The sequence below is a fragment of the Perissodus microlepis genome, chromosome 17, assembly GCF_051167445.1.
Source record: "Perissodus microlepis isolate ML-2025 ecotype Zambia chromosome 17, ASM5116744v1, whole genome shotgun sequence".
NCBI lineage: Eukaryota > Metazoa > Chordata > Actinopteri > Cichliformes > Cichlidae > Perissodus > Perissodus microlepis.
Window position 1 is genome coordinate 31403131 of NC_140477.1, and position 144179 is coordinate 31547309.

The 144179-nt window shown below is 40.0% G+C and overlaps 4 protein-coding genes across 7 annotated transcripts; 1 reads left to right on the plus strand and 3 right to left on the minus strand.

The window, feature by feature from the left end:
* Positions 1-625: 625 nt before the first annotated feature.
* ccn1 (cellular communication network factor 1) lies at positions 626-3267 on the minus strand. Its single transcript, XM_084910974.1, has 5 exons — positions 2951-3267; positions 2511-2748; positions 1824-2168; positions 1507-1712; positions 626-1384 (listed from the first exon to the last, which is right to left on the minus strand). Exons 1-5 carry the CDS (start codon positions 2996-2998, stop codon positions 1082-1084), a joined length of 1140 nt encoding a protein of 379 aa, XP_084767100.1. The 5' UTR covers positions 2999-3267; the 3' UTR covers positions 626-1081.
* A 1026-nt stretch (positions 3268-4293) lies between these two features.
* Positions 4294-92495, plus strand: ddah1 (dimethylarginine dimethylaminohydrolase 1). Of its 3 annotated transcripts, none has more exons than XM_084910976.1 (7): positions 4294-4609; positions 14108-14434; positions 69215-69314; positions 72398-72471; positions 77603-77722; positions 84863-85006; positions 90138-92495. In XM_084910976.1, exons 2-7 carry the CDS (start codon positions 14141-14143, stop codon positions 90252-90254), a joined length of 849 nt encoding a protein of 282 aa, XP_084767102.1. In that variant the 5' UTR covers positions 4294-4609; positions 14108-14140; the 3' UTR covers positions 90255-92495. The 3 variants fall into 3 exon arrangements, with proteins under 3 accessions (XP_084767102.1, XP_084767104.1, XP_084767103.1); XM_084910977.1 differs by lacking the exon at positions 4294-4609 and adding an exon at positions 13856-13971; XM_084910978.1 differs by lacking the exons at positions 4294-4609; positions 84863-85006 and having other exon boundaries at positions 13517-14434.
* A 1985-nt stretch (positions 92496-94480) lies between these two features.
* mpl (MPL proto-oncogene, thrombopoietin receptor) lies at positions 94481-101582 on the minus strand. The gene is made up of 12 exons (XM_084910973.1): positions 101396-101582; positions 101021-101138; positions 100480-100649; positions 99867-100018; positions 98847-98982; positions 98644-98755; positions 98243-98412; positions 97649-97791; positions 97130-97310; positions 96813-96894; positions 96570-96657; positions 94481-95874 (listed from the first exon to the last, which is right to left on the minus strand). Exons 1-12 carry the CDS (start codon positions 101487-101489, stop codon positions 95416-95418), a joined length of 1905 nt encoding a protein of 634 aa, XP_084767099.1. The 5' UTR covers positions 101490-101582; the 3' UTR covers positions 94481-95415.
* Positions 101583-110414: 8832 nt separating this feature from the next.
* tie1 (tyrosine kinase with immunoglobulin-like and EGF-like domains 1) lies at positions 110415-132795 on the minus strand. Of its 2 annotated transcripts, XM_084910400.1 has the most exons (24): positions 132496-132795; positions 131314-131610; positions 131046-131153; positions 130794-130949; positions 130050-130181; positions 128035-128175; positions 127774-127902; positions 127169-127314; positions 125093-125237; positions 124847-125011; positions 124159-124299; positions 121051-121353; positions 120330-120620; positions 119813-120012; positions 119584-119730; positions 119434-119497; positions 119141-119251; positions 116646-116836; positions 116288-116401; positions 115499-115569; positions 114423-114463; positions 111832-111928; positions 111631-111730; positions 110415-111446 (listed from the first exon to the last, which is right to left on the minus strand). In XM_084910400.1, the coding sequence occupies exons 1-24, from the start codon at positions 132557-132559 to the stop codon at positions 111375-111377; spliced, it is 3426 nt and encodes a 1141-aa protein (XP_084766526.1). In that variant the 5' UTR covers positions 132560-132795; the 3' UTR covers positions 110415-111374. The 2 variants fall into 2 exon arrangements, with proteins under 2 accessions (XP_084766526.1, XP_084766527.1); XM_084910401.1 differs by lacking the exon at positions 121051-121353.
* Between the last annotated feature and the right edge of the window lie 11384 nt (positions 132796-144179).

Below are 144179 nucleotides of genomic sequence, written 5' to 3' on the forward strand. Positions count from 1 at the left end.
TTAATCTTTTTTTTTTCCTCTTCTCAGAATCGGTCAAGTGTGTGGCTTAGCCAGATCAAATGAAAGCAAACTAGCTCGCTGCAGAATGGCATTCCAAAAGCACAGAAAGTCAGGAGAGCGAGCCTCCAAGGTTGTGTTATATAAGAGCAGAACGAGCCGCTCGGTGTCTGTCTGAGAATCTGTTGGCTCTATTGAATGATATAACAGAGGGCTTAAATATCCCCGGTGTGCCGTTTGTTTGTCCCGTTTCGCAGTGCAGTCTGAACAGACTTGACTCTGGGCTCGTCGTGTTTCATATAAATAAATCAGTTTTATTGTAGCATATAAAATTAAATCATTTTACAATTTATTCCAGTATGACACATAATATCCAAATAAAGTAGCTACATTATTTTTTTTGATAAATAATATTAATAACAATAATAATAAAAAAAAACATTCATTCATCCTTTGACATGTTTCGCTTTGTCTTTTTTTCTTTCTTTTTTCTCATGAAGGGAGGTCAATAGCTGCCACAAAACATGAACAATAATGCCCACGTCAGGAAGGAATGAAACCGCGCACCTGTTAAACAAGTCGAGAGGTTACATTTCATCGTCTGGTGTCTTTTTTTTTTCTTTCTCTAAAAAAAAAAAAAAAAACAAAGATACAACATGATAATGCTAATTGAAGTTGCGCATGTGCATATCTACATATACACACACAAGTCTACAGTCTGGGTCATGTCTGGTGTACGGGATCAAAATATACACAGTGAATCGATATCAGCGACTAAGATTAATGTACAAATATTAATTACATCTTGCTCCTTAACGAAGCTACTTCAAATGCTCCAATTAATACGAAGCAGTTCATATTAGGCATGCTGAGTCACAGCAAACAGTGCACTTCATTAAGTCCTCATGATGTAAGCCAACAATTCCTTGGGAATCTCGTTACAACAAGAAGCTGGTAGTTGATTGGTGGTCTATTTACACCCCTGCTTTCATCTAGACTGCCATTGGCTGCCAATGATGCTGCTGCTTCTGCTGCTGCTGCTGATCTCTTTCTCTCGCTGAGGGGTTTGGCTGCTCCTCACCAATCAGTCTCTGAACTTGTGGATGTCGTTGGAGAGGCGGTAGAAGGGATAGGAGGCTTCGTTGGCATGGGGACAGTTGTAGGTGCACTTGCAGGACTCGATCATCATGATGTTCTTGTAGAAGGTCTCGCCGTCCTCACAGCGGAACTTGACGCGGATGGTTCTGGTGTCGTGGGGGCTGCAGCAGCGGCTGTCCATGCAGGTTCCGCAGTACCTAGGTCTGTACTTCTTCAGGCTGGAGCAGCCGGCGTAGGTGAACTTCACCGGCTGGCTCGATCTCTTAGTTCTGCTGCACTTCTTTCCCTTCTGCAAGAAGAATGGGCACAAGAGCGACAATTGTCAGTTGTGCACCGAGACCCAGCTGTAGCATACCTTCAGCATCATGTGTGCTTCCATTGGATTGGTTCAGCTAGCTGGCTCAAGCTTACCTTCAGACTGGAGTAAGGTGACTGGGTGCATGGCCGCACTTCACAGATTCTCGACTCTCTGACCAGCTTGCATTCACTGTTGTTGTTGGTGACTCGGGTGGAGATGCCAGTTCCACAGCTCTTGGAGCACTGGGACCAGGGTGTGGTTTGAACGATGCACTTCTGGCTCTCGAACATGTGGTGGACTTCCGGCTGTGGTCTGTATGCTATGATTAAAAAGAAGCAATGAAAACATTAGTGAATTTGAATGCAGTTTATTTTACCATCTCACTTGAACCCAGAAGAAAAACCTTCAGAATTAAAGACTGCTTTCTTACCTGGTAGGGACTTCAGCCCTCCCTTGACAATTGAAATGAGCTCATTCCTGTTGGTGAGATCATCTTCCAAATCCTTCATCACTGAGTCTTTGCCAAAGATCTTCTCTAGGATGTCTGTCTCCTTGCTGTCATCACACACCCACTCTTCACAGCACTGGCCTGCTACCTTGACCAGCCTGGGGTTGGCACAGCCCAAGTTGGGAAGAGAGAGCTCCTGCGGGCACAGCGGTACGCATCCCACTGCCCCATCAATGCATGTGCACTGGTGTTTGCAGTTGGGCTGGAAGCTCTCTCCATTCTGGTAGATCCTGCTGTTGTACTCACATGGTCTGCCCTCTGACTTGGCTGCAGCAAGCAGGGAGAAAAAGGAAAAAAACAGAGGGAGAGGAATGTTATTCTTTCCTGCTTTGCTCAAAGAAGTCTGCTGAAGACATCACATGGCTGCCAGATAAGGATCAGTTAAACTGTGAAATTCTTCAGGCTGCCTGTGAGGAGTCTTTTTCCCTCCACAGTGGGCTGCCTGTGCTTTGAGGTTCAGACTAGTTTCCTCCTAGCTGCATTCCATAGTGTTGAAATCACATAGGTTCCCATATTCTTGAATAATAATCCCTCTTATTAAAAAAAAAAAAGTCTTCAGGCTAAGTCATGAGGCATGCACATCTGGAGCAGGATGATCTTTATACATACCTCGGCAGATGCCACGAGTAGTAGCAGCAGCAAAACTGGCCCCAAAGTTACACTCCAGTCCTTTAGTGTGGTCACAGGGCTCGGTCAGACTACAGTCCTCGTTCAGCTGCCTGGCGCAAACTTTGCAGCAGCCGCAGCCATCCAGGACAACACTCACGCCGGGTGCGCACTGGGGCATCTCCCGAGGGCAATCACACACGGAGGGGCAGGAGGTGGAGGAATAGGAGGAGGAGAGGACCTGTATAACCAAAAAAGAAAAGAAAAACACAAAACATCTTTTATAAACGTTTAAAATCAAGCGACATAGAATGGCTTATAACAAGATAAACTTAGTCTCAAAAGAGCAGCTTCTCCTCTCTCTAACTAAATGTAGGAAATTAAAACTGCAAAACGTTTCTCTTTATATTTCAGTGAAGAGTGAGAGAGAGAGCGAGACTCACCAGGTTAAAGCTTCCGAGGAAGGCAACGACAACAGTAAGCACCAGCATCTTGGATAAATTTCTTGTGCGCGTTCAAAAGGAATCCTGCTCTCGGTGTAAGGAAAAGTCTGTCTTCGGAGGAGTCCTTAAGTATTCCCTCTCTTAGCCGTTTGTCTCTCTTAATGTCTTTGCTGGTAGTCTCTATCGTCAGAGGCTCCTTTAGAGTAGAAGAAGCTCTCAGTGAAGCGCTTGCAGTCTGCTGAGGTCCGGCCACCTCCGTACTTTTATACTATAGTGAGAAGCTGACGTCGTCGCTGGCCTGCCTGCTGAACTGTTCCCAAACTATGCCAGGAATGTTTCTCGGCGCATTTTCCATCCAAGACCTAAGCTCCACCCTGTCTAAACCTTTCTCTGTTTTTTTCTCTCTCTCTCTTTCCCAAATGGATTTTTCCCCCCTGGATCCCATCTGAACACACTTTTCCGTCTCACATTTTTCCCTTCTTGTTTATCCCCCCTTTCATTTTCTTCCTCTGCTCGCCCCTCACGTCTATCACATCAGCTTCATTTGAGGGTTTTTTTCTGAAGTGGTGAACTTGAGATGCTTTATTGTCACGTGTGTGTGTGTGTGTGTGTGTGTGTGTGTGTGTGTGTGTGTGTGTGTGTGTGTCAGCCGTTGAATTTTAGAGTCACTTGTCTTCATATAAGAATGCCATGCCGCAGAATATCCCCAAAATAGCATCCCAAGACTTAAAGATCAGATCAGAAGTTTGAACAAAACTTTATTATGGATTAATTTAAGTGTCAGTTATGCAGTTGAACATGTTCGACTGTTGCTGATTACTGTGTCAGGCATGCTTTTGCCTACACAGTAATTAGGCGCAGATCAGCTGATTAAATACACTTTTACAAGACGATGAACACGTTTAAAATAACCGTACGAGCTTTTCTCTTAAAGGTGTAGGCAGAAATACGTTGAACAGTCTATTTCTGGCTCTCCGGTGCCTTTATTCAGGGGAGCTAAGCATTACCAGATGCGCACCAGAGCTCAGACGTAACAATATTGCCATATTTGGTATGGCAGTAGCTTGCATTATTAACATATTTCTCTCCCCCTTGGCCAGCATTCCTGACAGCATAAAGGCTTGTTAAATATGTTCTTCATGCAGGGAAATTCCTTTGCCTTTCATCCTTTGAAGCAGTTTTGCCCCCCTTACACACTCACACAATGTGTCCATCACGTTTCGTGGGGGGAAGAAAGAAAGTGGGTCCCGCTGTAGGTGAAGTGATCCAATTTTCCGCAAGAGATGCGGTGATGTTAGTGGTGTTTGGTGGGGGGAGACAAACACTTGGGTCTTTGTCTTAGTTTTTAACAACACGAGTCTCAATAAGTCTCTTCCACCTGAGTTTTGAAATGATTCCGAGTTATAATAGCTTTGACCAGATGGCAGCGAAATGCGTAAAGACGAGATATAAACCGTTGTTATTGTCACGACGGGATGGCAGATTCCAAACAGGATTTCTTTTTTCTTTTCTTTTTTGCATGAGGGCAAAGAGTTTGTTTGTGTTTGTAAGGATCGGACATTTCACTTCTCCCCTCTTCCCTGTAGCCTTATGTGTAGACTTTACATAACGGTACAGTGAGACAGCAGCACTGAGCAAGACGGCTGAAGAGCCTCTCCGGTGAGTTTGGACTTCCTTTGTTTTTTTGTTCCGTTTTGATTTTCAGTTTACTCTTTTGAGCCTAACATTGGTGGCTAGCCTCAGAATAAAATCCCCTTTATATGATAATAGAACATAGCAGATACATTTCTTCTAAAATAAATAAATAAAATAAACCAGCCACAAAAATAAATAACCCTTGGTAATGCGTCTTCTTCTTTGTTTTCTCGCAAGAGACACTTTTTAAAAGATCTTTTAATAGCCTATAGGTTTCCCCACGTGGACTGATTGTCGTGGTTGTTATTTTTTTGGCCATATTTTTATAATTCCAATTCAAGACACTAGATGGTGATGTGTAAGGAATAACTGGTGAATGACCATTTGTTTTATTATTATAATTTAAAGACTGACCAGAATCCAAACGTCAAACCATCTTTAAATAGAGGAGGACATATTCATGTGATAACAGTCCTTGTCCGTGAAGCCTCTTACTCACGTCTGTGTGAGTATTCAGACTGGAGATGGACGTGTGGGTGCAGCCTTTTTGGATAGGGGGTGTGTCTTTGTGAGCACATGTGTAGTGTTCCTGTGTGCATTGCAACGCTGTATTATGAAAATGGGTCTCTATTTTTGTGGCAGTTATACAATTTTTTAAAGGGAGATTTCTATGGTGGCCCTGACAGAACGCACTGAAAATTTAGAAAACAGCTACAAAAGCACGGAAAAACACAACGGAAGTTAAATAAAGTACAATACAAATAGAAAAAAACAACACAGAATTTGAATGAAACACAACGGAAGTTGAATAAAGTACAATAGAAATAGAAAAACAACACAGTAGAATTTGAATGAAACACAACGGAAGTTGAATAAAGTACAATACAAATAGAAAAAAAACACAGTAGAATTTGAATGAAACACAACGGAAGTTGAATAAAGTACAATACAAATAGAAAAAAACAACACAGTAGAATTTGAATGAAACACAACGGAAGTTGAATAAAGTACAATACAAATAGAAAAAAAACACAGAATTTGAATGAAACACAACGGAAGTTAAATAAAGTACAATACAAATAGAAAAAAACAACACAGAATTTGAATGAAACACAACGGAAGTTGAATAAAGTACAATAGAAATAGAAAAAAACAACACAGTAGAATTTGAATGAAACACAACGGAGGTTGAATAAAGTACAATAGAAATAGAAAAAACAGTAGAATTTGAATGAAACACAACGGAAGTTAAATAAAGTACAATACAAATAGAAAAAAACAACACAGAATTTGAATGAAACACAACGGAAGTTGAATAAAGTACAATACAAATAGAAAAAAAACACAGAATTTGAATGAAACACAACGGAAGTTAAATAAAGTACAATACAAATAGAAAAAAACAACACAGAATTTGAATGAAACACAACGGAAGTTGAATAAAGTACAATAGAAATAGAAAAAAACAACACAGTAGAATTTGAATGAAACACAACGGAGGTTGAATAAAGTACAATAGAAATAGAAAAAACAGTAGAATTTGAATGAAACACAACGGAAGTTAAATAAAGTACAATACAAATAGAAAAAAACAACACAGAATTTGAATGAAACACAACGGAAGTTGAATAAAGTACAATACAAATAGAAAAAAACAACACAGTAGAATTTGAATGAAACACAACGGAAGTTGAATAAAGTACAATACAAATAGAAAAAAAACACAGTAGAATTTGAATGAAACACAACGGAAGTTAAATAAAGTACAATACAAATAGAAAAAAACAACACAGAATTTGAATGAAACACAACGGAAGTTGAATAAAGTACAATACAAATAGAAAACAACAACACAGTAGAATTTGAATGAAACACAACGGAAGTTGAATAAAGTACAATACAAATAGAAAAAAAACACAGTAGAATTTGAATGAAACACAACGGAAGTTAAATAAAGTACAATACAAATAGAAAAAAACAACACAGCAGAATTTGAATGAAACACAACGGAAGTTGAATAAAGTACAATAGAAATAGAAAAAAACAACACAGTAGAATTTGAATGAAACACAACGGAGGTTGAATAAACAAATGGTAATACAAAGAAATGCTGCAAAAAGCGCACAAAACGCAACAGAATTCAAATAAAACACAATAGAAATAGAAAAAAACACAAGTGAAGTTTAGGAAAACAATAGAAATACAATGAAAAATGCTGCAAAAGCTCAGAAAAAACTCAAAAAACAATCTAAGTGATTTTGGGGAGATAATTTGATGGACCAGCTGCAGAAGTGACAAGCAAACAGTAGGTAGCTAACATCAAACATGCACAATATTATATTGTGTGAGTTGTGTGATTAAAACACGTTACAAATCCAATAAGTCTTGAAGCGTTTTAAGGGGCAAACCTTTGCATGTTTTCCTTTCTTGTTATTCCCAAAGCTGTTTGGTCACGTTGTCTCCACTAAAACATTTCACTTGTACTTTTTTGTGAATTTGTTTATTTTTCTCCTTCTGTTGTGTTTTAGTCAACTCCTGTTGTATTTTTTCTGTTTTCATTGTATTTTGTATGCTTTTGTGGTCGTTTTCTTTTTAAATTTCCTGATGTTTTCTTAAGTTGCAGTGCATTTGACCTCTCAGGACAACCGTAGATATCCCACACTGAGACCCTCTAACACACGTCCAGCATGGTTAGGCCGGATAAAGACACAGTTTATAGTGTGTTAAGCAGGCTTGTTGAGGAAAGTTGATTTTTTTTTTTGAAGCTTAATCGTGCATTTAATTCCACAAATGTATGTAAAAATAAACACTGAAGTGGGAGAACACTCATTTAATGGTCATTTATATTATTGCTTTGTTTGATTGTCCACTGCTCAGTTGTCCTTCAGTGTTGTAATGGTTTTATGCCTACCTCTGTGTGTGTATGACAGCATGTTTGCATCCGTCCCAGTGTTACAATGATGGGAAGTAGTGTTTTCATTTTACGTCAGTGGAGAATAACACGCAGCAATATTCATTCCATTATTCCCCATTCATTTTAGGAAACATTCCAAAAGCTGGATGTGCGTCTTTTGTTGTGATTGCCCTGGCCAAATAGTTTCCACTAAAGCCATCGGAGAGCCCCCCACGCAAACAGCACACATCACGGTCCTTTGACCTTCGTGACGATGAGGGACTCGCTCTCCTTCTTGACAGAATCGATGATTGGATTGTTGTCACTGCTCTGCATCTGAGCGACTTCAAAGCCTCTGGCTGGGAAGTCTAAGCAGTTTCAACGTTGACCAATGCTTGAGAGATTCCAAGGCTCACTGTGATGGAAGCCCATTGTCAGAACCCATCAGGACTGCATGACCTTCAGGAAGTCTAGACGGGTGGCAGCCCTCAGCTTCCTTATTTATGTTTAAGACACGGATGGACCAGGATCTACATGTTTAAACAACAGATTCCATTGTAGTATAGCCAAGATAGATGTCATAACTAGCATGCAGTTTGTACTAGCAACACTTCCTTCTTCTGTCAGCTCACGGAGAAGCAGGAAATTTGATGAGTTACAGCTTGTTCGCATATGAATGGCTGCTTAGATCAAGCAAGCAATTAAAACGCAGAGTCCAGTTCTGAAGAAATATAAATCTGACAAGTTCACAAGAAGACAAACACATGAGATCACACTTTCACACGAATTTCTGATGTAACTTTGTGATACCAGACTTCCTGATTCATTAAGAAGGAAATCAGCTTAGTGAAGGTTGACCTCAAGTGCTTAACTGTTATATCATTGTTATATTGGCACAGACAGTGTTCACTACGGTGTTGTTCAAGGATATTTTTCGAAAGATAATTTCATTTTGGGTCTGATGATAATTTGGATTGTGCTTTCCTTTTTTGTTGTTTGCTTACTAGTGCTCTGAAATATGTTCTGATTCTGTAATCTGCTGTAGTTTCACATTGCACAAAGATGTAGTAAACCGAGGGTGCTAATTATCACGTAGTTGCCCATAACAGGTCATTTCCTTTGCACATCCAAATGCATTTCTGTGTTTGGTAAAAGATGGGAGGAATCTTTCGTCTTTCGCATTCTTGTTTTTTTAGTCATCAGCGACGCATCAGTTTTGCGTGAAAACACACATTTTTCCCCAGTGGCTATTTTTGAATACTTACAGTAACTCCAGCTTTGCTTTCCTCCCGTTGTTGTATACTCGTACTTTGCTTCCTGTTGAAATGTTATTTACTGCGTGAACCAGCAAAGCCAGAGAACATGCTAATCTTGAAATATAGTCGGACCATTTCCACAGCAGTCCTAAGAACCTTCTGGCTCTGTCAGCAAATGACAAAAGAGGAACCTCCTGTTTGTCCAAAAAATGTACTTTGGAGCTCTGATAACATGGAAACATGTCTTCCATTTCATCTTAAATTAATTATAGCTAAGACAAGTTCAAGGTAAAAAATTATCTTTGATACTTGGCTCCATTAACATTTCTCTGAGGTTTAGTGCATTCCAGGAGTTGTTGCGCGATGAGGAGATTAAATGTACCGGTGTGTCTGATTTTGCTCAACCTGCCTGCTCTGATTGTAATGAACATGACGGATAATGTTAACAGATTCCGTGCAAACAGACAAAGTGTCCGGGTCTTTTCCTACACCGGTGTAGAAGTTATCGCTAAATTTATTGGGAACAATGTTTGGCTGTGAACTAATACACATTTGGTGTAATAGCAATTACTTATACCTGAAGGATTATCTATCTATCTCAAGGCCAATTCCCTGAATACGCTGATTGCGCTCAACTGTGGGTGTAAGTGCCTGTATATGGTCGATTAACTATAGGAAATGATGATGATAAATGTTACTGCATCCTCTTCTTTCAGTGAAACTTGGCTTGTTGATGCTGTTTAAAAGGTTTCATTCACAGGAAACTCGTATAGCTGCTATGTAGAATAGAATATCCATTGCTGTTCTTCTAGAATGATCAATTTTAATGTATGAAATTTATCCTATTACTTTATTTTTCAGCGTAATTAGGCACAGAGAGTGAAACATCCTTCGATCACCTGTGTAATCATGCATGTCTGTGTCACTTCAGACATCTACAATCTTATGATGAGTTCAATCATAACTGCTTCCGCAGCCCGCTGTGCCGCTTCAGATCCGTGTCTGCTTTCACCATTTTGATTATATAGCTGCACATTGTACCAGCCAGGTGTGCCTGAAGTATGAGGGCTTTCCTTCGTCTAAAGTAAGCCAAATTCCTCAGCTTGGAGAGAGAAAAAAGAGGCTTTCTTTTGTGCCACGTCCATCTGCGATCAGGAATGATGGGGAAGGGGAAAAAAAGAAGTCTGAGTGGGGGCAGGTGTTAAAGCTGGGCAAGGGTGGTGGTGGTTGGTGATCCTGGCTGGGGTGGGGAAAAAAAGAAGAAGGAATGCGGGGCTTCTGGAATGTACTGGAATGTTTAGAGCAGTCGAGGATAATTGAGTGAATCTGGAACAAGAAAAGACAAACCCAGGTCCCGCAGTGGAAGAATGTGCTTCTGGGACGTCTGAAGAAACATTCCATCCATTCAGACAGCTTCACCAGGCCCAGAACCTTCCTTAGATGGCACCGTAGGGAATACAACCCCACCAGCCCACCTCCACCCATGCACCATTCCTTCTATACATACATATTTAACAGTGAGCTTCCTTTCAAATCCTTCTTTCCCTACATATCATACAACAAACTTCTCTTTTTATATATTTATAGTCTTTCCCTTTGAGTTATGTGTGCAGTATTTGTTTCAAGTCTGCCAAGATGAAAGCAGATACACGTCTCAAGAATGAAGGTGTGCACGTTTCCTTCATTTCGAAATGTATTTTGACCCAAATTGGAATGGTGTGGGAATCAAATAGATATCTGCTACTCATCTGTCTTTATGTTCCCAGTTTTATCAAGATCCACAGCTATCCTTTTGTAGTGAAGGTCTTTTGTGAAATGTATTTCTCAGGGATACAGTTATTTTTTCATTACCAAACTTAGTGTTGCGGTCAAGGAGATTCCTTACTTTGTTGGCAGCTCTTCTTCTGGCATTACACTGTGGAGCTGTTTCACCTAAAATGTGAAGATGCGGGAATGCTTATTATCAATCTGTCAATGCAATCTCATCAGTGTTGTAAAGACGCTTGTTTTTCTTCATTTGAGGCATGATGATCAACTATTTATTGCTTTTTTATTGATGACAAGTAAAGTCAAGTAAAGTTTTTTGCTTTTAATATTTCTTCCTACATTTAAATTCCAAATTAAATTCTAAATGCTCTTTTTCAGTGCAACTAACCTTCACTTTATGCTTGTTCCTTTGATAAGCACCGCCAAGAGGAGTCATAAAGTAGTTACTGCAGGTTTAATATAAATATCGATTTACCACAATGAGGATCATAATCAGAGGAAATAACACCACATACAGTGGTGAACAATGACAGCATTTCCATAATTCAGTAGTTCCTAGAACCAATTTTTACGGTATTAACTTGGAGTAATCATTTTCTGCGTCTCACGTCACTGTTACACTGTTTCTTCTATGCATTGAGGTTTATGTTTATGGACAACTCTCTCAAGGTCCTGCCAGTCAGGTTGATGTTTGAACTAGAGATGGCACGATACCACTTTTTTATGTCCGATACCGATACCGATATCATAAATTTGGATATCTGCCGATACCGATATGAATCCGATATAGTGTGTTTTTTAATCAATAAAACTGTTTTTTTAATATCTTGCTGCTTTTTGTATAAGTTCATACTCAAGTTAAAAAACAACAACAACACTAAAGCTATTCTGTTATACCTGTATGTAAAAAAACAAACAAAAAAAAAACAAAAAAAAAAACACTGCACCCAAAATATTTCATAGATCAGCAACACTGATCAATCTAATAAAGTTAAACCTACTCCATCCTCCCTATTCTGGTATTTTAAAGAGTACTTAGCAGAAATATTAAGCAACCTAACTAATAGGGTTGCAAACTCCCAGCAAAAGAAAATAGGGAACCAGCCTCTTCCTCATGATGCTTAATCAATGTAATCAACTTTAATTTGATGCAGGGTGAAAAAAAATTCACAGAAATAAATTATTTTTCAAGAATAATTAAATAGATTCAACATCTTTCTTCAACAGAATTGCAGAATTCACAGATGGTACTTTCCCAAAGGAAAAAGTACTACAGCTTACTAGGGTATATTAGACTTAACAGTTACTATATACAATAATGGACTTCTATACATTTTACATCAGATTAAAACTTTGGGTGTAAGATTCAGATAATTATTAAATAATTAAAAGCTAGATATTTAAAATGAGAATAAGAAAGAAAAGTATGTCTTTGTGCCCCCTTTTCCCTGTTAATGCCCTATCGGCCCCCCTGGCTAAACTTTGCTAGATCCGCCCCTGCACAGTTACCAGCCGTCAGCTGCATAGAAAAGGATCCTGGTGTAGAAAGTAATATTAAATAAATTCTAACAACAGCTTATCAAGCTTAATAGTGCTGCTGTTTTTCAGCCGCTGGTTTCCTCTTTCTGGTGCAAAGTGGGCCAAAAACAAAGAAGAGAGACGGACTCGCGACAGAAAAGCCGATCAGCTGATCATTGATCAGTTTCACGATTGAAGTAGCAGCAGGAGAGAGAGAGAGAAGAGGCAGTTGCTCTATATATCGGTTGTTAAGCTTAACGCGGGAATGCTTTACAAACATTCAGAGATGAACTTACACACTTGCTTTACTTCTCTCTGACATAACTTCCTCAGAGATGAAATGTTTGCTAGCAGGCTACAAATACACACAGGCGCTCTATCACGTGACCACACTGCTCCGACGTGCTACGGTTATGAGCCGAGTTACGCGGTGTCGCAAGTTTTGTGAGGTGCTTTTTTTGATATTTAATGGATCGGATTACATTTCTTATTTCTCTCCGATATCCGATCCAGTAATTTAGGTCAGTATCAGACCGATACCGATACGTAATATCGGATCGGTCCATCTCTAGTTTGAACACTGTAAAACCTCTATTCTTTTGTTTTTCATTCTGTTTTAGATTTGCTGCTGTTCTTGGGATCATTATCCTTTGAATGACCCAATTTCAGGCAAACTTTAGCTGTCACGTAGATGGCCTCACATTTGACTCTAGAATACTTTGTTATACAGAGGAGCTCATAGCCACCTTGGTGATTGCAAGGTGTCCAGGTCCAAATGAGCCATTCCTGTACTATAATGAACTTTAACATTTCACATGCTGACTGAGTCTGAGACGTGACTGTTGGATTTAGTTTAGTTTTTTGTTTTCAGTTTCTCTGACCGTTGCGCTGTCTGACCTTGAAGTGAATTTTCCAGGATACCCACTTCCGAGAAAATTGCGGCATTGGCTTGAATGCTCCAAGCTAGCAAGCAGCCAGAACGTCTGCTTTTGTAGAGGCAGTCACCTCTGCTGATGGTCAACAAATCAAGTGCGAATCAAGTTTGATTACCCTCATAATTACCCTGGAAGTATGGGACATAGTTTTTCACAGGACTGCATCCTGTGAAATGTCCCCCCACATAACTGTAATGTGTTATTAACAGGAACACCAACAAGCTAAAATGGTCTAAGTCAGGGGTGGGCAACTCCAGGCCTCGAGGGCCGGTGTCCCTGCAGGTTTTAGATGTCCTTGAACCAACACAGCTGATTTAAATGGCTAAATTAGCTCCTCAACATGTCCTGAAGTTCTCCAGAGGCCTGGTAACGAACTAATCATGTGATTCAGGTGTGTTGACCCAAGGTGAGATCTAAAACCTGCAGGACACCAGCCCTCGGGGCCTGGAATTGCCCACCCCTGGTCTAAGTATTCCATTTATTAATTTTATTATTTATTTATATTTTTATATTTCTATGGATGATGCACTGATCGCAGACCACTTAATTTCGTTGTACCTGCGACAATGACAGTAAAGACATTCTGATTCTAATTGACCAACAGTCCACAGCATTATTTACAACCACATACGAAGGGAAATGTATGTCCTTCTATAACTGAAAAGCTACATCCGGGTAGTGTTTTGCATTTTCCTTGGCAAAAAAAATCTAACAAACCCTTTTTGTTTTGTTTTCTGATTTGTCCCTACAGAGATATGGAAACTGTATTTGTTTTTCCTTGTTAATGATTTGAATAGACTGTTAACTCGGGTTTTACTATCAGGTTTTGCTCTGTTGATCCAGTGGATAATTGATTGAGCCATAGGCTCATGGGGTCCTGTCACTCGCTGGGCTGAGCGCCTGGCTGAGGGCTGACAGACTCAGGCTACACGTGATGGTCGGTGCGCGTCACCGAAGCGCTGTCGCTCGCCTGGAGACTGGAGCAGGGCTGACTGACACTGTGTGCAGCAGGCTACTGTAAATAAAGAATAAAAGCCCAACTAACTAACAGGGAACAAATAAGCAAGCTAGGAATTATCGAGTCAGCTGACTCTAGTATTTTTCTCTGTCATTCATTCGCCGAGTTGTCTCTCAGGGTGTTTTTTTTCTCCAGATTTGAACGTGCCAAGTAAAGGGAACGCAAAACATGGCTGGTTTGATGGCAGGTTTCGGTCATTACACCCACGCCGTCGTCCGGGGAATCCCTGAGTCCCTGGCCAAAGAAGCGCTCCGGAGCAGCCAGATGGAGGTGGACCTGGCCAAGGCGGTGAAGGAGCAAGAGGCATACGTCGAGGTCCTGAGGACGAGGCTCGGGCTGGAGGTGGTCGAGCTCCCCGCGGACGAGTCGCTCCCGGACTGCGTGTTCGTGGAGGACGCGGCCGTGGTGTGCGGTGACACGGCGCTCATCACCAGACCCGGGGCTGAGAGCAGGAGAGGAGAGGTAGGGCAGTGTCAGCATGATTCAGTACGACGAAAATAAAGTTTGATGTGAAAGTGGAAAGGAAGGCGTCCTCCCGCCTCCTTTGTCCGCTGTGCTCACTTGGCATGCAATTAAGCTGCAGGAATAAGGAGCTGGATGCACTGGCATCAAGATATACAAGTGGGTGATGAGGGTCACAGCACGTAGGTGGGTTATAAACATATATTTTTACCAGTTAATAACATCAACGGAAACGTAAGCATGAGTCAGTTTCTAATGAACTTAAATAAAATCGGATGTGTAGTATTTAATTCATCCTTAAACAAGCTTGGATTCAGATTTTGAATTTTACAGCCTGGAAAAGAGCTGCACTATTCAAAGCTATACGTGAAACCAGCTGTATGTATACTAGCCAACACATATTAACCCAGTGCACTGTGCACCAGCCTTTAAACAGGAATTATGCTCATTACTTATATGAGGCAACGCTCATATTAAAGACAATGCTGCTTTTGTTTTTAACATAGCACACTACAAAAACTATAAAAAAAGTGACAGTTTAAAAAGAACTGAGATGCTGAATGTTCATGCACTTTTAGTATGTATTGCCAACTTTAACATCATATTGTTTCTATGGTGTGGAGAGCATTAATGTCAGAGCATCCTAGAAGCCAAGTAGCTCAGATTCTGGCTGATTAGGAGTCTGATGAGACGTCAAGAGGAAGAGCAAGGGGGAGGTGAAGTTTAGGACTCCACAGAAATGAATCAATCAATCCATTTTTTCTGAAACAAGACAACAGTATGAGTGCACTTGGTTGCCTAGTGAGGCTGGCTGAAATGTAGGGTGTGTGTGTGTGTGTGTGTGTGTGTGTGTGTGTGAATGACAATGAGGGAAATGGTAGGATGGTTTCTGTGAAAGCCCCTGTCATTTCACATCAGAGTTACTTTGCTTGGCTCACTGGTGCTAATGGTCCCCGGCCTCACTGGCGGCGGGGATATTGATTGAAAAGCTCGGCGCTGCTACCTTCAACCACCACATTTCATTTATGTTGAGCGCACTGGCCATTATATTTGCGTGAACATGTTCCAAAGCCATCAGCGCACTTCCACTGTGATCCTTTATAACCTTTAAATGTGATTTTTTTTTTTTTTTTTTTTTTTTTTTTTTTCTAGATTTCATACACAAAATTGCAGCGTTTTGGTGTTCAGCCTGTGTTCAGCTCATGGGAAAGTTTCATTAATTTAAAAAAAAGCAAAAAATTTTGGAAACTTCTGAGATATAAGAACATAAATGTTTGCAAAACAGCCATAGATGGATTCTAATGAGTAAATGACTCCTGTCTTGGGTGGAATTATAAATGACTTGGCTGAACTGGATACTTATATTCGTAATGAGATATAATTTTCAGCGCAAATGACACATCATTATGATTGTGCGAGTTAAAGCCCCGTGGGCCGTAGGATACGCTGTGAAAAATCAACAAATGGCTTTCCACACTAAAGGGAGCAGAAAAGCTTTTGTTCAACAGTTAATGTTATGTGGCAGCTTGGCAGTGAGTGATAAGGGAATGTTTCTGCTTGTTTATGTGTGCGTGCAGAGATGAGAGGCTTTTCTATGTAATGTCATTTTGGGACTTTATATATACATGGAGCTGAACAACCGTTCCCAGTGTAATGCTCTGTTTTTAACACAGCTATAGGGTTTTAAAAAATGGACAAAATGCTCTGCTTCTTGTATCTCCTGCACACGTATCACCAAAACATGTGTCATCAGCTTTTTTTCCTGCCTTTCATTCAAACACAGTCCGGTTTTATTTCTCTTATCAAAGTCAATGCTTACAGAGCTCGACTACAACATATTCATGTCTCTCCTTTCCAATTATTGCTGATAATTTGCTTAGACGAGACAAGGGTTTATTGATTTTTACTTATTGAAGATGTATGAAGGAAGGCTCAGTGCAGGTTTCAGGAAAAGCCTCGTCGCCGCTCGCGATTAAGAAAGTAAGCGAGTTTCTATCATTGATTCTTTTGAAATAATCAATCAATCAATCAAAACTTTATTCGCCACATGCAGGTTGCCCTGCAGTGAAATGGGACCCCCCCCCCCCCGACCTTACACACACAACACAGACATTACATGGGAATACAAGTCGGGGATCGGTAGCGTTACAGAAAAACACTGAAATGTACACTACAATGGGAAAGTACAAGAGGAAAAAAAGAGACCTCTACTCATGCTGTGCTTCCATGGTAGGACAGCATGAGAACAGGAAACAAAAAAAAAAAAAAAAAATCAAAGAAACATGGAATTTGCTTTATCATTAACCAGGATAGCCGTGTTAATGATAAAACATGTCGAGGATTGTCGAGGGAAAGCAAAACTTTGTTCCGAATGTAAAGTGTGTTGATCAAGCGCTTTAGAGAGCTCGTGTGAAATGACACGAGGAAATTAATGTGGGAATTCAAAGGTGTCACTTGCTGTGTTGTTATTATTTTAGTCTTGGTTATTGGTTTCTGGTCCATTAGATCTGCATCAAGTTTCATTTGCTCATGTTATTGCAATCCTCTTGTCACTACATGGCAGATTAACAAGTTGGTTTGTGCTTTCTGACCTTTTTTCCTCTCTGTTTTTAAAAGAGGATACTTTTTTTCTGCATTTGATCAAATGCATTGTAGATTTTAAAATTGTTCAGCTCTGTAATTTCTCAAAGATTGCTAGAATCTTTTCCATTAGGCTTTTGCTTAAAAGCTTTGCTATGAGGAGAAATGTTTGTCTAAATTGATTGCATTATTGGGTACTACAGCCTGGAGCTCTGTATAAACCACTCCAACAAAGAGCCGAAGCTATTTTTCCCCTGAATGCCGAGCATTAGTATGAATGCTTAACTGACAGAATTCACTGAAAGAGGAGCTGTGGATTGTCATATGACCTTTAATTTCTTGCTTATTATGAACCCATGTATGCGTCATAATGAAAATGGCTCTGTTTTTTTGGCTTTAGTTACTCCGTGAGGAGCTGGGATGCCAAACAGTTTGCGTATAATGTCGAACATTTTCGAAAAACAGAGATGGAAAATATTTACTTAAGGTCCCCAAGAACACACGTCTGAAATACAGTTTTCAGCTTTGAATGTGTTTTGTTCCCAGAAAAGTAGTAATTATAAGATTTTGCTTTGACAGCTTGCGAGCTTCCCTTTTCAGATTGCAAACAGCCACCTTGTGCTGTGTTATTACGAGGCAAATGGGTTAGCTTTTTGAGGCCAGTGACAAACATGAGCAGAGCTTTGTATTAAGGATGACTTTCTCTTTGTGACAGATGTTTTTATCAGTTATTTTTTTGTATTTTTTTTGTCTGTTTCTGCTATTCATTGAGTCTTTTTTAACCATCATTCTTGTCGCTTCACCAGAGCTGTTGCATGTAAAGTCCCATGCCACCACGGCCCACTTGGCTCATGACTGGTGTTGACCGCTTGCGAGCTGAGGACTCACACAAAGTACTGACAGCACAGCAACAACAGGAAGTCTCACTGAGCTGTGCTCTGCATGCAAAGAATGAATAACAATAAATAAGGAAAAGGAAAATACCCCCGTGACCCGCTGACCACATTTCAGCCTATAATTTAATGACAAGTGAATCCAGCAGAAATGAGCGTACTGCAGATGTGCTGTGGATGAGCCTGCATGATTGTGTTGTTGCTCCTCTCTTCAGAAGCTCTGACGCAGGTTTTGAACTGCTGGCTTTCTCGTGCCAATCAAAACTCGCATGTTTTCGCTTGCGTAAATACTTTATTGATCCTGCTTTCAGCAGCAGCTCAGATTCATCTTTACATGGAGGACAGTTTTGCAAAGGATTTTTAAAGGGATTTTAAAGTACAAGCTTATTCAACTGAACTGAAGTTAACTTTTGGATAAAAAGGTCACAAGTTAGAAATATGTCTAGTTTGTCCCCCAAGTACAAGGTGTGATCAGTTCCATATTTGGGCTGGCTCACATTCCCCTATTTTTTTTTTTTTTTTTTTTTTTTTAAAAGAAACACAGACAACAAACAACAGAACTCATTTACAGCATAACAAAGTGTAAATAATCATGTGGGTTTAAACATTTTTGATTTTTATTTGGTTGATTGATGGCTGCTGGAGCAAAGTGTGGCTTTTTCTGCATTTTGGGACTAAAGGCCGGCATCCAGAAAGCAGAAACTGACTGCGTGAAGGGTGTGAGTCAAACCAGCCAGCCACTCAATGTGTGATAGAGTGAGTTTGTGTTTCTTATAGATAAGTAACGGTGATAATAAAATTAGGTCAAAGAGAAGTCAAAAGTGCAATAAAATCAGGTCAATGTGGAAATAAGAAAAGTTCTTTAACAGTTCAATAAAGAAATACCTGATGCAAAATGTTCCTCTTTGGGGGTTCTGTCTTGTGTATGCACATATGTGATTTCACTGAGGATACCAAAGAAAGTGTATATGTGTACCAACCTTTGTGCTGTGACTCAGACCGAACAGCAGCTGAAGAGTCAGTAGCTAGAAGCTGGAAGGAGAGGGACATGACGGCCTTTGTTTTTCTCTTAAACTTCCCATTCATGTTACAGACGTGCCCCCAGGGGGCAAACTGTCGATGAGGAGTTCTGCTGTAACGTCCTGAGTTGTCCAAGTGAGACGTTCCCGCTGGAATTGAGTAGCACACAGTGGACTGCTCTTTTAACTCTCTGGGGGAGATCCAGGACGCATCACGGACACAAAAGTACAAACATTAAAAATGAGACCCGAGGCTAAAAAAAGAAAAAGAAAAAAAGGCTCCCCAGATCAATATAATATAATATAAAAATGTTTCTATGATTTTTATGCTCGTTCTCATTATTGCCAGTTTTTTCTTTTACATTTATCCCAAACATGTTGGTCAGGGTATAAAAAAAAATGTCTTCATTTGACCCTTGCTGTAAGAAAACCACACTACCAAACAGAATCTTATCATTTAGTCTCCACTCTCACTGTGGCCACAGCCTCGCATTGGCCACTGAAACAGGCAGGTGTTGGACATGGCAGAACAAAATTAGTTTTCCTCCAGAGAATAACTGGGTTCATTCTCTGTGACAGAGTGCAGAGCAGAGTAATCACAGTCAACTTGCTGCTCTTCACATTCAGTCCAGGCACTTAAGTAGCCCGTTAGTGCACATTAGAAAAAATGGTTCCTTTGCCCTTGGTGATCTGCTGTCTGGCCGCAAAGATGCCAAAGTTGAACATGTGACATGGATTGTGTGTAAAAATGTTGTTTCAAGTCAAGATATGTTTTTTTTCCCCTATTGTTATTATTGTTTTGTTTTTTGTTTTTTTGTTTTTTTTTTTAGATTTAAATATTGCTTTTTGTCTGTTTTCAAGCTGGAGATGAAAGTGCAATTTCACGGCAGAACAGTTCTAAAATTACACTGTAACCTCTAATCTGCTCGAACCATAACCTCCGTTTCATCACTTCGCCTGCTGCCGAGCGAGCAGGTTGTTCAGACTTTCATAATTACGGCACAAGCACGGAAATGTGGCATTTCTGCCTGTGAGAACCCAAAGGTAGATAAAATTTGGGTTGTAACTTTTGCTCGAGAATTAGCCAGCCGTAACAGTGTTGCTTCAGCAGACTCGTGGTTTTCAAGTGTCTCACTCTGGGATTGCTTCCTCTCGTAGGGTGGATGGAGATGCTCTTCAATCCTTGGGAGTGACGCCTTGGTGGATAGAAGGTGTTTTCACAGTAGTGATTTCTGCTGAACTTTTAAACGGCGCCGTATAATTGTCGCCCCAGTAACTACAGACGGCTGACTTTTTTTTTCTGTATTCTTACCTGGAACATCAGGTTGTGCTGGCAGCCTCTGAGTCTGACAGCAAAGTCGAGTTTAATTGCCTAGAAAGAAAATCCCCTCTCTGATCCTCGACCCTCACTTTTTATGTTTTTGCTCAGGCAAAAAAAAAGACCTTAACTTGCAGCAGCTAAGCAGACAGGCGTGCGGGATTTAGTTTTATCAAGTAGAATTTAAATCTTCAGTGAGGTGATTACTGAACTCCTCCTCTGGCACTGATGTTTTAAGTGTAGCCCCTAAATATTTAGAGTGTGCTACTTGAGACCTACTGTAAGCGACTGCAAGTTGCCTGGAAAATAGCAATCATTTAAAAAGTGCTAAAAATCTGTCATAACTGAGTGTAAAAGACTTGGATGTCTCCAGGTGTGGAGACAGGATGGAAAATCCTGCTCCACAGACACAATATTTAGGTCATGTTTTTATAGACGTAATATTTAGGTTCAGTCCACGTAGTTTATGTTACCGCGTGGGCCCCCTTTTCCGGTCATGCTTCGTGTAGCTACCCCCCCAACCGAACACCAGACAGCACATGAGCCTTGTTTTGACTAGACGGCCTTTTGCAGATGCCGATTCCTCGCTGCCCTCCCCTGCTCTTATACGACTTCCCTAACAGAACCGAACTGGCTTCCTTTGCGGAGACTTAACATCCGAGTGCGAACGGCGGAGAAGGGCGAGACATCTGAAATCCGCCAGCAGCGTGTGGGACGGGGTCTACGCGCATTCCCCAACTGTCTGTAACATTCCTACCGCATTTAACTTGCCCTTCCTCTCGCTGTTTGCCTGTCTGATTTCCTCGTCTGGATCTTTCATTCGTAACATCTTGGTGCCGCTGCTTTCTCCCATCCTCATTCATTCTTGAGACCGTCAAAGCATTAGCTGTACAGTCTCGCTCACATAATTGCCTACATTTATATTAATGGACTAACTGTTGTGTTAAATCACCCACTTAGTAATGTAGCTTGTTCACCACTCAAAAACTATAAGTCTCCTTTTGACTGACTTGTATAGGATGTGTGGAAAGTGCTATAAATGTTTCCCTTGCTGACTTGAAATGAAAATACACACATTTTACTAGATAAAATAAGTTAATTTGTAAAGGTGGAGTAAATCAAATCAAACCACACTGAACGTTAAGTGATCCACCTCTTTAGTTTTCTGCATGGGTCAGCCAGCACGTGCCGGGGCTTTGCCTCTCATGTGGGTTGTGCAAAGACGGAAGTGGGTGAACAACTTAGACAACCCTCCCCAATAATCTTGGACCACGCCCACTTTTGGCCCCAGGTTCACCCACCGCAACCCCTCCAACTCAGCATCAGCGCGGCAGCCTGGGAGACAGATGTGGGAGACTCGTGAACAGGAACTCCTCTCAGCCTCGCAGGATGACCCGGTCACACTCGGCCGTCACCGTGGGTGTGCGAATGTCTGGTTTGGTATGTGAGACCAAGCAGTGGAAGACATAGGAAGTAGGAAGACGGCCTTGCTGAGGTCAGAAAGGGTGCAGAATAAGTAAAGAAAAAAGTTGTCCTTTTTTTCACTTGAAGTTTTGGTAATGTGAGAAAGGCCCATTTAGTTTAGAAAAAGTATGTGCTGTGTAGTTTTCTCCTTACTTTTTAACATTTTTCTACTTTTGTCTATTTCTGATTTCAGACTACAAATTCAGAGTAAAGTAATACTAAGTGGAGATTGATACATATTTTCAGTGGGCAAAGAATTTTTCATTCTAATTTAATAATTTAAATTTCCTTTAAATGGTAAATGGCCTGCATTTGTATAGCGCTTTTCTAGTCCATAGGACCCCAAAGCGCTTTACACTACATTCAGTCATTCATTTAAAAATGTCCTTGCCCTTGCAGTCTTAGCAATGTTTCTCTTGTGACTTGAAATATTTGCTTTAAGCTTTGAGCTGGAGCATTGCTGTTTTTACCACATCTAAAGGGAAGTTTCACTGACCTTTGATTCCAGGAGTGCCAATGAAAGTAAATATGTAAGCTCACAATCCCTCTTAGCACCTGTACTTCAAGACTTTACCATTTATAAATGGAGCAATGCTGGCTTTTGGGAATTTGTACTCTGAGGCATGTATTAATATTGAAAAAGTGTTAAAGTGATGTGAATTCACTGGCCATGTATTAGTTACACATTGCTAATATTGGGTTAGATGCCATTTTTGCTTTCTGAACTGTCTTAATTCATCAGTGCATCGATTACAAAGGTGCTGGAAACATTGAGATGATGTGACTCTCCTGTTCTACCACATCCCAAAGGTGCTCTGTCCAAGTCAGATATGGAGACTGTGGAGGCCATTTAGGTACACAGAACAATTTGGCATGTTCAAGAAAATGTCATGTCGAATTCTGACCCTGCTGTCCGAATGTCACCGAAGTCGAGACTCATGAGACCAGGCTATGTTTTTCCAGTCATCTATTGTCTCATTTTAGTGAGCCTGTGCAAGTTCTGTGTTCTCAGCTGATAGGGGTGACACCCAGTGTGATGTCCTGCTGCTGCAGCACACCTCCTTTAAGGTTTGACATGCTGTCCATTCAGAGATGCTCTGTGTACTTTGGTTGTAGTGGGTGGTTATTTGAGGTTCTCTTGTCTTCTTATCAGCTTGAAGCCGTCTGGCTATTTTCCTCTGATCTCTGGCATCAATGAGGCATTTTTAACCTGAGATCTGCTGTTCGCCAGATATTTTGTCCTTTTTATGGACCTTTCTTTGAGATGGTTGTGCAGGAAAATCCCAGCAGGTCAACAGTTTTTTGAAATACTTAGATGAGCCTGTCTGACACAACAACCATTCCACATTCAAAGTTACATAAATCCCCCTTCTTCCCCATTCTGACACTTAGTTTGAACTTCAGCGGGTCGTCTTGACCATGTCTAATTTTTTGAAACACAACAAGCATCTCTAATACTGAAAACTCCAGTAAGCATTTATCTTGGTATCCCGTAATAAACTAAAAGCTGCTGATGACAAAATGTTTGCCTCTGCCACATTTTGCTACAGTTAGTAAATCAAGCTGAAGTCAGAAGGCTAACTGAAATATATTAATGCTCATTTTATTATCTTTCTCTCTGCTTTCTCTCTCTCAACTTTTGACTTTTCACTCTCACACGTATCTTTTATTCTCAATCTTAAAAACAAAATACTCTGAGAGACACAAAGGGAATATCTCAAGCCTTCCAGGCTACAGCCATCGCTCTTGTCTGTCAGGCTATTTGCAGTTGTGTTTAAATGCCGAGTTTCCTCCGCTGTCACTAAACAACAACTTCATGCACTGGAGCTGACATTCAAAATGCAAAAGGTTAAAGGTCATCTTCACTGAAACACCACGATATTCTGCAAGAACATTTTTCTGGTCATTAACCTGTAAAACTAATAAAAAAGCATATGATGCTAAACTTTGTTGTTCTGCTATTAAAATCCTTCAAAGTCTTTTGCTTGGTGACGATGAGATGCTAGTTATAGTTTTGATATATTTATTTGAATTATTTTAGGACAACCGGAGATTTACTGACCCTAGTTTGCTTCCTTTCTTTTTTTTTTTTTTTTATGTGAAGACAAAAGTGATAAATTGAGGATGAATAGCCAGCAATAGTGGTGAAACAATTGTTTACTGCTCTCTATGTTAGCATGCTAATAAGCGTTAACACAGAGTGCTGCCCATCAGGCTGAATGGAGTCCACAGACTGCGTTTAACCAGATGAGAATGTTACAGACTGTCGGCCTGGAGTGGAAACACTTTGGAAAAACTTTGGAAAGCTCCCCCTTTCCCGCCTTCCTCTTTGGACACTATTTAAGTTTCTAAATTCAGATTTTCTCCTTCTTTGTTGCCTTAAAGGTGCAGGCTTCTCTCTTATATCTTCATATCGACTCTTTCCACTTTACCTCCAGGTAAACCTCTTTCCTTATGTAGAAAAATGGGGGTGTGGCTGTATGCACATAGTACGCAGATTGAGCCTATTGATTTAGAATAACTAACATGTGCATGTTGGTAAGAAGAAAATCTGCTGGTGCCCACATGCCTTAAACCTGATATGGCATGCAAACAGACTTTTGGGGCGTTTTTGACATACTTATTAATAAATGAGGGTCAATATGAGGATTGTGTTTCTATACTGAATTTTGTCACCACCACAAGTGTTCAGACAAATCTGTTCCATGTGTTTGAAGAAAAATTGGTGGATATTCACTGCTATAAAGATTTACTCCTTCAGGACCATGAAAGTTTGCAGTTTCGAGGCAATCCAACCCAAAGTGGTGGATAAGTCAACAGAGCGACGGAATAAAATAGTCCACAAAGCTAAGCAGCTAGCATGCTTAGAACGTATGGCTTATAGCTTCTCGGCTAAAGAACTTTCTGCTGTTGTCTCTTTATAATTGATCATTTGCTGAAGCTTTAACTGCTTTTATTTTTTCTGGATTTTAACATTCAGACAGATGACTGTGTTGATGAAAAGCGCGTTCAAAGCACCCCTAAAAGCTAAAAATGTGTCTCCACAGTGGGTTTACAGGTGTGACTCTGTCAAAATACTGCTCATATCCTGCATGTAATTATCACCAGGTGCTGACGTGATGCTGTTTTTTCCTCAGTTGGCAGTTTAAACCGACAGAACATTAAAGGAAGTCTGCATCAGACTACTAACTTAAATAGATTTTTTTTTTTTCCAATGAGCTCATACGAGCTGAAATAATGTAATTCTGCACACAATCAGTAAGTGTTGTAAAAGCAAGGTTCATTATAGTGTTGATAGGACATGGTCGAAACTGTTTTGCTTTTGGCGCTTGGTTTCTGTGCGAAACAGTGCCTCGCTCCTGGCAACCTGGAGCCACATCAATAGTGAAGTAAGTGATGAAACATTGAACGCAACCAATTATTTCATAATGGTAAAAACAAAAGTAAATGAGGCACAAGTTGAAGCTTAACTTCAAGGATTTTGTAACTAGTTTAATTTTTCCAAGTGCTACTGTAACTTTAGGCCTTCTGTGTCAATTTCACTGGAAGTACACACGGCACAAATGATTAACCCTTTTGTTTCACGTGCTTGTGGTCACATCAGAAGATTAAGAGTAACCAAGCCCTTGATGGCATCTTAAACTAGGTAAGCCTTTCACACTGTTGTTTTTTCTACTCTTTCTGAGCACTCAAAGCTTTATACAACTAATACATTCACCCAATCACACCCATTCATACAAGCACTTTTTTCTGAGCATTAAGTGCTAAGTATCTACCATTCATACACATTCACACTCCGATGAACACATCAGAGAGCAACATGGGGTTAGTATCTTGCCCAAAGATATTTGGCATGCAGACTGGAGCAGCCTGGGATCGAACAATATAACTACTCTTTGTGCGGACCAAAAACAAAAAAGTGGCGCTCGCACAGAGCTGCATATGCTGCTTATGAATGTGTGTGTTTAATTCCACCCATAGAAAAGCACCTCCACCTGCAGACACGTGTATTTAAGGCCATATTCCCCATCTTATCTTTTTTCTCTGATGTGAACGGCAGTCGTGTAGATTTTGTGCTTCATTGCTGGATTGAGTCCTGGGTTTAGTTCTGTTTTCTACTTCATTTTAGTTGAATATGCAAAGCCTCCAGAGCACTGCCCAGGCAAAAAAACAATGTTTTTACATCTGCTCAGCTCTCAGATCACAGAGCCAATATTGTTTCAAAATTATCTTTCCGACGGGAACATGAAGCCATTTGTTTCTGCAGCACGTTCCAGTTTCCCCTTCATTCCTGTCATCATATCTCTCTTGTTGTCTCTTGTCTGCAAAATGTCCTTTTTCTTTTTTTTTTTTTCTTTTTTCCACAACAAACATGTATTACTGCTGGAGATTTGTATGGAAGATCCACGACTGAACAGGAATACATCTTTGCACTTGTTGAAATGTTCGCTAATCATAAACTGATGATAATCATCACTCTGTCAATGATGAATGCTTCACGTGTCTTCGCTTAATTTTTAGTTCATCCATCACAGCCTGGAACAAATACTTCTGTCTCTGTATGAACTTCTCCTGCTCTCTGCCTCTTTGGAAAGGCCCACCCATTGGTCTTTGATGAAAGTGATATATCTCAGGCGCCCTTTTTCCTCCACAGCCGCCCTCTCTGAGTTGGCACTTTTTTGGTCTCCATTATTTAGTCTGACTAATGCGGTTTGCAGAGTACTTTTTAATTGTGCCGCCGTACAAGGCACACTAGAAATTGAATTGAACAGCGAGTGAATCTTGGCCGATGTAATGAGATAATCTCAGCATTTGAACAATATGTGGCCCTGTTGCTGTGCCTTATTGTCATGTTTCTGAGTAGAATGATACCATCACCACTCCTATTCCCAAAGGAGGAATTGCATGACACTCCTCAATTGTGTGAGCAATTTAAAGTAAGTGGATGCCAAGCTAATGATGCAGTTAATTAGAGGATTCAAGAAGATGACATTCATTATGCACTGGATGCTTTCTGAACAGAAATGTTGTCAGCCACTGAGTTCACGTGATTCCATTCCAACCATGAGACAATATCAAAATTCTGCTTAGAGCCACAGAGATTTAGGGTGTCAGAATTAATTGGTAATAATTTATGTATTTCACAAACGATTTGCTTAATGTAGATCTGCATTTACCATTGGACTTCAGTTAGCTGAATCTGCTTTGGCCTTTCACTATGAGTGTTTGATCCTTTTTTGGTTGACATTACTGTACCGTCCAAAAAGTCTTGCGTTACCCCTTATTCCTTTGTATTTTGCTTCCAAGCTGCTATATCGGTGTAATTTTTAAAGTGGTCTTAAAAATATGGGCTTTTTTTTTTTTTCTTTGGACTTTGTTTTTTCCCTCATTTTCAGTCCAGTCTTGTATCTGAACAGTTTCAAGGGATCCTTTTAAATTGTTAAGTCACTGACCTATGAATCATTTAAACATAAACACCAATTTCATGGGATCATGTCAAAGGTAAGACAGTATTACAGGAATAAAATAACATTATAGCACCAGCATTGTGATTCCCAAAGAGCTATTAGCTGTAAAGTAAAGTAGGCATGGTGTGTAGTTTGTCCTTAAAAAATCTGAGGAATCTGGACAAGTGGAGAACAAAAGAAGAAGTGGCAGGCATAAAGAAAAAACCTTGTGCATCTTCAGCAGATGAACAGCATCTGAAAGTCATGTTGTTAAGAAATGGATAAAAATCCAGCAAAGAGATGCATCTGGCCCTTCATTCAGTAAATCTATTATTCAAGAAAGCCATTTGTAATGAAAAGAAACAGGGTAAAGCCAGAGGAATGCCAAATTACACAAGAACGTAACTGAAAATTAACAGGTCTTGTGGAGTATTGAATCCAAATTGGGAAATTTTGGTTCAATTCATCACCAATATGTGCGGAGGAGGTCAGGAGAGAAATACATCAGCAAGGGTCTTTAGCCATCTGATTAACAACTTAATTTTACAACATGAAAATGATCTCAAGCTCAATGCCAATGCTGCAACATTATACACCTTTCCTGTTTCTCTAGCAAAATATATAGAAATGAAGTGTGGTTCAAGGATTCTGCACAGAACTGCATAATATCAGGATGTCACATAGATATGCTGGAAAAATAAGACTGGTAGCACGCATCTTTTTCTTTTTGAATTGAGCTCTTCGCAATAACTGTGGCTAGGTGCTGCTAGTCCCGTTTCTTACATACACAGGCCAGAAAGCTAGCACAGCAAAGAATCTAAATTACAGAAATGTTTCTTAAAATAAAGGCCTCTGCTGATAATTAGAGTATAGGTTCACCTCAAATTTCAGCTTCTTTCTTTAGTTAATCATATGCACAGTGCATTCCAGGTCATGTACTAGCTGTATAAAGGCTAGAGTGACTGAAGCAGATATTTTGACAGTAAATGCTGTTTCCTGCTTGGTGGTCTGCATGAATTCTTATTATTTGTCTTTATTCAAGTAAACATGATTATACCGTGTGCATTTATTCTCAGACAGAGGAGGTGATACGCTGGTGTCTGCCGAACACGGGTGAGTCAGGAGAGGGTAGGAAGGTAGAGGACATGATGGGTGAGATCGGCTGTTGACTCTCACACTGCGTGTTTGAGTTTTATCTATTCTTTGTGCTGCTATTCTACATGCTGCATTTATCTGTTTTCTATCCTATAGATACTGATACATTAGTGGATGTTTATATTACATTACATTAAATTGTCAAAAATTCTAATAAAGTCCTCAAATGTGTAAGTCATCCATCCTGTTTCAAACACTTAAGAGTTTAATTTTACTCTTGCACGTAATTGAGAACAGATATCTCTAATACGGTCATACACACATAGCTCACGTCTGTGGATGTGGGCACTGAAGCGCCATCCAATTCTTATTCAAACCTTTTGTTTACAAGGGGCATCCAATCAGAAAAGTGATGAATTAAAAGTAGAAAAAGGGCTTTTTTTTCTGATAATGGATAAACTGAAGGGTCATATCAGGTCCCAGTGTAAGGTAAACAAGGATGCAAAGTTCCTTTTCAAACCATGTAGTTTTCATTAACAAACTTTTCTACAGAAAAAATGTCTTAAGGAATAGAAATGTCCCACTTTAGAAAATGCAATTCATCCCTAGGTTTGAAAGAAGTACTCTGTAAAGCTCAATTTCTGGAGCACAAGTTTGATCGTAGTCCTGTGGCTCGGGGCTAAAAGCATGTCTGTACTCACCTTCATGTTCATTGGTTTACTAAACAGTCGCAGTCACTGTTTCTGCCAACACCTCTGATGTCATATTGCATTTATGTAATTGAAAAGAGGAGTGCACAGACTTGAAGAAGATTTCTCAGCCAAAATAATCATTAACAGTTCTTAACTATGTATTTTCATAGATGCTTGATTTAACGTCTGGTAATGTCTGGCTGCAGTTTCTTTCTCTTTTTTTTTTTTTTTTTTTTGGACATGTTCACATACTGCACCTTTGTGTGTGAGAAATCTGTGTAATCTGCGCAAATTAGGTTAAACAAGTAGTAGCAAGAGTGCTCCTATAGCACACCTATGAGTTGAGTAGGTAACCCATATACTACAAGGCTACACAGAGGCCTACATGTGAACACCCCCTCCCAGTCTAAAAATAAACGAATGAATACTAGTAGCAAATCTGTCTCAGTTAGCCTAGAGTTTACACCCAGTTGTAAACTGTCTGTATTTCGATTCATGAGGGTGCCTGTTGACCTTGACAAAGATACTGCGCCTACCTCCTCTAAAAGTGTTCTTGACTTGGCTAAATGGTTTTAGGAGTTGTTCTGTTTTTTAACCATGGAAATAATTCTGTCATCATTCACTTCAGCTGTCTTCTATGATCTATCCGACCTTTTGGTGTTGCTGAGCTGGCCGGTGCGTTCCAGATTGTTAATTTGGCCACTCCTAAAGTTTTTTCTATATTTACTTTGTTTGTCTCTTGCGCTAACATCTCTTTGGGCCTTATATTGTCAATTACAGTGAAAAGCTATAAAATACAAACACCTTCAGATCGGAGAGCACGTATAAAAGTAAAGCCTTTGGTAAAGGCTTTGAATTAAAGCTGAAATCCTGCACTTTAATCGCTTAATGAATGTTTGAAATCCACCCTGATAGTGTAGAAAGACAGAAATACTTCAATTGCATCTTTTTCCAAACAATTATGGACCTAACTGTCTGTATATGCGTGTATTCACATGTGTGGTTGTAGCTCAGGTGGCAGAGCAGGTCAGCCACTAACCAGAGATTGGTGGTTCGATCCCAAGCTGCTCCAGTCTGCATGCCAAATATCCTTGGGCAAGATACTAACCCCATGTTGCTCTCCGATGCGTTCATCGGAGTGTGAATGTGTATGAATGGTAGATACTTAGCACTTAATGCTCAGAAAAAAGTGCTTGTATGAATGGGTGTGATTGGGTGAATGTATTAGTTGTATAAAGCTTTGAGTGCTCAGAAAGAGTAGAAAAGCGCTATATAAGAACCAGTCCATTTACCACATGTGTATGATGGTGAGAATTTGTGTGTGCGTGATTGGTGTGGAGAGTGACGAGATGTGTGTTGCCTCTTCTGTCTGCCCTCAGCTGTCACAGTGTGGTGTGATGTCCGCTTTCAGTCAGTTCTCACGCCAAGGATCATACTGAAAACACACTCTTCTTCTATGTTACCCTTCACACACACAGCACTCGCAGCGGCAGCCAAACTGTGTCACTGCTGAAATGATTTGTCGAATAATCCAGACAGTTAGCAAATAATTGACTCATTAAATTATTTTTCTGCCAAACATTTTCTAATTGTCGGCTTCTCAAATCGGGGGAATCTTTCTTGTAGAATTGAAAATCTTTGAATACGATGGATTCTTGTTTATTTTTTATTTCATATTTCAAAAACTGAAGGACATTTTTATTTCTTGCTACAATTATTAAACCTTACACTGTCAGATAAAGTGCTCTTTACATTTAGACCCCTTTCTGTTGTCAGGCTGGGCGGATGTTAATGACACAGCCTTGATTGCGTAGTCACACTGATTGTATCGCCTACTACAACAGCCACAGTTATGTGCAAGACAATACAACATGAAGTATTGTATGTTGTGAGTTTAACTGGTGTTCCTCCTAAAGTCTCTTATGTTAATTCTAGAAAGTAAACTCTTATCAGTCTGGTCTCAAGCACTAAAGTATGTGAGGTATTGTGTCACTGCATAAAACACCCAATTAACATCAAGAATAATTTAAGTAGGGGTTGGAGCCAGCATCAATATATTTCACACGGGTCCTTAAGCAAGATGTAAAAATGTTTAAAAGCAGTCAGTAAACAACAAGTGTTGCCATGACCACTTCATCTCATAACTTTATTGCTGGAGTCCGCCAAAGAGAAAAAACATATTATTAGATGCTGAAAAGATAAACGTGACTGGAAGGAGATTTTATGTGCACAGTAAAGTTTAGCAGTAACCCCCTGGTATATTGAATAATTAGCTTTTTGTGAATGGGTCTGCACGTCATTGTTCTTTACGTAAAATCCGCATTAGCTGTCTCTCTGTTCACATAGGTCTGCCCACCTACTGTTATTTCTCAATAATCCCTGCAGATAGAAAAGAAATGCACTAAACGCTACATAGCTGGTTAGCTTCCTATGGGGCAGTTTGTGTGTGTGTGTGTGTGTGTGTGTACGCATGCTTGTGTGTGCAAGAGGAGGTGTTCAAGTTCAGAGCCGTGAAAATTGTTACATTTGGGCCACGGCATGGCCAGTGTTAGTTACATAAGACCCCCCCTTTCCATTGTGTAACTGTGTTTATTTGGTTTTCCAGCAAATGCTTTGGTAAAGAGGTGAATCTCGTAGAGAGGCTCAGGAGGATACACAGGCCTCTGAGGTGGAGCAGATGAAGTATTTTGTTGGCACTGCACTTGGAAAAAAGACATCAACAGTGTTGGGAAATGCTCTGGGGACTGCATGGGGAGGTGCTGCATTTTTTTTTCTTTTACATTCATGTAGAGAATGCTATGCTAGTGCTCCTATTGTGTATATTGTTTTCACTTTCCCTGTGGAAAGAATTTTCAAATTTCACTCCTGTGTCAATCTGTGGCCAAATACCTCACCTTTATCTGATCCTATATTGCCTCTGTTGGGTTCTTTTGAAGCTGCTGTATGTTTATACAGACTCCCTGTGCAGCTTGTGAATACCTACACCCTTGCACAATACTTGGATTATATGATGATAGACACAGTAAAAATGACAGAAGGCTGTGGTTCACCGCAGCTGATGCTCCTTAATTCATGCGTGCATTTTGGTGTGCATATAATTTGTATCTTAATGTTGTTACCAAGTATTAAATACAGCTGCCCTCAGCAAGCAGCAGGCATGTTTTGACTTTGAAGTCACCTAGCAACAAAATGCAGCTACAGGAAGTAAAAGTTGATTGACTCCAGGGTTTCAAAAACATCCTTTTTTTGTTGTTTTTAAATCTCTGCTGTGGCCCACGTCCACCCTTGGCAGCCCAGAGAGGTCGGTGTTTAGCGCGAAGGGGAAATCGGCTCTGACAGAATGACAAGGTTCTCCGCTTCTTAGCGCTTACCATAAACTCATCTAATTGCTCTGAGGCTCTAAACCCACAATAAGAAGTCATCCGCTGGGGCCCACAGCAGTGGGAGGCTCCAGGAGACTTCCGGAAAACTGGGAAGAAAAAGCCTCACGCATGTCTCTCTCTCTCTCACACACACACACACACACACACACACACACACACACACACACACACACACACACACACACACACACACACAATGAGCTTGTAATAAGTTTATCATTGACAAACAGAAACTTTTCCTCATGCAGCTCCTTGTACAGACCCACGTTTGCTATTGGCTAATTCTCTGCATGTCTTCTCCTTTGCAGACTTTTGATGGGATAGACTTAAACATATGTATTTGCTTGTGTGTTTATGTGTGTGTGCCATCTTATCTGTGTCATTAGACCAGACACTGTGGGGGAGAAGTCACACCAGTCTGGCCGGTCTCTCTGCCTTACTGGAAACAGTCCTGGCAGGTGATCACAGGTCAGGGGCTGCAGGGTCAGGAGGCAGACTGGGGAACTGGAATCCTGTTGGCCAGCAGAGGATGTTCATAGCAGCTGGTTATCCGACTGGATCAGCACATTAACCCTCCAGGAAGCATGATTGCCAGTATCAGCTTTAAAGGTCAGCAGCAATAATTGAGTGCCTGTGTGCTAGTGCGGCAGGGTGTCTTTTCTAAATTTGTAGTGATTTCCACAAGATAAAACCAAAAAACAACCACCAGTTCATAACCCAAAGGTGTCAAAGTCTTATGTTCAAATTCTCAAGAAGCAAAAATGAAAACTTTGTACAAAAACTGTTTTGCATTTGGTTTCTTGACTACTGTAAATTTTTATATTACATGAAGGTCTTGATACCTTTAACCAGCTGTTAACTGGTAACTGGTCATGGCCACTTTAAATAGATAATTCAAGTCACTGAATTGGACCCTCATTCTGTGGTGTTGGTCACTTTTATTGAAATAAGTTGACAAATAATTTAGTTTTCTGTGTTTTTTCTGTGCTGCAACAACAGATTGCCCAAACCTAATTCATTCCAATCCAGTCCAACTATTCTTAAAGCACTTTAAAAACACATATTAAACAAAAATAAATATGTCACGGCTGTGGCAGAGGTCGTGTGGTATGTGGGAGAAAAGGACCCAAAATGCAGGTACTTTCTTGATGCGAGTGAGGGTTTTATTTACAATGGGTGAAGCACAAACAAAAGCGAGGGTGGTAAGGACAGCACTAAGAAACAAACCTGAACTGGGAAAAACTAATAAACCTGGAACACGCAACATACAGGGAGAAACACCGACCATACACGAAGAAACACTGGATGAGGGCAGAGAGACGCGGAGAAACACCAACTAACGCAGACGAACCGACAACGAGCACAGGAAAACACACACTATAAATACAGACGGAGGGGAATGAGGAATGGCAAAACAGGAGCGAGGCACAGCTGATCCTAATTGACATGACGAGACAAGAGACCCAGACCTTCAAAGTAAAACAGGAAATATACGCAGACAACGAACAGAGGAAACACATGGGACGGGATGACTCGACACTAAAGAGAGGGAGCACAAAACCAAAATCTAATTAGGAAAACCTTAACAGAATACATAACCAGAACACAAGATAAGAGTCATTAATACAAAAGCCCTGAGTCAACAGACACAGGACCATGACAAAATAGCAATAAAACATGGAAGAATACAAATAAAAACATTAAATTTACAATAAATAAAAAGTCCAACAAAAAAGATTAAAAAGTGACTTAAAACTGACTAGAAGCTAACTCTGGTATTAATCTTGAAAGGACTGGAGAAAAGGTGCTTTTAATGGAAGAAAAAGTGCAGCCTGGGGCAACTTATTCCAGGCCACAACAGTAAAAGCTCACCCTCCTTTTTTTCTCAACTTCCCCCCCACATCAGTAGCACTAGTTTCCCATGTTTAAATGGTACTTCTATGTAGTCTATGGAGGCTTTTTTGCCAACCAAAGTCGCTTGCTAGCTGATAACGTCACACTCCACTCTGATCCAAATGTGGTCACTCTGTCTCCAGAAACAAACGACGGGAAAAAAGTGACCGACATAAGGTCAAACTCAAATAGGCCAGGAGTCGACATTAAAGTGGTTAATCATGTCTTTCCATTTTGCTTGAACAGTCTCTGCTCACATTTGAAAGCACCTGAATCAGAAACACGTAATTTACTTTTGACCATATCCTAAAAAAATCACTTCAAAACGGTGAATTATTCAAACAACTAATAAAGTGTTGATTAAATGATTTCCTACTGATGAACTGAAAAGTCAGTGTTTACAGTCACGTTCCATTATTTTGCTCCAGTGATGTGCTGCTGTCTTTGTTGTTAAAAATATATATCACAGGCACGTCACACTCAGTCACTGTCTTAGTTAAAAAGCCTCGCAGGAGGATTTGTGATTGACTTGAAAGGTGGTGATTACTCAAAAAGCCTGAAGGCAAATAAGCTCGAGAAGAACTAATTTAGGTTTGTTGTGATCTTTTATGCATGTGGGTCGCCTTATCAGCGCATTCACAATTCTCAGCGGAGACCTAGCGGGGCTGATTGATAGCCAAGTAGCTCTAGTAATGTTTTGGTGACATCACAATGCCGTGGGTCATTACAGCAGAGCTATTAGGAAGATTCTGCCATCCTTTCCACGGTTGTAATTGGTCCATTTACCTTTAAGCATGCTTTGCTGCAAAGGTTGAGGCACATGGAAAGCACCGGGTTGAATACATTTTAAATTACACTGCAGAAATAATCTTCATCCTAAAGCAAAGTTTGGTTGATAATTCCAAGATAATTGCATAATATTGGCAGATGCATGGCAGTAGTCATGCAAAAATTGAACTTTCATACGTAATAAAAGAAAGAGATTTTCTTTTTCTTTTTTTAACTTGCTGCTGGCACCTGCTGCAGTCAGTCCCGAATATCAGACTTTAGCTCCGCTGCAAAATCGATTTATTTAAGATGGAACATTCAGAAATCTGTTCACAAACAGTTGTTGAAAGTCATTTATCAGCCTATGCAGTGAAGTGTGATTTCAAGGGAGAAGAACATGTGATGGAGAGGAGCACACAAGGTCATGTTTTGCGTCTTGTTTGCCAGAGATAATGAGAACAAACCACCGTGAGAGGTTCACTCAGCAGTAGCAGCTGCAAAAATAGAAAAATGACTCAGGAGTACCTCGGTAGTTGTCTTCTAACCACCAGTCAGACAGAGGAGTGCAGCTCAACATACAAATAGAAGGAAACGTTATATTCAGACCTATATGTACTGTACAATATAGACTACATGTTCTCAGACGTCTGAGGTCTGATTTGCCCTCCTTATTAGGATTTGGAACCGTTTTAACAGCCAGACCCAGCTGTGACACGCAGCTAATAAAGCAGTTCCAGTATTTTAAAACCCATAGTGCTGTCATGTGACTGCTCAGTGTACTAACTCACTCATATCTGAAAACACCCACATGATGGAGCTCAGCTGATACTGGATTTTTTTATGGGGCGTTTTTGTAAAGAGTAACAAAAAGAGCACATACAGTTTGCTTGAATTCAAGTTTTGCCAATATATTGTCCAATTTTGTCCAATAATGACTGAAACACGTGATAGGATAGACCAGGGTAGGTTATCACACTTCCTACTGTTGCATGAATTGCTGATCATGGAACTATCCCCATAGTGCAACCTAGCTCAGAACAATCACCAAGTAGTTGTGTCTACATGCTTTGCAATCAGGAATTCCTCATACTGAACTTGGTATTATTTTAGCAATGCCCATTTGCCAAAATGTGAGCAAATATGAGCTGAAAATGAATGGGCTGCATTAGTGCCTGCAGGTTAGGATTGTGGGAACTGTAGTTTCAAACTTGAAGCTTAATCCCTTCAGTTGTTTTCATGCTGCATTATCATGGTTTGAATTTTACTATTGTCGAGAATGTCCTATCAATGTGGTGCTTATATATTTGTAACACTGACATTCTCATAGCTCATCCCCGTGAAACCAGTGTGACCGTATAGACACAAACCTAAAATAATGCAAAGCTGTGTCTGGAGGATGCAGGTGTGTCATTTTGTTTGAGGGAAGTTGTCACTGTCAGACTTTGAAAGCCAGTGGTGTAGACTACACAGACAGTCCTGACATAAGCAGTCTCAGGGGAAGTACTAAAAATGTGCTGAGCTCAAGACCGCGAGCCTTCGTCTTTACATGGTACTGGAGTCTTCTACACTTGCACAGACAGAATAATACACAAATGCGCTCAAAACCAGACAGACACACACACACACACACACACGATCAGATAAGAGACCAATCTCCAAAACAAACGTCCAAAGAACAGCACACACTTTCAAAAGCTTCTTCCAGTCACTGAAAAAACAAACCAGTACACACAGACATCCCTTCCAGACGCACACAGGTTGATTTGTCCCAGCATGCACCAGGGAACGCTTGGTTTCCTCTTGGCTGAAATCTGCATGTACTGTCCAGCCATAACAGACTACACAATTCCTCATCGTTACTGCTCTGGAATAGTATTGTTTGACCTTTTAACCAAGAGCATCAGGTCAGCTGCTGCTTCCATCCTTGTGTGTGTGTGTGTGTTGTTACAATATTAATGTAATATCATCAGCTGCAGTGTTGGACTGCATTATATAATGTAAATGCTGGTGTAGTTGACAGGCAACCACGGAGCAACTCGGGTGACGACCCGCGAAAGACAGGGTAACTGGATGCAACATAGCGTGATTAAAATAAAAATCAAAAAATCTTTTTTTTTGAAGCCTGAAAAAGTGTTTCAACAGTTCATGTTTATGTAGCTTGTGGGAACATTAGTGTAAACTAGTAATAAGCTGGACTCTAAGTGTCTGTTGTTGTTTTCACATGGTTATGTTGAGCTTTTAATGTTTAACATGCGTATGCTGCAGTATTTCTGATGAAATTTCTCTTTGATGATGATGGAAATTTAGCCCATGGCATGGTGATATTGCACTTATGGAACAAATACTTTATGCTGACTTTACTAAGTCAAACCTGGAAGATGGCTCTCTGGGAGACATTCAGGCTCACATATTAAGATTTATCCCCAAGACAAGAGTGTGAGTTTTCTTTCATCTCTGTATGAGTTCTGGTATATCATGAATGTTTCTGACAGATGATGGAGTTGGGAGATGTTTACTGTGGCTTTTCTGCTGGTCTCTGCAACATTGTTTTAGACCATTAAAAATATTCTCTGTGTGGCCCACCAGATGCATTTACCTGTATCTGACAGAATTGTGATGCCATCTTTAACTATTACAGTAAAAATACCTTCATACCTGGTTCCTGCCAACTCTCTGAATGCACTCGTGTTTTTGTTAGCTTTTTTCCACAGCATATAGTAAAGTGAACTTGAACAAGACTCATAATACACATAGACATATAACAATACAGTCTGAGCCTCGGGAGTGGTTATTGATCACAAAAGCAGTGTCCTGGATACTTCATGAGCTTCAGCTACATTTTATGTAGACTGCCTTGAGCCTAATAGACACTGTCTACACATCCAAAAGTAAAAACTGAACAAAGTCTAAATGCTTTCTGTTGCCTGCTACATAATGGTCTCCACCATGGTCTCCACTTTTCACTATAAAATGTTATTTTTGTTAGAATCCTGATATTGCATCACTGAATTAGCCTGCCTTATTAAATGAGGCGGTGTACGAAACATCCATTGAAGTTTCATTCTTCCTGTTTCAGACCTCTGAGCAGTTGCTGTGCCAGCTTTCCTTTCATCGCAGCATAATTAAAGCCCCCCAATGTGACTTTGCCGCGTCACTCAGTATTCACTTCGCAAATCCACTATGAATAGCAAGGAGAGTAAAATGTATAAACTGAATGGCTTTGGTGTCACTAAAGGCTTTACATTCATGAATGCTAAATGAGAACCGGCGATGTTGTGCGCCTAGCTGTGACATTTTTTCGTGATTGAGGTTGTAGCACTCAGAGATTGTAAACAAACTCTTATTTTCTGAGCTGTTAATAATTGTGACCCGAACTGATGACAATGATTATGCCCGTTTTATCTAGTGATTAAACTCTTGTCACATAGCATTATGTAATGTATTGTTATACCACCTGGTCTTAATTGAAATACGAATCTGTTCTCTATTGTTACTGAATAGCTGGATGTAAATGTGTTAGGAGAGTCTGCCTGTTGGCTAAGATTTAAGGTCCTTCCTTGAAATGCTCACCTGAGCTTTGAACTCGCTCACATGCTTTGTGTCACATGCACACGCATTCAAGCACATTCTTTGCACGCAGTCATCAACTGTAAACAGTGCTTCTCTTGGCTTGTTTTTAGTAGAGGTCATCACTAAAGGTCATCACTAAAGTAACATGACTTTGCCCTCTGAACTCATCATCGGTTGAGATGTTGTCATCACCCCTGCACCCCCCTCTTTTTTTCTCCTAATGGCATTCCCCTTTGCTCATGCATTGATTGTTTCTCCAGGCTCCAGGAAGATGACATCAGTCCCATATCTCCTTGAAGGCACTTCCCCCCTACAAAGCGCAGACAAAATATCCCCATCCTCCTCCTAGTTTACTTTTCTGTGTACCTGCACATGAGCAGACTTAACCTAATTAATTTTGTCTCATCCATCCATTAGTTATACGGTAGCTCTGGCAGGGAGGCAGACTGAGAAAGCAGGTAGTTGATTTCCCTACAACTCATCTGAAGAGAAAGTAATACAAATATATATGGCCATGTCAAAAATAAAGTTTCCATACGACTCTGTGCAGGCCTGTGGAAAAATAAGTAAACACTTGGTGCTTCCATAGGAACCAAGAGTGTTAGCAGCAGCCAGGTGCTGCCAATGAAATACAATTGATTAACCAATTAAAAGCCATTGTGAGCACCTCTATAAACATGGAAAAATACCCAAGAGCTAGATCTCAGACTTTACAGGCCTCAGTCAGCACATTAAGGGTTCATGACAGTATGATTCCAACAATTATTTTTTGGTTACGGGAGGTTTTTAGGGAGTTGCATCTGAACAAACCACAGGACAAGATTAAAGTGGAGACAGTCCCACGTTTCGTGAACACCAAGCACAGCATATCAGCTCACCTCATACCAGCTGTCAAGCACGGTGGTGGAGGCATGATGATTTGGGCTTTTTTTCAGCCATAGGACCTTACAGTCAACCATGAACTCCTTGTATACCAAAGTACTGCGGAGCCAAATATGAGGCCATGTATCCAACAGCTAAAGCTTGGCCTAGATTGGGTCATGGAGCAGGACAATGATCTGAACCACAACCACAACTGGCTGAAAAAGAAAAGAATCAAGTTGTTGCAATGTCCTGTCAAGCTTCCGACCTCAACTTAGTGGAATTGCTGTGGGACCTTAAGAGAGCTGTGCACGAGTGAATGCCCACAAACCTCAATGAACATTAAGTCGTACTACAAGCTGCTGAATGATGAGGTATGCTTAGTTTTTCCCTTTCACATGACTGCTTGAGTAGCTTCTTACCAGAAGTTGAGCAGCTAATTGTATTTAACGTGGTGTATAAAGTTTTTTTTAAACAGTGTGTTTACAAAAAATGGCTTAAATATGCCTGGCAGGTGAAACCTAATGAGATGTTCTTAACCCTCTGGGCTTGTTCAAAATCACTACCCTTTCAGCTTGTTCGTGGCCAAAAGTGGCCACCAAAAGATTAGGTCTGTAATTTTTATTATTTTTATGGTTTTTTCCATTTTTTCTGCATAAAGCTTTTAACTAACTTCAGTTCTTTTCATAAATATAAAATATTACTTTTTAAATTTTTAACCCTTTAAACACCAGTTTGTTTGTCCACTGCACTAGCTGGAAGACAACCTCAAATCTCGCAATTTTATATAATTGCATTGCTACTGAAATTTCTTGTATTATTAATAGTAGAGTCTGGGGCATGTAATTGATTCACATCAACATTGATTATAATGCATTGTTATTTTTGTGCAGGGAGAGCAAAAACATAAAAACTCTCTCTCAGCTTGTTCGTGGCCAAAAATAGCCACCCCTTGTGGAACTCATAAATGGAAAAAATCATAAAACTCCGATTTTTTTTCCAAATAAAACATGCCATCTGATTTATTTTCTAACCATGGTGGAGGTTAGATGCATAGCAATAATTAAAAGTATCAATGAGTTTTATGCATCTTTGTTTTTTTTGTGCAGTAACAGAAAAACAAAAAACTCCCTCTCAGCTTGTTCGTGGCCAAAAATGGCCACCCCCTGTTTACGTTTACAAAATGCTATAAAATTCATATTAAGGAAAATTTCCACTTTTTTTGACTTAATTTTTTAGATTAGCATCAGTGCTGTTCATCAAGACCAAAATTTTAATCAAATCCAGAATTTTAACCCTTTAAATACCAGTTAAATCACATAATTTTAATGATTTAAATAGGGATAAAAGCATAAAATCCCCATTTTTTATTTTATTTTTTTTTTTCTAAATATTACGTGCAAACTGATTTATTTTCTAACCATGATCGAGGTTAGATGCATAGCAATAATTAAAAGTATCAATGAGTTTTATGCATCTTTGTTTTTTTGTGCAGTGACAGAAAAACAAAAAAACTCCCTTTCAGCTTGTTCGTGGCCAAAAATGGCCACCCCCTGTTTATGTTTACAAAATACTATAAAATTAATATATATTAAAACATTTTTCTACTTTCATTGACTTGATTTTTTAAATTAGCACCAGTCCTAGTCATGAAAACCAAAATATAATTCAAATTCAGATATTATACCCTTTGAATACCAGTCAGATTATGTATTATTATAGTAAAAATAGTAATAAACTATAGTAATAAAGTTCACATCTTTTAGCATATGAATGATGAAACCTAATATTTCTTTTTATCATCATTGCAGGTCAGTAACAGTAACAGTAACAATGATTTATTTTTACTTTTTTTAGGGGGGGGGGTTGAATAAATGGCCAAAAAGAAAATCGCAAACGGTGTGTTAGTGGCCAGAAAGGCAATTTTAATGACAAAATGACCAATAAAATGATCAAAATTTATATTCCAGTGTGTGCTTCTGTGAGCATCCTCATTAGCAGCAAGATGTTCTAACCACAGTAGAGTGTTTTTTGTAGGCACACTTTCTACACCTGGTGCAAGGGGCTGCTGTTCCAATCCTGGAGGTGCACCTTTTGAACCTTCTTCTCATTTCGTTGGTGGGGTGTGGGTCACACTCTGGTTCAGGCTACTGTATCTTGAGTCTTACAGTTGTTGAGATCACCAGCATGTGTCCCAGCTCTCCCAGGATCACTCTTCATTTGTAGGTTGTAGAGGACTCCCCCACTTCAGTGAAGTTGTTTCCTGCGGGACAAAGGCATTATATCCCAAGACATCCAGGAGATTGGAGAAAAGAGCCATCAGCCATCAGTTAGTTTTCCTTCTACAACTCGAGGTGCCAACACCCTCTTAAGTTATCCAAGCAATATTTGTGCCTATTGTAGTCCAGGATTGCTTCTTGCTTTCACGCATCCTTTATTCCCCATCACTGACTGCTGGTTCCTTGTGTGTTGCTGTCAAAAGAAGCACATTCCTCCATTGCTTTGGCATGGGGGATATCGCCGTGGTAGTTTTGGTGAAGCCAAAGACAGACAACAAAATCTTCCTCTGTTGCAACTGGAGGAGCTGGGGAGGAAGCTCTGGGTTGTTTCCCCTTTTAACATGTACTTCAAAGCTAAGTTTGACTGGGAACCTCAAAGCTCAATAGCCTGCATCCACAGAAATTCACTGCAGCCTATGTAATGTTTGATGCGTCATTATTTATTCCAGTCTATCTTGCAAATACATGTTTGTGCTGCAATGTCATGCACAAACACAAACTAGATCCTTAAGATCAAACCTATGTCAAAATTGTTTCATTATTTTGGTCCATTGGAGTGTGGTAAGCCATCAAAGGCCACTACTCGAAACTCGGAATATTACATGAAATTGCTTGCTTGGCCAAAAATAGGTAAATGATGTAAAGAACATTAAAAACTACAATTTTCATGTGTTGAGTTTAGAATGAAAGCAATTTTACCTAAATCGCATGATATAGTACTGTCAATAACAAGGAATCAAAAAAGGTGGTTATAATGGGTTTCAATTGGCCAAAAATGACCACGATAGAGTCAAGAGGAACAATTTGGTGTATAGTGAATATTATTGATATTATTAAGGAGCTGATGTTGAAAATTAAAAAATCTGAAAAAAATACACACCTTTGGAAAGTTTCATTCCATTTGCATTAACAGAACAAAAATGGTTGAAAAAAGAACCTAGTAAAATGTAGGAAATACCTGATAACATTGTTTCACATTTTCTTTTGTTTGACTTCTTCAGCTGTGAAAATGTGGATTTTTCCAAGCAGAGTCAAATGCAGATGGTTTTGGTGCTGGCTGATATTACAGTCTGCACAATGATCAATGCATCAGTCTGGCAATATTGTAAACATCCAACAAAGTTTAGCCAGTTTTTCTAATTCTTGCATGTTTCAGAGTAGGGGTGGTCTTTGAAGACCCTTTACTAAATAAATGATCATTGTCTTGGTGTGTACAATCCATAACGATGCACATGTTTAGTTGGTTCTTTTGCTGTACTCATTGAAGATGTTTTTAAGGCTGATAAGGTCAAAGTGCAAGTGTGAGCAAAGGAGCAAAAAAGCTTTTGGCATGACTGCATCTCTTTTTTCTTTTTAAGCTTCCCTTCTCTTCACTGCTACACAAGTCAACAGGCGGATGTATCATGTGCATGGTAGGTGAAACCAGCCGATCAGATAACAGGAGAAAGTGGAAATAAAAAAACTAATCAGACAGAGATGTATTCCAGTCAGAGCAATAGGGTCAGAAAGCTCTGACTGTTGCAGCTTCTGCCCCTTGCTCTTTATTTCTCGCCGTCTCTTTTCTCACTCTCTGGCGCTAGAGTTGCTCCAATCATAGCACCTGGTTTCCCCATCATCTCTTCCCACTCGGTGCGGACTGAGCGCTGTGCTGTTCTACAGCCCGTTGACTTCAAACATGAGCTACTCCAGGAATGATAATGACAGAAACATGCCTGGAAAAATAGAATTGTCCTCCAAAAATACACTCTACTCTTAGTGTTGTTGGTCTTTTTTTTTGTATGTGTGTGTTTAGCTGGCAGGAGTCAGGTATCATCGCACAGAATTATTGATGGATGTTCTCTTCTACCCGTTTACCATCCAACTGATTGAGTACATGATGGTAATTGAATGCTAGCTGGGCAATAATGGGGGATTGTTATGTCCCAAGGAGCACACCTGTCCTGCGCCAGACCTGTGGAGTTACACACACGCCCACACACACCAGAAGCTGAGAGACATTCCCACTGTGCTCCATTTCACATTCCAGTCCTCTGACAGCATGTCTGCTTTTATATGATTATATTCAAGAAAAAAAAATGACACCTTTGGTTTGAAAAACTTATTTGTTTTGGTTTGACTGCCATTTGGAAAAAACCTGATGATTTTTCAGGTAGTTATTAGCTGTTACTGTTTCATAGCACACTTGGCAGATCAATCTGAGGTTTGCTATTGATCTGTTTTGATATTGATTTTATTTTATTTTTTTAAGATTGTTTTATGTCTTCTGTGACATTCTGTGACATTTCATTAGGTCACTCATAGAAATCATATGCGCACTAAATGGAAAACTGGAGAAAGTCTAGTAATAATAAACTACAATTAAATGCACAATTTCACATTATAGACTCAGGCTCAATTGCTTTTGACTCTTTTAGTGCAGAGTAAAAGTAAGAACTGTATGACATAATGACACAGTGGGCAAAACCGCACAGTTTGTCTACTACAACAACGTGACTGTGATACACAAATCCACTGCAACGTGAAAACCACCTGCCTCGTATTATGCTGGTAGCTTTTTTGTCACCAAAACCCATCAGGGCATAGATATAGCACCTCTGTGTGTGTGCTGTGGTGTTTGGCAAGTGGATGTTGGCAATGGATCCTTTGCTTCTTGTGGGTGGCGTTGTTGGATATGGAGTTTGCACTGGGATCTGGAGTTAACATCTTAAACTCTTTGTCATGTTCCTTGAGCCATTCTTGGACAGTTTTTGTGGTGTGGCAGAACACGTTGTACTTTAAGGACACTGCCATTTGGAAGTGCCATTGCCATGGTGGAGGGATGGGGTATGTCTGGAACACTGCTCATGGGTCAGTCAGACTAAAATAAAAATAGGACGACAACCTTCTTGTGAGTCGGAGAAATTGGTGCTTGCCAAGTGATTGCATTGAATTTTTTTTCACATTCGGAAACTGATTGCATGTAGCTGAGGTGACCAGCTCTCTTGATCATTACTCAGGTCACATGATGAGAGCAAACCTGTCTACAAACAATCGACAACAATCATCCTCAGACATTTATAAACACAGTCAGTCTGGACTAATGAGCTCATCTTGTGTTCTGGTTGTATTCTTGTGTAAAAGCAAAGCTGCCAAGCACTGTTTGTCCTATTTTATAGTTAAATTGCTGTCTTGGAGTAATTATATCAGTATTTGCAGAGAGATTTCTGTTTGAAATCTTTGAGACACTCGCTGAACTCGCTGAAAATTTAATATGAATATCTGTGTATGGTAACAATCTGGCAACCATTTTCACAGTTAATTGCCATATTATCACAAACAGACTGTATTTAAATGCCAATTGGAGCCCATTCAAATGCAAACTAATAGCAGTCTTATTGGTAAATGGCCTGTATTTGTATAGCGCTTTACTAGTCCCTAAGGACCCCAAAGCGCTTTACACAACCAGTCACCCACCCATTCACACACACATTCACACACTGGTGATGGCAAGCTACATTGTAGCCACAGCCGCCCTGGAGCGCACTGACAGAGGCGAGGCTGCCGGACACTGGCGCCACCGGGCCCTTATTGCTGTTCTGTCACTTTAAAGACAGTGACTGACTGCAAGTGGTCACACACCTGGCCTTTGAACTACCCATTTCAAAGGCAACATGACCGCAAGTTCATTGGAAATGACTGGAATAATTCTGGTCGTACTGCAACCCCAGTGTAGCCCTAGCATAGGGTGGCTGGTACCTGTCAAATTAACATACATATGCCAAGTATTGCACTATAAGATTAACATTTTTTGTTGACTTATCAGTGGTTTTGGTCTTGTGGCTGATTGGTAAATATCTGCACAGATTTTATTTAGTATAACTCAATCCAAAAGGATTATGTGTAACTTTGCTAAATTATGAGACTTCTGTCTTTGACATTTACACAGTTTTCAAAGTCAATGTGTAGCGAAATTCATATAAGAAATGAGTATCTGTAACAGATTTGTTTTTAATAGGAAAAATGTGTTTTTACTTTTTTAAGAGAACCCCATAAGCTAGGGGTGACCAACTCCAGGCCTCAACAGCCTGCAGGTTTTAGATATCACCCTGGGCCAACACACCTGAATCAAATGATGTCCTTGAGGCCTGGATTTGGACACCCCTGCCATAGGCTGTTACCTGATGATTTGTGAGTTTTGACAGACTTTTGATATCAACAGCTGCTGTTCCAAAAGAGAGAAGCCGGTGATGCTAGCTAGACCCCTCAGTGTGCCACCCACAGAGCCGTGAGTATGCCAGAGCTGCCATTGACTGAATGAAAAGAATAAATGAATACAAATGAATCAGTGGTAAAATCCCCTTTTACTGTAGAGGGGGAAAAAAACATCTTCACAGGTCGTAATGACTATGACTTGCTCCAGTCAGTGTGCACTGGAGAAGTTCACAGCTCATCTACTAAGTGCTGCCATAGAAGCGCTCAAAATGTGCACGCATATAAATTTCAGTTTGACTTTAAAATTTATGTAAATTCGAAGCTCAGAGTTGTGTCAGACATTTAGGAGGAGCGCTGAGTATGCTTTCAAATAAATGAAAGTATTGTCTTTGCCTCACAGATCAAATAGGCTTATGTTAAATCATCTGTGCTTGAACCATATATAAGCCCTTAGATCCCACGGCCATAACCCGATTTCTACAGTTACCTCATGCTTTAAAAGTCATGCCTGAGGCCTGTAAGAATGATTTGTCATGGCAGTGTGGCATCAAGGTCTCTTCAAGAATGTTACAGAGCTCTTGGCCTTCACCTGCTCTGCACAAGCCGGCATTCCTGTGAGATGCATAAAGAGACAGATTGACCATGTAAGGTTCTGGTGCTAGAATGGATCATGACTCAGTGTTGTATCTATGGCCTCCTCGTACACACTCATAGATTAGGAATGAATGGTGGGTACACTTACTGTTTCCTTGATCATTTTCATCGTGCAATCCCTGAAAACAAAGCTATGTGATCCTGGAATACCTCGTCAAAGGTGGCACAAGTTACACTAAATAGTGATCATTCTTTCTTAAAGAGTTTTAGTCCATCCTTTTAAGACACATGCATGGGTAAATCCACACAATCTCACCTCAAACTCTTGTTAAATGTTGGTCTCACAAGTTTAACCTTGGACTCTGAGACTTAACTGTACCAGAAACAGTTTAGCGTTATGGCCTTGTTAGAGGGACCATCCGGACATTTCTAAGGAAATTTACCTTCATGTTTGCATGATAGAGCTGAAGCTGGACTAAGAGCTGCTTAACTTTCTATCTCAGAGCCAAAGAGGTAAAGCAGACACTGAGGTATGATTATTCTGGTGATTTAATAATGTCACATACTGCTTACACTTCATCTTCAACTGTGGCCCACAAGTGGCTCTTCAATAATTAAGAATTGGTTAGGATTAACACACACTAGAATGTCAATTTATGGAACGGGTAAGGAGTAAAGACTCAGGATGCTGGAACAGCTACAAGCTGCAGTGTACTGCAGTGTACCATACATAAGGAATGTAAAACATGTGATTTTACACCTAATGGCAAAATCTGACTTATATGACTGTCATATAATTCCACATTTCATTGCTCACTTTTCCCTTGTTGTTTACCTAAGTTTATGTGTAATGGAAGAGGAACTGCTTTAATGAAACGGCAACATTCTTCCTCTTCAATTGTCATTCCCATTCAGACAATGACTAATGGAACATAAGAGAGCACGAGTGCCTTGCATTGATTGTTCTGGCACAGAATGACTTTCTGCATGCAACCCCTTCCATCGTGTCTGACTCATTCTTTTTGTTTCTTTGCCGATGCCTTTAGAAAGAATCTACTTTTGTTATGAGAAATACAATAACGACGCTGAGCATTTACAATGGAACAATTTGGTGTCCATCCAAAGCTTCCAAAGCAAGAGGAAGAGATTAATGTGAAGCCAAATTCCTTGTCATTCTTCCCATACTTTGTCATAGGAATCCACATTTTCCTTTGGCTAAAACACAGTTCGCTCCACCATTTGCGTAATCATCTCAGATTGGGCCCATGACATCATTGAATGATAACAAGACTAGGACTGATGGCTTCGTTGGGGAAAGCTCCTAAATAGATTGGGGCAAAAATCAAAACAAAGTTTAGAGGATGTGGAAAGGTTTTGCTATGATGTACAAATAGATGTCAGATCTTTTTCCCTTATAGTAACTCTTTGCAGGAGAACATTTGGTCTTCGTTTCCAGTGCTTATACCAGAAGAACTGAGCTGGTCATGCGTGGCCCATTAACTCAGAGCAGAAGTTCATTTAGGGTTCTTTGTGAATAGAGAACAGCCTCCAGGTTGCACAATCTCATCATAGAAACTTTCCATTGAATTCACTGTGTCATCAATTGCTGTTAGCACTCAAATTCAGATTTAAAACCTTAAATGTGTATGAAATTCAAAAAAAGCATGTTGTGTCTACCAACAGTTAAATTGTCAGTTTACTTTATGCAATGTGGTTATTCTGTTTCACATTGTAATCTGCTGTATTATGCAACTGTCTAGCGGATTCTTCAAGCCACTCAGCAGGGGTTTCTGGTGTCTTTGGAGACAATGATGGAATAAGTGGAACTGAACCAGCAGGGTCGTGATTAGTCACAGGGATAAGCCACGGTCTGAACTCATCATTTCAGCCATCTGAACTCAGAGCTTAACTGCACAGGAATGATAAATTAAAGATGGAGAGGATAATACAACAGCACAGACAGGTGTTCCAGTCGAAAGGTCCCACTGTCCGGGGACCTCTAGACTGAGTCCACGTGTTTGTTGCATCTTTCGTTAGCTTTCCTGTCATTTTCTGCAAATCTGGTATCTATACAGTTAGGACAGAGAATGGGAGTGAGGCTTGTTTTCAGTGCTACCACTGAAATACTTCACAGCCTAAACAACGACTGTTGATACAAGTGTTGGCAGTGATCTCTTACAGTGGTGCAGAAACATAATTTACAGCTGTAGCAACATGTCAGCCAAGAAGTTGAAGTGTGAAGGAGATTCTGGAAATTTATTTAACAAAAAATGTCATTTTGGAGAAAGCAACATTTTGTTGTTGTGAAAAAGACTACGAGTTAAATATTATTAATACATATGAACACTTAAAAAGCACTTTACAGAAAATGTTTAATTTCATGAAGCTCAGGGGAGTGTCAAGAATGGGAACAGATGGTGTGTGTGTGTGTGTGTGTCGCCCGTTAATCTGACAATTCCCAACATTACTGGATGAAAGCTATATATAATTATAGCCCAATAATATCGTGTATATGATTTCAAAAAGTGTCATTTCACATGAGCACATTTACTTTAACTATTTTCAATAAATTTGAATATGCAACCTGTGAACTTTAAACTAATTAAAAAAAATAATTAGAACTTGTAACTCCTACGCAGCTCTACTTTTCACATGATAAATCTCCAATAGGAGGCAAGGTTGCATAGCTTGGAAATTGTGGCTTATAAACCAGTTTTCTATACTTATTAAATATTTTGGACTGAATATTGCTAAATATGCTAAAAAAAATCCCCTAAACGCCCCCGATGAAGCGGCTCTGCTATGCATCAGCTTTGCGTCAGCTGTTGCACCGCTCTCCTCTGTCACTCCAACCATCTGAAATCAAACACTGTGAGTCACTTTGCATCGTGGTGTCACTGCTGGTGAGAGGGTAGAAAAAGTATGTCAAATGTGTGATACCGTGCACGGAGGTGCTTTTAGTCCAATGACCGCATGCCCTGAGCAGAGGCTAAACTTAGCTGGGGACCCTAAATGAACAGTCTTTGTTCAGCACTCGCCAAGCTATTTGTCATCATGTCTGGCTGTGACCGGTGACTCCAAAGAGAGATATTACTCTTATGATTGGCATGAAGTCAGCATACTTGCGTATGTAGCTCAGCAGCTGTTGATAGGGCACTTGGACTGTATATTGAGTCATTATAGGAGCTGTGTGAGCTTGCACTGTTTCTCTGAATTGCTCTGTTTGTCTTTTCTGCACGTGAGTTTAAAGTCAAACTGTCAGCCTTGCCCCTTTAACGCAGTACTCTGTGCATGCTTTGACCTTGCGTGTTTGTAGTAATGAAGGAACTTTAGGTTTCTCGTTCATATGTTGGGTTTATTAAAGCACTTGGGTGGCTTAATCAGTATTCAGTTTCAGCTCTGCAGCTGTGTCTGAACCACCATGATTAGATCTACATTCTACAGGTTCACTTTAGCTTTGCTCTGCAACAGCAAGGAAGAGTGATGACATCTGAATTTTCTAGTAGTCCCAGTCTTAAAAAAAAATGCAGATTTTTTTTCTTTTTGCAATGTTTTTTTTTGTGTGTGAAGTCACCTTGTCTAAAGTTTGTCAGCATTGAATTACTGCTAATCTGTGGCAGTTTGCTCTGTCTTCGTGTAATTGACTATAGATAAGACAACAAGACAAACAGCCAAGGCCAGAATACAAGAAATTGAACTGGCAAGGTTATAACTGAGAAAGTATGTGTCAAGACCTCAACGCTAACAGACGTCTTTATTGGTAGCAGCACTTCATTTAAACTTAATCATGGACAATATATTTTTAGAAAGAGGAGAGTGATATTTAATTACTATTCTGAGCATGTTTGAACCCCTGATTTTAGCCGGGCAGCCTTTTAAAAAATTCACCTGCAAAAAACAGAAGCGATGGTCGCCTGTGACAATGATCAGAGAAGCATTTTTTCCTGTGATGCTTGGAGTGCGAAACTGTTTTCTCAAGCAGGGGTGGAGCAGACAGCTGTGTCTATATTAACTGTAATGGTGCAGAATCTTCAAGAGTTGCAGACGAAAAGAGGCTTTGGGTTTGACTCTGCTAGAATTACAACAATGTTCCACTTCAGACCTACCACCAGGCGGTCCTGTTTGTGTGTGTTGCTGGCATAGACCGGAGCAGTGGAACAGTGTTAGACTATGTGGTAACTGTGGAATTGTTTTTGTTCATCTTCTTAATGCTTTCCCAAACCGCCCCTGAAGCAGCCAGCAGCGCCATCTCAAGATAAGAGACTCACCTGCTGTGCGAAATGCTCTCACCTGAACTTAAACCGAGCTCTCGGAGCACACTTTCACCCAGACATACACTATAGACACAACCTAGCGCATAAAACGTTCAATCCCTTATAAGGTAAAATCACAGGTTGGGTTTTTGTGAATCTGTTTTGCAGCATCCCAGGCTAACGTCGGTATTTGTGGCTGGGAAATGCATCAATTATGCTGAAAGGACATCCTGCAGCATTTGTTTTCTCTGCTTCCCTGTATGGAATGTGAGATTATTTTATTATCTTGTGCCACGTTACACCCCTAATTAAAGATTGGGAAATTATGTAGTTTTAGTTTGCATTATTCTCCTGACTTATAAAAAGGTGATAACTATTACATTTATTAAACTGATTTGTATTACATTAGACTGCTGATTTATTGTGAATGGATGATATTGTTTTATGATACTGCTGAGTTATAAGAAATATTGTTTTCAGAGAATCATGGCCTTATTTGTCTGATTAGAAAAGAACAGAACATACTGCACAGGAAGCCAAGGTCATAGCTTAGGCTCACTGAGAGAGAGAAAGAATGTGGATGTTTAGGTTTTATGACTTTGGAGGGGGGCTGAAGCTATAAGAATGTGAGAAACGCTCAGACGCTTCGAGATCAGGCGGACACCCTCCCGCGCTCATCTCCCCTCCGGATGGTTTATGCTCAAAAGTGTTGTATGGAATAATGAGAATTGTATGGAATAAAATGATTGTTGATTGAGCATTTATACACAGAGTGTTGTCCTTCCTTCAGCCCAAAGATCAAAAGAACTGAGAATTTAACAGGAACCTGTGGTTCAGACCCTCTGGCTACTCATGTTACGTAAAAGACTAATATATAATATATATTCCAAATTGTGTTTTTGCTTGTGTATGTGTACGCTGCACACTTTAGATGACGTGACGTGTTGTGTATACATACTTTCTTAGATATTTTCTAAGCATTTTCGCATCGACTTTCACATAACTTTGTACACAACTTTGTACACATGTCGCTGTGTGGAAGAAGCATGTGCCTGTTTGGGTTTGTGTGCGCGCATGTGTGTCAGCATATGTGTCGGTGCATACCTGAGCTTCCAGCTGTGTAGTTAATCATGTCCACCTCCAGCCATTCAATAAGCTCTGGTAGAAATGGCGACTCACACCACAGCTATCCCACAATGCCCCCTTCTCCTCTTTTTATCACCAGCTAGTAATTACCTGCTTCAGTGAGAGGAATGCAGCTCACTCACCACGTGCATACACAAACAGACACACACGCACGGGGACGCACACTCGGCTTGATTAGTAAACCTAATGGTTGCTCTGTATTCCAGAAAGATTCCATAAAGCAGAGCTCCATAAAATTGCTTTCCTGCCATCAGAGCTGCTCAGCTACCACTGCCTCCTGCTCATCCTCCTTCCTTTCCTATTCTCATTCATGCACTTGTACTTCCTACCACCTCCATCTGGGTTCAATCCCAGTCTCTTTTAATCCTCATGTCAAAGCAGCCACGGGCAGGATACTGAACACTAAAACTGATCCCGGTGTCTCATTGTTGAGTGTGACAGAAAAAGTGCTGTGTGAATGAAGCTTGCGGTGTAAAATGTCTTGACTCTAAACACAATATTTAAATGCAGTACATTTTCCATACGCCATTCATCTTGTTGATGTCACATGCCAGATGTCCAAAACTGCAGCTTGGATTCCTTCCTAATTAACTCTTGGCAGCAAGAAGAATGGTTGAATATACAGATGATCGGTGATCGCTACCAAAATGGGTCTGGTTGAGGTGCAGCATGTTCGGGCGCATGGTTCGATCCTCAGAGTAGAGACAGATCTCTTTTTGGGGGGTGCACCATGAGGAACAGTCTGTGTAAAAATACAAGTGAAACATGTGAACCATCCCCTCCTGACGAGACCTTGTGAATAAGGTAGATGCCGAAAGTAGCTGCTGCTTCTCTCAGTGCCAGTTTACAAAAATGTAAACAAGTATTGACTGACATTATATTTCCTACAAGCTGGTGTATTCAAAGAAGTGACGACGCGTTCTTGGAGGAAAGTGTGTTGTTTTCACTCGCAAGTATACCTCAGTCAAGTTTGCACATAGTCACGCATTCTTTGTTAGCTTAAGTTTCCATGTTGAAGCAAAGACTCGGCCCGAGGCTATTTTCCTACCAGCTCTTCTCACCCAATGAGGTCACACCATCCAGAATCCCGAGAATGTGAAATATGGTGAAGTTTAAGAGCTTCTGAGCAGCTCTATATGTTATCAGATTGAAGGGGAGCTCGAAGAGCTATCGACTTCTGTAACGGAGAGTGAAGGAGGGGGGGGAGAGTGAAGGAGGGGGAGAGAGTGTCACGCTTCTTTACCTTAAAGCTGCTTCTCTAATCTGCAGTCAAGCTGGAGCACATGCCAGGTCTTCACTTCCAACACTGTTTTATTTACATTGTAGTTTTAAATCTGACGTGGGTTCTTTAGTGATCGGTTCATTGTTTAGTCTATCAAATCTAAAGTGTTGCTATGCCAACCCCTCCCCAAAAAAAAAGAAGAAAGAAAGAAGTAGTATATTATTATATAGGAGAGAGCGATGTATCACAACTTCTGAGAAGCTTAAACCTAAGACAACGAGAACATTTGGTATTTCTGCTTGTAAATTCACTTGAGCAAAAAACTTGCTGCCTATGCTGCATGATTATGTCAGCTGTTATTGTTATGGAAGCGTCCCTTGGATCTGTAAATCCAGGGGACGCTTATTAATCAATCACAAGAGAAGTGTTGCAGAACATATCCTGTCAGGACAGGTGATTAAACAGGTAAACTGTTTATAAAAGATGGAAGTAGCCTTCTGGTGTAAAAAGTAAAGCAAGTGCTTTAAACCTGCAAATCCTCTGGTCACAAAAATAATTGTGATTATTGAAAAATCCATAAGAGAATTAACCATCTTCTCATTTGATTTACAGACTTAGTGAGTTCATGGTCATATGTGATGTCTCAAGTCTCATTACATACAGCATTTTATAAATAAACGGAATGCTTTAGGGCTTATCTTGACATGCTTAAAAAGAGAGAATCTGAAAGCTACACAAGAAAAGTCTAGAAACCAATCGGTGACTGTGTGGTGGCTGTCTAAGGTTAAACCCATGTTGGGGGGGCCTGTCTGGTCGGCACAGCTGACGCTAATGTCATCCAAAGTTGAACATATGTCACCCACTGACCAATGATTTTTACTTGGCAATTTTTCTACCATCATAGGCAGAGAAACTGCAATCTCAGATATTAGTAAGAACTACAGAGACAGATGTCACAAAAGACACATTTGCAGTCTACACAAAATAAATCCAGAATGGTCTATTATCTGAAAGTGATATTAGCAAAAAGATGATTAGAATTTATATATTTGTTCCACATCTCTTTGAGAAGTTAAAACATTTTGAATCCCCTTTAATCACACAGTGATCAATATGCAACACAAAATTCGGAAATGAGTGTGAGGAATGTCTGTACGTCTCAAGTAAACTGTGTAGTAACAACCTAACACTAATAAACCATGCCATAATATCCTGGTTGCTTTTGAAACAATCTAATGAATTTGTTATTTTTATTATGTTTTTGTTATCTTTTAAAAATGCTCAGACTTCACTGTTTATTATGTGTAATGTAATTTAATCATTGTGAAACCTGCCCGTTTATATCGTGACAGATGAGATGTCCTGTTGTCCAGGACATGGAGATGTTTGCTATTCCCTGCGGTGTCTGAAAAGTATGCTGTTTCCATTTCTGTCAGTCTCACTTCATTGCATTGCAGCACTGGTGATGTTTTTGCACTGAGGCCCAGGGGCAAGAGTTGATCTCTGTGGCCTTTCGAGCCCATGCCTCAGCAGTATTAAGGTGAGGTGGGGAGTGGCTGTGGCTCTCCTAGAGACACACACACACACACACACACACACACACACACACACACACACACACACACACACAGATGGGTTACATGTGGTGCTTCAAAGACATAGCTAGTCAGGCTGACTGCTGGCAGGCTGTTATCTCTGACAGGACAGCAGAAGGAGGCTGCCAAAGACTCGGGTCTAACTAGCTAGCTAAATAACTGTGGTGTCTGTGAGGAGAAATAACAGGATTACTGGTCAGCTAGACATCAGACTCACTCTCAGGGTAGCAGGCAAGTGAGTAATATCACAAAGTAAGTGCAACGTCAGCTGACAGTTTCCATCGAAATGATTTGCTTTGATTATTTTTTTTAGTTTCAAATGAATAAAGGCCTCTAAACTCAACAACTAAAGTCTGGGACAGTTTTATTTTGTTTATCCAGTATCAGCTTAATTATCTTTAATTAGCTAGAGCCTCTATAATGCCAGTCTTAAACAGAATCAGTTTTCTGATTTGACATTTTTATTCTTGGACTACCGGTGTAGCTTTGCATGATTCAAGGTTCAGAATCCTCATTTTTATAATATGTAGCTTCTTTAATAAGTCTGGTTAACATAAAACTTGTCATGTGTGTTTTTTCCCTTCAATCAAGTGGATTCATAACAAAATTCACATAGTTGTCGCGTAGTTGTTCATCCATCCACCAAACATGAGAACATGCAAACTCCACACAGAAAGGCCGCTGGCCAAATGGACTGAAAAGGATACACACTTAAGTGTAAGTTGTTGAATTTGATGCAGTTTGTGCATAATTTATTACGTTCACTAAAGAAACGTAAAATTATTTTGTTCAAATTACAAGTTAGACCCTTGGAAATGTAACAACCACCAACTTTCACTTTTTTGATTGTGGTCCTATTTAGAAGCAGATTGCAAATGTGCACAGTTATCAAAACACAGTCAAGAGCAGCAGAAGAGTCAAAGATCAAACGTACAGTGCATAAAAACTGAGCTGGCACAAAACCTGTTAATGAATAACAAAGAAATGGATTTGACTTTAGCTAACTTTCCACAGTTTCCTGATTCTACAGAACTGGGAAACCTCAGGTGAACAGACTGAGCTTTCCTGACCACACACTGTAACACGGGTTACATTACTTATACTACTTTGTAGACTGAAAGTGGATTTGTGGGGTTTTTAAATGTTAAAAAGAAGTGCTCGACATTTAATGAGTATAGCTGTCTCTGTAGTCTCCCCCTGTGATGACATTTAGCTGGGAAGTAGATCCTACATTTCATTTCTGTTACTTCATTGTGAACTCAATATGAAAGTTATCACAACAAAAGGAAACGCTGCTTCTGACATTTTTTGGCTTACTGAGACGTGACAATGTGTCTGTCATCTGTCCGTCTGTCCACGGTTCACAAGAATCAATCATTTTAGTAAAAGTTATACACTTATATTAAACTTACATGATCAAACTGTGCTCAAAGTTGAGGCCACATTTGTATTTTATTTATTTAAATGAGAAATAACCTGTGATTGACCAGGTTGGTTGGTTGTCAGTATCCATTCCGTGCATTTCCTCTGATTTGGTTACAGTTTGATTTCCTTGCTATTCTATTCTTTAGGCATAGTTTGCTGTACAGTAGCTCCTACATTGATATGCACAGAGATGAAGACATCACATTTTTTCCAATGCCAATTGGGGAAAAAAAGGAAAAAAAACACATCAGGCTGGTGCAACTTTGCAGATCCATAGCCTGCAGGATCATATTTGTGCATATATTTTTTGGCTACGCAACAGAATCCACAAAACACAGATGATTTGTTGGATTTAGCCTTCAGCTGTTTCAGAGAATTGATATGTAGAGCTTATCTGTTGACAGCAGAGATGAGCTGAAGTTGCTTTCACTACATTGGGCCTGCACTTGCATAGTGTTTGCTTGAATAAATCCTGAAGGAGATATTGACTATGACAAAAACTGAATTGTAACTGGCTAAGCAGTTATGGACAACAGAAAAAGTTATTCTTGATTGATTTCTGTCAATCTAAAATATCTGCACATACCTGCAAATGCACTGCAGCATACCTTACATAAAGCATGTTTGTTGATGGGCAACAGACAAACTTAGTAACAATCTTGGTGTCATACGCTAGCATAACACCTCTCTCACAGACCATTATTTATTAAATTAGTTATTTATCTTTGATTCTCTTCCACAGTGTGTCTTTTGTCCTGTCTATTATTGTAGAGTCTTTACTCTAGGTGCTTTTTCACTGTATAAATTGAATCGAAAGAAGTTTACCTTTGTGCAAAAGTCTTTGTAAATAAAAATGAGTCGGTCGCATTGGTTTTCCTCAGACATGTGTGCCTCTATTGGTGAGGCCTGTCCTGTTCTTTTAGCACATCATCATGCAAAGTTAACTACCTAACTGCTAAATCCCTGCAGTATGTTTAATTCCACATGGTGTATTATACTTGAAAGGCAGTTTCCTGGATCCAGCCCTGCTGGTTAACATTAGCACCTGACCTCTTGTTTCATGCTGAAAGAAGGAAAAAAAAAAATCTGGGAAAGCCCTTCATTAACATTTATGGGAAACCTTTTGGCCCATATTGTCTTTTTTTCCTTTTTAAGATTAAAACACATACTCCTTTTCCTAGTTTTCCATACCAGCCCCTCCCATACATCACATGCTGTTGGCTGTTTTGGGAAATCCCTTATAATGGGCAGTTTGTCTATAGTTTGCCTGGCAAACTGTAATTTTTTTCCCCTTTGGGATCACGTCCATTGCATTCTTTGGAAAAAGTGGGTGTAACTGTGTGGTGCTATGGTGTTTTCTTTCTGCAGAACGCACTGTGTTTCCAGACTCTTTAGTATTCTAGACAGAGCAAAGAGGAACAACCGCTGGAACACCTCAACAATGCAAAGAATGCAGAAATGAAAAGCTATCAACAGATTTTCTTACAATCTAGACAGTATGCGTTAGACAGTGCCCAAATATTGTGGTTATATAAGCTTGCAGCTAAATTTCGCTTTATTTTCATGCAAATATTCTGAACATTAATAGCCTGAACAAAAAGTAACAGTATCGGCAAATGTGTGGAGGAAGGATTTTTAATGAACCAGCTCTTGTCACTCAGGATTCTCATGTCCAGCGAGTTTCAAATTCTCTGACTGCCTCTATACTCCCTCCTCGCGTCTGTGGCTTTCCTGACCTTTTAGCTAGGGTTTCCTCTCTCTCCCAGTCGGCCAGCACCATACACTAAGAGGACTCCCTGTGTGGGAGGAAAGGGAGAGAGGGGAAAGCCTTTGCAATAGCTTCAACTAAACATGAGTCACCCAAAGCGTCTTTTCTTGACTCGTCTACGGCCGTGCACTCCCAAAGCACCATATGCATTTTCCCTCTTCTGGAAAAGGCAGTGGTGGGTCAAGTCGTTGGCCACATAAATTCAGACACACACACACACACACACACACACACACACACACACACACACACACACACACACACACACACACACACAGTGAAGGTTTGTGTGTGTGTGTGTGTGTTTGGTCGGACATTCCGTTCTGTAGCGTACCACGGGCCTCGCAAATGTTGAAACAGCTTAAATATGTGGGAGCTCTGGGTATTTTTACTTTGGCTTTCCATGGGTAGAGGCCCATGGAACTAAAACAAACTCAACGGTGATTCCTACTCAAATCATCTCAGCTAAATCATCTCAGCTGAATCATCTCAGCTGAATCATCTTTGGTACATGTAAGACAAATGCCAAGTTTTGATTGTCTAAGGGTAATGAGCTGCGGTTATACCACAGAGCTCGGAAAGCCTGGCAGGTTGTGGGAAATGATTTCTGGTGACATTTGTCAGGCATTATAATTTCCACTCAACTTTTGATCCATCTGTACTTCCACAAAACCTCCATTTCACATGACTACTGAAGCATATTACCATAATACGTCAATTCATTGTTTTTGAATGTCCTTCATAATTGTCTGATTTAAATGTTTATTAACAAACTCGAGTCATTTCAGGCAGCTCGCAATACTTTCCAGGTGGTTGTAGGAGCATACTGCTCTGTTTTTCTGTCTGCAGTTTGCAACCTTTTGAAATTTAGATAGTAATGTATTTGTCCTGCTCAATACAATACAATGGTAACACAATGATATTGTACGAAGAGGCGTCCCTTTTGGTCAGGAAAGAATTCCCTTCCAATAAAAGGTCTTGTGTCTGTGGTTTATCTTCTACAGGGAAATAGTTTTTATAACCTTCATGAACCCCACCTGCACTGGGTTGGGTAATACTGGCAAAATGTGTGTTTTTGTTGAGAAAACTCAAGCCTAAACTGCTAAACTCTATAAAATAATGATCATTCACACTGTTATAGATATGAAACAGTTTTGCTTCCTTTAAAAGCATTTTCATTTTCATCCTCATTTACTGGATAGGCTGAACCTCTTGGTAATAACGGTATTATTGAATAACAAATAACAAATTCTCTTTATTTTCATAGTCATCAGAAATTAATAGAATTAAATAATTGGATTGAATAGCAGGAAGTGTCATTGAATTAGTTGTGATTGACACAGTGTGCTTGAACTCATATACTTTACCTGCGATGTGGGTGGTCCCATGTCTATCAGCCCAGGTAGGCCAAAGGTGACAGTGAGTAAGGTTTCTCACTGGGCTTCCCCTTAAGAAGAAGCAGAAGAAGAAGGAGCAGAAGGAAACACTTTATGCTTTTTCTCTCTGTATGATTTCACTGTGACCGAGCTACTTGTGATAACTTTACATTATTTCCAATGATATTGTGATTGTAGTGAGTTTGTAATATCACAGACTGGACACACAGAGACAACAAATATACTCCAAAATTCAAATAAAAGATTGTGTGTTTAAATAAAAAGGAATATAAGAGAGCAACTTAAACCAGTAACAGTGCGTATAGTTAAGTGTGTGAGCAGAAAGGTGGTGAAGGAAATGTTGCATAGCACAGAACAAAAATGAAACTCATGCAAACTCATGTCTCAGGAAGCAGAGCACGTGTTTTGAGATGTCACTGACTCAGATGTCCCAGCACAGTTTCAAGAGCATCGAGAAGCTTCCAGGAGCCAGCCCGTTACTCTGAGAGCTGGAGAGAGCCAAAGAAGCCCCTTAACCCATCAGCAGGATCAGTATATTCTACTTTGTACAAGAGCAGGGGCAGGATGAGCAGTGCCAGAGCCCTACAGAATGACCTCCAGGAGGGCTACTGGTGTGAATGTCTCTGACCAAACAATCAGAAACAGACTTCATTAGGGGGTGAACTGAGAGCCAAACATCCTATAGAGGACTCACAGCCCTGGACGATGGAGTCCGATTGGCATTTGGTGGTCTGTCATTAAGGGACGCACAGACTTCTACAGGCTAGGCACAGCACCCTGACTGCCTTTAGGTATCAGGATGAAATCCTTGGACCCATTGTCAGACCCTACGCTGGTGCAGTGGATCCTGGATTCCTCTTGGTGCATGATAATCCCTGGCCTCATGTGGCGATAGTATGTAAGCAGTTCCTGGAGGATGAAAGAATTGATACCACTGACCGGCCCCCATGCCTGCCTGACCTAAATCCAATAGAATAATCTATTTTTATCTCTTCAGGGTACTATTACTATACTATACATAAAAAGATCAGCAAATGCAAATTGTACTCCTTAAAAACTGATTATCATTTTGGCTTTTATTTTTCTTTCTAATTGATGCCAGTTTTATGATCTTATTTATGTATGCCATTCAGCTGGGGAACATGCTGCTGAGCCCAGTCAGCCATCACTGCACTCAGACTTTAATGTGTAATTGATCTCCTCTGTGGTAGCTGCTTTTGTCCTTCAGTTTTCAGTGCTGTTATTTTTTTTTTTTTTTTTTTTGATAAGATACTGACCACTTTAGCTAGGGAAGGGGTAAAGTGTACTTGCCCCTGAGGTGGGAAAGATTATTGGGTTTTTTCCCTTGTTTGGGTGTAGAGGACCAATCAGTGGGGGTCAAACCCAATAAACATGGAGGAGTGTTGCCAAGTCAAGATGTATTTACTGAAGGCCCCCTCTGTTTTACCCCAGAGTGAAGACTCACGTAAGTTTGTAACCAACCACGTCCATACTGCTGCTTTCCAATAGTTCCTAGCCTGCAGCTCTCCTGTATTTGTGGAACCATCACAGTGAGAGGTAGACAGCAGATTGGAGCGAGTGCTTTATTTGCTCTGGGACAGACATTGGACTTGTCAAACGGGCTCTTATTTCTGCTTATTTTTACAGTACTCAGCTCTGCTTCAGTCTCTCTGTGAGATTGCACTGTGACCAGCAAGGTGTCACAACACAAAACGCTAATTGAGTCAAACCTTTTTTGTGGATGAAGTTTCTCAACATTTCCTTTTAGCGTATTACTTCACCTGAGCAACATATTAACGTCACATTTGACAGGCTTCTAATCCCATCGATGTGTTTGCTCTTCTGCAGACAAATGTGCTTGGCCCTGTTCCATGATAACAGATAATTTCAGAGGCTAAGAGTGTTATCTAAGAGGGATTCTTTATTCAACGGATGTACTTCTTAATCTCCCGTCATTTCTAGTTATACTGCTTATCAGTTACACTGAACAAACCTTTGAGGATGTGGAAGAGATTTTGTAATCACATTGGCTTTACAGTTCACTTGGTGAAAAGATCCTTAAATCTTCTGTCGACTAGAGGTAATTCAAGGGATGTATTTATTTTTAATAGACACTGTGTTAAAAGTCGATCTTATTTATTATTAGTTATTATTATTATTATTATTATTAATCTGAAAATAATCAGTGTATCATGTACAGTCACTAAAGCATTAATAGAAAGCTAATTGCAGAAAAGTCTCAGTTTATGATCAACAGGTTCCTTATACCTTATTATGCTGTTTTGAACTATAATGTGTAATTATATGAGGATTGCTTTTCTCTGCTCTTCAAGCGTAATTATTTTTCACAGAAACCATATGCTTTTCAAAAGCTAACGACACCCAGTTTAACAATCACACACATTGCCCTGCGTTTTGACCCTTTGAAAGAGATTTTTGTAATGTTGGCCTAGCTTTAAGGTCCCACCTTTTCAATTTCCTTTTTCTTTTTTACACCAATCTCAACCCATGCCCGACTACAGTGTGCCGCTTTTTTCCTCAGAGCACTGACATTTTGGCAGACCCAAGTAAAAGCAATCTGACAGTGGAGTAGGTTTGGCTGCAGATGCTTTTTTAATAAGGCAGGCTGCCAGAACCTTGTGGTGGATGTAGGGCAAGGGTCTCGTGATCTGCTATTGTTAAATGTGCAAGCCTTTGCGTTGACCTACTTTTTAGCATTTATGTAATCCTAAAGCTAAGGGAGAGTGGGTTGCAAAAAAAGACAGAAGATGTCATGGCTTGGTTAACCACAGGTATGTTCCAACATACATCAAGGATTTGTTTAGGTAATGCAGAGACAGGCCACAGAGGATTTGTTTTCTTGTGGCTGCACAAGAAATGAGTTTTTGTCATTTCATGCTGTCGTTAGCCCTCAAAGTTAGCTTCCTTTAGGAATGTGCCATTTGACCACTTTTGCAGCATCAGAGTGGGCACATTTTCCCATGTATGCACCCATCTGTGATGCTTTGTATGTCTCCTTTTGTCAGTTTTGTCTAGTTGTTTGGACTAAAAGGCAGTCATTAGTCCCATTTTGTGCTCTGTTGTCTTTGAACATCTCTCTGTGTTTGGCATTTGCTATCTGCTACGATCGTCATCTGCGTCCCGGATGTCCAGCCAAATTTTCAGCTATGACGCATAAGGCTCACTGTTCAAACGCGCGTTCATGTGTCACTGCAAGCAATCCTCATTTTTCTTTATTGATTTTTTGTATGGAGCTATTTGAATTAGAGACTGGTTGTTTATTATTATGAATCCTTTCAGGTTCCAAGAGAAACGTTAAGGCTGCTCCTATTGTATTGATGGATTAAATTACATCGTAATCATCTGAGTCTGCAGATTCCCTCAGCTCTGTGGAACCTTTCAGTGATTTAGCTGTACTGTCCACTCTCGATAACTTTGCAGCTGGCACCTGTTTTTAGTTTACCTGATAAAATGCCAGCTATTGATGAGGACAGAATTATTAACTCCAACTATGAAAATGTAATTCTTTTTGAAGTGTTTCCCAAGTGCTGTTAAACGGAGCGAGGATTTTGTAACATATTTTGGATGCTTACATTATTTTAATTTGCACACAGAAACAAAATTGTTTAATAACAAACAAAACCTAACAATCAGTTATGTCACAATTCCAGCAAGCAATCCAAGCCATTCTCTAGGTTTGGTGGTCTTCTGGAATGGACCTTGGTCTTCAGGTCGCAGATTTTAAAATGGGATTGAAGTCAGGGTTTTGTGCAGGTCAGTCAATTCACTTTGGGTTTCTGGAGGTAGTTCTTCACCAGGAGTGATATATGTTTTGAGTCAATGTCATGTTGGAAAACAAAATGACAGTCTAGACCCAGGTTTGCTGCTGAAAAGTTGAGGGTTTGTTTTGTTTTTTTTAAAGATTTTCACTTTTCCCTTCTTCATGATTCCTTCCATCTTGACGAGATTCCACGTTTCTAAAGCACTGAAACATCCTCACAGCATAATGCTCCCACCACCATGTTTTACTGATAGGACCGTGTTCTTTGGTTTGTAGTCCTCTCTCTTCTTTCTCCAAACATAAGCAGTGTCATTGTGGAAAAGAGCTCTAGCTTTGCATGTGATCAAAGGGCATGCTTTCAGTATGCACAATCTTTCTCCGGGTTCTCCTTAACATGCTTCATTATGGCTTCAAGGTGTCTCTTTTGCTGTGGAGTGGGGTTTTCTTGGTCTGTAACCTCTCAGTCGATTGCTGTGCAGAGTTCTAGTGACTGTCTTCTTTGAGACTACAATTACCATCTTGGTTAAATCATTCACATGTGTCTTAGCAATTTTTCTGGGGTCTTTAGACACATCTCTCACTAGTTTTCTCTTCAGAGTCTTTGAAATATTTCACATCCTACCTCTGTCAGACTAGTTTTGTGCTTTGTGGATCTCACTCAAGGTTTTGACACTTGAATATGCTTTGATAACTTTATATATCCATCTCTTGCTTTGAGCATCAACCATTCTTTTTCTCCAGGACAACCTGGAGAGTGATTATGTATATTGGAAGCGCGTCCTATGATTTATTTTGATTATGCCATAATGCTTTCTAACGTGGCAGCTCAAACCTTTGGAAATTCGAAGATAACCCTCAGTTTGAACTTTTTTACAAAGTTAAAACATATGATTGCATGGCAGTGGTTTCTGCTGGGGTTCAATTAAAAGGTTTTTCAGGTGGCTAATAATATTGACCCTGGTAATTTTTGTTTTTTCTTAAGTAATTCTGTTATTTTCTAAAGAAAACTGGTGTATTTAGAAACAGTTTGATGAAAAACTTTTCCTCTTCTAAAAACAGCATTTGTGAAATTTCTGACAACTCTAAATTCAGTAGGAGGGGTAATAACTTTCATCATATCTGTAGATCTTCTCTGAGATTGTGGTCACCCAAACAGAGCTAAAACTACAAGAATATCCTCCACCAGGACCAGTGTTGTATTTTGGACTTTAATGAAAAATGATCCACATCCACACCGAACAATTATGTTTTTTATGAATTCTTTTACCCATTTTCCACCATGTTTCATAAGCTTCACCATTTTTGATTTTGACTAACCGCAGACAAGCAACAACAGTTTAATGTTGATTATAAATTGTCTGACCACAAGAGACAAACTGAGTGTATGTATGCGTTTTTGCTGATTATTTTGCCAATTTGGAAGATTGCCAGTGTAGTGTTTAGCATAGTTTGGTGTAGTGCTTGTTATGCCTCTCCTAAGCAGTCAGAGGTAGAAGAATGAAGATAAATATTTTTCCATTTATGTGTTATTTTTAACTGTTTTAACGGAATCTTCAACTATGTCAAATTCATCCAAACCAAGATATCAGAAAAATAATAGTTTGTAGCCAAACCACAAACTACCTGGCACTACATGCCACATTTTATATGTGCGTTATAAACTGACAAACGATACCAGTTGACTGTCACGCCACCTCCTTGTGTGTTAGACTCTCAGGAATGCTGTATCCCTATTATACTGGAGCGTGGGACTCTGTTGCCTGGTGTAGGGAGGCTAGGATGACCCTCAGGAATGCTATTGTTATGTACTCAATTCCCTTTCCAAATGCACTGCGCTCTATCAGACTGATGGTCCTTTTTAGCAGAATGCGATATCCACGGGTACCAGGGGCGAGAGAAGGGAGAATTGGTCCATAAAAAGCCTCAAATAAAGGGCTGTTCTCTCTGCTCCGTCTCCCCTGTCCTGTGCAGGAACGGCAGGAATGTGGCAGGCAGACCGACTGGCCTCGGAGCCTTCAGCCTCTAATGAATTTTAAAAGGCCTTTTTCATTCAAAGCAGGGTGCTGGCTAACAGCATGCCGCCTGGCCAAGCACTCTGGTGGGCAACGGGGAGTAGGAGGAAGGGGGAAGGGGTGAGGAGAGAATAAGGACCACAGGATGGTTTGCGGGAGGGAGAGGAGAAGGAGGACTGGCAAAGCGAGTTGGCACCTAGGCAGGACGGGGTATTGGATGTCCCTCACAGTGAGAGATAATAGGCCACTCTGCATGAGAAGTCACTGTAGGAGCATTCTTGACCCTGCCACGAGGGCTTAAAGAGAATAGAGGGAATGTGAGAGACAGAAGCCCCTTTCACAGAGCCCGTTTAAGGCGGGACTGTTGCACCTTTATTCTGCCTCGACGGTCTGTGTGAAAGGTACAGAAAAGGAATGGGGACAGCATTATTGTTACGCCTTTCAACCGGCTGGTCACAGAGCCGAATCGACATCTGTCTCAAAGGGAGAGCCAGCGTGGCAAGAAATGGCACACCAGATATCAATTATGATTTTGCTGTGTGTACAGTGGCAGTAAACCTTTTTTTTTTTTTTTGGGGGGGGGGGGGGCTTCATACTGAGTTAAGCGCTGAACAACAGTGGTGTGAAAAGTGTTTGCCCCCTTCCTGATTTCCTAATGTTTTGTCACACTTGCATGTTTTAGGTCATCAAAGACATTTTAATATTAGACAAGGATAACCCAAGTAAATACAGAATGCAGTTTTTAAATGATGATTTAATTGATTAAGGGAGAAAAGTTATCCAGAACATCCTGGTCCTGTGTGAAAAAGTATTTGCCCCTCTTGTTAAATCATGAATTAACTGTGATTACCCATGTTTTTTGGAAAGCTGAGTTCAGTTTCACTAAACACTCAGGTCTGATTACTGGCAGACCTGTTGAATCCAGAAATCACTTAATCAGAACCTGTGTGACAAAGTGAAGCAGGTTCAAAGATCTCAAAAAGAAACAAGATTTAAGATTTAGAAACTGCTTAGTATAATGTAATCATGTGTACCACACGTGTTTTAAGTTCTAACATCTCAGAATACAGCTGCGATGTTTAAAAATAAAGCCTCGAGACATAAAGTGCAGGTTACCATATCAAAACAGAATCCTCACTGCTCCTACCAGTCTTTGTGAGAGCAGAAAAAGTGATTTTATACTCCTGGTTTTGCACAGATATATACACAAATATATTACGCAAATGAATTTGTTACAACAGGCTGAAAGGAACCTCAAAACCGGCCATCAACAATAAGCAGAAGACAGATGGAGATGTGAAAGCAGGCCGCACATGAGCCAAGAAAAACTTCCTGCCGCTGCCAACAGAGAGGTGTTTTGAAATACCAAAGCTCATAGAAAATCTATACACACACAAACACACATGTCAGGTATTTCATATCTTGTGGGGACATCTAATTGACATAATGCTTCCTCTAGCCCCTTACCCTAACTCTAACCATCAAAAATGAATGTCTAACCCTCAACCTAACCATAACCCAATTGTAACCCTGATGCTAAATCCACATTTTGAGTCTCAAAAATGCCTTCAAACACACACACAAACAGGTGCCTGCGTTTATTGTCACTGTAGTGCTTCTTTTGGGAATGGTACTTCTAACTCAAGCAAGACTGAATCCAAAGGACCTGAAATATTTATTATTATTTGTAGAATATGAGTGATTTTCTTTAAATGAGTTGCAACAACATGTTTGGAGTGTTAACTACACTTTTCTATGTATCTGAATGTTATGAAAAGCATTTCGTCAAAAGTATAAGCATTTTGCCCCAAACTAGTGGCTAAAATCCAGAGCATCCCAGTTTTACCTGTTCAATTTTTTTATGTTGCCAGGGGCCAATCTGTAGTGTGGGCTTTGTGATGCTCTCCACCTGCAGATATTCTGAAAGCCATATCTCCCGAGTCACTCTGGACTTGTAAGCAAGCCTGCTTCTCCCATCAGAGAACCTCACGATTCAAACCCCATTGTCCCAGACGGCAGTCCTCTTTTTATCTGCTCCTACATAGAGTTGTTTCCCTTCTTGACTTGGTAATACTCCCCTAATCTTGACTGTGAAGATCTGTGATTGGCCAAAGTCTCCAAATACAGAAAACATTAGTACCTACGCCACTGATTTAAAGGAAAACATGTCTGTAGCCTGCCATCTTTGGGTAGGAATTTATCTGAACATTCACACTACAATACACTACTCTGTGTCTTCTCGGTGTGCAGTGAAATGTGGTGACATGTTGCTAATTCATTATATTTTTGAAGTCAGATTTTTCTACAAAACCACTTTTTTTTTATTGTTTTCCATTTGTACTGAAATTTAATTCAGTCATGTGAGCTTCTACGTCCACATGTGCCACACACAGAACAGCACAGCCCACAGGGCAGATGCTTTCACTTCATGGGGGCCATTATGGTTCATGTGGTGATTGGGGACCCTTTGGGTCAGGTCACATCATCTCCAGTGATTCCAGAGGAAATGCCAGAGTACTGAGGTAGTGGGATGCCTTATATAAGAAGGAAACACTGGCCGGTATGTGAGGCCCAGTAGGTAAAAAGTATGCCTGCTTACATATATAAATAGACACTTCTTTTCAGCTTTGGTGTGCAGACCTGGCATCACTAACAGGAGTTTTTCCAACCATATCAATCAGTGTCTGAATTGACTCATTTGAGTGAAGTTTTATTATGTGTGATGAATTAGTGATGGCACAAGGAAAAACTTTGCCAGGACATGCCAAGACTCCAACGCCATGACACACAAAGGCAGCATAACACATGAACCGAATAAACATCAAAAGCACAAGTTGTCTCTCACCCATCTGGATCGTTCCTCGGGACCTGACTCAACCTTTTATTTCTCACATAACCTATCTACAAACCTAATTAAATAGAAAGCAGAGTGTGGCTTGGCAACGCACGAAGAAAAATGAATGGGATTAACTGTTACCTATACAGCTCTTTATGTACTGCACGCTTTTGCTGTCAGAGCTTTTAAGAAACCACTAATGAATTTGTGAACCCCAGTTTCTTGGAAGAACGCTGTGTTCCTCCTGGTTAACTGAGATGAACATGCAATATAGACAAAACACGGAGGATTCCACAGTTTTACTTCTGGAAAGTGAGTGGATTGGAAGTTTGCCATTCGGGTTGTGAATCACTGGGTCATAAAGCCACTTAGTTGTCCAAATGTCCTGCTAGGTGCTAGCGATTCCAGTACACCTGCTTTGGATGCCTTCGTGCACCACTGCCGATGTATGCGCAGGTGAGGAGAAGGTAAATCTGTGTATTTGCAGGCCTCCCCAGTGTTATCTGGAAGCACATGGCAGTCTACCTGGATGACCTCATGCTTTGGCCTTCTGCAGTTGAAGAGAAGCAAAGGCATTATAGTGGCCAGGCTGAGGTCATAGTGAGATAGGGCCTGTGGAAACACTGATGCTCCTGCTAACATGACTGGCCTTGGAAACTACTCCCGCAGGAACCCCAAAAAACAGGACAGTAAAATCGCACTGGGCGGTCAGACAAGAGAGGAGATTAGCTGAAGGTTGAGCCAAAAACAGACCAGCTCTTTCCCCCAGGTTTTGAGTTCAGCAGAGGGGACATACAGGTGAAGTGTGGATTTCCCGTAATATTCCATGAGGGAGATGTATTCCATTATATATGCTAATAATCACCAGGTGGCAGCCATCCTTACATTCCCTTCCTTTTAAGCATATTAAAGACAGATGACCCAGAACAGAAGGACAGCAGGAAGTATTTGTGCTAAATTTGTGCTGGTCATTCACCGTACCTATTTTTCCACAACTTCTGCCTTGTAAAAGTTTTAACGCACTTCTTACAAAATGACATCATGTCATGGCTCACTGTAATGATGTCACCATAACCTGTTGGGGAGAAAAGAGTTTTTTTCATTACAAACAATCTCGTGAACCAGTATTTATTTAAAATAATGCGCCTCGCAGAAATCGGGGGAAGATCCTGGATCATATCATAATATTAGGAAATGCTGAAGTAGTTTACTGTAAGTCATCACAGTTCTGTTTGTTTTTTTTTATGTGCACACATGTTTTAACTTTAATTCTGTTTGTGTCCTTGTTTTTCTGCCAGACGGAGGCAATGAAAGGGGCTCTGAAGGATTTAAATCTGAACATTGTGGAAATGACTGATGAGAATGCGACACTGGATGGAGGAGATGTCCTTTTTACGGGTACGTCACTCTGCCTCTTCAATCACTGTATTTTATTGATTATTCATTAACCTTTGTCTGGTCATTCCAAACCAGCAAACTGAGACTTCCCTCTTATTTTTGAGTCCCACAACATCAACGACACCACTTCATAGATCTGAACCAGCCAAGATATTAATATACTGTGGGGATTAGAGAAATATTTTGCTGCTATTGGTCATAATCATCATCATTACCATTGCATTAATAATACAATCTGCAGTATTGTTATTGCATTCAGATGTTTAAACATATTGGCACCCAATTAGCCTTTATTACAGGTGCAGTTATAACCACTTTAAACTGTTGAGTTGAATCTATAATCTTAAATGCTTTTGAATGCTTTTTATAATCTTAAATGTTTATATGCAGATTACATTGCATTATAAAAGAAAGGCCTAACTCTGAGTACGCTCTGTGCCAAAGTAGACAGGAAGCGCAGGCTTTTGCAGAGCGTGTTTGTGAAAGTGAAACTAAAGCAGAGTCTAAGTGTGAGTTACTTTGAGGAGTTGTTGGGAGGATGCTATTTGAATAACCAGGTTATTCATTATTGTCTTTTATTCATTTATATCTTTTGATTAAGCTTTTAGTAGAGGTTCTTGATTAAAACATTTATTCAACATATTACAGATATAGTTTCAGTTAGGTTATTATGCACATGAGAATTGGCCTCTCTTCTCATAAGACAAAGTTCGTGTGAGGTCGAGCCACACACACACACACACACACACACACACACACACACACACACACTGTAGGTAGGCTTATGTTCTAGGTGAGAGTTCAGATATATTTTCTTGCAACTGCAATGTTCTTTTCAAACTGTGTTAAAAGTCATTGTGGTTTTGATTTGACGTATGCATGTATTGTATCTGATGACGCATGAGGGGGCGTTAACCCTGATGAATCAAAAGCAATCTGAAGTGTCTTTTTGGGCGGAGATCTACAGCTGATGTTTTGCAGTGTACATCTCCCCACGCTGCTTGTGTTCATTAAAATCATCGTTTGACTCATTGTTGTTATTTTGGAATTCCTCCTTTATCCCTCCTCAATATTTGAACCCTTAACAATATCTAAACACTTTTATGCACATGGACTGAAATCTTGCAGTGCTCCCCCTGCTCAAGGAGGCACATGTACAGGCTCATCTTAAGTTTGTGAGTGAACATCTAAACAATTCAGAGAAAAACTACGTGCTCCCGCTATACTTAAGGGAAGAGAAATAATGAATATGATCTAAAGAATCCCAATCCTATTGGAAATCTGTGGAGAGAGCTGAAGCTTTAAATTGCCAAGCTGCGGCCAAGAAACCTAAAAGATTTAGAGTTTTTGTAAAGACGAGCGGCCCAAAATCTCTTCTGAGATGTGTGCACAACTGGTGGAAACATCTTAATGCTGTGCTTGCCAACTGGTTTCGCCAGTCTGCGATTATAAATGTACAAATTCAGCAGGAGATCTAATACTTATTTCATCCACTGTAAATATCAGCATCCTGATATTTAATCTCTTGCAGTTCATTCATGAATTGTATTTTAAATAACTGGGGGTCATGCAGTCAAATGGTTCACTGAGCAGTTTGATGAAGTTACTTTTTTACTTAGACCTGTACAGGTTAAAAAAAAAAAACTTCACAGAGAAACCCAAGTCCTTAGTTTGTAGCTTGAATTCATCGAGGTTCAGGAATGGCTGTTTTGCTACAGATTAATGTGTATGACCAGAGGCCAACCTGTTGTGTCACAGAGAGAGGTAAAGAGGAGTCATGTGATCCTTTTGTTTCCAGAAATATAGTATAATGCTATCATCTGGAAACAAATAGTGCCTTTTACGTGCTTTTCAGCCATTCACCATTTTGTTTAAGTTACCTTTTAAAAACAAACTTAAACCTGTACATTTAATCTGTGTACAGAAGGCCACCTACATTTTTGTATACGGTGCAATTAAGTATTTAAAAAGTGTTTAAAATAATTACAAACACAAACTTCACAGTGAGGCCTTTATCTTTATATTTTATATTATAAGTTTTTATATTTAAAACAAAGTCTTTGAAAGCATGAAATGTCTCATATCATGCAAATTTGAAGTCATGACTGTTGGAATAAATATCTTAAGGGATGAGGAGAAACTCTATAGCTAACAACATATAGTCTAAGGAGCTTGGAAAGAAAAGTGTCTGGACTTCTTTAAGTTGCTTGAAGATGTTTCACCTCTCATCCAAGAAGCTTCTTCAGGTCTAAGGTCCTTCAGTTCCAGACCTTCAGTTTCAGTATCTTCTACTACGATGATCTGGATGACTTTGAACCTTCACAGACATACTAACAACACATAGAACTTGGTGATTTGCTGTGTTTAAGTTGTATGAGGACTACTCTACTTGTTAGAAATGTAGTGATATGGCAGAGGGTAGCCTCTACAGTTCATACTCTATGTGAGCAGACAGTTGCGTGTCTGTAAATATGCATCTGTGCTTTGAGATCCTCCACACAAGCATTCCTCCATGTGACCTCGATGACCCGGTGCCTCAGTGAACCTAGCTGTACATCCCACCGACAAACAAGACCGTCGTGTGCCATTCTGCACAGTAAGACCACGGTGCAAGCAAGAGCATGGTGGTCTTTTATTAGATTTTCTGTATGTTCACTTACAGTCGTGAGTTAAAATGTGGGTCAGTATCTTCTCCGCTTCACAGACCACTAGGAAAATGCACAGTACAGTTAATTGGGTTTCTAGACACTGGCTCTGTGCTGTTGTTCCTTCCAGCTGAAATTGGTTTCACATGGCAGAGCTAGAAACATTTCCTGTTGGCAAGGCATGTGCTAATGGCTTATAGTGTAAAGGCTCAGCAGCAACATTAGGAGCCCATCCCTTAACTCAGTGTGCTGCTCAATACCTCGCCAGGCATTCAAGGCTTTCTGCCTATGTGCCACCATACTAACCACAGTTGGCCCCCCTTCGCAGGCATGCATAAAGTACACGGTGTGCTGTCTGGAGTATTCTGCTACTGTAGCTTCTCATGCTTGCTGTATTGCTGGTTTTCTGTTCGCATACTTAAAAGATTCTCTCTACAGGTCGAGAGTTCTTCGTGGGACTTTCCAAACGGACCAATCAGAGAGGAGCAGAGATCTTAGCAGATGCATTTAAGGTGAATTTATGTAGCAAAGTAGTGCCTGCATTCTTGCATGGAAATGCAAATAAGTTGGTGAATGTGGGCTACACTTGTTTGTTTGTGCTGCTGTTGGTTCTTTAGCTTGTAACGTCTGGCCACTGAAGAAGATAGTTTAAAACGTCTTTGTCATGGACTGAAACAAAGTGTCAGGAATAATGTTTAACATTTGTTCAACTACAAATGATCGGGAAAGAAGGGAAGTTGCTGAGGATGAATTGTACCTAAAGATAATAGGCTGAAAAGCATCAAATGTTCTGTGTAGGTGAGGGAAGCTGTAGTCACAATTCTAATTCAATCCATTGTTTCAAGTAAAAGTAAAGGCTTGTCACTGGAAAAGTTCACAACTGATCCATTACATAAGAAGTAAAAGTAGTATCTCAAATATATTTCCTAAATAGCAGTCAATATGAAAACATTCTTTTTAATAATCTTTTTCTTTAAAGCCTTCTGCAAGCAATTATACATCTCAAACAAGAAAGGAGGAGATAAATGTGATATCAATCATGGAGGCTTTAGGCCAGGAGGGTAATAGTATCATCACTCCATTCATCTTGTTTTTTTTTTTTCATTAAGCTCTGCCGCCCTTTTTTTTTTTTTCTCTAATTCCATTTTGTTCTCCATCCATCTCTGCCTCACTCCTTCCTTTTGAGCCATTATATATCTTCATCGTATATAGTCTTCTATCTCTGCTTTCACTTCTTCCTTTGCTGTATTCACTTTGCAAATCCCTCTGAGGACATCTGATGTACCAGTCAGCATTGAGGCTACTTTGTGGACATAAAAAAATACCTGTTGTTGCTAGGAGATGTGAAAACCCTTTCAGGACATCCCACTGAGTGTACATGGAGGTACATTAGCCCTTTTTATTGTAAGCCAGCATTAGCATTCAATGAGTTCTGAATCCCAAAAATATTCTGGAGGGCCATTTGACATCTTCTGACATAAAGGAGGGTGTAACACTGAATAAAAATAAATAAAGCTTGAAAAGGTCTTTCTACTTTTTATTATTAAGCTCCACTGCGCTCTGAGAGTATTGATTAGTGCAGCTGTAAAAAGTCCCTGTAGCAGTTAAGAGTTTGATCCTAGTTCCAGATTTCATCTGCCTTTGAGGCATTTTTAATCAAGTGCTGGTGCAAACTTCTGCCACCTCTGTATATAATGATTAAAGAAAGTAGTTGATGACACAAATTAAGCTGATTTGGGTGAGTAAACCTCTTAATTAGTTCACAGGCACTTTCTTCCTGTCCCATTATTAACCTCAATCATTCCATTCACTCATCACTGCTGTGATGACACACTGTTATTCTCATACTCAGCATTCTCATATCAGTGCCATTACTCAAAAAAGCAATGTATCAAATATTACTCAGTACTCTCTGAAGAAAGTATTTTTTTGCACTTCCCTTTACAATATTTTTATGCTTCTCAGCAAAGTGGCCTGAATCACACTGCCACATAATTACCAACTGACAATATAGACCTATCTGGGGTCTGCATACACTCAGCTTTAACATTATTCCGCTAGCTTTGTGTTAGCCGTCCAGATGTTTACAAAAAGCTGATGTTGTGTCCAAATTGAGGACAGTTACGTGTTACATTACTGGAAAACTGTAATCACAGTTTTCGGGCAATCATTTTTTGTAGGACATTCACAGTTCCATCAAAAGTTTTATCACAGGTAAAAAGAAACGTCCTGGCTTCCTCCTGCAGCACAAAGACGTGCAGCTAGTTAGGTTAACTGGTGATTCTAAATTGCCCAATAGGTGTTAATGTGAGTGCGAATGGTTGTCTATCTCTCTGTGTTTGCACTGCAACAGATCAGGGATCTGTCCAGGGTGTACCAACCTCTCGCCCTGTGACAGCTGGGATCGGCTTCAGCCCCGCTGTGACTCTAAAAATTGGATAAGCGGAAGAGAATCGATGGATGGAGTTAAATAAGAGATTAATTTCTTTATGCCAGTTAAATTTCTCAGAGAAAGACGTGAAAAAAAACACTTGTTCGGTGTAATGTGTTATGTGGTATGAGGTTGTTTCTGTTTGTTATAAATAAATCCTAATTAGAAAATGCTGATGTAAATCGATAGTGCCATCATCATTAATTGTGCTTCATTCTAGATACTTAATTCATTATTGTGTTATTCAGCTTTTAGATAAATAACATTGGATTGTGCTAATTGTGGGCTACGTTGTAGTCAAATTTTTTTCCCCAAACCTTTAGTTTTCATTTATTCCATCAGGTTGTGCATAAAGTGTTCTGAGATATAGCTGAGGAAACATTTGTCCTCTTAGACAGAAGTGGAGCCCCAAGCAGCTTTGTTAGGGCCAAATAGTTACGGCCAGACAACATCGTCAAGATATTCCTAGATCAAAAAATGCTGCTTTAAACTACTCGGTGCCTTTAGAGGACTTCTAGAGATTCACTCAGTTTCCATGCAGATTTATGTTAGCCATGGCTTGCTTTTCACTACTACATCCATGGGAAAAAAATACAACATAAAAGCAATATTTCAAGCTAAACCAAGAGATTAGCTTCAGGGAAGACTTGGACAAGCAGGCTGCAAACAGGATCACAGTGGTTGGTCACAAAGGTTGAACCTGTCTATCCTGCTGGCTGTTCTTTTAAAGTGAAGATGTTCTGCTTGACCTATTCGTAACACTTTTGGATTCCCTCTGAACAGTCATGACAAATCCAAAAAGCTGGCTAACACACAAGTTCAGAGGTGGGTCATACTGTTCAAGAGTTGAACGCATTACCATAGCCTGAATGGCCTTACTGTAGTGCTTCCATCTTCCCATCTGTATCTGATTTGAATTCCTCATTATGGATTCCTCTGTGTTTTCTGTTATCTCTGATAAGACAGGACTTAATGATGCGTCTCTGGCAAAAGACAGTAGGAAAAATCACTTAAGCGTTAATTGTTGTTCTTTCCGTTTTATATCAGATGGATTTCTCCTGTCGCTGTTGTTTTTTCCTTTCATTTTCAAATAAAGGATCACTTTGTTGCCAGGTTATTTAGTAGCCTACTCCACAACTGCATACAGATGTTGATTATCTCTTTATGGTCCGCACAGAGGTCAGGGTAATTGGTGTTATTGATGGGGTCAGTTTATTTTGGAAGTAATATAGAGGTTAAACCGCCTCTTTTCTGCCATGGGTAAGAAGTGCTGACCAGCTCAGCTTGCTTTACCTTTCTCTTCAGTCAGTCGTGTTTTCAGCTAACAACATGGCAGCTGGTGAAGATGAAAAGCAAGCCTTTCTTCCCTTAAGGATTTATCTTGGTAAGGGCGAATGCATGACTTGCATTTCCAATTTTGCACAGAAACTTCCTGTTTATGGATAAGGAATGAGAAAAAGATTATACAATTCAGTTGTTCTCACTGGAAATCAGGAAGACATCAGCAAAGGGGGTAATTTAGGTCTTTCATGTGATGAAATGTGACAGTCACAATAACTGGGTGAATTATGGTGCCGTTTTATTGATGCAACACAAATATTTACTTAAACTGTTAGCATATAGTTGAAAGAAAAAATGGGGTGTAATGACGGAAAATGTACACTTCCTTTGTAAGTTTTATGAAGCTGAACGCTATAAAAACCCCTTCAAAACACATTGCGTGATTAAGAAAACATATGGGCGTCTGTTGGAAAAGTTCTTTTCTTAGGTGCGAAGTTGAATTTATAAGGTCATCCAAATCTATTCAGGAACAAAAGGTCTTAGAAAATAAGCTTCGAGTCTCTTTATCCTGTCAGATTTTAAATTGCATCTTGGTATCACTTCAAGGTTTACGAATCACAGTAGGATCCATCTCCGGCTTAAGAAGTCTGTCCCACATAAAGGCCTGAGTCCTTGCTTCTAATGTTTAATCGCTCGATTCCTTCTGCTGGGTAAAACAAAACAAAGTAAAACAATGTTTCCCTTAAATATGCTGCAACTCCAACGTGGCCTTAAGGCTTTAATCCTTGCAAAGAAGGCGGCTTTCAACGGATGTTTTAATGAGAGTTCTTAGTCCAAAATCAACCGTTAAAGGCTAAAGGTAAATGTAAAACTATAGGTTCCAAAACAGTTCTGCAAAAACAAGCCATACAGCTGTCAGATAGGATTTCTTTAATCCTATTTTTATTGTTTTTTATCCTTGGGGTCGGAGCTTTAGAAGCCTGTATGATTCTTTTTCTCATTAGAAGTGGTTGCATGAACGCTAAAGTTCTCTGCCTTAGTTTAAACAGCTATGGTCACTGGCAGGCAGGGCCGAGTTTTGCATTTCTGTGCACCAATCAGGTTTTAAAAACGTGTAAAGAAAAATGCGATGGCAGTCACGATGTCGCTATAAATCCAATCAAACCCTCCCACACAGTCTTAACAAACGAGGATGTTTAGCAGTATCTTTAAAGCGATTCTTACGTAAGACACTTAACATTTGAAACGTTCCAGGGGTTCTGTGAAAACCAACCAGCATCCAGGTGTTAATAAAACTATTATCGCTGCCAGTTCTTCTAAGTACCCTTTATGTAACGTGTGTTTTTGTAACACTTTTAATGGCAACATTTGGTTTGCAGATGTCCCACAGCCAGAAAAAGCCTTTCAGAACTGCCTCCTACAAGGTGCTGCGTAATCTCCCCGTGAGCCCTGAGATCAACAGCATCTCTCAGACCATCTTGCTTTTTCCGCTACTGAGCTGTACAATACTTTATTTCAATGCCACTTTAGGCCCCATGATACCACACAGATCACTGCTGAGCTTTTACAATCTACAGTAAAACTTTACACACACATATACATATAGCCCTATATTATAATGAATGATGTTTTAGCTCATTGTTGTACTGTAGTTTAATGGATTGAGAAGCATTGTTGCTGAGTAGTAACGTGCTTTTGTATCATTTGTTTAAAACCGTTCGTTCACCCACATTCAGATAAAACGCCTTATCCGTCTTATCAGTAAAGAACTACTTGAGGAAACCTGTTAGCAGGTGATGAGAAAGCCTGTTAAATATTTAAAGCTACAAGCCCCAAATGATTAGCATTACCTGAACCTGTCCTATCATCATGAAATGAAAGTCATATTATTTGAGCTTATTAAGCGTTTGTAATGATATTGTGTTTTACAGGACTATGCTGTTTCCACTGTGCCTGTGCTCGAAGGCCTGCACCTGAAGAGCTTCTGCAGCATGGGAGGACCAGGCCTTATTGTAATCGGCTCCAGTGAACCAGCACAGAAAGCCCTCAAAGTATGGAGCTTGTGTATGTGTGTTTATGTATGTACACCGTAACTATGCTCTCCCTAGCTGTAGTCATGGAAACCTGTGAATTGATGTATTGGCAGTCTTTTCTTTATTTTGACGCACATTGAAGTAGTGGATCCTTTTTCTTTTTTTTGTTTCATCGTTTGGTTGACGTTTTGCTTGATCCGTTAGTATGAACAACCCTGAAAGAATAACGCGACAAGACAGGACATTGCACGTGTTGATTCAGAGCAGACTCCCTTACTTACAGTTTGTTGGCGGCTTCCCACTCCAAGCACATTGAAACCACCTGTCACCTAAATCCATCCCCATTAATTCATATTCTCAGCTAATCTGCGGGGATTGCCCCTGGCGCTCACACTCCAGCTTCAATTACGACTGTATTGTCCTTCCATTAAACAGCTTGAGCTCATTACTGCATAAAAGGCTCCTGTATCGATCGAGCTCCAACAACAGAAACCCGGGGACCGCCAAGACCGAACAGAGGAGACTGCTTACACCCCAACAGAGACGGATCGCTCGTTTGCACCAAGAGTGCAATAAATCTCGGCCCATCCCTCCCATGGAATTATCCCCCAAAATTCCCAAACATTAGCATGTGAACTTTTGCAGTGGCACAAACAAGAGAAATTCAGCGAAATGTGTATTTACACAACACAAAGGCAGGCAGTGTATATATAATTACATAAGTATGAAGACTTACAGGCAAGCACATACACCTTTGGGCTTGACAGGTTCCCTCTGGCAGTATTCCTCATTTACCTTCTAGTATGATATCTCCCCCTGCTGGCTCAGCACTAAAGAGTTACACTAAGCGACTTTTGCTTGATTTACAGTATCTCAGAGAACATCAGGCAGCTCTTCCTAAGAAGGCTGAAGTACTCGAGAGAAGCACAAGGTTGGCCCTGTTGGTTTTGTAAGCATGTTTGCATTGCTAAAGTGTTCCCAGGAACCTATGCATCATTGCATAATAGAATTAATTTATAATCCAGTGCCAGCTCATTAAGATTCCTGCCTGTTTGATCACCCCAGTAATTAGCTACTGGGGCGAAGAGTGGCCGCTAGCGAAACTTAATGACAGACTGCTCGCTTTCTAATTATGGCTTACGTCACCCTCTCTCTCTCTCTCTCTCTCTCTCGCAGCAATTAGCTCCTGTTTTAAAGGGCCTTTAACAGCCCTGGATTTGTAATTAGATAATGTTCTTTGTGTGAGGGAGAACGAGATCTTATGAATGCAGATTTAATGAATCCAAACTGTTCGTTTGGGATGTAGATGCAGCTTTTCTGGCGACGAGGCTCCTTGTCGAATGCAGCAGACACTTTGTGCAAATTAAAGTTGGAGCCCAGCTAATTCATTCTGTCTTTAGGGAGCTGCGCTTTGCTGGCGTTCAAGAAAATTTGGACCTGCCCTTATTTTTATTACGGGGTTGAGTAACGCATTATTCATTTGCAATCACAAAATAGCATCGACGATCTGTAGTTTGTATTTTGGCTATGCTCAGGAAGGCTGAGCGCACCGCGTATCTGTGTTTAGCAGAATGACCGGATGGATTTCATCATCCATCTGTTGCTGTCACTGCCAAGCTTTTCTCATGAAGTCATCATCCCAAAATACAGCCTGTGTCAGAGGCTGCAGCACCCTTTCCCTGTAATCTCGCACTACCCCCCTCCTTCCTACAGCAGACTGCCCGTCAGGCTGTAGATCATCGGTGGCCCCTTTACCCAGCCTAGCTTGATTCATGAGCTCATTGCTCTCTGTTGGTCAGAGTCTGATCTTCACCTCAAGGATGCTTACACGCTTGAATTTTATAGATAATGAGGTGACGGCATGGTGAAGGTTCTGTTGGAGATTTTTTTTGATGACCAAATCCAGTGTTGGAGAGTGTAGGTTCCAGATTTGGATTATTTATGGATTGAAGCTTTGTTTCTTGTTCTGTTTCTCCCATACTACATACTTACTCCATACCACCGTTACCATGTAAAACAGTCATAGATAAAAATCTAGAGCTAAGTTGACTTTATATCACCTCAGAACCATGATTGTCCGAACAACATTTAACAGCAATCCACCTGATAGCTGTCGCAATATTTTAGTTTGAGCAAATATAAAACTTGGCATTACTATCTAGTCCAGGGGTGTCAAACATAAGGCCCAAGATCCAGAATCGGCCCACCAGGGTTTGGAAAAATTGGTTTTATGGCTTTTCCTCCCCCATGTGCATATCAAAATAAATAACTAATAGATAAACAAAAAAAATCCTAAACAAAAAAACCCAGATTTTTACTCAGTAAAAACAAAACAAAAGAAAAACAAAAATGTAATAATTACAGGACAGTCTGCGCAGTGTGCTAACAGAACGTTTTCTGTAAATTTAAACAATTATTTCTTATTTATCCCCAAAGCAGCATTTCTTTATCATGTAGAGAAAACAAGACGTATCAGTGGAACTGTACGTCTTTTTCTGGCTGTATGTGGCCCATAATGTAAAACAAGTTTGACACCCTGATCTAGACCTTCACAGCATGTTCTAGGTTTCCTCTTGTGATACCACTGTGTCCCTGAATCAGCTGTAGAGGCCGATGGCAGCAGCCTTAAACATTAGATAAGTGTCATCTGAAATTTCCTGCATCCTCCCCCTGCGTTTCCTTTTTCTGTGTACTTTTCCACTGAAAACATTACACTGCAGCAATAAAATACTAGACCAGGAATACCAAACATTTATGGTCCATCAACAGGAAGCAATTTCAGTCTCATTTCCTGTCCAGATATGGAAGCTGCATCAAGTAGTATTTGTCTTGTGCGTGATGCCGCCGCTCAGTGAAAAGCAGTATTGTATAAGTTTTAAGCAGTTTCTGGGAAGGATTGCTAAAGTGAGCATTAGAAATGTTCACACCACGTGCCAAGATAAAGATTCTGCTGATTGCCACATAAGGTCCTGGAAATTGTTGGTGTTTTTCTAGACTGCTCAGGTTTGTCATTGCCCCAGAGGGATTTTATTACCATCCAGTAAATATTTAGTTTGAGTAGCTTTTGAATGACTACATTTTGCTGCCCAGTTACCACTCTTGTGTATTAGCTGGACCTCAGCCATTGTTCGAATTAAGTCCGTGTCGATTGACTGTAGCTTAACACTTGGTGAAGATCCAGAATGACGACGTTAAAAGCCACTATTGTGTAAAGGTATCTAGGATAATTTCCCATACGTTTCAGTTCTTTAGGCTTAAGATTTGATTCAATTAAAGCATCTTTAAGTTTAGAAAAACACAAAAGAGGTCTGCCCCCTATATTGATTGGCTGCAGCGTCTGGCAGTGAACAGAAAACCAGCTGTTTAATTAGTCAGGTGAGGATTTAATTGAATTTCATGGATCAAAATTTTACATGAAACATGAGGAAATCTTGCTGTATGTCATTTCCCTTATGCGCATATTTCCCCTTGAATTTAATGAGAAAATGAAGAGTAAAGCAGGAACAACTGGGATCTTAGGTGGAGTCGACATTTTACTCACTCTTAATACTCGCGTGTGTCACAGACCGTGTTGGCCCTCACCCTGTGGACTTGAGTGTTTTCATTTAGGGCAGTTGCAGTCACATGACACTCCCACGAGTGACCTGGGAATGTCTGATTACGCATCTGCCGACGTATGTGCGCACACTGCTGTGCTTCGTCCCGCAGCCCTGCACCCAGGAGTGGCATTTGTAGCTGATGTTTTACCATTTGTACCATTTGTAAATAGAAAAACTTGTTATAGCTGTTAGATGTACAAAAACAGTAGCTTCGTTGACAGTTTAGTGTACTTTTATAATGCAGCAGTCATAATATTACGCAGTGAAATCTTTTTTTATACCAACTCTGTTGGTATAAACAGTGGTTACTTAATGTGTTTGCTTTACATGCTGCACCTTCTAGAGATTTCATGTCCATTTAACAATGAATCTCTTAAATTTTCTATTGGCTCTTACTAACTGCACGCTTGTTTCTCTCTTTACCCTGACCAAACAATGATGGTGCTGCCAGAAACCCTAACATGTGTCATTTCCTGTGTCCTGAATACTTTCCCAGGAAAGCACTTAGAACAGCACATTTGCTGTTTGGATAGGAATAGGTGACTATTCACACTGGAAAAAGGTTGATTTTCTTTTTCTGTGAGAAGTGTGAGTATATTTGACTTATAATGCAATGGACATAATAAAACGTTCAGAGTAATGTATATTTCTATATAATGGCCTTGCAGTAATTGACCTTTTCCAATTTCTATAGATGCCTTTGTCTTCCCTGGTGCAATGGATCCTGTCAGTGGGAAGTGAAATGAAAACATCTACAGCCACAAAGCCCACTGTGCTCACAAAGCACCAGTTTTTCTCCCACATTTGTAGTAGTGTGTCATCGCATTCTCTCACAGTCACTCCTCTAAACCTTTATGTACGTCAAGCAGACGTCACACTTTTTGGATGCAGTGCAGTGGCCTATATGTAATTGGAGATTATCGAAATTTCAGGAGCAGGACCACGCCTCCAAACACACTCCTTCCGGTTCTCATCTATATAGGTTCCCCCAGTTCTGCAAGCTGTTCATTCTTGTTTACGTGCCCCTCCCTCCCCTTTTCAGTTCTTTAACTTCTTCACTTCTATTTAGTACATGGGGATCTGCCAGGTCCAGGAGCCGTCGCCAGTCCTCTTCGAGGCCTTCCCCAAACCGCAGCTCAATTCATGTCCAAGCTTTCGCCTTTACCTACGCTGCCAAAACTAAAATGAGGACGTGGGCCCAGCTAGTGAGATATATATATATATATATATATATATATATATATATATATATATATATATATAGATATATATATATATATATATATATATAGATATATATATAGATATATATATATATATATATATATATATAGATATATATATATATATATATATATATATATATATATATATATATATATATATATAGATATATAGATAGATAGATATAGATAGATAGATAGATAGATATAGATATGTGTATGCATATATATGTGTGTGTACAGGGAGTGCAGAATTATTAGGCAAGTTGTATTTTTGAGGAATAATTTTATTATTGAACAACAACCATGTTCTCAATGAACCCACAAAAATCATTAATATCAAAGCTGAATGTTTTTGGAAGTAGTTTTTAGTTTGTTTTTAGTTTTAGCTATTTTAGGGGGATATCTGTGTGTGCAGGTGACTATTACTGTGCATAATTATTAGGCAACTTAACAAAAAACAAATATATACCCATTTCAATTATTTATTTTTACCAGTGAAACCAATATAACATCTCCACATTCACAAATATACATTTCTGACATTCAAAAACAAAACAAAAACAAATCAGCGACCAATATAGCCACCTTTCTTTGCAAGGACACTCAAAAGCCTGCCATCCATGGATTCTGTCAGTGTTTTGATCTGTTCACCATCAACATTGCGTGCAGCAGCAACCACAGCCTCCCAGACACTGTTCAGAGAGGTGTACTGTTTTCTCTCCTCGTAAATCTCACATTTGATGATGGACCACAGGTTCTCAATGGGGTTCAGATCAGGTGAACAAGGAGGCCATGTCATTAGTTTTTCTTCTTTTATACCCTTTCTTGCCAGCCACGCTGTGGAGTACTTGGACGCGTATGATGGAGCATTGTCCTGCATGAAAATCGTGTTTTTCTTGAAGGATGCAGACTTCTTCCTGTACCACTGCTTGAAGAAGGTGTCTTCCAGAAACTGGCAGTAGGACTGGGAGCTGAGCTTGACTCCATCCTCAACCCGAAAAGGTCCCACAAGCTCATCTTTGATGATACCAGCCCAAACCAGTACTCCACCTCCACCTTGCTGGCATCTGAGTCAGACTGGAGCTCTCTGCCCTTTACCAATCCAGCCACGGGCCCATCCATCTGGCCCATCAAGACTCACTCTCATTTCATCAGTCCATAAAACCTTAGAAAAATCAGTCTTGAGATATTTCTTGGCCCAGTCTTGACGTTTCAGCTTGTGTGTCTTGTTCAGTGGTGGTCGTCTTTCAGCCTTTCTTACCTTGGCCATGTCTCTGAGTATTGCACACCTTGTGCTTTTGGGCACTCCAGTGATGTTGCAGCTCTGAAATATGGCCAAACTGGTGGCAAGTGGCATCTTGGCAGCTGCACGCTTGACTTTTCTCAGTTCATGGGCAGTTATTTTGCGCCTTGGTTTTTCCACACGCTTCTTGCGACCCTGTTGACTATTTTGAATGAAACGCTTGATTGTTCGATGATCACGCTTCAGAAGCTTTGCAATTTTGAGACTGCTGCATCCCTCTGCAAGATATCTCACTATTTTTGACTTTTCCGAGCCTGTCAAGTCCTTCTTTTGACCCATTTTGCCAAAGGAAAGGACGTTGCCTAATAATTATGCACACCTGATATAGGGTGTTGATGTCATTAGACCACACCCCTTCTCATTACAGAGATGCACATCACCTAATATGCTTAATTGGTAGTAGGCTTTCGAGCCTATACAGCTTGGAGTAAGACAACATGCATGAAGAGGATGAAGTGGACAAAATACTCATTTGCCTAATAATTCTGCACTCCCTGTATGTATGTATGTTTAATTCAGGGGAAAAATCTCCCTTCTCAAAATATTTTTATGAATGTTGACTTTTTTTTTTTTTTTTTTTACTAGCCTTCCCTCCCCTACCCGTCTCCGAGGTAACCATCTGCAGATGTTCTGCTCATAAACATTAAGAGGCACCTGCCTCTCCTCTGGTCATAACATCCTCACCCGCCGACTTCCACCTGGCAACGCGAGCGTCTTCTCAGCCCCCACCGCCAGTCCCACCTTCAGCTCCTTCAGATTACATAAATAACATGACATCTGCTGAGAAAGAATGTCTGTCTGCTCCTGTGTTCTCCATTAACCCACCCGGCCCCCTTCCCCCCAGGCCCCTGTGGCAGTTTGGCCAGCAGAAGGATGTGGCGCTGACTTTTGGTATTGAGGCCTCGCTTCTGAATCAAAATCTCTCATGGCCTGGCTTGTGTCTGTCTTTCTGAACATTATGTGGACTCTCACTTATGCATTTGCCTCAAAGTCTGTTTCCTGTCATGTCTCCTCACTCTCAATTGTGTAGATAATGCAGCAGATGAGTGACCATCGCTACGACAAACTGACAGTGCCCGACGACCTCGCCGCCAACTGCATCTACATGAACCTGCCCAGCAAGGGACACGTGCTTCTACACTGCACAGCAGAGGAGTTTCCAGAGAGTGCAAAGGTGCTTTTCCCCCATCCACATTCAGCAACTTTGTATCACTGACGATAAAGCATATTCATCCACAATCCTGGCAGGAAGGACCACCGTCAGAACAACCAAATTGGTTTAGCGGTTTAGATTTAAGGAGTACTTGTCTTTGTTGTTGTTCATCTTGTCCAGGCCTCTGAGAAAAACAACTGGGGAAAGAAACCCTACAAAAGCTACATGGTTGTTTTAGTGGACCACTGCAGGCTAACCGCAGCCAGAGCTGTAATTTCTTTTTAACAAAAGAACCTGCAGTTTGATGAGAAGTGTCCTTTGTGAGCATCAGACCGCAGGCTAGGAGCCAGAGACATTGAGGTCTTGTTTTTCTCAGAACTTGAGCAAAGTTGTTCAAATCAGCTGCTGTAACGATTGGTTTAATATCATTGACAGGTTCAATGACTTACAGTTTTACTGTTTTGGTTCACTCTGGCCAGTTTCAAATGTAAAGTGTTAAATCCACTGTGGCTGCCCAGCAACAATCAGCACAAACAGCATAATATGCAGCCAGCTGGTGAGCGTCGCAGACTTCATAGACCAACATTTCTCTCCCGAAAGATCAGGACTAATTGCCCTTTGAATATTAGACTTCTATTCATCAAATATATTGCAAATAAAATGTCTTTGACAGACTTTGAGAAACCGTGTTGGCTCAGCGGCTGTCTCGCCGTGTACATTTTCACTACACGGATACACACAGCTACGTGCTTTCTCAAATATCTCTGAAACATGCAGTGACCTACTTACGTGCTGTTTATTTTTCAAGATGTGCCTTGCACCCGTTACACGTACTTGCTACAGTCGCTTGACGTGAAAGACATGTTATTGTCTCACCTCCGTCTCTTTGGGGTTTGGACACGCTGAGCCGTAACTGTTATTTAGATGCTTTGGGGTCATTCCACATCACAACAAGTCAAAAGGATTCTCACAGGATTGAACCTGGCAACCTGCAATCTGCAGAGACAGTACTCAAACCTCAAAATGTACTCTGTGGTTGAAACCTCAACCTCCGCCAGCTATTTTTAGAAGGAAAAATTCACCAAATTATGCGTCTTTGGACTAGAATCCACAGTGAAGACTTTTTTCAACAAGATTAACTGAGGGAATTCAACTTGAACATAATAAAATCTTGAGCATATCAGACTTCCCTTTTTGAAAGCACATATTAACAGAACATTTGGAGCACTATTTGAGATATGTATGCTAGTTCCATGAACCAGTTTCCTTTCAAAGGTTCAAATGCTTCAGAAATTGACCTGGAACACAGTTTTGGCTCCAAAAACTGTCTTTTTAGAAATTGTAGCCTGAAGAGAGTGGAAAAATATTAATAGCACAAGATATAACTTCTACTACTTCTTCTTTTGGCTGTTCCCTACAGCAGATCATTTACGTCCATCTCACGCAATGTCTAGCATCCTTCACTGCCACACCAGCCCTCTGCATATCCTCCTTTACGGCATCCAAGAATCTTCTTTGTTGTCTTCTTCTTTTCCTCCTGCCTGCCAGCTCTATCTTCAATACCCTTTGTCCAATGTGTCCACTATCCCTCCTGTACATGTCCAAACCATCTCATCCTTGCCTCTCTGACTTCTAAGTAAAATCTGAGCATCTCATCCTCCTGTTTTTTGGGTTCGCTACAATCTCCAAGCTATCCATCAAAGCAGATCTCACTACCATCTTCTAAACCTTTCCTTTCACTCTTGTCTTGCTTCTACTGACTTTCATCCCTCTTCTCTCCAGAGCATACCTCCACCTCTCCAGACTCTCTTCCACCTGCTCTCTGCTCTCACTACAAATCACAATGCTGTCTCTAAATGTCACAGTCCACAGAGATTCCTGCCTGAACTTATCTGCTAACATGTCCATTACCAATGTAAACATGAAAGAGCGCAGAGCTGAAGTAATCCCACACCCACCTTAAACCCATCCGTCACTCCTACTACTACACACCTCACCACTGTTTCACTCTCCTTATGCATGTCCTTTCCAGCCTCACATACTTCTTTGTCACTCCTGACTTCCTCATGCAGTACCACAGTTCCTTTCTTGGCACCCTATCAGTTGCTTTCTCTACATACACAAAGACATAGTGCAGCTCCTTCTCTGTACTTTTCCATCAACACTCTCAAAGCAAACATCGGGTCTGTAGTGCTCTTTCTCGGCATGAAGCCATACTGCTGCTCACTGATCATCACCTCTCTTCTTAACAACTCTTCAGCTTCAGCAGCTCTTTCTCATATCTTTATTGTATGGCTCATCAACTTTATCCCTCTGCGATTACTACAGCTCTGCACATAACCCTTGTTCTTTAAAATGAATACCAGTACACACCTTCTCAAATCTCCATTCATGCTTTCAGTCTCCGAGAGATAATACAAGCCGTAATGTAGCAAGGGCAGTTTTATCTGAGCTGACTATCCTGTCTAGCACAGTTCCCAGGGGAACTTGTTGCTTGTTCCCTCAGTGAGATGTAGAGATTTGTCAGCACAATTACCAAGACACTGCAAGATGTCTGCTGCTTTCTGACTCTAAACACTGTCTGGCCTGATCTCCGGTCTATTTTTAGTTAGCTCGTGAAGTTACATAATAGTTCCACATCAACAAAGGCAGGGGGTCATGAGAGAGGATTGGTAGGGTCGGATGGGGGTGGAGACGGGGCACCTTTAACGGTTAGTGCTGGCAGCTGCTGTTGAGGGCTCTGTTTGGACACATCGAAACTAAGCAGACAAAAGGTCCGGTGAAATATAGCAACTGCTACTTTGCTGAGACCATGCCACCCTGACCCAGCATATAAATCTCAACTGAAGTAATGAGAACTCAGCTGGAAATGATCAAAAAAAGAGACACTTTGGTTTCAGAGGTGCTATAAAGAGCAGAGGATTTAGTGATGTTATGTTGGGAGAATACTGTGAAAGCTTAATTTTCCCTGAGTTATGTCTGATTATATGGTCTAAACTTAAGATGTTTTTGAGAGGCAGTTCTGCTTGGTTAGTCCAGGATTGTTTTCCAGAGGGAAAATCATTCTAACTTTAGTGACCTCAAATGTATTTCTCTATCACTCTCTTTCCCCATGAAGCTTTTATTTCATTTTATTTTTATTTGACTTTGTCTTTATTTCTACCTTTACAACTTTGGGTCAGGTTTCCAATAAGTGCACCCATTCATATTCCCCACAATTCTAGTGCATTGATCATACTGTATTATTAGCTTTAGCAATAGGCTAAGTTGTGTGTTGTATTCACTGACGACACTTGTCAGCATGTTGCTTAGTTTAAAGCATTGCTGCCATGCCTGTAGACCATAGACTGTATATAAAAGATGGAGCTAACCATCATCACTCCCTGGGTTCTGAGCCTCTACTTCAGCATTTTAGCTGTGACAATATTGTGGGTTTCTTGTTTGTTTGTTGTTTTGGGGGATGGGGGTGGCAATGTTTCATCAAAAGGCTGAAGTGCCAAGTTATCAGCTAATGTTGTCAAGTAAAACCTGTCTCGATAAACTGCAGATACTTGCTAAATAGTCCCAAGTAAATCTGTAGTTGTAAAGCCCTAGAGATGGGTTGTCCACTATTTGGCAACTAGTGATAGCAAGAAAAAATTTGTATTCCCTAACCACTTGTTGAATGGGTGCTGGAGGTTGCTGACAGTTGATAGATAATTGTTCGCAAAGAGCACCAAAAACCTCCTCATGATTGCTTTGGTCACAAGCAGATTCTAGCTGTTGTAGCTTGCTTGGAAGATGCCCACTTTATGCTTGCTAACTGCTACCCAAACAGTAATAAAGCTTGAAAAAGTGCAATGCAAGCCAGAAATGAACAACAATGTGAAAGTTTTGAGTCACCATTGCAGCCACCATGTTTACTTTGAAGGGGAACTGTCTGTTTCCAGCTTTTGCTGCACTTTTTGACAGCAGTTGCTTTACAAACCACTCTGCCTCTTCCCTGCAAACCATGAGCAACCTCGGCAATCTGCTAACGACCAAAGCAATAGGAAGGATGTATTTAGCACAGAACTGTATGTGTCTTTATAACCAGTTTCATCTAGTGACTACCAGCATACTTTAGCAACTCACAGCCAACAAATTGGGAAATAGAATTTTTTCTCATGTGGTTGGCAGATGTTTACAGACTGGTCTCTATTGGAAATAAGTGTAATTAGGGCCCAAGAGACTAAGAAAAAAAACAAAACAAGCAAACCTGAACCTGTAGCACCTCTTGGACAGGCCGAGCATGCTGCTTCAGACCATGTTATTTCATTTATTCAATTAAAAATGCCCTAAAAGGCACAAATAGCACAGTTTGGACCAGACTGGCCACTCCCCACACTTCAAGCCCTGCGGATCCTTGGAAAAACAGCAAATGGCAAGCAGGTTTTCTCAGTTTGATACTAATACGTATAAATAAGAATTAACATATTTTCAAATAGTATATAATTGTTACAGGAGTCTATAGCTGGTCAGCACCAATGTTGAGAATATTTCAGGAAAGCTCTGATTTGTACTGCTGGCCGCGTTACGCAAATGTCCCAGAAAAGAATCAAGACTTAGACAGAACTTCAGTGAGGTGAGGTTACACATGGCATCTGGTTCAGCAGAGGCTTTATCAGCCAAATTGCATCATGAGATAAAAATTAGTTTAGTTGGTCCCTCTGGCTGTGCCATAAGGCCTCACTGAAAGTCACAGCAGGGTTGAAGTTAGAGTTTATAGAGAAAACTCTCTTGGTTTGGAAGTGTGGTAGGAAAACGCTAGTTTTTTTTCTGGAAGGTGTCCACAGAGTGACACATTACTTTACAAGGGTCTTTTGAGAATGTCGTCATAGTTCTCACTCCCTTCTCTCTCTCTTTTCTTCTTCTTTTTTTATATTTTGCCAGGAGACCAGGAAAGCTTGAATGCTTGTTCTTCACAATTTGTGTCTCTGTGCAGAGCTTTTATATCACGGAGAATTACAAGTTGACAAGCTGAGCAAACAAACTTAAGTGTTACGTATGTTCCACTTCCAATTTAACTACTTCACATTAGATTGTTCTTTAGCCTTTTCTAATTCTACTGAATTGAAATGAACAGGGAAAATTTGCTAATTCCTAGCTGCGCTCCTGTCTGTGTGTCCTGCAGGTGTTTGAGAAGCTGAAGGACCACATGCTGATACCCATGTCCAACTTGGAGAAGGTCAAAGTGGATGGAGCCCTAACATGCTGCTCTGTACTCATCAACAAGAAGGCAAACATCTGAGCGGGGTCACTCGGGGTCTCTCAGTGCATGGTAACCAAGCGGAGCCTTTAACTAATCACCATGGATCCCAAGGTTTGACCATCCTGGTATACAGAGGAGGTGTAGGGAAGTTTAATGTTGCTGAGGGGCAAAGGGAGTAATCTGTCTACCCTTTCACTCCAAAACACTAAAATAAAATTAAAAGTTTGAAAGAATAGTTCAGTTGATTTAAAATACAATATGTTCGTCAAATTTTCTCCTTATTAATTCATTTGTATTTTCCAATAGCATATGCTGCTTCACTTGTATACAAGCTGTTGTCATTAATTACAAGTGTATCTGATAAAGACCTGATCCCAGATCCGATTAGTCAACCATGTGCCATGTTGAATTTCCCCTTTAACCTGCACAGCAGGTAGAACCACATTAGTAGAACCACACTTACTTACTGTCCAGTGTTTACAACTCTGAACCACACAGAACAGAGCGCTGGCGACAAACCCAGTGGGACCTGTCAGCTGTTGTCTCTGTACAGTATGGTCTTACCAACATTTGACTTCAGATGTATTAATAATTCAGCTAATTCAGACATCATTTGGGTACAAATAAAAATGATACAATTGATGTGCATTGTTTATGGTCACCCTTTTAACTGTGATTTAATTTTTCTGTGTGTTTGCTTATGTAATGAATTATACACTAATTCTTCAAGAACTGTGTTTTGGAGCAAGTCCTGCTACGATGTGATATAAAATCTCAATGTGATTGTTGCAGTTACACTTTTTTTTCCTCTTGTATGTCAAATTGCTTCTGTTCTATGGTGGCCCTGAGAGGCCAAACGGACTGCAACTTAGGAAAACACCAGCAATAAGAAAAATGCTTCAAAAGCACACAAAACACAACGGAAATAGGAAAAATGACAACGGAAATAGGAAAAACAAAAAAAGAAATAGCAAAAAACAGATTTCCAAAAGCACAAGGGAAGTGTTTCTGGGGAGACAATAACCCGACGGACTAGTTGCAGGAACCAAAATATGCTAAGATTGCACTGGGAGACACTTAAAAGAAGTGGAGGATCTATTGGTTTTGTGTGGAAAGAAAAGATGAGAGGTAAGTGTGTTAGCCTGACTATTAGCCTGAAAATCCGTCATCAGTATTATATGAATCATGATAAAACACGCCTACCATGTTTTGGGTTCCTGCAACTGGTCCATGAGGTTATTGTCTCCCCAGAAACACTTCCCTTGTGTTTTTTCCTATTTCCGTTGTCATTTTTCCTAATTCTGGTGTTTTCTTAAGTTGCAGTCCGTTTGGCCTCTCAGGGCCACCGTACTGTTCCTTTAAAAGTGGTGCTAAAACAAACTTCCAAAACCATAACATTGCTTATTAATTCAAACAAATATTGTGAATTCTTATTCTGAAAATACAGTTCTTAAAAAACTTGAAAAGCCTTGTGAAGATGTGAGATTCTGGTGTGATTACAGTGATTTTTTTTTTTTTTTTTTTTTTGCATTATAACTTGTTTTTTATTAAAGCCACCCGATAGAGAAGCTACCAGTGACTGAAGATTATATATAAAGATGGATGTCACCTCCCAGACTGGGGAAAAAGAAAACAAAAAAATTACGCTTGTGTGGAAGTGCCTTAAACCTGCATTACTTATAATGGGCACCAGGGGGCTCCACCTCGTGTTAAAAAAAGAAGAAAAGATCATGGATTGTATGGAAGTCTATAAGAAAATGATCCTACTTTGCATTTGTTGTATGTCTTCAGAAAACATGGATGAGTTTATAGTCTCAGTTGGTGTCCGATAAAACAATGCCGTCGTATCGGCATCAATTAAAACAATATGGCATTGTTTTAATTGATTTTAAATGATGATCTATTTAGGGTAAAACACGTACAGGTAAAGATGAAGCAGGATATTCTTTAGCGTCCAATGTCACTTGTTTTTTGTTTTGTTTTATTTAGTCAGATCTACTTCTTGCTCGTCCAGGTTCAAAACATTAAGATGGTGATGACAAAAATGCTCCTTGCAAACCAATGTGTAGCTGTATCCATCTTTTATATACAGTCTATGGCAGTAACTGGTCAAGTGATGCTATATTGCAGTGGTTTTGTAACATTTTGTTGATGTAAACATTGTATAAACAAAGAGGGGATGACAGACATGTAAGAAAGACTTAGAAACCCTAACCCTAACCCGACAGAGGTGGGAAATTAGTGTTTTCATTATTAAACCCTGAACTAGACTTTCATTTACTCGAACAGAACACCTCTGCTTCTTTTAATCTACAGTGCCTCTCTGGAAAATCAATGACTTCAATCCTGCTGCATGATTCTGAAGGCAGTGTAGTTTTCTCACATCATTAACTGTGCCAGTGTCGTTAATTACTCTAATTTTTTCTTCTTTTTTTTCCCCCTGTATGGCAGTTTTCACTCCACTGTTGACTAAGATCTTGCTGGGAAACTCTGTCTGTCTCACAGAACCCAGTAGGACCAAATGTCACTGCAGTCAGAGTTTGTACTCAAATACAGAACAAGCTGTTTGCTGTGTTTCCATGTGTTGCGTCCCAGTAGGAGCTGAAAGGTTGACCTGCCTCGGTGGCCTTATTCCTGTTGTTGCTGAATTCACGTTTTTAGGGCCTGTAAACATGGCAACATAGCATACGTAAACACGTATACTGTGTTACACCGTATGTATGTTAAAGCCCATCAGATTTCAAACCATGTCGTTTCTCACTCTGATTGCAAGTGAAAGTTAAGGAAATGACATCATGAGGTGAGTCAACCTCCCTCCACAGACATTTGTGTATGGGCAAGTGGGCAGTGATGAAACATGGAAAGAATTCTTGTTGGGAGGAGAGGCTTGTACGCCAGTAAACACTGACTCTTTTAAGCTTTCTCTCAACTGTCTCCCTCTCATAGCTCGCTTTTCTCCCACCCTCTGCGATTGCCTCATAGACGATTGTGGGCTAATTTATGGCCATGATATCATACAGTCTGGCGAACGCTGTAGATGTGCCATTAAAGTGCGACAGCAGTATATTTTACAGAAGGCGGCTGGCTGGATGCGGGGTGATAGCATACAGTAGTTGCAGAGCCATTTGTGATTCTCAACCAGTGAGTGATACAGTCATACACCGTCTGATTAGTACTGTGTCAAGAGCTGGCATTATCTAAAATCATCAACCTCCCCGAGTGACACCAAAATAGTCAATAAATGTCTGAATGAACATTTAATGCAGTTCTTGCTTTTTGAAGACGGTGTTCCCAAACAGTGCAGTGATTTTGTTAAAGAATTGTTGTTCATTTTCTTGTTGGTTCCCTCGTCCGCACCAGTGGTCGTGATGTTGTGATTTCCCATGTTTCATCTCAGGTCTTAAGTACAGTTTGTGAGTGATAATTATTTGAATCATCTTACATTGAGCCTTTCATTATTTTGTGTAATACATTACAGCTAGATGTTAATTTGTCTGTTGGTTTTTGTTTGTTTGTTTTTTATGACAGAGTTGAAGTGAAACATCCTCACCAGTTTACTCATATTACTACAAAGTTAATATTGCTTACGGGGATATCGTGTGTGTGTGAATGTATGATAAAAATACAAACTTAAGACTCAGCCAAAATCTAAATGTTCTCCCAGTTTCTGTCATGTAGTGTAGCTGCCCACATGTCTGAGAAGGACTTATTGTGACAACAGCCCACCTGCTGATCTCTACCACCACCTACTGACAGTAAAAGTATAACACACAGAAAGACGGCTTGTGCTTTAAAAAATAAAAATAAGATATCTCAAGGTAGGATACTGTAGCTGTTATTTAGGTGGAGGCAAGAAAAGCAAGAAGATGAAGTGTGACGTGAACGTTTTTGTTCTAAAAGCCTTCATAGAAAAAATTTATCGTTGTTATTTTATGGAAACACTTCTTTTAATCATCAGATAAGTCATCACTGAGTCCTAACCCTCATTTTGTATCCTTTTCAAAGCCAACTTTACATATTGTACTGTACATGAAATCTCCACCACTGGAAACAAAGTACACTTCTTACATTGTTCTTTCTTTTTAGGGGAACTTGATATAGATGTTTCTGATACTCCTTGCCGCAGTGACCTTGCAGTTAAACTTACCTGCAGGCCCAACCAGAGGCAAATATGTAAAATGTTGAGCATCTCCTGGGTTTCGCTTTGAAACGTAATACCAGTCAAAGCCTAAATGGTTCAGTGACTACAGAAAATCCAAAAAGAATATAATTTTGTTAAATTTTATTGTCAAAACTGCAAAACGTGAAAACAACATTGTAATGCATAATTAACACTTTTTTTCAGTTATTATTGTACTTTCTTTAAAAAAGAAAAAAGAAAGGAAGTTGCAAAAATGTCTAAAAAGTAACACGTACAATCACTATACAACATTGGTAGGACAGTGAAGGGGGAAAAAACACTCGGGTGTCATCTTCACTTAGCAACAATGTAACATTTAAGGGGAAATTTGCTTTATACAGCATACAGAAAGAATGTACACCTTCTACACCAAGGTCCAAAGCAAACTCCATTGCATTCCATTACCGCGATGTACAAAATTGTATCACAATAGTGTAAAACTCCCCCAAATGTTAACATAACTTTAAATTATATGAAATAAGCAGCTGCGGAAGACTCTCTTCTTCATAAACAGCGGCAGTGTGAATGAGCCGGAACGTGTCGCAGAGGGATCCTGTGAGCATATGGCTGAGTATAGCACAAGACTCAGAAATGATTCTTAATTGGTCACACCACTGAACGCACAGACTCATAGTCTCACCATTTTGTCTCACACAAGATAGAGACAGCCCTGCATACAATATACAATTTGAAGATGGAAAGTAAGATGAAAGTTGCTTTAAAATCCTGCCAACCAAAAACTTAAACTCCAAATCTGATACCATCTGATCCTAAAAGACTATATATCAGGGCTGACCGTTGATGACGACTTTGTGGAATCGCTTCTTTACTTGGGCCAAACGATGTGTTAATGCTCAAATAATTCATAGCTGAGCTCTGTTTTCATTTTGTAGCCCTTTTTTTTTTTTTTTTTTACAGCCAAACAGTACAAAGTGCAGAGATTACTGTACAGAAGATTTGCACTGATGGAAACAAACAAACAAACAAACAAAAAAACACTTGCTACACTTTTTGTTCTTCTTATGGAAAGTTAGTATAGATGTTTCCGGGACTCCTTGCAGCAGTGACCTTGCAGCTGAATTTTTCTGCAGGCTCTGCCAGAGGCAAATATGAATGGTTAAGAAGGTCACTGCACAAGCAAGGTGAGAAGCAGACGGAGCCATCAGAGCAGGAACACGTGGGAAGGTACTCATCTCCTATCTCATGGTCTCCTTTCTCTGTCACATGCTCATATATGTAAATGTTTGCTGGTGAGCAGAGAAAGATACTGTCTTTGTTGAGAGTCACGTAGTCTGGAAAGATTTCTGTCCCCAGGCTTCCATCTACCAGTTCGCTGCTGGTGAAGCTCCCTTCTGATGACAGGAGCTCGGCGAATTCTTCTGACGGCTTCCTAAACTCGGAAACCTCTTCTTCAGACATGATCTCCACTACAGATGTAGTGTTTTCCTCGGAGCACAGCTTTTCTAGAACAGGATGATCCTATAGTGTACAGGGATTTGTTTGTAATAAGGAAAAAAAATGTCATTTGAAAAGTGCTTTCATTTGGAGCAAGCTTAACTTTTGTTTTTCTTAAAAAAAACAAAAAACATACTGCCATTAGTTTGATCCAAATATTTTTTGACATCTAAATGTAAAAAATGCATTTAAATCCTTGCTGACTTTGATGTGTAACACTGGTGATCAGAGTGGAATCTACGGTTACAGCCCAAAGATGAAACAGCACTTTTGAGTGGAGAAGTCTACAAGAAGGTAGTTCATCAGGTTAGAATCACGAGGGACATGCTTCTAGTTCTCTACCATGAATTCGACCCCCCGGGGGGAGACTGTCAGTATAGACTTCTACTGTATTAGATAGTGTAATGAGTTAAAAGATCACCATTTATTAATATCATTAATATTAATTCATTTAAAAGCAAGCACTTTTTTATAAGATAACGAGAGTCTGAAACCTTATCATCATGCCACAAAGATGTCACAAAACTAATCTAAATTCATACTGTAGATATTTTCCAAGACCAAATAAAATACAGATCAGAGTATTCCAATAAATAGTTGCTGTTTTTTGCTATGGGTGGGCCTGCAGGAGTTTTGTGGTCCCACGTAATATCTGGTTCTAGTCCATTTTTCCAAGAAAACAAGGATGAAAGTACCTGTAATGCAGTTAAATAACTTACCCTCTTCTGCGTGTTGATCTCTGTCAGATAGCCTTGCAAGACTTTCTCAGGGTTTGGAATTGGTGGCCAAAAATACTGCTTGACTTTCCTATAAAAATGCACAAAAGAGAGGAAACAACAATCTTTTTATGTCATAAAATTTTGTTTTAAAAAAATCCCTTATAAAAAAAGGGAACATCTTGGTTTGGATTTTCTTATAGGTGATTAAAATTTTGAATGAGCTGTGAGAAAAATAACATCTACCTGATGTGCAGGGCACACACGATGGTGCTGACGGTGGCTGTTATCAGTATAAACACTGGGATACACACGATGAGCAACATGCCTGAAAATGCAATGCATCAAAGTTTGAAATGTATCATATCTGTTTGTTCCCTTACAGCAACAAAGAACATCATTGTACATAAAGATAACATTTCAAACTACTAAAAGTTAAATAAACTACTTGCTTCTAGTTCTTAGAAAGGAGTAATCTACTCATCTCTACCTAGTGATATTTTTTATTTTACTTTATGGTCAAGTTTGTATTTATTGAATTTTTGATCTTGTTGGAGGCTTACCTGTGTAACTGAGGGAGTCACGGGGGTTTTCACCAGTGAACACATTGGACCAGTCACTCCAGAAGCCAGAGTAAATTTGCCCAGCGGGTTTAGCTCTGACCCTGACTCTGTACTGGCTGCCTGCTGGAACCTCAACACATGCTTCTGTCTTAGGGCCCTTTACCATCTCTGGACGGAAATACTGAAACAGAAAGGGAACCAAATCACATTATTATATGATTAAAGTATGTTATTTCCTTTGCATTCTTTGACAACACCTTTGAGATTTCTCTTAAAATGTACTCATGCATGTGATTTAATGGGCTCGCTGCACATAAACTGAAAAGTTCAACGCTGGCGCCATCTGGTGGAAAGATCAAGCAGCCTTTAGCAGCCATGACACTGCTTAGACCTCATATCATTGGTCCACAAACAGAAATAATTGCCTTCATGATAATTCTAAATAGTTTTGAAAGGAATCTAAAGGACAGGAAGGAAGATATATTCACTTCAACAGTGCACACATACACAGCTACTTACCTTCCATCCTTCATATTCTTTCAGCTGGTGGTCAAATTCATACTGTAGGTAATTTGACAGTGATGGAAGAGGAGCGTCCCATTTCAAGCACAACTTATCTTTCTTGAGGATTCTTTTCAGATGAGTTGGTGGGGATGTTTTGACTGCAAAGAAAAAATCTTTCATAAGACCCTGTCTCAGGTTTGATCAGTGAAAAGGAGGCCCACAAGCCTAACTGAAAGTTTCCTTCAAGAAATCCAGGCAAGCCTAAGAGCTAACAAACCTCTGCCTTTCCTCCAAATTGAAAGGTTAGTGAGGTAAACCAAGTCTGAACATGTTCACAACTGACCAGAGGACTGTTGTATATATTAATCACTTATATGACTGAAAGATCTGAGTAAATGTATGAGCATGTTCTTAGAAGCAAAACTTCAGCATACAAACTAAAATAGCAGTTAGTCATTCATGGCACAGTTGGTTAGTAATGGGGACTTTTCTGAGCTGCTTCTTGATAAAAAAAAAAATTAAAAAGCAGCAATAATTTCAGTTTAAACACAGATCTCACATGCAAAATAACCAAGGATGATAGAAATAAAACAATTAAATGCCACTCACTGGAGTTGTTGAGTGTAAATGCTCCAGTGTAGAAAGTCCTCCTTTTTGGACCTGAGATGTTTGTGAGCTTGACCCTGACTTCCCTGGACTCTCCTCCATGGAAACAACACTGGTCAGTGATTTTCTCATCAGCCACACATTCAGTCCAACTCGTCCACCTCGAGGTTTTGCTACAAGAGTTGTAACAAAGTCAAATCACAGAAAATAAAAGTTTCATATGCATTTCTGTTGAATTGACCTGTTCAAAACTCTGGATTAGTTTGAGTATTTTAGTGCTCAAACTGTGTGACAATAAGATGGAAGGATGCTTGGATGGATGCTTTTGTGCCACAACACAGGTGGATGGAAAAATGACCTGTGCGTAATAATTCATGAAGTGATGAACGAGTGTTTTGTGTTACCTGTGAAGGATTTGGTAAAAAAGTCCAAAGTTGTTTTTATCATATTTGCTCGAATTCCAGTGACAGGTGACATTTTTCAGGTCAGAGGTGAAGCATAAAAGTGCAGTGTCATCTGAAAAGCATGGAAAAGATCATTACTGAGCAACCAGGTGCTGTTCAATGGGTACCATTTTATTCTCTCTGTAATTCTCGCTTGGACGCACCTGCACTTTGGGGGACCACAGCTCGCGCAGGATCTGACCACCTGCTCCAAGGGCCATCAAAAGGTGAATCAGGTTTAATAGCGACTTGCACTTTAACCTCCTCGCCTTCTTTCAGAGAATCCAGTGTGTCCTCTTTCTTAGGTAGAAATCAAAAGCGTCATCATAAAGGTATGTTTGAAAAAAGTAACCACAAAAATATAAGCTACAACGAGATGAGTCAGTCTCAGAAGGCAGAGCTCAGGAATCATTTGGTAATTCTGGCACTGGTTATCAAGATTGTATAGCAAACTGACAGTAAATGGAATTCTATATTAGGCAGTCTTTAGACTGACTTTTATAACAACTAACCACCAAATGCATAACTTCAAACCTTCATAGACTTTGGGGAGCTGTATAAAAATTCACATCCAATGCAGTTGTCATGAACAGCAGTTGAGCCGTAAACACTTAAAGAATTATAAAGATGGTCTTAAGCCCAGGGTCTAGAAAGGGAAGCTGATTTGTGAAGCACCCTAGGGCTTCACAATGGGTGACCGATGAAAACACAATAGACTACTCAGTCTTTGTGGACTATGATGATTGCAGACAACATGATCTGTAGCGAGAGCATGGAGCAGGTGGAAGAGATTCTGGAGACATGGAGGTATGCACTGGAGAGAAGAGGAATGAAAGTCAGTAGAAGCAAGAATGGACCAGAATGGACAAAATTAGAAATGAGCACATCAGAGGGACAGCTTAGATTGAGCCGTTTGGAGATAAAGTTAGCGAGGCAAGGCTGAGATGGTTTGAACATGTGCAGAGGAGGGACAGTGGATGTATCGGACAATTGAAGGTTAAGATGGAGCTGCAAGGCAGGAAGAAAAGAGGAAGACCACAGAGAAGATTTATGAAAGGAGGACATGCAGAGGGTTGGTGTGACAAAGGAGGATGCTGGGTGTAGTGTCAGATGACAACAGATGATCTGCTGCAGCAACTCCTAAAGGGAACAGCTGAAAGACAAAGGAGAACAGCTGTGTGTACCTCTAGGTCTACCTCCTTGTAAAGGACCTCAGAGGAGTACTCAATTCTGTACTTCACTAGTACATCTTTTATGTTTGAAGTCCATGAAGGATTCAGCTGTCCCACTTGGCCATTTGGGTATAAAGACAGATTAACTGGTGGATCTAAAAGAACTAAAAGAAAAAACACTCAGGTTTAGGAGTTGGGGCTGGAACATCATCACAGAAGGAAGAACACAGTATTGGATTATAGATGGGAAGATGGTGGGAATAATTGACTAGTGCCTTGGCAAAGGTTGAGGTGGCCCCTGACTTTCTAGTTAACTGGTGATACCCACAATAAGTTAGCAATGCTATTTGTGCTTTCTTCTCTCTTTTTAATCAACATAGTTACTTCCTTGCAAATCATCCTAAAGCCTTCCCGTCCTTTAAACTAGGATTCAAGGATGCAAAACCTAAATTCCAGTTCACTCCAGCTTATTTTTGATCTAACCCATAACACTCAGCATCTATTCGTCACCTTTATCAAAAGATGAAAATGTTTTAAATTTTGTAATATACAGTATCTAAGTAAAGTTTCTTCAATACTCTTTATGTGATGAAAAATTCAGTTTTGAAAAGACAAGATGTCTTACCATGTTCGGTTATAAAGACAGTCCGAGTGTAGATGGTGGCGTTCGTAAAGGATTCAGTGACTGTAAGGATGTAGTCAACAAACCACATAACTTCAGGAAAAGAGCAGATGTGCAGCAAAGTTCCCTTCTCTGTTCTCTGGACGGATAATTCACACCTCTGCGCTGGAGAGCTTGATTAGGATGAAAGAAAAAAAACAACAGGCAGGGCTGCTCATTAATGAGCTAATAAAACAGTTTTAAACATCTTGCCTTGCGGGTAAGAAGAAATGCAATACAGGTGACTATCGTGCATAAACCATTAAAATGGTCTATCAAAAATACAAAAACAATCAATAAAAAAACTAACTAACTAAGTTAGTGAACTAACTAAGAACTTTCCTAAAAATGTAGTCAGTATACAGCAGAAGCGTGCACATAGAATAATAAATAAATATCAGTAGCATGCCAGAAGTATCAAAAAGTGTCTAAACACAATGCATAAATAGTATTTAATAGTTTTCATAATACAGAAAGTTCAGTACATTCACAGTGTTTAACATACTCTATAGAGTAGAACAAATTATAAGTCCTGTTGTCTGCAGTCTCGAAGAAGCAGGTGAAATCAAATGTTGTCCGAGAGAAACACTTTGGATTAGGCTCATCCTTCAAGAACAAAACATCTGCTCCAAAAATGACAAACACAATAAATGAAGAATATTGGAAATACAAAAAAAAAAAAAAAAAAAGACATTGTGGGCATTGCATTCAAGTTAACAAGGAGCCCAAAGTTCATATTAATGCCTTATGCCCCGCTAACAAAGAAACGTGCTCTGAGTATCTGTATTGCTCCCATTTTCACATTTTGGCAATAGTGTGTGGTTACATAGTATCATTTTATACTCCAGTGTTGATAAATAAACCATCCTTTAAGCCCTACCTTCCTCTGACAGATTACACTGTAATCCAGGCACAAAGAAAGCTTGTATCCACAGAATATTAAGGAATATTCCCAATCTGTAGAGGAAATTCATCTTGAATTGAGGCGCTGTGGAATTCTAAACCACCATGGCCATCAAATTAACACCGGCGCGGGCTTGTGTATATACAGTGTGTACGCTGTTTCCTATGCATGGTTTTAAGTAGGCAAGGGTGGGTAAGGATTGAAGGGTTGTGCTTAAAACAGGAAGCAAGCTTTCTGTACAGCAGAAGTAGTCACCAAGAAGAGGCAGATGGACTGATTAGACGTAAATAAACAAAAAGGTTGCGGTGAAAGGCTAATCCCAGAGAACGTGACACCTCGGAAAATGTAGGAAGAACCCGAAGAACACAAATGAGGTTCGTCGGGTGCTTCAAATTCTTTGGTGACCACATTCAACAGATACTAATTCAGTCTGTCAATGTTTTCCTCCTACTGATGAACAGAGAAGCGAGGTTTTAACCTCTGAAAAGAAAAAAAAACCTTGCTAATTAACCGCTTCCTGACTTACTGCAGCATCGCAGAGCACAGTGCACAGTGCACAGTTTTGAACTTCAAAAACATCTCAAAAAGTCCACGTTTATGTCTAAACTTCATCCTCCAGCTAACTTTGTTTAAATAATTTTTACTATCATTAATTAGTCACGATGGAAATAAAAAAAAAGAAAAATCTGGCTTTATCCGCAAGAAAACGTATGGATTATATTGTATAGTAATATATACATTGTATGTTAATGCCTCTGATGTTTGCAACTGGAAAGCGCCGAAAGATCTTATTTATAACTATAGTTTTTTGGGGGGGCGGTTTGTTTGTTTTGCACAGACGTGTATAGAAAAGAAAAGCATTTTCACCTTATGTCATTGGAACACAGTAATAATGAAACACGTGAGAGCAGAAAAGCAAACTTATCATTTGATGCGTGCTGACCACACCACAGATATGTCTGATATATCTCTGCTACCATGAAATGAAAACCTTGAGTCTAACTAACTTGCTCTTACAGTTGTAAAAACAAAAAAGCCTGTCTTGAAATTATAGTATGGCTTTATGGCAATGAAAGGCAACAGTAGTGACTTTTGGATTGTAATCCATGTAATGCATATCTTGATTTTTTCAATAATCTTATACTGGTTTTCAGAGTTTCATTAGTTATAAGCCATAATCATCCAAATTAAAACAAAAAAGGTTTGGATATTTTTTTTTTCATTTTATGTGTAATGAATACAGAATATTTGAAAGTTTACCCTTTCCAGTTGAGTTATTTAACAAAAAAATCATATACTATAATTTGAGATGCACTAATGGTATCCACATACTTGACTGTGTTATTAAGAAACTATTAACCTTGCGTAATGTTTGGTGATGGTTGATGCGATGCGATTTGCCAGCTACAAAAGTTGACCAATCTCTGAGAGGACTGGTTTCTGCTACCAGTGGCTGTCTGAATGTGTGTTTTAAGACACCAGTGTACAGCAGTCCCAGGCAGGCATAATTCTCAGCCATGGCACTGAGAATATTCATTGCATTTGTTCTAGCTTATTTAAAAAAACAAAAACAAAAAAACATCATATAGATATGTGAAGAAGTTTTTTTAAAAAAAACAAAACAAAAACAAAACTGTTTAAAATAGTATTGAGGAAACTTTTGGGAATGGCCTAATACCATTTTTTTTTTAGTTTATGCTAATCAAATTATCAGCTATTCCAAATTTCACTATAAATACTGTGAATTGCTGCGTTATGAATATGACAGTTGCAAAACACGGAATAGGATCTTAATTACCAGGAATTTGCACTGTGGTAAATGTTTTTGTTTGTTTGTTTAGACACACCTGAGGCTGAGGACCTACCACAAAGATTGTCTGAACTGCAACTAAACACCAAAGCTTTGCTGTGGAGTTGTGTTTATTAGTAAACTTAATTAATATTTAGATAGTAGCAGAAATATTTTAATCTCCTGTTAAAAATCTTTTCTCTGACATGAATTTTGCATGTTAGCTCTATAAAAAAAGCTTGTATGTGTTTATGTGTTTGAGAAATGCGGATTATGTGTGTGAAGGTATGTTGGAGAGCGCAGGAACAAAAGCCAAGGCTACGACTGAGACTAATGGAGATCCTGTTCAAGATACTTATCAGATTGTGAAAAGACAGGTTTTACATTTACACTCAACTGCTACTTCATGTGATTTTGTTAGTACCTGGCTTGACTCCCTTTTTCCTTCAAATTTCTGCTCTGACCTCTGACATCAACAAGGCATTTTCATCCAGAAAACTGATGCTCAGTAAACCTCTGTAAACCCGAGACATAGTCATGCATGACAATCCCTGTAGATCAGCAGTTTCTGTCATAGTCGGACCACCCTGTCTGGAACCAACAACCACGTCAAAGTCTGTTAAATCACCTTTCTCCTTCATTCTGATGCTCAGTTTAAACTTCTGTTGGCTTGACTGAATATAAAAAAGTTAAATTATGTTGTTGTTGTTTATTGTTAAGGTATGTATGAGCGACTGAGAAATAACAGGTTCTGACAGCTGGAGAGAATTTAAGATTATTTTTCTGTAGACTTCCTGTTATAAATGAATAGGCACTGTGTTGTATTATGTGGCTTTTGTGGTTATTTTTACAGTTTTGAATCCTTAGTTAATTTTGTGTTGCTTTTTATTTTTTTCTTCTTCTCTGTGTTTAAGGTTTAGATTTTTTTTTGTTTGTTTTACTGCTTGTTTATTCTAGGAAGGAGTTTTAGCTTTTTGATATTATGCTTTAAGGTTTCTGTCTGGATTCCTCCATGTTATTTTTGTAGCATGTTCCAGTGAGAGTTTCCTGTCTGCCTTTAGAAGGTATCTTTTTATTATCAGCACCTGTGTCTCAATTCCCCCACGTGTCTCCACTTCCCTATTCCCCAGAGCAGTCTGTCTACACTCAGTGGATTTTATACTTTCGACTCTGCATTCAACCACAAGACAATAAATTATGCTCTTGCTTAACTTTTCGCATTCTTAAGTCATCTTCATCACTTTTAGGTCCCGTTACACTTACAGACACTGCCATTACAGTTGTAAACACTTCATTGTAAAGTTATAAATAAAAATACAAAAGAAGAAGAAAAGAAAAAAAAAGTTGTAATTTTTGCTGATGTCTGTGTGCACCTCAAGGAAGAAAGGCTCATATATTTCTTGCCAGGTGTGTTACAGTCTTTTGCAGGGCCCTGATTAAAACACATTTATTAAACCTTGGTGAAATCTTGGTGACTGTGGAGGTAGCATCCACGATTCCAAAAGCCGTCAGTCAAGTTTATTTGGATCATGCGCACTGAAAGTGTTTTCGGAAACACTATGAAGGAAGAGAGGGAATGATTTGGATGGTGTTGTGGAGGAACAAGTGGAACACCAGATAAAAAAATAGACACCAACTATAAACAAAGGAGAAGTAAGGCAGTGCAGCTAACAAGCAGAAACCAGAGACAACGTATGGATGATGACACTAATGCCACAATTGTAAAGCAAATGCTGAGGTAATTACTTTAATTATCATTGAGATAATCCTTTGAGATACTCAAAACTGAAAAATGTGTAGAAGAAAGATGTAAAAAAAGAAATACAGTTCCAGATATCTCATCCACATTAGTATTAGAAAACATATTTCTAAAAATTGGAGTTTTATGTCATCCTCAAGTCAGTTTACCTTAAGGCAGACATTGAAGAATCAGGAAAGCTGAATTAAAGGCTAAGAGTATATGAAAGCGCCACAGTAACATCAGATGCTTTAAATTCTTTTAGACATCCTGCATGTTAGTAATAAATTCAACACAAGGAATCAGTGTAAGCAAAATGTGAAAGAAACCTAGCATCAAATACGAAGCATGAGCACTGTAATCATTTCAACAATGGTCAAGTCTACCAACGGCAATGTTGTGGAGACCTTATATAGCCAAGTGTAGCAAGCTAATATCTCAGAGCAAATGACTAAGGAGCACAAATGAGGTATCCTGTAGCCACTGGACACTGACTATAATTACAGAAGGACCTGTTTCTGAGCACGGGCCAGGTGACTGCACTGATGCAATATAATGTCTCGTCTAATTGGTGCAAACGACTAGTGGTGAACCCAGAGAGCTAGTTAATGGCTGTTTTCACATGGATCCTAAGTATCTAGGAAAACAATATTGAACAAACTGAAAGAAAACTTGGTGAAGCTTTTGTGCACCAAAACATTTGAACATCCTTCAAACTTGAAGGTGAAGAATCCTTATATACCTACTCATTTTTTAAAATGTATGCTGCAAAGCCATGATGGATACTATCTTTCTGAAAGAAATTATCAGTGTGGCCAACACAAAAGCCACAACCAGAAAGTTTTTTTTACAAGATGATAGAAAGATGTTTGTCCTCTAATTATGGTTGACTTTAGTAACAAAAATTGCAACACATCCCATTTTTGGCTGCGTCACAGACAAATTTGTTGCACAAGGACACGCAAGGGGAAGAAGGGGAAGGAAGAGGAAAATATGCATCACAACTATGACAATATAACAACCACAAATTTTAAGACAAAGTGCAGTGAAAAACTCATGCATGTTGGGCAAAACACTAAAATACATAATCTACTGTAAAAAAATTGCAATGAAATACCTACAAAGATTTTTCCATTGGAAAGGAATGCTGTTTAAAATATGTACATATACAGTGGCTTGCAAAAGTATTCGGCCCCCTTGAACTTTTCCACATTTTGTCACATTACAGCCACAAACATGAATCAATTGTATTGGAATTCCACGTGAAAGACCAATACAAAGTGGTGTACATGTGAGAAGTGGAACGAAAATCATACATGATTCCAAACATTTTTTACAAATAAATAACTGAAAAGTGGGGTGTGCGTAATTATTCAGCCCCCTGAGTCAATATTTTGTAGAACGACTTTTTGCTGCAATTACAGCTGCCAGTCTTTTAGGGTATGTCTCTACCAGCTTTGCACATCTAGAGACTGAAATCTTTGCCCATTCTTCTTTGCAAAACAGCTCCAGCTCAGTCAGATTAGATGGACAGCGTTTGTGAACAGCAGTTTTCAGATCTGTGGCTGTAATGTGACAAAATGTGGAAAAGTTCAAGGGGGCTGAATACTTTTGCAAGCCACTGTAAGCAAAAGCTGAAAAGAGAAGCTTCTAGTTTGTTGTTTAAAGCATCCTAAGCTCTTCAAAAAACATGTTACAAGTTGTAAACAATGTAAATGATGGACCCTATGCCTCTAGGACAAAGGGTAGGATGAGTTGTAAATGGGCCAATAAGAGCAAGTACTGCTAAGTAACAAAACTAATACTAGTACCTCTTCACCTAGATATGCCACTGTCACTCTAAGGAAAACCACAGAAGAGAAAGCAGTTGCGCTTTACTGGGATCTAAGAGCAATTTGTACAAAATGAGGTAAAAATAGGTCAGCAACAGCTGAAGTCCTTACTACAATGCCAAATGGTGTCTTGGCCAATACAGTAAATAAATAAATACATTTGAGGTGTGTGAAAAAGGTTATGTGGAGTTAGTGTTGGTGTGACATTAGTGTGACTCAATAGTGAGTCCAGCACTTTTAATTTTAAGATCACAATCAAAGCGTATCCTTTCTGCTGTCAGGTGTTAGTTATTAGTTGTTAGTTCAATTTACAAGTCATTCGGAATTCTTGCAATTCTTGGTGTTGCCAGCAAAATCTTGGGAAGTTTGAGTAATGGAAATGGGTCAGTATTGTGGTTTACCACAAGCAGTTAAAGAGTGGTGGATAGATTGGCCAGCAAAAGTTTGGAAAGCATGCTTATGTGGACTTGCATCACTTTGCGAGTGCAAGTCAGCTACCTGCTGCTGTGAAATGAGGTCCACCGAGTTTATTGCACCTTTTCGAATGGATCCATGAAGAAATTCAGAAATACAGTACAACAAATAGAGCCATCTCAGTGGAGCATCACACAAACCGAATTGGAAAAGAAACAGAAAAGCCTTTAATAAGTTAACCGTTTGTTTCAGGATGGAGTCTTGCATGTGGGAGGAGAACTCAGGTGAGCTGGCTTGGTAGTTGAGTCTTCTTCCCTGACATAAGCACCTTATCATTTTGACCAAACACCAAGATGTTTGCTAACTATCAAGAAGGCCAACAATTCAATTCAGTTCAATTCAGTTTTATTTATATAGCACCAAATCACAACAACAGTTTCCTCAAGGCGATCAACATAATCACAAAATATTAACAAGCACACCGGTGACACAGGAAAGAATCAACAAAGAAAGAATTGCTGCAGCAATTAAGAACACTATCTCTGTCAGGCCTACCTGTGTGTTTCCCCAGATGGGCTAGTTTTCTCCAGAGTTAGCATTGACCATTATGGACCAGGATAAAGTGAAGATTGTTTAGTAAAGAGACAAGGGGTAAGCTTTAATATGTGCTAATCAAAGAAGCTTCCTCCTTGGATGTACACGCTATACACTGGGGCAGGAGGGGACTAGCGATGAAGATCTGCTAAGGTAATAATCAGTGCAGCCAACACAAAAACCACTGAACATTAGGTAATGCACGTCATGTTCAGACTTTTCTTTTAAAACTGCTTTAGTGGACTATAATAGGGAGCATGTGTCGAGGGCCATTTTATGTGTGAACAGTGCTTCGTGAACGGCATCATACAACAAGTTGACATGAAACTGATGTCATGTGCACTGTTGCTAGCCACCATTTCTGTAGACTGTGCACTTCTTGTTTATTGAAACCTGGTGCATTGGGAACCCTGTTTACCCAAACTTCTACAGCAATAGTAGCTAGTGTACTGTTTGGATGAAATGAGTAAGCCATCCAATCAGGAAAAAAAGACAACTAACATCTGAGAAGACTTTTGTTTTTAATAGACTATGTGCATGTTAGCATATGCTACTTCCGGTGCGGAAACTCCTGTAGGGAGCTTTGGTTCCGGTGTCCTATTCGTGCCCTGTTTATGGTCCAAATAAGTTAAGCAAATGAATGAATCAAGCGGCGATTTACATTTCTCTAGATGTCTTGGGCATTTACCCAATATATCTGTAAATGATGTTCATCGATTTGTCGATATTTTTTCCCCCGCGCCTCAGAGCAAAAGAGAAAAGGGATTCAAATTTTATATTTCTCAGTATCTGTAAACAGAGGTCCCTCGTTTATTGCGGGTGTTATGTTCTAAAAATAACCAGCGATAGGTGAATCAAGTAGCCAATTTTATTTTTTGATGGTGCAAAACGTTTCGTGGACATCGTGGACATACAGTACTGCACTTCAGAGTCACACTGCTAGCGATCGATGCAGCGATTCTGTACTGTACAGGAGAGACATCATGGAGGAGATTGTCTGCGACGATCAGGACGCAGGACACAATGTGATGTAAAAAAAAAAAACACGCAAACTTGCACTAAACAAATCTGCGAAACAGCGAGGTGAAAGGTGAACCGCGTTATTAGCGAGGGACCACTGTAATTTTGAAGGTAAGTCACAACATACCCTTCGTAAATATTAATGTACAGAAACCCTTACCAGCAATCATTCATTTTTTGTGTGGCTTTTTTACAGGGTTTGTTAACATGCTGTGTAGGTGTGTACTTGACGAGCTGATATCGACATAACTGGGGAAACATTTGGTTTGACTATTCTTCACCTGTAGTTTGAATGCTGAACATTTGCCTGTTTAAATCATAAGAACTGTCACTATACAGAGATGTGCTTCTGAATGTGGACGATGTGTCTTCTGATTTTGTAATGCAGTTCTGCTTGTGTTGAGTGATGTAAACAACTGTTCGATCTAAACTCTTTAAACGTCAAAATTGATCACCACCTTCTGCTCTTTGTAACGTAACGCGATCTTTCTGTTTTCGATATTTGGCACATGATTTTGGAGTATATCTTCGCAGTAGCGATTGACCGCAAAGTAAAGCTACCGGAAATGTACAACCCTACATCCGGTCTCAAACCAGGAAGTTAGCATTTTCTCGTGCACAGGGTGCTGGGTAGCTACAAACGTTTTAAGCTAACATTAGCACTCACACCACACTCCTCTCCACCAAAACTGGGCATAAAAACGTGGCTTTTTCTCTTCATAATCATGTAGCAGAACAGAAGCCAACCCAGAATGATAAAATGTCTGCCCATTAAAGATTAAATCCTGGATTTCAACTGTTAAGAGGGTTCTTCCTGTTAAAAGGGAGTTTTTCGTTCCCACTGTCGCCAAAGTGCTTGCTCATAGGAGGTCATATAATTGTTGGGTTTTTCCTCTGTATGTATTATTGTAGGGTCTACCTTAGAATATAAAGCGCCTTGAGGTGACTGTTGTTGTGATTTGGCGCTATGTAAATACAATTGAATTGAATTCAATTGAATTGAAAAATAATAACTATAATACAGCCAACTGTGCTGCTTAGCTTTGCTTGTTTCTGTTGACAACTGCTTAGATGGACCAGATATCTAAAATACGCCTGTCAGCAAGTCAGGGGAGGTCCCATGTTTTTACAAAGTCTGTTGCCGTGCTTTCGTTTTCAGTTACCTTTTTATAAAAACCCATTTTAAGGTGAAACCTGCAGCTGGCTAACAAGTAAATATGTAATTTTTTTTCAACACAGGCAAACTATTGGATAACAGAAGTAGCTGTAGACAACCTAAGTTCAAAGGTCAGATTTTTGAGTAATATGGTATAAAAATAAATCTAGGGCCACTGCTGTTCCCTTGTTACACATGTGCCATAGTCAGGAAGCTGGCAGGCTTTTACGATGTTTGACAGTTCTGTGCTTGTGGTTGGTGTGTAAAGGAAACCCAGTGACAGATCAGCTCAGTGCAGGCAGCCAGTGTTCCTGAGTTCACTTTGGTCCCCAGTAGCCTGGCCTCTTCCCATCATCTTAACTATTAAAAGGGCCAGCACACCAAAATAATCACCTCTTTCTGAAGTTGAAAAAAAAGATCAGTCGCACAAAATTGCGCTACGACAAAAGAAATTAAACTACTTGTGGTGATGAATCCAGTCACCACATAAAACCTTTATTAAGGAAACCAGTTAATGAACAGATACTGTACATACTCACAGAGTGGATTATCATCAGTGTTACATTTTTGTAATGTTAAAAAAACTACAAAGGTTACTTCTCTGTATTACTTGTAGGCTTCCAAATAATTTCTCTTGCGATGGAAATTTGCATGCAACACATGAAATCCATCATGGTTTTTAAATCAGTCTATAACTCTGATTATATTCCTATAATAGGAGAGTTTGATCTCTTAAAAATGAGGCAAGATATCTACAGTCGTAGTTACATCCATATGGCAGTGATAAGCAATTAGTAAAAGCACAAAGATGACAGAGTAAAGCTACTTTTAAGTGCTACATTGGACATCTTTCCATCACAATTGATCGTCTTGACACTTGAGCGGCATTGAGAACTTGTCATGTCTTATTTGAGAGCACTGTCTTTTTCTTTTATTTTCTCTCCGTGAAAAGATGTTCTCCATTTTGAAAAATGGAGGGGAAAAGTCCAGCACGGACACCCCACAGACCCTGTGGTGTTTCAGCAAGTCACATAGCTCCATATCAGTGCTCAGAGAAAAGCTTCCATCATTATAACTGCTGGAAAAGGAAAAGATGGAATGCTGTATATGTTTCTCTAAGACTTTGTGTCTTCTTTCCTTTTTTTGTGACAGGGGTTCATAGTTCCCAGAAGGTTAGTAGCAGACACATCTATCCATCAAGGACCCAGCAGTATGCCTCTTCTCCTTACACCTGTAGTACTTCCAGACAGTGTCCTTTCACAGTCCTCCATCTATAGCTGGGTGGTTGAAGTAGAGCGCCTAGTCCTCCTGTCTTGACGCCTAGTGGGTGGGGGGTGGCAGTAACGTGGCAGCCTCCCTTGTGATTTTCTCTTGGAGCTTCGTGGCCTGCGAGGGTCTGGGGGGGCTGGTAGTCAGGCCTCCTCGGCTGTGGCATCAATCCCAGCATAGGTGAAGTTCTCAAAGAGAGCCATGTTCACATAAGCCTGAAAAACAGATTAAACCTCATGGTTAAGAAAGTGAATGCAAGTGAAGTGTCTTACTACAACAACAACAAAAACCCTGTTTTAGCCCACATTTCTAGTTCTGTTTTTTATGCCCAAATAATAACAACAGGATGTTTTTGTCTATTCTTCCCTTTCTACCAACATAATGCAAATGAAGCCTTACCTTCCTGGCCTCCTGCATCCTGTTGAGCTGCAAAGAGATTTGGGAGAAGGGGGGTCTCTCATAGGGCCGATCTCTCCAGCACTGCCTCATTAGCTCATAACTGGAGACAAACATTAACACAGTGATAAATATGGTAAAACCCAGTGCCATAATGGGCTGTGTAATTTGATAATCACTAGCTATAAGATACAGACTACTTACACCTCATCATCACAGTTTTTGGGCTTCTCCATTCTGTAGCCTTGTGGCAGTTTTTCATAAAGCTCAGCACATGTCATCCCACAGTACGGTGTGCCACCTGAAGCACATACACACAGAACGTCATAGAACTTGAATAGGACAACGTGGGACGATGTGTAAAATGTCAATTAAAAACACTCTCACAGACCTGTATTTTATTCAATATTGTCTCATTTTGAATTTGATGGCAACAACACATTTCAAAAATGTTTCAGGGATATATTTATGTATCACTGTGTAGCATCCCCGCTTCTTTAAACAAGAGTCTGTGCACTGAGTAGAGCAGCTTTCTGGCTTTTGGGAGAGGGATGTTGTCCCATTCTAGTCTGACATATGATTCTAGCTGCTCAACAGTCCTGGGTCTTCTTGGTCATTTTTTTTTCTTGTCACGGTGCACCAAATATTTTGAATCGTTTAAAGGTCTGGACTGACGGCAGCTCAGTTCAGCACCCAAACTCTGTGCTGTTGCAATAGCTGCAGTATGCGGCTTAGGCTTAGCTTGCTGAAATATATAAGGTCTACCTTTAAAAAGATGCTGTCTGGATGAAGCATATGTTGATCTAAAACCTGTATACATCTTTAATTAATGACACCTTTCAAAATGTTTGAAGATCACAGGCATCCAGCATTGAGTTTTGACCTTGTCCACTGCACACAGAGATTTCTCCAGATTTCCTGAAGCTTTTGTCGATGTACTCTATTATGTACTATAGATCAGCGGTCCCCAACCCCGGGGCCACGGACCAGTACCGGCCCGTGAGTCGTTTGGTACCGGGCTGGGAAAGTTGTGGCTCGGGTGTGAAATTTATGGTTTTCAGGGGTTTTATTGGTTTTTATCGTTTTTATCATTAACTCGGTTTCCCTGGGATTTTTCCCGTGTGTTATAAATAAATCGTCTTCTTTTGGTACCAGTACTGGTTTTATATTGTTGTATTTATCCGCGACACCTTAGAGGCCGGCCTGTGAAAATATTGTCAGACATAACCCGGTCCGTGGCGCAAAAAAGGTTGGGACTGCTGCTGTAGATTATACATGGTTCAAAGTCTTTGCAATTTTACACTGAGTGCATTATTCTGAAATTGTTCAACAATTTGTAGACACAGATTTTTACATCTTTACTTCTAAGAAACTCTGTCTGTGTAAGGTCTTCTTTTTACACCCAGTCATGTTACAGTCATGTTGCTAATTAAACTAATTAGTTATAAAATGTTCCTCCAGTCATGTCTTTGTAGTTCAACTCAAGTTCTAATATTTAATAAAATAGTAAAATGCTACAGCTTAAAAATGTTGATATTTGTTCTATATTCTACTGTGAATAAAAGATGAAATAAAATTTAAAATGACTGCCTTCTGCTTTTATTTAGATTTTACACAATGTCCCGACATTTTTGCAATTGAGGTCGTAAAATGTTTTCTTGAAAAAATGGCTGCTGTAAAACTGCACATGTGACTTAAATAACATCACCTGAAGACAGAGGTCCTCAGCTTTGACAATCCCTGAATATGAAAACACATTATGGAAGTTCTAAAGAATTCTGAGTCATAACATTGACGCAGGCAGTAGCGGTTTTAGATACGGGCGACACGGGCGGTTGCCCGGGGCAGCATCACGGGCATCGGCAAAAAAAAAAAAATAAATGCTCGTACTCATGCTGCCCCGACGTCAGCCAGCGCATATTGGGAATGGCATAGGCACCGATTGGTTTTCTGTCGCCCATTTGCTGGGAGTAAGGGCATCAGAATCAATCAGATTCAATCAGAATCAGAATACTTTACTAATCCCTAAGGAAATTATGTGGGTTACAGTTGCTCCAAGAAGAAATGGTAAAAATAGCAACAGTAACAGACTAAACTCCAAACAATACATTATGTTACAGATTTTAATATTAATTAGTCATTGTCAATTGTTGATTTGTCCTGTTCTCATTGTATGACGAATTATGATGGCTGTTTGGTAGCCGTTTGCATACTACGCATACTCTCCCTCTCTCTCTTCATATGTGTGTGTGTGTGTGTGTACAACAGTTTTATGTTAATGTACAATCCTTAATATGTTTTGTGTGTGTGCGTGTGTGTGTGTGTGTGTGGGGGGGGGGGGGGGGGGGGGGGGGGGGGGGCAGAGGGAGTGTTCGCCCAGGGCGCCAAACAGGCTAGGACCGCCACTGGACGCAGGTCTATAAGGGGAAGTGTACTGGTTTTGTACTGCCTTTTAAACAGTAACAAAGAGGAAGCATAAACATTATAGTATAAATACAATTGATTATGACTGCAAACTTTATTGTTGACTGTGTGGTTGGTTGTCACGTGTATTTACATGCACATATGTGTTTACACATGTATGCAAATGTAAGTCATCCTGTTTTTTATTTGGTTTTAATTCAGATCATTTATTTTTTCTTTCCCATAGACCCTAGAAAGAGCAGATGCTTCATTACAAACAGTTTATGGGGATTCAACTTTTGTTAGCCTGTCACAATGTGGCTCTGACATCTGTATTAAATATATAGAAGTAAATGGTGTAGTTTCTGCACTATATGAGGCTGTATGCTTACCTAAGCTTACAATTTCCCAGAGAAGAACTCCAAAAGACCATCTGTTAGAGAAGATATAAAGATAAGACACAAAGCTTAGTAAAACTGTAACAAAGCTTAAACAATTTAAATACTGGCTCTTGGGAACATTTTCATGTTTCTTTTTGTCGATCATATCTTTGTTGATTATATCTGGTGCCTTGCAAAGCAGCTAGCTGCAAAAATATACAGATTGTAGATGACAAAAGATTCTGAAAGATTCTGATTATCATGCTTTTACAAGCAATATAGATACCTCTTACTCAAAATGTAAGTATTTAACACAACCACAAACATCAAACAGAATAACAGGAGGATATTTGATTCTTTAATTGTTAAAATGAAGATTGTTTGTAAAATGAAGATTGTTTGTAAAATGAACGCAGAAACTTAAGGGGAACCGAGCGTCAGAAAAACAACCTCTTCCCTGCTATCTGATTAGCAAATTTCTCTTCAGAGAAATACCACGGCTTTCATATGTCACAGAACAGTGTGGTAGATCATATGAGCAGACAAGTGTTGTTTGTGCCATCAGCCTGTCCGTTTGTTTTGTTCGATTTCTTCCCCGCAGCACGTTTCGCGACGTCTCACATTGTGTCTCTTACAAATGTTTACAACTCTCTGGCCCTCTGAGCAGCATTCACACTTTTCCGTTGGCCATGCTGCACTCTCTGCTGTGTATAAATAGGTTCCAGTTGACATGCCAACGTGTCTGTCTGTCTGCTAAGTTGTACCCAGGGCTTCCTGATTGTGCTTATCAGTTGTGCAGCACACTGTTATCACTCCACCAGTGACAGACGGATGATTTGTTGTTTTCTGTGGTGAGGCACTTTGTGGCATGCCTAATCAAAACTTTACTAGGAGTAGTAGCAAATAAGGTTTCTGAAGATATTAAATAAGAAATAGAGGGAGGACTTATGATTATAAAGACCTATGTATTGTAATACGGAAACCATGTTTTTCAGGAAGTGTTTGTGAACCACTTTACCAATAGTTCTCATTTCTGAGGAATAATATATCCCAGCATATTAGTAAAAAAAAAAATTTAAAAGACTTACACATCACTCTTTGTTGTATAAACACTGTAGTTCAGGGATTCAATGGCCATCCAGCGTACCGGCAGTCTCCCCTGAAAGTGAAGCAACAACAGATTCATGTCAAATCTTGCGGCTTTGGTGTGTTATGGCATGTTTTCATCTTGTTCTGACATCATTTATGTTTGAGTATTAAATAGAAAAGATGAATGCATGAAATGATAATAAGAAAAATAGGGTTTAAACTGTATTATAAAGTGGTGCCACATTACATTATTAAGTCTATGGCCCATTACAGTAAGATGGTAATCTGCTCTACAAACACTGCACGTGCTGGAGTTTACAAACCTAAACATGACTGCCCTCTGCAGGCGCTCTATTATTGTGAAAATCAGTGACTGTCTGAACAGCATTATACCATTAAAAACAACAACAACAAAAACAGCTGAAAATATAAAAAATAACAACCTCTTATCCCCTAAACTGTTTCATTTGATCAGCTTGATATAATCTTTTTAGCTAACCTGAGTTAATGCAGATCTACAGATACGCTGACAGCCTAAAGATATGGCTTTATGCAGTCACAGACTGCAGCAGCCTGCTGATAAATGTTTTGCTGTACAGCTCCTTTGTCTTCTGCCGTTTTCAGCATGTGAAAAGTGAGAACAACACATGCAATCCACTCTCATAAAAGGAAAAAAAAAAAAAAGGGGGGGGGGGAGGGGGGAACAACATCTAACACTGCTTTGTTTTAGTCTCAAGCAACCGGTGCCTTCTGCAAGGCTAAACCAAAACATAACCCCCACCACTCACCATTGTCTTCTTAACATAGACTTCCTCACCACGGGACAGACCGAAATCTGCTATCTTAGCCACAAGATTGTCCCCAACAAGAACATTCCTCGCTGCCAAATCCCTGTGGATGAACTAGGACCAAGAGAGCAGAGGAGGGGAGGGAAGCGGTGTCATGACAAAGATACAGATACAACAATTTTAAGCAAAATTAAAAATGAACCTGTAAATGAATCTGAAAAAATCTAGTTTTAGGTCACAACTTCATGCAAAACTGAGACTTTGATCAGATCTAACATCATTTTTTCAGAAAAAAAGAAGCACCATCACCAACAGGCACAAAACAGCAGCTAAAGTTGCTCATCCTTCCTCCTCCTACCTGTTTGTCACTGAGGTAATGCATCCCATTCGCAACATCCACAGCAAACTGCAGCAGCTGCTGGGAGGTGAGGGTGGAAGCAGTACCGTGCTCTTTGGCAAAGGCAGGGTCCGTCTCCAACACCCGACTCTTCCTCAGGAAGTCAAGGAGGTTACCATAGGGGGCGTATTCTATGGCTATGTACAGATAACCTGGAGCAGACAGAGAGACAGATGGAATGATATCTCTGTCAATAAGAAAAGGCCATGCCACCTGCTAATAAACATATTACCTTCCATCTGTGCAAACTGTTATTGGCTCAGACAGACCATTTTAATGAAATTGTATTATTTTTGCGACATACTATGACTTTGACCTTGGCTGACTCGCTTGGATTTGCCTGGAAAGAGACCCAGCTACAGCTTGTACTGGGCTTGACCTTCAACTCTTTGGTCTTTGACACAGCAGAGGTACACCAGACCTTTTGTAAAATCCTCACAGAACTCAACCAGATGGCTGAAGCTTTGTTAATAGATTACAGCTTCCAGCCAGAGCCAGAGTTCCTACAGGCATTTGTAGTTGTTGGAAGAGTTTCATGTTGATTTCACTAGGACCAGGGACAGTGCCAACACAATTACTAAGTACCATATGTGAAAGGAAAGAATAACGGGTTTATGGGCAGAGTGGTCAAAGAACTGGAACATAATACAATTATGTTACTTGTGAGTTACAAAAGCTTCTGTTAATCAAGCACATGCCATGTTTCTTGCAAAAGAAGAGTTTCTCAATATGGAACGGTGACAGGTCATCTGCTCCAAAACCTCCATCACCTTAAGAATAACCAAGCTCAGTAAGAATGTGAGGTCATGTTAGTATTAGCACATAGCTGGAATAGAGAGAGAGAGACTGTGCTATGAAAGCTCTGTGGAGAGGCGTGACCTTTTCGTTCAATCATTATCTTCTACTTTTAAGAGTATATCAAATATCGTCTCAATTTATTCCCTCCTCTCTTGTGTTCAGTAGCTCAGCGGTGAATTCCTTCCGGACACACCTTGTTTTTCTAGTACAGGAGGAGAGCAAATTTGTTCCAGATCTCAGTAAGACGAGATAGGGTGAGAGCTGAAAACGACACCATAATCTCTCCCTTAAAGACATTAAATGCAAAACTGACAAAAAGTCAAGTTTGTGTTTCCTCTTCTAGCCAGCGACTTTTCTTTACAGCTTTCCTTTCAAAGGAAGTGCAGTTACACAGACAGTAGCAATACTTCCTGCCAATTAGCACTTTTTCTTGATGACCATTCGTCGAAATCTTCTTTGATGTTAAAATTTTTACTTGCTCGCTCTCCTCTCTCCCCACTTCCTCGAAACATTCCTCCCTCCTGACCTCTTTTCCCTCGTGCTCACCTCTCCTTCCTCTGTTGCTCTTTCCATGAAATTAAATGAAGAAAACACTCGAGGTTTTCTTTAAATCTTTTCAAGTATGTGTGCAGCATGTGTGTGCACATGCATGTTCATGATTGTTAATCAAGGGTGTAAACAAAGAAGAGATAAGGTCTGCAGAGCTAAGCGCTACTTCGAAGCGAGCGTTTATTTTTTCAAGGTCGACTTGTTTGTAACAAGAGGTGCACAGAGGTGCTTCTCATGTGCTTCCAGTCTTTGATCAAACAGAAGTAATTAAATGATTCAATTTAGAAGACACTGGCGTAAACTGATACTTCGAGGTAGGGATCATGAAGGAAACCTTATACAAATACATTAATGCATGCCACAGCTGTTTGGTTGTTAGGCGCGCGGACAAATCAAACACATGTGATAGCGCAAATGCTTCTGGCAGGCGAAGATTATTTCGTTTGGACACATTCTGGGGTTTTCCAGGTGCAGATGACAGAGAGTCAGATGGGACGGGCGTATCTGTTTGCATCTCAAGTAAGAAGAATTTAACCTGTTCAAGTACAGCGCTGCATATTAAGAAGGAATGAGCTGAATAAGGAATCTGCTGAGGGTACAGTTTGTTAAACACAGGCTTTTGTATAAGATTACATTTAAATCTTGATAAAGATATAAAGATGCTGTATATTAGCACCATATTGTTTACCTATTTCTCTAAAGAAAACCTTCTTTAGGCTATTTGAATCTTTAGAGCGATTCTAGGTGTGTTTTCTGACACATACCAATGTATCTATCACACAGTTTGGTATATATTCTACAGATGAAATCACACCAACAACCAAACTAGATGGTGTATCTGCTTCCACGAGAAGTGACCAAACACCATCTGCTGAGGAAAGTCATATTGTATGGTTGTTGGGTTTCAACTGGATTTGTTTAGGGAAACATCAGATTGTTGATGTATAGATTTCTGTAGTATACAGTTTATACAACCTGGTCACTAAACTGTAAGGCAGTCGTATACTTGTGACACTGAAACAGCAGTTTGTTTCACCTGTGAATTACTGTTCCCGAACAGCCAATAGTGCGTCAATGCTCATTACAGCCACTAGATGTTGCTCACTCACCTCTATTTTCACAGGCTCCTATTAAGTTGATGATATTGGGATGCTGGCCTAGTTTACACAGGACCTCCAGCTCTCCTGCAAAGTCTCTGTGGTCATTTTCTGAGGCAAACTCTGCAGGACGAACAACATGATGGGCATTGTTAAGCAAAGTGCAAGCAAAGCAGTATTTGAAATGAAAATTACACATCAGAATGCTGTACAGTGTCTTAATGTTACTGCATCTACATGTCTGCGGTTTTATGTCTGACCACTATATCTGTATCAGTTTAATGATAAATGTGTGGCTCAGATACCTTTCAGCATCTTGATGGCTGCGCTCATTTTGTTGCCGTCCTTCTTGATCATGGCTTTGATAACCTGTTATTGAAACCACAGTTAGCTCAAGTGTTGCGAAGAGAATGGCAACCACAGGGAACATTGCAACGTTCAGAAAGTCTAAACACCTGGCCAAAGTTTCCCTCTCCAATGACATCTTCAAACTTTATGTTCTCCCACTCAAGGATTGGATAGGTGAGGGGCTCTGGCGTGGGCTTTGGCCTTCGTGTCAGGGTCAGAGTTCCTGAGTTAAACTGCAGAATAGTTTCCTCCCCCTGGAGATATAAACAGTGTATAGTCAGCAAAATAATTTCTCTCAGTGGCTGCAAAGTCAACCGGAATAGAATGAATGCTCACCGATCCAGATTGGTAGGTAAACGTGCGGCGACGGTTCAGCAGCGTCTTCCTGATGAAGAAAAGAGCCAACAGTGCCAACAGTATAGTCACACAGGTGACAGTCACTGAACCCACCACCGCAATTAACAGCTGATAACTGTCCCCAGTTTGCTGGCCAATCACATCCAGGGTGGTAGGGGTAAAGGTTGGAGAAGCTTTTTCTAGCATTGGGAAAAAGACAGAGTGAAAAAAAGAAGAAGAGGAGAGAAACAGAAGATTTAAATACGGGGGAGATAAATATGGAATTTTGGAAACATGGAATCCATGTGTGGGTGGTCTGGTCAACTGGAGGAGCCAACCAAATATAGTAGTGAAGAGGTTGGACATAAGATTATGAGGTCCCATATTTGAGACTCAAAATTTATCAAAAATATCAAACTTAAGAATATAATACAGTCTCATTTGGAACCTTTTGCATGTTGCCGTGTATATTTTACCTTCTATGTGACTTGATCATTATGAGGAGCTTCCTGCTTACCATCCCCCTGTGTCTTTGCCTGAACATAGTTGCTCCACTCTCCTGGCACTTTAGAGAAAGCCCTCACTCTGAATTGGTAGATTGTGCTGCCATTGAGTGCCGTCACATCTTTGGTGGTCTTGTTCCCATCATCCGTGTCCACCCAAGGGTGGGGGCTCACCTGGCTGACTGGCTGGTACTCTATGATATATTTAATGATACCTCCATTTGGGTCGTCAGGGGGCTGCCACTTCACCTGAATGGCTGACATGGACAGAGGCACGGCCTTGACGTTGAGTGGGGATGATGGACCTTAGATACAGAAACATTAGAGCTGTTACAATCAATCAAAAATAATTTTTCTTACCACACATTCTGAAATCAAGCAGGTAATCTAATCCAGACACTTCAAGACTGGTTACTTGAGGAGCGTTTGACTATTAAGGATTTAAAAGAATCATATGCATAGATTATGGCTTTACATCTATCAGCTGCTATTTCCCCCCCTTCAATTTACACACAACTTCTGGGCAGAGAGAGAGTTGCTAAGTAAAAGGCGAGCTCCAAATATAGCTGAGTGTTTAAACCAACGCTAAAACCTATAGGGCGCTATATATTGCAATACACCTAATGTTATGCCACAAGCTGCGAGAAGTGAATTATGAACTGCTTTACATTTTAAAACTCCTTAAAAGAAGACTTGTTTGCAGCTTTTTTTCTCTAACCAGCAGGTTTTAGTTACCCTGGCTGTTGATGTGGAAATGGTAGCGTTTGGAGGGCGGGCCCTGGCTGCCACAGTTGATGAGGCGCACCACCACAGTGTAGTCTTGTTGATACTCCAGGTTGTGGAACTTGGTGGAGAGCACATTGAGCAGGGTGTCAACCTCCTGGAGTTTCTCACTGTAGCGTGGCGGCCCAAAGAGCTGCACTAAAAAGCCAGTGGCTCTGCCAGCATTAATGGCTTTGCTGCCGGGTAATCGCCAGCGTACAGTAACATTGCGGCCTTCCACCGAGCTGCTGTCAATCTCAGGTTGAATTGTGGGCTCTGCAGCAACAGAGAACACAAGATGAGCTGTGGGGACTACGATCTATTGGTACACTTTTTGGTAACACTTTATAATATACAACATTGCACTGTAATTAAATGGACTTCAAATGTATTGTGTTTGAAATTAAATTGTGATTATATTATATTTACCAACAAATACTTAGAGTGAGGTGCACAAGAATAAGGAGGTAATAAGCTGGGATGGATGTTCTATTGTTCAATTTATATATATAATATACACACTACTGGTTTAGGAACACCCCAATTTTTCCACTTATTTATTGCAATTCAAGTCATTCAAGTCCAATGAATATGCCAGAGGTTTTTTTTTTTTTTAAAAAGGTAGGGCTACCCAAAACTGAAAAACAATGTACATTTCAGAATTATACAGAAAGGCCTTTTTCAGGGAGCACAAAATGGGCAACCAATTTAAAACTGTTCTGCAGCAATGGTGGTGGATTAAGCACTGAAAGCTGGTGCTACTAATTCCGCAGAAACTCTGACAGGAAGAGGTGTGGCAGACCCAAAGCCACAACTGAATCAGAGGACAAGTTTCTGAGAGTTAAAAGTTTTTGTGATAGACAGCTCACAGGACAACAGCTTCAAACACAGCTTCATATTGGTCGTAGTAAGCAAGTCTCAGTTTCACTGTGAAGAGAAGACTTCAGGCTGCAGGTTTGACAGGACGAGTTGCAGCAAGAAAACCATTGCTAAGACGTGAGAATAAGACAAAGACGCTTGTCTGGGCCATGAAGCACCACCATTGGACTATTGAAGACTGGAAGAAGGTATTATGGACTAATGAATCAAAATTTGGGCAGCATGGTGGCTAGCACTGTTGCCTCACAGCAGAGAATTTGCATGTTCTCCCCATGTATGCGTGGGTTTTCTCCGGGTACTCCAGCTTCCTCCCACAGTCCAAAGACATGCAGTTAGTGGGGTTAGGTTAATTAGAAACACTAAATTGCCCATAGGTGTGAATGTGGGAGTGAATGTGAGTACGATTGGTTGTCTCTGTCTATGTGTTAGCCCTGCGACAGATTGGCGACCTGTCCAGGGTGTACTCTGCCCTTCACCCTAAGACACCTGGGATAGGGTCCAGGCCCCTCCCCAACCCTGAAAAGAATATGCGGAAGCAAATAGATGGATGGAAGGATGAAATTTAAAATTTTCGGTTCATCACGCAGGATCTTGGTGTGCCATCAAGTAGGCAAAAGGAGGGTTCCACAGTGTGTGGCATCAACTGTGAAACTTAGAGGAGGAAGTGTGATGGTCCAGGATCGGTGAGTTGTACAGAGTGAGAGGCACCCTGAACCAAAACGGCTACCTACCCGAGTGGTAGGCCATGCACAATCTATCTGCGCCATGCAGAACAAAGCTGTGTGTGTGTGTGTGTGTGTGTGTGTGTGTGTGTGTGTGTGTGTGTGTGTGTTTCAACAGTGAAAAGTTAAAAAAGGAGAACAGTTTATACACAATCATATTTGTAAAGTCAAAGGGAATATTGAATAATAAAACATCTATCATGCAACCAATATAATGAATATTAAATAAAGATGTTAAAAGGCAAAATTAACCCCCTCCATAATATGGCCCGTGCCCTTTAAAATACTCCATACTTACAGTAAGTTAGACGGGGATATATTGTTTTGTGTTGGATTTTTTCACTATTAATGAATTTGAACCCCCTAATTCTAGTGCACCTGCTTTGTAAGTAACATAATTACATTATAATTTCAAGTAAAATCATTTAAATTCCATTCAATCACAAGGGAATTAAGCCCTTAGTTGCAGATCATATTTTAGTGTTACCCATGTATCCTAATTGATGGATGCTAGGTGATTTTCTTGATGTTAATTTGAGTTTTCACAGAAATGGGGTGAGCAGCAGTTAGTTTACAACAGCGCTAGCTTTAAATAGCGCTGTGTTTGTCTGCTTTCCGCCCCTCAGTTATATGGACCTCGTTACTCTGTTCTTTTGTCTGTGATTAACCAGCTCAGAATGCTATATTTTCCCAAAAGGTAGACTTCAAGTCCCTTTATGGCAGTACATTTCAAAATAAAATGGACAAATGGCTAAGATAAATCCAGTATTTGTTGATGCACAGTTTTATTTATTTCATTTTCCATTCCAGTTTTTGACTTAAACATTAATGGAACGTCCTCAGTTCACTTCCAGCCAGGAGAATCTATTTAGTGTTGCTTTTCCAAAATTTACACTAATGTCAATAGTTTATGTTTGTGCAAGAGACAGGCATAAACTACCATCAACAGATCATTTTAGATCCATTTCACACGCGGACCTCAGACATTGTAAGAGACTCAAGCTTAGTAGAACTACAATTAACTGCACTTCAAAACACTTTTTCATGTTCTTTTTTCTGCACTTGCTCTTTCTAATATGCTCTCTCCCTCTGCCCAACCTTCACTTAGGAATAAACCTGCTATTGCTTCTTGAATACAGGTTGCTACTGCTTTAAACGGGGTCATGACTTCTAATAGGCCGATAAAAAATTACACTTTTTAATACCTTCTATGGTATTCCGTTTTTTGTTGTTGTTGTTGTTGTTGTTTTTAAAAGAAACAACCATAAATCATTCCACTTGCATTTTTCTATATTTGCTCTAAACTTGAGTCAGGCATGGGAAAAACACTTCACTATTACACTAACCAGACTTAAAATAATTGAGCTTGCTTAAGTTCTGTGGTCAGGAAAATTGACATTTTTTACCAGGGAAATTTTCCAGATAAATATACACATGTCCAAAGTTTGTGTGGTCTGTAAAATTTATCTGCAGGTCTCACCAGGACAGTCGGTCTCCATTATGGCTTGCGGCCCCGGGTCCCCCTCTCCTCCTTCCCCAGGACGACTCAGCTGGACACGGACGTAGTAGCGTGTTGAGGGCTCCAGGTTCATAAGCGTGATAGGCTCTTTGTCACTATAAACTGAAAGGAAAATTGACTTAGGATAGGCTGGTGAGCCAAAGTTTTCATTCATTTTTAGAGTAGGATTATTAAGCAGAAACACAGAGTGTCTGAAGTGTTTTAAATAACATTACACACATACACTTCAACACATATGTTTAACATTTGTTGTCTTTAGATGGGGGAAAAACAGATGTAAACTCAAACTTAACGGAACACGATGTCCAGTCTTTGAGAAGATCTCTTTTGTTTATAGACCCGATTGGGGTGTTTTTTTAACAAATACAATTTGTTATATATTTTTTTAACTTTTTTAGATTTTCCATTGAGAACAGTTTTTATTTTAAATTTGTACAATCTGTTGCCCTAATCATGCTTCTTGCTTTAGCTAATACATTATATCTTTGGCTGAACTGAGAGTGTGTTGAAATAACGGAGATTTACGCAATCTTTGTTTTTGTTGCTGCAATGCAATAAAAGAAAAAGTAAAAAAAAAATTATCTGTGATTGCTCTCCTTTCTGATAAAGACTGACTGCATGACTACATGAATATGTTTTTCCCGTATACCTATGATGGAGGACCACAAGTCTTCATTTTTATTCTCCACAGGCTTATAGAGGACTCTGATTGAGATGATGGGGCCATCTCCCACAGAGGTGTACACTGGCATCACCAGCAGCTGCTTGCTTCTCTTTTCCAGCAATTTGGGAGCAGTAATGGGCATCGGGGGCACTGAAAAGAAGCAGGATTTTTTTTTATTATTTTGAAATTCACCTGTCTGTACAGAACTTTAAAATGTCATACATCACACACCTTTAACAGTGAGGGTGAATTCACGCGAGTCCTGGCCTCCATCGGTGGACACCCTGCACTCCCACAAGCCTTCTTGTTCAGCGCTCAGGTTAGGGATATCAAATTCAGCAGTGCTCCTGTTTGAGTCCATGACAGTACGAGAGGCCTGCAAATAAATGTGTAACCCAGGGAGGCAATGAAATATGCTGCAATTTTTTTTTATCTGCTGGGATCATTTTGACTTTTTCCACCACTTTGAGAAAATTCTGGTGGTCAAATTTTCCTTTTCTTTTTTTTTAAACAGTGTGTATCTATTATCAAGGAAACAGCGGAGAAACAATAACACAGAAACTGAACATATCACTTAAAGGCAAAACATGGTGACTGCTGCACTGTGGAGTGATACAGCCTTATCTGGTTGGGCCATTGTGCTGCTCACTTCCTCAGAACATGACTCGAGCTTGCATTCATCGGGCTTGACATAAAAACAAAGTTTAAACCCCAAATAAAAGTTGTTTCATTTGTTCTATTTTACACTTTCTTTACTTTTTAGAGAGAGACTTTACAAATTTAAAAAAAACAGTTAGACTTGTTTGAAGACTCTTCATAAATTTTCTTGCTCGATTACACTAGAAGGTCAGTCACTCTCATGACTGTGTTAGCTACATCACTGTGTAGCATTAAGAGTGGAAACAGGGTTTCAGTTAGCTAACAGCTTACAGCTAACTTAAACATATGCTCACTTATTCCTGTAAAACTGTGTAATGTTTTTGTTGTGTAGATGATAGCTTTTCATAGTTTTTTTTTTATTATCTGAAACAGTCATTTGTAGGCATAGGAAATTAAGTAACTATTTTCTGATCATTTATATAGCTGGCCAGCTATGTCACTTTCTATCACTTAAGCTATCCGGCCCTAGTTAACCTTAGCCTGGCTAACCAGACCTACATTTTTAGTTAATTTTGGTCCTAAATGAATAAATGTTTCCTTATTCAGTATAATCAGAACTGGTTATTTCCACTTGCACAGTCCATATTTGGGAGAATGGCACTTTTTGAGGGACTTCAATGCCCTTTTCCAGAATAGAGCAGGCATTAGTAACATCAGATGGAGATGCCTAGGTTGCGGTGGACTACAGAGCAGCTTGCAGATGTGCAAAAAATGTGGGAAAGCTAATGCTACAGTCACACTACAGGAAAGTTGTTAACCACAACACAAGCCTTGCATCGAGGTCTGTGACCACCCGCAGTCAGTTGCTATCTTCAAAGTGAATTTGGGGTGATAAAATGACACGATAAGACAGAGTCGGTCTGCAGTCAGTCTTTGGGACTAAATGGGTTTGGGTTGCTCTTTATACAGTAAACAACTGTGACAAATTAGCAAAAAAAAAACAAATACGTTATCATCTATTGCAAATCTGCTGCCATCCACTTATGAAGAAATTAATATTAAACATAAATTCTCATTAACTGCTTACATTTCGTCCAATCAGAATCCACTAACAGTGACGTAGTTGCTGTAGTGATTTAACTGCGAACTGTTTATTTAGGAATATAGCCACAATATAACCATTTAGCAACTAGTTGAGCTGAGTCTCCTATTGCAGGCAAAAAATGGTTTGCAAAGTCTTGGCATGCAGTCTGTGTTTACTAATTAGGCAGCAGTTATTTGCAAATGTTCAACAGTCTGTCCGACAGTGACTGCAGTCACTCTGATTCAAACCATGATAGTTTGGAGGCATGGTTCCTCCAACTGGATGACTATTTAGTTCCTGCAACTACTTGTAATCAGCTGCTGAATGGAAGAAAAAAAATCACTGTAATCACCAAGCAAACACATCATTTTCCTGGTCAACTGAGGTTGCTGTACTGCTTTTACCCTAATGTGACTGAGCCATTAAGCAGCTCAAGCAAGAATTTGGCAAATATCATATAGTAACTTAGATGAATGTGTAGAAGGATATCAGGTGAACCATTAGCTGATATGGGCCGACACGGAGGTCTGCCAAGATATTCAGCCTGAACTAACACTCTTGTATTCAGGCTTACTGTGAGGTTTCCTTGCCGGAGTGCTGCTGGCAACTGCTGGTCTTCCTACCTTAAGTACTGTGCTGTCCAACTTTCGCAGCTCAATGCTGTTGTGACTGGGCAGGGGGTTCCCTGTGGCTGAGCAAAGGATCATGGCTTTGGAGTTGAGATTCAACTCCAAATGCCTATCCAAGTCCAAAATCTGAGGAGCCCAGTCTAAAGATGCAGAGAGAGAGACGGGACAGGAAACGAAAAGAAAGGAACAGCAAAAAAAGACAAAAAATTATGCTTCACTAATGAGCACGGTAAAGAAAGAGATCATAAAAGCAGCAACTCTGCTTGTAAAAACATTTATATAAGTACACCCATTGGTCAAATTTTGAAATCACATCCCCTAGTGGTTGTACTTTTTGTGTGTGATGAAATAGGAAAAATACACTTTTGACAAATTCAGGTGCCAATACAAAGGCTGTGTGACCCTTAGCATTAAAAAAGGTTGCACATTCAAGAGTAACTTGTTCAGTTAAATCATTCATTATGGTTTGTGTGTGGTGTGTGCAACAGTTTTATTAAGTTGCATAGCTGGTCTATACACAATATTTCAAGAAGAATGCAAATAAAATTGAAATAGTGAAAAAAAAACATGCATATCACTGTAGCTGTTAAGATACCTACCAGACCTATCACAGTGCTGTCCTCTCCACCCTCTGGGACACTGGCATCCACTGAAACGGCTGCAGACGCCTCCGTTCTGGCATTTGCAGCTAAACTTGCAGTCTGGCCCATACTTGCCATTATGGCAAGCTGACAACAGAATAGAAGAAAACAAAACTTCATAGTGTGAAACTCGATAAGGTCATTATTGAAACTCCATTAAAAGAAAATGACATTAAAAAAAAAGAAAACAGATGATCTTATTTAAATTATGTATCATACCATTCTCACAGTGGCTCCCAAACCAGCCGCTGGCGCAGGAACAACCATAGGGGTCTGGTAGGCAGAATCGAAGCCCCCTGCAGTTCAACTTGGAACCACATGTCTCCTGGCAGTTTTGACCAAACATTCCTTCTCTGCAGGCTGCAAGTCATCAGAGAAAGAAAAAAATTACAAATCTGTTTGTTTAAATTCCTCATGTTTTGCGGTATCATGCCTTAAAACTCTGAAACTCTTTTTTTCTTGGTTTCACAGTTGCATTAAATGTTTTACTGTACTGCCAAGAACTTCAGAATTTGTAGAATATGCTGTCTTCAGGTATCTCTAGTGACAGATTTAAATTCAGTGTACCTCATGTGTAGTTTTCTATCTATAACTATAACAGAGCTCAACACACAAGACAATGCTGGGTGAACTTCACCAAATAGAAATTAAAAATCATCATGAACAAGTTAGGAAATTTATGTTTGTTCAATTATGTTGAAAAGCCTGTTCATTTGACCTTAAATGGAGCCACGTTTATGAGGAAATGCATTTATGAGTTGAGCAGCAGAGTTGAGTATGTGAGCTGCTCCCCTGTAAAAACTCCTCTCTGCCAATGCCAGAGAAGACCATCCCATCTTGAAGGACAGACCAAACTCTGTCCTTCAAGATGACAGCGCTCACGTTCAGAGTGGGTTTTATAAGAGACTCTAGAACTTGTGAGTTGAGAGGATGGAGCTGCCTGCCTGCAGTCCTGACCTCAATTGAACAGCTGAGAGATCAGCTTGGGCGTGCTGTTCGTGCCAGAGTGACGAGCACAGCCACACCGGGACTTGGAGATAATACTGGTTGAAGAATGGGATGACATCCCACAGCATGAGGAAGAGGATTTTTCATGGACGCAACTCACGTACTCAACCCTTCTGCTCAACCCACAAATGCCTTTTCCTTCCAAATGTAAAAAAAAGATTTATATATGTTTATATTTCGATGAGCTACTAGTTTTCTACCAGTGGTTAATGAGTGAACTCATTTTAGTGTGTGTTTACAATATAGCATTTAGTGAGTTCTTTTTTTCTGATTGGTTGATATATGAAATCAGATGCTTAGTTAAAAGCTAATCTATTTCATTCATGCATAAAAATTCTTTAAAAAAACAAACCCTAGTATATTGAGAAAAAAAATACTTGTTCATATAGAGACAAGTAAGTAGTATGAACTAATGCTACATAGTTTCAGCAAACTAATGTGCGTCTTGCTAGATGTGCTTTTAAATATAATAACCCTAACAATAAAGTGCATACAGAAAAACATGTAGCGCAAAATAGCTACCGCATACAGATAATGACACTAATGGAGTCTATGGCTATTTGTGCAGTTACTGCCATTTGAGAGTACGTGACGCAAGGTGCTTTCCAGAATACACAATCTTTTGTTAACTAGTGTCATTTGCACAGAGGCTGATTAGTGATACAAACACCATTAAAACATCCATCACTTTAATGGCTGCTTAACTTTCAACTCAGGTAATAAATCTAAGACTGCGTACAAGAAATTTCGACTCAAAAACTTGCATCTTTTCTCTAAGAAGTCAAAGTAACATCGCTTTGATCCTATAAGGAATAATTTACTCAGAACAACAGCGTTTCTGCGCGAGGCTATATTAATGCTTTAGACGGAGCACGTTCCTTGGCCTCACTCGATCAGCCTAACGCGGTTGCCAGTGTTTTTGCTGATTCATTTTCCAACCTTAGGCTCCACACTGGCGTCTCCCTTTAAAGTCTGTCTGTCTCTTTTTGGTACTGTTTATGTTAAGGAGTCAGACTGCGAGGCATTGACTCTGATTGTGCATATTTATTCCAAATGTGTAAGTGAGTCAACATAATTCATGTGACTTATTAACACTGCTTTTTCACCTTGCACACCCTTTTTGTATTATCCTCCTCTATCTCCCTTTTTATTGATCTCATTCACAAACAGAAAGTTCTCCTATACAATACTGCAGATGCAGATGTTTGCCTGAGTAGAGTACAAACCTGTCTCACAGCGTGTTCCCATAAATCCTGGAGGGCAGATACAGTCTCCGTTCACTTCATGACACACGCCACCATTAAGACACTCTTGACAATCTCTGATACAGTTAGGACCCCACTTCTGACTGGGGCACCCTGCAAAGAAACACAGATTCTTTACTTAGAACAGCACAGAGACTTCAAACACCTTCGATAGCATTTATGTGTATTTCGCCTTTTGTGTGTTTATATTCTGTTTTGGATATTTTTTAAGCACATGTGACCTATTTAAATAAAAAAAAAGGATACATAGTACAGAATGCATGCTAAATGACAGTAAAATGTGCATCTGGTGGAGACAAAAAAGAAAAAGCCGGCTGCAGGTGGAGGGTGGAGATAGTGTTAATGCTGTAATTTTTCTTTGGGGTACTGAGATAAAGGAAATGACACAAACATATGTGCTGCACATGCCTTGCCAAATAAAATGTGCAGATGTAGCCTATAGTGAATTCACAGTTTAGGGTAGGCTAGTATTTAACAGTAACTTTCCACAAGCTTCCATTTAAATAGAAAGATTTTGAGCTGGGGAATCTTGTGCATCTCAATCAGTCTAGCAGAACGTGCACTGAGTCAACCTTAGCATGTCTTGTGTAATCCTTTGTGAGTTCAGCTGCACATCTGAGCCAAAAAATGCTACAAAACCCTTAATTTAATCTGACACCGATTGATTGTGTGTGTGTGTGTTTGTGTGTGTGAGACCCAACAAACCTCTGACAATGAGCCTCATCCAGGCACCGTTGAGAGGGGTGTCTCCAACGTAGCTGGCACTGTAGATACCTTGATTGTCAAGCTTTACATTCTCCACCGTTAGCTCAACAGTTTCATTGAACATGTCAATCCAGTGTGTCATATAATAGTAGTTTCCTGCAAAAAACAAGCGACAACATTAATGTCATTGTTTGAGCCTGCGTTTGCACAAAAATGTCCTTCCTCTATACCGAGTTGCAAACGTTGACTCACCGTTGTACTTCCAGGTCACATCTCTCCTTTGGGGGTTGAGCAAGTGCATAGTGAGGTGAACTGTCTCACCTACATTAGCAATTAGTGTGAGGGAATTTGGAACAAAATCTGTTGTAAGGAACAAAGAATCTGTTATTGTTTGTTTGTTTTTTTTAATGGCACACCCTTGAAAGTAGTTGCATTTAAACATGTATTTCATGCATAATGGATTTAAGCAATAAAATAAATCTCTCTGAAGAAAGTCTTGTTTTTTGAAGTGCAAACACACCGTTGTCAAGGTTGTTAATCATTGTAATCTTTTCAACTGGGGGAACGTCCTGAGAAGATTCACAGTAGAAGATGCCAATGTTTTCTAGGTGACTAAAGTCTCTGGCCACAACCATTTTATTTCCGGACTTGTGCATTTTATATTGTGGGACACTGGAGAACATGAGGATTTTGTTATCCTTCTTAATGTCCAACTTAGCCTGGGCAGAGTTGCGCTCTCCATTGATACAAGAGATGGAGAAGTTCTCGGGTGTTCTGATCATGGCTGCAGAGAACATGGTCAGGTCGATCACAGCATCTGTAAAACAGAGCATTAGTCATTCTCTGATGTAAGGCAGCAAACCTTATTTAATTATTCAGAGAGATGGAGAGTTGTCTTTTCAGGGGGGAGACCCATAATTTTTAATCAGCTGTTAAGTGATTCACACAGTGACAGAAAATACATACACTACATCTTTACATATTTTTTTCCAATTTGTATTGCTTTTCCCTAGAAATGTACACATTACTAAATTACTCCATTGTCATCTTGGAGCTGTTAAAGTGCTCAGTCGTTAGCAGTGTGGAACTACTGTTTCATTCCAGTTTTGATTTGAAGTTCTGCATTAAATTAAAGATGATTGTGTCAACTTAGTTTCATAAATTTCATAAAACTCGTCTATCAGACACATGGAATAAATATTGAATCTAAGGGAAAAATTGTAACTCTTTTTTTCTGTTAATAACGCCTTATTATCATATTGCGTTAAAATGGGGAAGCTCAACGAAGATTAACGAAAATACCGATTGGGGTTTGGGTTCAAACATAAACGCCTCTTGGAGTGATTCATTAACAAAAGTGCCAAATCCAATAACATGAGTTTGCCCAGCATTCCTTCTCCCTGGTATGTGAGCCCCAAATCCACAGAACAATGGAAGGAAACATGGATGAGCTCCTTATTCCCTGAGGGTACATAGATCTACGCGCTGTGCTGACAATCGCTCTCAGACAATCGAAAAAAAAAAATGCTTAAAAACTATAAGTGGATGAAGGTTGCGTTACCTCTGTACAACTTGGACGTTAGTTCTTTTATCTTTTATTCCCCCCCCCCCCCCCCCCCCCCCCCCTTAATATAAGATTTCTCGAAAATGTTGCTCCATCTGTAAGCTACTCAGACAGGTTTTGAAATAGTTTCACTCTTACCTGATAAAGTAAAGAAGCACAACGCAAACACCCACAGAATCATCTTGGTATTTGTAATCCTCATTGGGGAAAGCTGGAAATCAACTGCCGGCGTGTGATTCTTTTCAGGGTGAGCTCTGCATCCAAAACGGTGACGCTGCGTCACGACGGTGCGCTTTTTTTACGCATAACTCGTCGAAGCCTCCAATTCTCCCGTTCGGTTTGTAAAATCTCGTCGGTAACCAGCTGGTTTTAGGAGTTCACTCTACTGTCACTCTAAGCAGAGAGTGTAACTTTTGGTGAAGCTCAGCTTTCTCTGGGTGGGAAAGGAAGGAAGAGCGTCACCAGACAGCGGAGGACTGCTGGCGCTCCAGAACTCCCCGATCCACGATTAGTGTATATGTGACTTCAAACTTTGTCACTTTTTGTTCCAATACAATGCTGAACGTTAAGCACTCGTCTAATTGCTTTTGCATACACTGAACATCATGTTTTAGAAGTAGAACAGCTGTTCTGTGCACGATGGATTTAGGATGAAACTTTTTTAGGTTTCATCAACAACAACAAAAACATGAAATATCAGCTATTTAGCATTTTAAAATATACACTGTTTGAGGAGTTATGAATGCATTTTATTAAAATATATTGACTGCTATACCCTGCATTTCCCAAACATCTTCCAATGCGGACATTGTACCTAATTGCTGCCCTTGCGCAGATACCAAATACTTCGGCAGCCAAAATCACGTTTTGCCAAATGCAACAGCTTTGTTCTTTCACTTCAATGAGTAGCGCACAATCCCTGCAGCTTTTATGACCAGTCAGTCTCTTTCCTTCACAATCATTCAGCCTCAGGAAACGATGAACAATATGCTTGTTGTGTCTATTCAGATCCCAACTTTTTAAAAGTGCTCTCACTTTGCTACGTCCATTTGGAAAAAACTGAAAACGCCTTGTCTAATTCTCTCCACAAAAACTGTCGGACTTGTGTGGTGTTTTTTTTCCTTGCAACTTCAGACAACCTGACACAACTTCTTATTGTTTGAGATTTCCTGTTTTCAATTTCGGGAGCACACACAGGCTGTTTTAGACTGCAGGGAACATTCTATTGTATTGCCCAAAAAAACAAAACAAAGGCTGCAATTTTATAAGCTTTGTAAAGTGTTGATACTTAATGGATAAATAAAACGATATCCAATGGTCAAAATACTATCCAGAATAAAGAGATGTGGTGTTGATTCAAGTTGGGGGGGAATCAAAAGTTGAAATGGTTACACACAGGTTCAAACTATTTTGGCTACACATTACAGTGATTCCATTTGGGCCTTGTGGCAAACAAAAGGCCGTGAATTTCACACTTGGCTGTGGGAGGCATGGTCCTGTTTTGCACAGAAATCAGAACTTCTTATTTCCTCTTATTTCCCCTGCATGTGCTTCAGAATAAGGAAGAGCAGTGATAGTGAAATGTCACGTGAACAGGTTCTTACTGCTGTGGAAGACAAACAGTAAAGTTTACAGTAGAGCAATGTGCGACAAAGTGTACCCTTAAACTAGTTGTGCACACCCTTGTGAGCCTTTTTTTCATTCGTTTACCCTTCATATATTTATTTTGCAGAGTCTTGCAAACTATGTCATTGCAGTTGAGAGAAACAACTGAGGAGGCGTGCAGAAAGGAAGACGTTCAAGGACAGAAAAAAGTTCCGTATTGCAGACACAGCTTGGTGGAGCCACTATAGGAAGCCAGAAGGGAAAAGACCAAAGGCTAGGTCAACACAGATGCCTCAGTGTGCAGTGTGTGTGTTTTTATATCTGTGCACAGATATGCTTTATATATCCATTTATGATGGAACACTGGAGTGAATCAACCCTCTATTGAATGCATATGCAGTGCAACTGCATGTGTGAACAGAATACTGTTTGTTTGTATATAAAAATGAAGGAATTCAGTATGGTAAGCATGCAGTACTGGAGCCATTCATCTTTGCTCACCCAACACAAGCCATTGTATCCTCTAGTTTTTGTTGTTCCACAGTAATTATGAACTGTGGAACAACAAAGCCACTCGCTTAATGACACTACCAGACAAAGACACGGCTCAGTGGGTCTTCTGTCCAGGTTCAAAATAACAATATTACCAACAGCGCGACAAACAATAGCATGTCTTTGTGCACCGTTGTGTGCAGCAAGTAACAGAGAATGTGATGTTTCTTAACCATATATACTGTGCCGACTTGTAATTGTGTGTGAATCACTTAAAAAAATTAAAGAAAAGTGTGCAATGTTTGAACTGCTGTATCTAAAACTCATGTTATCGTGAGCTTTAATATTTACGTTATTTATTGTAGTTGGAGGGAAAATGGCGTCAAGTGGTAAATTCATGGCAGCGCGCTGCTCGACATCTCTTAGAGGTTTCTGACATCTTGTTGTGGTTGAGGTGGAGGAGGTGGTGATTGCAAGGCTGGGGGTGTCTGGAAGTGAGACCGGCAACAGAGGCGGGAGGTCTGAGAGACTTTGTGAGAAAGTTTGTATTAAATTCCCATTTCCCCTCATTGTGTGGCGAGCTGGCTTGGCTCCACACGCACTGATCCTACTGGGCCCTGGGAGCCTAAGCAAGAGTGTCACTCACACCTCTCAGGCCCCCTAAAACAACCCCCTTGATTCCTCCCCAACTGCAGTTACAAACCCCCCCTGACCTTCATCTTACCATAGGCTGTGCTCTCTGATAAACATTCCTTAAGATTGTGGATGTTTAGAGTAATGTAAATCATGCATGATTAGGGTGTTTGTGTATATGTTGTCAGCAACAGGGTGATTCTGGGATTTGTGTGAAAATGATTGGTAGAATCTAAATACCTCCACTGAATCACGTCGAATTTCCCCAAAGATAATGAGCTCCACGGGGCTGATAACTCTACGGCACTACTTCAGCGTAGGCTTTAAATGTGTTTACGCTCTCGTACAGATCATCTCTCAACAGTTTTTTTCTTAAAAGCAGGATTTCCAACACTTTGTGCTGACAACCTGAAAGGTTTACAAACTATTATCCCAGCTATATTTCACACTCACTTTAGAGAAAATGGGCAGCAAGCCAATCATGTTCCAGTGGAACTGAGAGGTGTTCAGCTTTCAACTTTAAAAAATAAATAAATAAACTGAGAGGGCTTTTTATTCTACAGCCTTCACTTCACAGATCAGAGAATGCATAAAGAGTATTTATCATAAAGGTGACTGGAGCTAAATACAATTCCAATACTTCCTGCCGAAGCTGTCCACTCATATATGACAGCACACTCACAACGGGGAGAAGACAAATGCATATGCAGCGTGGACACACCGTAGACACTGTGGTACAGTGTCTTATGGATATTTGATTTGTCACCCGCCTTTTGTTTTTGCATTTATTCGTTAGTTATTATTAATCCCTGGTTTTCTTCCACAGTGTGTCTTTTGTCCCATCTCGCTCGTTGTCCCCTACTAGACACAGAAGATGGCCACCTCTCCCTGAGCCTGCTTCTGCCGGAGGTTTCTTACTGTTAAAAGAGAGTTTTTCTTTCCCACTGTCACCAATTGCTTGCTCTTGATGAGACTTGCCAACAAATTAATAAAACTGAATTGACAATTAAATTGAATTTAATATGGCTGACCCACAGAGTGTCACAGTTAGTTTTTGACTTTTTATTAACTCAGATTGAAGCAAACTCACTGATAACTCTGTTATCTTCAAAAAAACACTTTGAGCTTTGTGACATGGTGTGTCATTCTCCTGGAAGCAGGCATCCAAAGATGGGTGCTCTGTGCTCATGAAGGAATGGACACAATCAAACACAGTATTCAGGCAGACTGCAGCATTTACACAGAACTCAGTTGGTACCATGCAGCCTTAAATGTGTCACTAAAATATCCTCCACCAGCAGCAGCAGCAGCCTAAAGCACTGATCCAAGGCAGGACGGAGCCATGCTTTCATGTTCTTCATGCCAAATTCTGACACTTGCATCCAAATATGGCAACATAAATTGAGACTCTTCAAACCAGGCAACATTTTTCAAATTCTTCTATTTTTGTGAGCTCATACAATCTGTAGTCTCAGTTTCCTGTTTTTAGTTGAGGGGAGCGGCAACCAGTGCGCTCTTCTGCTGCTGCAGCACATTTGCTTTGAGGTTTAGTATGTTATGTATTCAGAGACGCTCTTCTGAATATTCTGATTTTATGTGTTTAATTGAGTCATTGTAGCCTTTCTAGACTTCTGGCATCCACAGACATTTTAGCACAGAAAACTGCTGCTCACTGAATATTTTCTCTTTCTTGGACCATCTGTAAATCCTACAGATAACTGTGTTTAAAATCGCAGTAGATCATCAGTTTCTGAAATCCTCAGACCCATACCCATCTAGCACCACCAACCCTGCCACACTAAGTCATTAACTGACCTTTCTTCCCCATTCTGATGTTCAGTTTGAACCTCAGCAGGTTATCTGGACCATTTCTACATGCCAAAGTTGCTACCGTGAGATTGGCTGATTGCTCTAATGAGCAGTTGAACAGGTGTACCAAACAAAGCAGCCAGGGAGTGCAATCTGGTATTAGTGAAACATGTGCCACAAAGCTGGAATATAAATAAACATTCTTCCAGTTTTCCCATGCACGTCTGCTTGTGAGGAAAAATAGCTTGTGTGTGCAGAGTATGCTTTATGCCACCCATGCCCATCATACCATTAACCTTGGTCAACAGTGGTTTGCATGAAGCTGTGACTCAGACCCTGGATCATTCCTGTTGTAAGTGACGATTTATTATTATTGACATAAATTCATGCTTTCAAAAGATCAGATTTTTAATTTAAATCTGTTGTACGAGTCAGTAAAAAAGAAGCTATATCCAAAAATACCACAGATTGACTATTACATTTGTAATTCTTTAATATGTGAAGAAATGAAGAACTAAAGTATTTTTTTGTTTAGTTTTTTGGCACAGACTTTAACTCAGCAGGGGTCAGAAAGTTGCTGCTATTGCTCAGCCACAAATTAACATACATTTTTCAGATATGTGTCTTTGTTTATTTCTCTAACACTTGCATCAAGGAGCAATCATGAATCCAAAAATGGTATCTGAACCGAAGATCTGATGTACAGTCAAAACATGCTGCAAATTGGTACCATTTGTGACTTTAGCGAGACACATGTGGTGCAAACACTTGAAGCACGGAAACTCAAATCTGTTATTGCGTTCGCAGGAACACATCTGAAAGGTGCAGCTGTTAAATCTGGTTGTTAAAAAAAAGTGACTGGAGACATTTGTTCACCTCCTTGGAGCAAAGATGTGAAGACAGAAGTTCAGATCACAGCACATGAGATCTCGACTTTTGTCGCATGTCGTTTCCCTTTCCCTCCCATCTTTCCTGTCGCTTTCCACTGTATACTTTCACACAAAGAAAAGCTGCCACTTAAGTAACCTTAAGGGGTAAATACTGCCAACAGATGGCTCAAGACATGGGATGATGGGAAATGACATGACAGGGTACAAAAATATACAACGTCAGTGTGGATGGGGTGAGCATGGGATGGGAAAAGTTGCTAAGATGCAGTAGTGGGCTACATTTGATCTAGACGTACACTTGCAGGCACGTATAGACACTCACCCCTGTTTTACCACACATGCACACAAAAACTACCTTCTCCTTTGGGAGGAAGATACAAAGTGAGTTACTGGCAGGTTTTAGGGCCTCATGATTCAGGTTTCAAGTTGCCCATGACAGGAACACTTCCTTTCTATGCCTCCCATTTCCTCAGGCTCCACCAGCAATCTTATTATCATTGTAATAGAGTTATACAGACATTAACTTGATGGTTTAATTCAAGCCATAACATAGACTAACTTTTAGATAGCAGGGATGGTGTTACCATCCAGATATTCCTGTGTGATTGTGGACCATGTGACCAGAATGCTATTACCCCAATTTGTAAGTGTCTCGAACTTCAAAGAAAGAAAATGTAAACTGACAGCTGGCAGATTGTTTCTCACTATCTGAGAAATGTTCACCTCTTAATGCTTTTGACACAAGTGGGTATGACCGTGAGCATCATTGTGTTTTTTAATCAGGTGGCAGATAAAAGATCACTGTATCACTGTTAATGCACCAGCCATGATTATCTTATTTCTAAAAAGCTATTACAAGTCCCTGCTTCTCCTTTTTTCTTTCAAATAGATGTCCTCAAGAGTCTGTGTAATATCAATTAATGTGAGGGCAACAGTAGCATGTCATTAGGCCCAATATTAGACAACATTAAAAGCTTATTCTATCAGACCAATGTGTGTATAAATGTGTATTTTTGTCCCTTGTCCCCTTTTGTACGCATGCAGCATTGTGTGTGTGTGTGCGTGTGTGTGTGTGTGTGTGTGTGTGTGTGTGTGTGTGTGCGCATTTTGGCAGGGCGAAGGGGTCTGTGGCATGTTTGAAGGGCACTCGCAGCACTCACTATATGATTTGTGGCATTTTCGGCATTTTTATTCATTCATTTCATTCATGCTTACACTTATTTTGTCTGTGTTTCTATGATGTTTTCTCATGTTTATGTTTCTATTTCTACCACTTGTCTCACAAAGTAAAGCTGACTGTGTTGTATATGTAATGAATTTGGATATATAAATACATTTTCCAATCAGCACTGATGGAGGGAAAACATTCTTGCCAGTGTTTCTGGCCCACTGCACAGCTGTTTGTCATATTTATCACATCCTATCATAAAAAAGAAAATTGGTTATGTTCATACTGTCACAGAAACCAACAGTGTGGTTTGGCAGGACTGTTTTTTGACCATTTCCACCAAATAAAACTTGTCTGGACAGAAAGAGCCTTAACATGCCAGGACTGGTATTTAAATCTTAAAAAAAAATAAAATAAAATAAAACTTTTAAAAAAGAGTTTTTAGATTAGGACTTACAAGATGTACAGAAATGTAAGAAAGAAAGTTTTCACAGTTCTTTGAAAACCAAGTCCACCCTTACAGTTTCCATAGCAATTAAGAGGGTAAATAGCAGCTAGGTAATCAAGATGTACATAATTAAACGATCATCAGGAAGTGTGAGTACCTCTGTTGAAGCAGAAATTTGGCAGTTTTCTGATCTGGAGGGTTCAGGTGTGTTTTAACACAATGCAATAAAATTTTCAAGAGTGGAAATTTACCAAGGTCAGAGAAATTGCAAAACACCCAAGAGCTACATCTCAGACTCTACAGACTTCATTTAGCATGTTTAATGTTAAAGCTGATGACAGCACAATCAGCAAAAGACTGGAAAAGCACAGTTTGTTTTGAAGTCTTGCCAAGACAAAGCCTCTCCTCTCTAAAAAGAACATGGCAGCACGGAGTAGGTTTGCAAAGATGCATCTCAACAAGCCACAAGCCTTCTGGAACAATTTCCTTTGGACCAATGAGACCAAAGTGAAGATGTCTGGCCACAAGAAAGACAAACACAGCATATCAGTGCAAATCCCCAGGACCTGGGTACTTTGCAGTCATTATGGTGAGCATGAACTCCTCTGTATGCCAAAAAGTTATAGAGTTAAATGTGAGATCGTCTGATAGTCAAAACAGGACAACGATCATACAACAGAATGGGTGAAAAACAAAAGAATCAAGGTGTCGCAACGGTCCAATGAAAGTCCAGATCTTGATTGTGTGGAAGGACCTTAAAGAGCCGTGCATAAAGGGATCTCTACAAACCTCAGTGAAATGAAAGAACGCTGTAAAGAAAAGTGAGGCAAAATTCCTCCGCAATGATACGAGAGACTGATAAAGTCTTACAGCAAATGATGACTGTTAGAGTTGGTTGTACAAGCTATTGAATCATTAGGTGCACTTAGGTTTTCACAGAACCGCATAGAGCCCCATGAAAAGTTTCCTTTTTCATGACAGTATGATACTGTAAGCCTTACATGTTTCACAAAGCACTCCGCATCATAAAAGCACGAGTAACTCAAGTTTACCCATTTGTCCTGTTAAAAGTATTGATGTTGCTCAATAGGCTAGTTGATCATTTTGTGACATTTACAGTGTGCTGACTTCACACAGTTTAACTCAAATCTTGAACTTTGTGCTTGGAGAAAATTCTGAAAAGAATTTTTAACAAGCCTGTTAATATATTGTCACACATTACCTGAAACATTTATGATTTCGGGTTAAAAAATATCTTTGTGTAATGCATTATTCACTTACATGACGATGTGTGTCAGTAATTTAAAAACCACTATAAAACATTTTTTTTAAACTACAACACCACGCTACTAGTACTAGTACTACTACAATACTGTTACAAAAGCTGCAACTATTTTCCTGCTCATTCATCAGACCCACTGAAGAGAAAACATGGTCCAGAATCGAGGGTATGCAACCTACCACCAGCCCAATTCTCGCAATCTGCTTGCTGGGGTGAGGTCGGGGCACTGCGAATGGGAAAAGAGTGATCTGGGTCCATCACCAGCTGTAGAGCACAGTGACCTGTCATTTTGACACCAACCAAACCCTCCATGTTGTCAGGATGTTGATGGATGTTGATGTTATGGCCCCTTCTGACCCTGAACAGGTAGATGGACTTTACACACAGGCACACACCTCATTAATGATGTTATGGAAAGCCTCTGGATCAGACTGAGGAAGCCCTAATCATAACAGCATGGAGTCGACCTACAGGTATAATGTGAAAAAAAAAGCTCTGAGTTCACTATGGGATCACAGAGGATAACGTGATTTCAGACAGTCAACAGACACAGCCAGATAACTAAAAAGGGGGTTGGGGAGGGGGGATTATTTTCCAGAACAGGCAAAATGGTTTTGCTGTTACTGTGGTGTTTATAAAGGCAAATGTCACATATAATCCTGAGAGCCTGAACCCTTTTTGTTTAAACACAACTCCCAGAAGAAAAAGACCTTTGTTATATCCCAAATTCCTGTCCTTCTTTCTGTGGTTCGGTCACAGTTTTGGTTCCAGTTCAGGTTACAGCACTGAAATCACCTTTTATTCATATGTTTGTTTGAAATCCACATTCTTTGTATGAACGTGATAAAATTCAAACCACTCGCTGAATGGCTGTTGTGCTTAATTGTTCTGTGATTTATTAGTTGGCTAGCCATGTTTGATCACTATATATTGAGCTCGTTTTTCATCAGTATCATCATACAAGTTAGGGCTACAAATCCTAATTACAGAAATAGACTATCTGTCCCACGTGAACATGGGCATTGAGGAAATTGTGGAAAGGGAGTGGTACTGAGTACAGCCAACGTGTCTCTGGAATATTATAGGCAGTTTTGAGGAAGTTAAATAACACCCTGAGAGTGCTAAGCTGGAGTGTAAGATTTTATGCATATGTATGTTGAGAATATATTTGCAGAGGCCCCGGAAGTCAACTATGTGCCACCTGGGGACACATGATGAAAGATAATGTGTTAAAATATTCTCAGGCCGCGTTCCTTTTAAGTGAGAATTCAAGCTGAGAAAGCAAGTGAGAGGGAAACCAAGAGAGTGCATGGAGGCATGGAAACACACACACACAGAGAGAGATGGATGAGCTGTTGTTGCTTGTCCACAGTATCCAGAGAACTTGAGCCACATTCAGGAAGAGGTACTGCTGCTGGAGGCTGATATGTGTGTGAAGGAAGTGGAGGGAGCGCAGGGGCAGGAATCACCCTACAGGCAGGAAAAGGACTGTGGAGGTGATGGTGGGGGTGGAGGTGGCGGGTCTCGGCTCCTGTTTGATAGCTTGTTCGACAAACACACATACACACAAATGCACACTCAGCCACACAGCTCTGGGGGCCATAGTTTCTTGTTCCCAGCGTCTGGTGAGAAGGAGGGACACAGCAAGTGAGATCTGGATGGCTGCTTGTGCCAAAGCATGCATGCCCCTGCATTTACTGAGGAAGTTAGTGATAAGTCTTGGATTAAGTTGTATTACATGCAAAAGTGAACACAGTGTTGTTATTATAGGAAACTGACTATTTTTAAAGTACCAGGAACATCCAAGAAATGCAACACTTTGCTATGCAAAGCCATTTTTTAAAGACAATTTTTTGCTGGTTTGGCGATGCTGTTTGAAGTCAAGGTTGATCAGGTAAGATTTGGAGTACCCTGGAAGGAGTAATTCATATCTACTGAGGGAGCAGGTCCCCATCCACAAAGTCTGCCATGCTACACTGCAATGTTCTTACCAAAAGACTGTATATTTAAGATGGAAGAAGAGAATGAGGCATAGGATATTCAGTTTGAAAAATTAAAAAACAGTTTTAATTTTATTTCTAGGAATGGCTTTTTTCATGTCTTAGTTCTTTTTAGCTTAGAAACACAGGCTTAATTAAACAAATACGTAGGATAGCTTTCTTTCACTTGTACAACATCTCCAAAATTAGAAACATCCCGTGTCAGAGTGATGGTGTTGGCCAGAGGGGCCGATGGCGCGATATGGCAGCCTCGCTTCTGTCACTCTGCCCCAGGGCAGCTGTGGCTACAACCAGTGTGTGAATGTGAGAGTGAATGAATAGTGGCATTGTAAAGCACTTTGGGTGCCTTGAAAAGCGCTATATAAATGCAATCCATTATTATTATTATTATTATTGATGCTGAAAAACCAGTTCATGCATTTATTATTTTCAGGCTCAAGCTGTGGTAAGAGTACTGACAGGGACCAGAAAGACAGAAACTATTTCTTCCATATTATCTTCTCCTCAATCATTTCTTGTTACATCCAGAATCAAATTTAAAATCCTTCACCTTACATATAAGAGCTTAAAAAATCAGGTCCGATCACACCGTAAAGCTCTTATATTACAATAGAGCACTTTCCTCTCAGACTGCAGGCTTAATTGCAGTTCCTAGTATATTTAAAAGTGGAATGCAGAGCCTTCAACTTTAAGGTCCCTCTCCTGTAGAACCAACAGCAGAGCTTTTAAGATCAGGCTTAAAACCTCACTATTGGACATGTTTATAGTATGCTCTGGCTCAGGTTACCTTGAACCCTCCCTTAGTTAGGCGGCAATCGTCCTAGGCTCCTGGGGGCTTCCCATGATGCAACAAGTGTTTCCTCTTCACTCACCTCTTTTAAACTCTATGCGTTTATACATCCCTTTGCATTTAATTATTAGTTCAAAAATAGTAGCTCTCTTCCACAGCATGTCGTTAGTCCTGTTTCTCTCTGCTCACCCCTAACCACTTGTGGTATGGCTTCCCCTCCCCTGGGCTTGTACTGGCAAAGGTTCCTTCCTGTTAAAAAGGAGTTTTTCCTTCCCTTTCTCGGGAAGTGCTAGTTTGCTTTTAGCAGGTCATCTGATTGGTGTATTTTTTTTCTAATTTTTTGTTTGTTTAATATTGTAGGGCTTGTAACCTACAATTTAAAGCTCATTGAAAACCTCTAGTTGCTAGAGAAAAATGGGTCTAGATGTAGCTTGGTTTGTAAACAGCTGTTTTGAAGTGTTGAGATGACCATTTCCCCTGTCACCAACATGGCAGTGAAAAAACAGGGACAGAGAATAGAGTGGGTGCATTCACACTAGCTATTGATTCGTGACTGACAGTTTGTTAGCCAATGAGTGTGCGGTTTCATAGCACAGATCTTGAAATATAGGACGACCAAGATTTTCAACGTAGACTCAATTTTTTATTCAGCATGACCCCAAATGAGTGTCTGAGTGTTGTTGTGCATTAGTATAATATAAATAA

Excerpts from the sequence above, each read along its gene's own strand:
- ccn1 (XM_084910974.1), bottom strand. The coding sequence starts at position 2,998 with ATGCTGGTGCTTACTGTTGTCGTTGCCTTCCTCGGAAGCTTTAACCTG. Across the intron at positions 2,749-2,950 it reads TCCTCGGAAGCTTTAACCTG|GTCCTCTCCTCCTCCTATTC; the intron begins GTGAGTCTCGCT and ends TTGGTTATACAG. Across the intron at positions 1,713-1,823 it reads AGGGCTGAAGTCCCTACCAG|CATACAGACCACAGCCGGAA; the intron begins GTAAGAAAGCAG and ends TTTTAATCATAG.
- mpl (XM_084910973.1), bottom strand. The coding sequence starts at position 101,489 with ATGAATTTCCTCTACAGATTGGGAATATTCCTTAATATTCTGTGGATA. Across the intron at positions 101,139-101,395 it reads GTGTAATCTGTCAGAGGAAG|ATGTTTTGTTCTTGAAGGAT; the intron begins GTAGGGCTTAAA and ends TTTTTGGAGCAG. Across the intron at positions 97,311-97,648 it reads AAGAATATGAAGGATGGAAG|TATTTCCGTCCAGAGATGGT; the intron begins GTAAGTAGCTGT and ends TTTCTGTTTCAG.
- tie1 (XM_084910400.1), bottom strand. The coding sequence starts at position 132,559 with ATGAGGATTACAAATACCAAGATGATTCTGTGGGTGTTTGCGTTGTGC. Across the intron at positions 131,611-132,495 it reads GTGCTTCTTTACTTTATCAG|ATGCTGTGATCGACCTGACC; the intron begins GTAAGAGTGAAA and ends TCTGTTTTACAG. Across the intron at positions 128,176-130,049 it reads GGGAACACGCTGTGAGACAG|CCTGCAGAGAAGGAATGTTT; the intron begins GTTTGTACTCTA and ends GATGACTTGCAG.
- ddah1 (XM_084910976.1), top strand. The coding sequence starts at position 14,141 with ATGGCTGGTTTGATGGCAGGTTTCGGTCATTACACCCACGCCGTCGTC. Across the intron at positions 69,315-72,397 it reads AGGAGATGTCCTTTTTACGG|GTCGAGAGTTCTTCGTGGGA; the intron begins GTACGTCACTCT and ends TTCTCTCTACAG. Across the intron at positions 72,472-77,602 it reads TCTTAGCAGATGCATTTAAG|GACTATGCTGTTTCCACTGT; the intron begins GTGAATTTATGT and ends TGTGTTTTACAG.